The sequence below is a fragment of the Choloepus didactylus genome, chromosome 14, assembly GCF_015220235.1.
Source record: "Choloepus didactylus isolate mChoDid1 chromosome 14, mChoDid1.pri, whole genome shotgun sequence".
NCBI classification, from domain to species: domain Eukaryota; kingdom Metazoa; phylum Chordata; class Mammalia; order Pilosa; family Megalonychidae; genus Choloepus; species Choloepus didactylus.
The window spans coordinates 27,113,999-27,258,177 of record NC_051320.1 but is presented as its reverse complement, the minus strand read 5'-3'; the positions used below and the strand labels follow the sequence as shown (position 1 = coordinate 27,258,177).

The following is a 144,179-nucleotide window of genomic DNA, read 5'->3' as shown; positions in this document are numbered from 1 at the left end:
CACTACAGATCAGTAGTGTAACAGCTAACACGTACACAGTACTTACTAAGTGCCAGACACCATGCCAACTGCTATTACAAATACTAACTTAATTCTAACAGCAGCCTTATGAAGCAGGTATTATTATTATCTTCCCATTTTACAGATGAGGAGACTGATGCACAGAGCGATTAAGTAACTGGCCCAAGGTCACACAACTAGTAAGAGGCAGAGCCAGGATTTAAATCAAGGCTGTCTGACTCCAGAGTCCATGCTCTGAAAAACATTATGATATGACTCTCAATAGTTGTTGGTCTTTTGGGTTCCACAAGTGCAAATTCATCATATCACCCTGAAACATCCAAACTTCTAGTTTGTTTCACATACACTACTAACAGGCAACTGTTTAAAGCTACGTATATCAATTTTTCTCAGCATTAGGGCAAATATAAAAAATGTGGAAGAAAGGCATTCAAGGGAAAAGAAGAAAGTCAAAGTAGAGAAGGCCAGTATCAACCCCTCCATTTGGTACAATAGCAATAATAATAGGTAACATTTATTGAGCACAGTGTTAAGTGCATTATCAAATTATCTCATCTAAACCACACAATAACTCTATGAGGTAACACTACTTATCTCTAGGGCTCAGAGCAGTTGGACAACTTGCCCAAGGTCACACAGCCAAACCAGAGCCCATGCTCCTAACCACTTTTGTGCTGTTCTGCAACAGAAGAATTATTTGGTCTTTTGAAGTTCTAGAATTTGCAAAGAAATCTGTGGTATGACATTTATGGACAAGTAGGAGAGAGGGAGGGAAAACAGAGCAGAGTTGTGGAAGTGGGAGGTGGGGAGATTAAGGAACTAATTGCCAAGAGAATGTCTATGCAAAAGGAGGAGGAGAAAGAAGAGAGAAAGGAGGAGACCTTTTCATCAATGGTTCATATAGGAAAGGAAATATTGCAAATCGAGTTTAGAGGTTTGTTAAGGCAATTTAAAGAAGTTTGAGATAAAATCCCAGATGGTAAAATGTGTGCAAAAAAAAAGCAATACAAATAATGGTAATATACTAAGAGCTAGCATTATGATAGTGCTTATTGAGTATCAGACATTGTTCTAAGGACTTTATATTTGTCAACTTATTTAATCCTAAAAATCATTCCAAGAGATACCACTATTTTTATTCACATTTTCAATGAGGAAATTAAAGAGCACAGAGTTTTAAGTAACTTGCCCAAAACACCCAACAAACAATTCAGGCAATTTAAGCCAGAACCCATGCTTATACTTACTTTTCAGATATTCGTAGTGGAAGGCTGCATTTTTCTATTGTTTAGAACTTGTATTTGTGACTTCATATGCCAAATCTAGGTTAAATGCAATCATTTTCATTATTTTTAATATAGCATATATATCCTATATATATAGATACTAATATAAACTATGTATAATATATTTAGAGAGAGAATACATACATAGTCTATATATTTCTCTCTTGAAGAAGGAAGTACACTAATTTTATGTTAAGGAGAATTTTAATATGAAACTTAAAAGGAAATAGTGAATCTGGTTATTTTTGTGTGTGTGGTAATGAGGGTGTCGGGGATTGATTTTGGTGATGAATGTACAACTATGTAATGGTACTGTGAACAATCAAATGTACGATTTGTTTTGTATGACTACGTGGTATGTGAATATATCTCAATAAAATGATTATTAAAAAAAGGAAATAGTGAAGATATTCAGGGACAACTATTCTTCTGAAATGTTGATTTGGATGTGATGGAGCAAAAGCAAGTGGTACCTCCCTTTAAACTAAATATTTCTGGGGAATTTGGTTTGGACAACTTTGATTCCCAGTTTACTAATGAAACTGTCCAGCTCACTCCAGATGATGATGACATTGTAAGAAAGACTAACCAGTCTGAATTTGAAGGTTTTGAATGTATCAATCCTCTTTCAATGTCGGCAGAAGAATGTGTCCGATCTTCATTTTTCAACTATGCATTTTGCTTTGTGGCCATTTAATGCATGGGTAAACATGTTACCAGCCTGGAAACAATAATATAGAGTTGAAAACTAACCATTTTATATTTTCTACTTACAAAAAAACATTCAGTATCTTCTATTATTGACTGTAGTTGTCAATTATTACATCTATATTTAGCTGTGAAAAAAAATTGAAACTTGTTTCCAGACAATTATGTCAGATTTTAGTTGTACTGGTTGTTCAGTAGCCTACTGATGAGTAATGAAGTTGTCTTTTTTGCTTAATGGAAATACTTGCCACTGCTGTTAAAAGAATATCTGCTATGTTGAGGCACATAGTGGGATTACATTATAAGCCTCCTATTATTTTTGTCTCTAAGTGTTTAATTTTGGAATAAAAGATTAATTCAAAATGTAACATCTTTTTATGTTACCTGTTAGTTTGCAGTTTCTTTATGTTTAAAAATTCAACTATAAGTTTTATTGCCCTGGATAATTAAATTACCGATTTTAAGGCAAAACCGTTATTAAATTGATTGGTAACAAAAAGTATTCCTTGCTTAGAAATGGGAACACAGATTCTCCTTGTGGGGAAAAAAAACACACATTTTATTAAGAATTAGATTTCAAATCATTAGCTCATTTTCAAAAACTGGTGCAAGTGATTTTTTAATATATTAAAGGGGTAGATTCTGAGTTTGTCTCTTTAGCCAGAACTTTAATTGGAATGCTAATAAATATAGTTAGGAAGATACAGGATGCAGTTGAACGGAAATTTTCTCAGTATCTAGAAAAGAAAAAGAAAATTTAAAATAGATCCAGAAAAGTGCAATGGTAATATTTATTTGTTACTGGAGAGTGAATTCCACAATGGCTTTTTATAATTTGATTTAAATAATGAGGAGCACTCATTACCAAACTTGAAAAAGCATTCCATTATTCACTGGATGCAGAATGTATATTTTTTTCTTATAATTTAGTATATAGGAAAAGAATGTATTTTCCAAGTAGTATATCTTAACTATGCCCCTCCCCCCCCAAAAAAACCCCACATTATCATACATTTGGATTCTATTTATGGAGTCTTCAATAAAGTCCAAAAATAAATAAATAAATAAACATGAATAAATGTTCAGGACATACACACACTCAAATATATCATATTTCCATATTCTTAGGTGAATTTTTGTTAAGTAGGTAATACATGTAATACAGAGTAGAATACATTTCATGGGCAGAGTTCTTCAGACTATTTTTTATTAATATTATTGGTTAGCAATTTATTATTTAAATAAAGAGGTGCCAGATATATCATCCTTCTGTTCTTTATTTGAAACATTTTTTTTAATGGAAGGACTTAAGTAACTATGATCCATCTAAATTAACTTACAATTGTCCAATCTGAGTAAATTTTATTTTTAGGGAAAGCTATTTAGTCATACATTTAGAATGATTTAAAATTTTGGGGCATTTAATACATATCTTTTTGGAAGCTACATTTCACTAGATCTGTAGTTTTCCAAAGTTTCTGGCCATTATTGTCTTTTCTTCAAATAACTAGTCTGAAAGCAATAAAAACCTCTAAGAAAAATGTTTATATATAATCACATTTCTTTGAAAGGTATTTGTTTCTCATAATACCTGAAACTTGTTGTTTTAATACAAAAAGCAGTATTCACTTCAAATCATAAACTTATAAAGAAATCTGACATTTTATGTCAGAAATATGTTTATGATCTTGGTTTTAAGTGGTGCTGTTTTTCCCTAAAGCATTAGTTCTCAAGTTTTAGAATGTGAAATAATCACCTAGGGAGTTTATTTAAAATGCACATTCACTGGGCCCACCTCAGAATTCCAATGTGCTTTTGGACTTGATTTTGGGAAACACTCCTGTAGTTACTCTTTTCTCTTTCCTGTGGCTAAATATTAGAAAGAATGCTCATGATAAAGCATTGTGAGGAGGGGTAAGCAGTGAGTTACCATCTTATCCACAATTTTAAACAAATTTTGAATGAATGACTTCTTCAAGTTAGATATCTTCTCAAAAAAAAAAAAAAAAAAATCCATCAGTTGTATACCAATATTACAAATGAGCATTTTTCTATGATGAGGTTTTAACCATTATTCAGGGTTGTCTTTTGTTTTTAAATATTTTTAAAATAAAGCTAATGAGTATATTTTATACAGAAATGCATTACAAATAAGTTTTTAATTGTGTTCTGTTTTTACAGTCTTTAAATGCCATGCCAATTCCTTTTACATTATATTATAGAAGTTCTTTCAAAATACTCAAGAGGGAAATAAGGCAGTGGACAGTCAAAATGGCCAGAATTTTGATGTTCTAAGAAAAATTTTATTTTGCATAAGCATGGTATTTGTGGTCAGATCATTTTATATATGTGCAGTCTGGATTGGACACTGGGTATTGTTCAGTACCAGTACTTTTACTTTAAAAAAATTTTTCTGTCACATAGAATACTGCCTTTGTCATCATAATGAAGTCTATATTTGTGTACTTCTTTTTTTACTTTAAAATCTTTAAATAAAATGTTTAATACCCTCCCCCCCCCAAAAAAAGGAAATAGTGACGAATAAATAGCAAACCATGGGCATGCCTCCTAATTTTAATGATATGAAATCCCTGTCATTTATTTTAACTCATAATTTCTTAGGTTTCTGTCCTTCCTTCCTTCCTTCTTTACTTCCTTGCTTCCTTCCTTCTTTTCCTCCCTCCTCAGTCCAAAAGTCATCAGGCAGAAGGACAGTAACAGTGGCTGGTAGGAGGATGACATTAGAGCTGGGCAGAAAAGGCAACCTGAGAAGCTCAGTAATTGTTACCCCTTGAAGATAGTTTTGGGAGCAGGTGGCATGGGTAGCCCAGCTTCAGATAGTGATGATGGCCCTTTATGGATGGCATTTGAGCAGGAAGCAGGGGAAACCTAAAAGTGTCAGTTGTTGGCTACATCCCAAGAATTGAGGAAATGAGTAAATAAATTGATGATAATGGGAGCCAGGTTTCTCAATGACTGTGAAGAAACCTATGGCCCTGGATTGGAATTGGAGTTATCAGTATGACTCATGTTTTCAAAATATATAGATAGATATGAAAATAAATATAGATGTAAAAGTGTGCGTGTGTGTGTGTATTTGCTAGCACTAATGTGGGAATAATAACACCCCAGTAGCAATGAGCACACCTAGCACCCAGATCTTGGTTTCTAATTCCACTCTATACAAAAAAGAACTAGGATTTCTTGGAGAAATGGCAGGTCTGGGCAAGGAAAGTACAAGATGAGCTTGAAACATTTTTTGGCATCAGGCAGGAAGGAGAACATACCATCACTTCTGTGATATACTTGCCAAAACCTGCATAACCAATCAAGAGGAAACAGAACAACTCAAATTAGGGACCTTCTACAAAGTGACTAAAGTGTGACCTTAAAAACTGTCAAGAGTATGGAATTCAAGAAAAGACTGAGGAACCCTTCTGGAGAGAACCTAGAGAGATCTGACAACTGGTTGCAGAATAATCCTGGATCCTTATGCCGTAAGGGGTATTGTTCTGGATTGAATCACGTACCCCACAAAGATAAGTTCAAGTCCTAACTCTCGGCCCTGTGGATGTGAACCCATTTATAAATAGGATCTTTGAAGATGGTATTAGTTAAGGTGAGGCCAATCTGAATCAAGGTGGGCCTTAATCCTATATGACTGAAGTCCTTTTAAGGAGAGGAAACCTAGACAGAGACGCAGATAACTGAGAAGGAGACAAAAGGAGACAGATCACCATGTGATGGAGGCAGAGTCTGAGCCACCACTAGAAGGCCACAGACTTTGGAGAAAGCAAATACCTTGATTTTGGATTTCTAGCCTCCAAAACTATTAGACAATAAATTCCTGTTGTTTAAGCCAACCCATCTGTGGTGTTTGCTATAGTAGCCTTGCAAACTAAGTATCAATGGGACAATTCAAAACATGAATGGGATCTCTAGGTGAAGACTGTAAAGGAATTCTCTGTGCTGTCCTTTGCAATTTTTCTCTAAGGTTGAAATTGCTGCAAAATAATATTGCTTTTAAAATCTCAGGTAGATTATGAAATAATGTTGAATATGAAGGTGTATAAAATCAAATTGTGACTTTTAGATTAAGCAGAAAGTTCAAGGAAATCAGATGAACTATTTCTTTATTAAAGTAGGTCTTTAAGTAGGCAGGAATATTTATTTTGAATTTTTTTTTTATTAAAAACAGAAATTATCCAGTCCTTCCTTTACAGAGTTGGAAATGGGGGCTCAGCAAATAAGAAATACGGAGTTTATGATTTTATCGTAGGTGCAGAATATTATTCATAGAAGAGATTTTTTTAAATCTGAAGTCATTCTCTTATGTCTTGAAATTATTAAAACAAAAGCCTGCTTTTTACAGTTCAAGTAATGCCTCAAGTAATCTTGTGAAGGACAGACAATGATACACATTTTTCAGTTACCGACTTGCCCAAAGCCCTGTGGATTTAGACTCAAAATTTTTTACTCACCTAAAATACCTTCAGTCACATTTCACTATTAACCTTTCAGTTAGAAATGACTATCCTGTTAACACTTCGTTCCTCAAATTTCCCAGGGACTAAAAAAGAGTGTATAGATTAATTTAAAAACAGATTTGAGGTACAAACAATATCCACAGATACTGTAGCAAGCATTGTGAATTTCTCCTTAACCCTCATTCCAGCCCAAGTGATCCACCTTAGTGGATGCTAATTCCCATCCTCTTGCCAGTTGTTGATTCAGAGATGCAGAGGCCTCTCAGGTGTTGTCAAGTGGAGAAGTGAATCTTTTCTCCTGGGTGATCCTAAACTGCTAGCAGCCTTGTTGTGGTCCTAAGAAGAAGCCTAAGGAGAGAGCAGATGCTATGAAGGACAGAGTGGAGATGAAGAAGAATTTCAGTGTCCAATGACATTGCGTAGCCGCTAAATTAAGGGAACCTTGAAGATCGCTTTATCTCTGGATTTTCTATTATAGAAAATGATAAATGCTCCCATTCTTTAAACCAGTTTGAGATAGATTTTCTGTTGAGGACAAAAGTATCTTCATACATATACATCAATGAGAAAAAGCATAAGATCAGAGAAATTTTGCTACAAAGAAGAGAATAAATCTTAAAATATACAAAAAAAAAATCTACAATATCACCATGGGTATCAAATTGCTTAAGAGTTTCCTGGGGTCAACCAGTTTCTGGAAAGTTACAGTACTTTGCAGTTGGATTTTGTAAGCAAAAGAGTCCAGATTTATAGAAGCTACCACTAGGTGCAGTCCACAGAGGATAAAGGAAGGGAAAGAAGAGAGCTGAACCAACCAACCAACTAGTTTCAAAAGTATAGCAGTTTCATTGTAGGGAAAGCTCCAAATTTCATATTTAAATAAAACATCACCAACATATTCTAGCTCAAGGTTTGTGAGCCTGTTGCTCAGAAGTTCCTGTAATTTAATGCTTCGCGTCCCAAAACACAGGTTAGCCAAGCCCAGGAGATCACAGAGGTGAGTGCAGCAAATAGCCCCATCAAGGTCACTGGGAAGAGCAGTCTACAAGAGTCGTTTGTTAAAAATGTTTGCTCCTCATACCTAACCCAGGCACCACATTCAAAGTACCCACCCTAGAACTAGTAGCCATGGTTGACCTTAAGGATGGTGCACATGAAATGCTGAGTTGAAGAATTGTCAGATGGAATAGAGAGATAAGATAATAGCTGAGTGATAATGTTAAATGGGCTCCGACCAAGCAAAAGCGATCAGGTTTCTCAGAACCTCATGTGACTTCACTAAGGTATCAGTTTACTCTAGGTACTTGGCATTTGTCTCGGAGGAGATTCCATGTAGGAGTATTGCCATCTGCTGGTGCCTCTCTTCCTAGAGACAGACTCCTTTGAAATTTCAGGACAGTGCTTCATCCCACAGCATGTGCTATCATCCAGAGAGGGGTGATTTAGTTTGCAGTTAAAATTGCACTATCTTCTCTGTTGATTAGAAAGACATCACATTCTGCTGAGGAAGTTGAGCAGGGTAATCCGAAAAGCAAAAAAGAAAAGGAAATAGATGACAACTACATTTGTAAAATTATCAATCTATGAGTGAGTCACTAAATCCTGCAGATGAACTTGTCTTCATATATAAGCAAGTATTAACACATTTTTATAAGACGGATGGTGACTCCTATGCTTGGAGAAAACTGACAGAAATGCAGTGCATTTTGTTTACCTGAGCACATATTTAAAGACCAAGTCTTAAAATCTCCCCTGTGAGACCAAAACTTGGGGAATGTATTTTCCATGTGGTATACAGAAAGAAAAGAGAAATAAACACTAATCTCCAGGCACAAATCTGCTGATTCAGCTTCAACACAGAAACTAAAATTCCTTTTTTTTTACATTTGAAAGTCACAAGAAGGATACATGCTTTATACTGCAGGTACAATGTGCAGGCAAAATTCAGTTCTTTAGAACACAGATATGGGTGTTCCCACTATGACATTTCCCTCACTATCTTCCCAGTATACCTCCTAAGGAATATGAGTGTAATAAACATGGAATAGGGCATATTATTTCTACCCACATTTCATTTTTCAGAGAAACACCCTTCTTTAAAAACATTGCAGGACTTCTATACCAGGAAACAGTCCTCAGAATAGGCCAGTTGGAGCTTTTTTTTTTTTAAGTACTTTACAAAAACAGTAACAGCAGGTCTGAAACTTAAAAGGAAAAGCAAAAACATTAGAGGACTAAAAACATGATCTGCAAGTGGAGGTTAAAGGATTCGCTATCCCCGTATTTAGCCTAGAGATGAGGAGTACACAAGACTGCTTAATCATATGGATTTGAAAATGTCCCCATAAAGAGCAAACCCTTGACCAGTTTCCTCTACCTTTGCAGAGGATACAATGGTGAATTGAACTACAACCACAGAGCAAGCAGCAGGGGGTAGCAGAAAGAACAACCAAACTAGAGTCAGAAATTCCACACTACTTGCTAACTCTGTGACCTTGAACAAATACGTCCAAGAGAGAAAGAACATCCTATCTTTGAGGTAACATGGACTTGGGGGAAAATTTGACTGCTTTCCACTTAAGTTTTTGATCTGGTTTTGTTCTTTGAAAGTATGAATTTAGGCTAATTACTTAACCCTCTGAGCCTCAGTTTTCTCACGATCTGTCCCGGGAATAATGGTAGTAATCTGACAGGTTGTCCAGGGGCTCTGATACTAGACTGACAATGCCAGCAATGCACTTTGCAGAACACCTGACACATTGCAGGCATTCAGTAACTGCCCGTCCCCCAAATCTTCACAATCTGTTTCCTTGTCTGTAAAGAGGAGGCGACTAACACCTACCTAGCAAAATGGCATAATAGAGTACATTCAATACTGACACAGTCTCTCTCTTTCTCTTCTCTGAGCCTCAAGTTCCCAACCTATAAAATGGGCATAATGATACTTACTACATGGGATGGTTGTAAGAATAAAAAGAAATAATGGATATATAATTGTTTGCACTTAACATGGCACATTGCAAGGCCCAACAAGTCTATTATCATTATTGTTATTATCTAGGAATATAGCCAACCCTCATCTCTTGAGAAGTATTAACTCTAAGCACGCCAGATCTTAGATCAGATGGTCTTTTCAACAGTGTTCACATCCTCTCTAATGAAATAAAATTTTTTGTCACCAAAAGTAGCACCAAACTACTAACTGCTAAATTTCTGTGTCAGAAATAATATTCAAGGAGATTTCAAGCCGTAACTAGGAAGGTGATTTTAAGTAACAGTGAAGGATCATGAATGTGTAACAAGGGATACTGGTTAAAACCCCAAGACCTTATGTTCAACATCAACATTAGCTGATCATTATTTTCGCCATCATTACTGCGTCTGATTAGTTCAAAGTTGAAACAGAGAAACAGAGAATGTCAGGCATCCTCCATGGCCTACTCAGTAACGCTAAGACAACACTGTTTCTTTTTCAATTTACAGGCTCCGGTGAAATCCAAGGGTAACAATAATTCAGTAAGTTTTCCAATACCCTCCAAACCAGGGTTAAGACTAAATGAGCTAAATGGCAAAGTAGGCTAGATTTGTTTCTCCTGCTCCACTTCCTCTCTTTTCAGTTCCTTGTCCCTATATATAATGCCCCTTGAGTCCTTTGCCAGGGCTCAGGCTCACCGACATGCCTCTGGGGCAGCCCTCTGTTCCACACCCTACTTACCCAAAAGATTCCCATGGGCTTTGTCCCATCTCTTAAACTCACAGCTTTGTACTCTGATAATCAGATAGACAATTCCACAATAATGCAATAACACATTTTCTACTCCTGGTTTCTCATTTATATTCTTACACGGTGCTGTTGGAAATTATGCTTAACCCAAAAAGTTATGATATGTCATTTATTCACCAAACATTTACTGAGAAGATGCTATTTTCTATGTACTGTGCTTGGCATTGATATTACATAGATGAGTGATATATATTTCCTGTCTTCAAGAAGCTCATAGTTGAATGGAGAAAACAAATATGAATGCAAATAATTGCAATACAATTAAATAAGTGGTATTAGGGATATGTACAAGAAGATATAATAGAAGGCAACTGAGGCACAGAAAGGTTAAGTTGCCTGCTCCAGGTCACACACCTATAAACAGAGGATTTGGGATTTGAACCCAGGCACTCTAGGTCCAGAGCCTATGGTCTTCACCACTGTGAAGTAGCAAAAGTAGTCCCTAATGAGGACAATTATTTTGAAATGAAAATCACAAAATAATTTAGGAAATGTACCTGATCAATTTCACAAAAGAAAACTTCAAAATAATGCACTGAACCAGAAGGGAAAAACACATATAATTAAGAGATCAGTTAGTCTTCACAGCAACTACACTGCCTGGCACATCAAAGGTATCTAATAAATACTCATTTAAAAAATTAAAGAATACTTAGACAATAGAACATACATCTACCCCATGACTTATACTTCCACCCCTGGCTATTTAGTCAGATAAATGAAAACATATGCCCATAAAAAAAATCGGTACAAGATTGTTTATAGCAACTTTATTTATACTAACCAAAAACTAGAAACAACCCAAATATCCATTAATAGAATGGATTTTCTTTAAAACCTGTGGTATATTTATACAATGGAATACTAGTCAGAAGTAAAAGGAACGAACTATTGATACATTCAACAATATTGTTGAATCTCAAAAATAGTATGTGGAATAAAAGAAGCTGGACACATAAACAATTATATACCCTACTCCAACTTATATGAAGTTCTAGAACAGCAAAAAAAAAATAAAAATAAAAAATCAGAACTGTGGTTACATCTGGGTGGGAGGGCAGGAATTGACCAGGACGAGACATGAGGGAATCTTGATAAGGGTTTGGGTTACACAAGAGTATGCATTTGTCAAAATTCAGCAAATATTCACTTGAGATTTGTGCATTTTTGCATGTGAATTTTACCTTTAAAAAAACTAAATAAATATTGAACTCTATTTATTGTACATGTTCAGGTGTTTAGAGGAAAACAATTTATTCTGAAGTGCATCCAAAAAATAAGATGGATAACGGGATGGATAGATATGTGATAAGACATGCATAGTAAAATGTTAACAGTATACAGTAGAATCAATCTGTGTGGTGAGTGTAGATATTCACTATAAAATTCTTTCCTCTTATCTATATGGTTAAAAATTTCCACCATAAAATGTTTTTAAAATGAATGAATAGAATAGAATGAAACAAACCAAAGTTTAGGGTTGAAAAGAATCTCTGAGATCATTTTTCTAAAGTTACATATAATACAGGAATCGCCTCTTCCAACGTCCCAAAACAGTAGATCTTGCCAGCCTCTGTTTATATACCTACAATGGCTGGAAGCTCACACCCGCCAAGGCAAACCACTGCATCTTTGAATAGTTCTAAAACTAGCCTCTTAACTTAAATTTATATTTAAGCAAGGAATACAGGAAGGACAGAGTGATTTATGTAAGAGTCTTAGTCCAAAGTACTTGAAACCTGGGATTTAGTATGATATCTCTCCTTTTTCCTAGAGCCTTGCCACCTTGACAAACTACTTGTGTGCTGCCCTTGCTCAAGTTAATTAACTACCTTGCCTATAATTTTGTATGTACATTAATTCATTCATTCAATAAATGATTATTGAGCCCATATTATACTTCTCAAAACCTTAATACCTAAATTCCTGAAAGCAAGGAGGTAAACCTGATGATGTTGAGACCCCTTCCCACTCTAAGGCCCGTAGTTCTAGGTGAAAAATTAATGAATTAACCAATTAGCCTGATTGGTCTTTTTAATTGGTCTTTTTAACCAGTTAAAAAAGCAAAGAAAACTCACATTTTCCTAATGGAAGGGTTTTATTTACATTATATATAATTGCCGACTCTTTTCCCTTTAAAAATAAACACTACCTTACACATTAAAAATTACCTACCTAAATGTCATTTTTGAGAAAGATCATTTTCCAAGCTATGGCCTATTTTCTGAAAGATCATTTTTGAACTGCCACTGCCCAACAGGAGAGCAAACTTCCTCATTAGACGATAGCTCCTCCTTGTGGCTGACAGATAAAAGAATCTTAAATTCCTGCCGCAGAAAGATAGAAAAGCAAAACTGATGTGATCATAGTAGGATTAACAAGGTGAGAAACATCACATGGTTTTGTCTTTATTCCATCCATACCCCTAGATTCTCACTCATTCATCTCATCAACTAATTCAGCTCAATGAGTCAACAGTGGTATGTGGGCAAGAATCTCGAGTCCGATTTTCTCAGAATCTTTCTTGAAACTATGGTGGTTTAAAATGACATACATGTTTTAGTTACTCAAATCTGGTTCTTAACAATAGATTCACTGTTTTTCTTTTGCTCCATGGTAAATCCAAACTATTATATGGTAAATGATGGACTCTGCTTCATTGTGTAGCAAGCCCTATCCTATTCAACATATGGATTGAATTAACATATAGAAGGATTTCTTGGAACTAACAATAAGATGAAAAGATAGTTAAAATATTAGATGACCAAATCAAAATTTTAAAAGGTTTTGACAAGCTGAAAAATTAGAAGCAAACAAGATAGATTTTTTAAAGAATAATCTGCTTTAAGAATGTAAACAAGATGAGATATAATTGGGACAAAATATAAGGTCTTGCATCAAATTTTTTTTAGAAAAAGAACTGCAACAGGATGGAGAAATCATTAGCAGCAGTGCATATAAAATGAATCAACAGTTTGAGATGATTATTCAAAAACTAATATGAATTTGAGCTACATTAAAAAGAAATAGAAACCACCTGAATGTCCATCAACAGAGGAAGGATAAATATTGGTATAGTTATAACAGTGGAATATAATTCCAGTGAAAATGAATGAACCAAAACTTCACATATCAACATAGTCAAATCTCACAATAAGTTGCAGAAGAATATATACATATGATAGCATTTCATAAGGTTCAAAACTTTTAAGAAAAATCATTTTTTCAAAATGATTCTGTAACAGTTTTATTCACACACTATGCAATCCATCTAAAGTGAACAATTGGTGGCTCTTGGTATAATCACACAGTTATGCATTCATCAGCACAATCAATTTGAGAACATTCTCATTATTCTGAAAAGAAAAAAAGATACTGTATATTGCCTAAAAATACATAAATCTATAGTGAAAAAAAGTAACATGCTGATTACCTGAGGGGACTGAGTGCATTTGGGGACTTATACAAAGGGCTTCAACTGTATTTGGTAATATTCCAAATATTCCAAATATTTTCCAACACATAAAGAATTGTGTTATTTTTATATTTTTTGTATGTCTTAAGTATTACATGATATTTTTAATTTTAGATAGCATTTAGAGAAATGTATTGTCTGTAACAAGGGAAAGAAGGTAGTTAAAATTGTTCTCTACTTTATACTAATGAGATGATATTGGAGCTATTTCTATATTTTTTTTGGGGGGAAGGTACCAAGTATTCAAAAAGATAGAGAAAAAAGAAAGTATACTGAGAAGGAAAAGCACAGTAAAGGGATTCAAATCCATGTCATGATAGATATGGTTAAAGAAAGTATCCTATCAGCCAGGGTCTTTGCCTGTACAGAGGTTGTCATATGAGTGCTCTTAGTTTTGAAATTTATATTAAAGAAAGTGTTGCCCAGCTCTGGAAATTCTGATTTAATTTGTCTAAGGAAAGGCCTGGACATCAATATTTTTTAAAGCTCCCCAGATGTTTCTAATGCACCAGCAAAGCTGAGAACTGCTGGGCTAGAGATGGGGGGCTGTATTTTCTACAAGACACTTCATGTCTCCTACAACTTTTTTACTACTGAACAAGTCTCAAACCTCCCAGAGTAATAACTGCATATATATTATCTTTCATTTCTGATACCAAAAGAGTTTTTGGAAAAAGAATATGTCCTGTCCTGTATAATGTTAATTCAAAACTTAATGTGTACTCTATGGCTTAGCTACTGTAGCAGTCAATGTTGCTAATTGATTTAAATAATTACATTTTAAATTGGTTAAAAATAACACAACTATTTTACTAATAAAAGAATAAGGGTAACCTAGGACCTTACATCCTAGTTATCAATTTAAAGGGAAAAAAATGAAAAGGTAAATTTTTTCCAAAGACAGATAAGAATAAAGTTGTGCAGTTCTGAAAATTAAAGAAGGTATTTTGGTGGAGCAGCAACAATATTCTTTAAATCTACTCTTTATGCCTCCTAATGTATTTTCTTGGATTGGTAATATTATTGTCTCCCACCCTCTGCCTTCCTCCCACCCCACGGCAGTAGCCCCAGGGAAGCCGGAAAGCAAATGCCAAATTGAGCAGGAGGAGAGAAGGGCATAGTGGAGCCCTGAGAGCAAAAGGCCTTTAAGTACAAGGAAGAGGGATGATATAAGAAGAGAAGCAGGGGATGATGTCCTTACTGCTCCACTGTCACTGTCCTATTAAAAAAAAAAAGTTAATTTGGATCCGACATAAATCTCAAAACCAAGAATACTCATAGACAGTAAGCTCCATGCAGACAAAAACCATGTCTGTCTCAGCCATTGCTGTGAAACTTTGTTGCTCATTTGCCTGAATTCCATGAAAATTAGAGGACAGTTGCTGTAAATTATAATTCTGAGAACCAAAACCAACTCAAATTGGCTAAATACTAAATGCTCTTTCCACTATCTCCAGATAGAGGCAAGCTCATGATTCTGGGAGAAAAAAAAATTCCTTTGTTGATTAGCTGTGGCCTGTGATATTCTTTGAGGTTTGGATTACAGTCAGAGAGTTGTTACTTCTGTGTATGTATGTTGTGTTCTACAATAAAAGAAAAAGAAAATTCCTCTCTTGATTAGCTAACCCTTCCCCCTGAATCTATAAAAGCTTCAGGAAAATTGTACATAGGAGTTGGAAGAAAGATAGAACAAACCAATAAGAATTATTTTTTACCAGAAATGCGGTACAGCAAAATGATTAATAGCACAGTCCTGGGGCTAGACTGGGTTTTATTCACTCACCCATTCATTCATTTGATAACCATCTACAGAGCAAACAGTAAGTGCCAGGGAATATAGCAGTGAAAAAAAAAAAAAAATGTATATGCTTCCCTTCATGGAGCTTGCATTCTGGTGGAGGAGATGGTCAGTAAAAAACTGAATAATTACTGAGCATGACAGCCATTATTAAAGATTCATGTAGGAATTCCACTGCTTGCTAGTTCTGTGACTTTGGGAAAGTTATTAACCTTTTTAACCCTCATAGATAAAAAATAGATAACCAGTATACTTTACTCACAGGGTTGTTTTGAGGATTAAATGTCTAACACAATGAGGGTTAGCTAGTAGTATTAATCATTAATGCAAGTGATTACACAGTTTTCTAAGCTTAATATTATTTATAATTATATGTAATATACAATATATAATTTATTTATATATAATTACATGTAATATACAATATATAATTCCTTTATAGTAAAGATATGCTTCAAATAAACTTCCTTTCAGCTTTTTCTTTCCTTAGCAAAATTCCTTTTAATACCAATTCTACAACTAAGGACTTTTCCCTCCCATCTTTTTAGCCTGTTGTAGAAATTCAACTCCTTTTACCCTTTTCTACAAATCTTTCCACTCCAAGACTTATTTGCATCCATCTTGACCAAGTACTTTCCATTTTTTCCTTTTCCTTTTCTCCAAAAGAGATAAAAATGCAATGTTCACTCTTATGAATCCCCAGGCCCAGTTGTTTGTGGAAATTTGAAGACCAGGAGGGTTTGAGAACTGTAGGTCAGAATGCCCTCATCTAGTCTGGAGCAGAAATGCAAACGTGATACTCTACAAGAATGAGCTCACAGAAGAGCAGGGCAACGTATTCATTTATGGAAAGGAAATTGCACTCAGGATACCTGCTTTCTAGATCAGTGAAGAGATGGCTATCAAGCTAAAGTAAACCTCTTAAAAGTTAATTTTTATGTGTAAGTCAAGCTGTGCAGAATGACCCTGAAATGGAATTAGGTTTATGGGATGGGAACCAAGAAGTACATTTACAGCTGCTCAGACACATAAGAAAAACTGCTTTCGGGATTATAACAGGTGAGAAGAATTTCAGTCATCCCTGCCAGGGAGGCCATACATGCAGTGGGAAAATACCAGGGTCCCAATCCCCGCACCAGTATTTGCCAGTCACGAGGGTTTGGACAAGTGACTTAGCCTCTCCATATTTTTTCATTACTAATAAAATGGAGAAGATAATAGTAATATCTACCTCATATATGTTGTGAGATGTAAAGGAGATACTTATTGTTAATGGCACTAAACATTTATCAGATTTGAACACCTGAGTTTTTTCACCTTTGGAAAAAGAAGGGAAAAAAGTATGAATGGTTTGACAAACATAGCACAAACTGCTACAGAAGTAAAAATGCAGAGCCTCATAAAAATCAGAAAGCTGATCTTTATAACATTGAGAAGAGATGGATGAGAGGGATTTACAACATGGAGAAAAGATGGATGAGAGAAAGACCTACCAACAGGACATTTATACATGATGATAATGAAGATAGGTAGGTAGTAGGTACGTAGGTAGGAAGGTAGGTAGGTAGGTAGATGATAGATGATAGATAGGTAGATAGATGGGTAGATAGATATGCTAAAGGAAAAAGAAAAAGGAATTAAAGAGTACTTTAACCAAGGTAGAAGCTTAAATGTAAAGAGTATATTTAAAATATAAATATTAGCTCAACAAATGTTTTTTCCTTTTCTCTTCCCTAGCAATGTGCCTGGAAAAGCAAGAATTTGGAATTTTAAACATGAAGAAGTTTTAATTATTTCAAATTAAAAAAAAATTTTAAACACAAAGAAGTTAGATTCCTTATAAAGGTACTTGGTAAATGTATAGTTTTAAAAAAACATGATGACAAAGTGGCACAATGAACGAAGTATGGATTTGGTATTGGAGGATCCAGGTTCAAATCCAAACTCTATCTTTTGTTTTGAAAAACACCATTTATGAGATTTGAGTCTTTGTATATATGAAGGCAATAATAATGCCCATTTTATTTTACTTTATGAGGTAGTTATAAGGAGTGAAATAAAATTACAGAATGTATATTAAAAGTGTTTTGCAAGCTGTAATATGCTATATCAGCAGATGTTGGGTACCTAATTGGTTTATTAGTAATTTATATTTGAAAAGGAACTTTTGGCATGATTGTTGATGATAATTTTTAATTACAGTAAGAGTAAGTGACTTCTTAAGCTCATACAAATGACTCCAAGTCCTTGAAACTGATGAGTAAACAATTCTCTTTACTAAAATAATCAGGACTTAGAACCAGGTGTATTCATAAATCTTAAGAATGGTGACTTTTCAGTGGAAGAAATTATAAAAGAGAAAGTTCAACAGATTTCATTACATAAGCATTTAAAATTTCTGTACATACTAAACATAAAATTAAAAGAAATATTTACAACATATATGACGAAGGGTTAATACCCTTATAAAAGCTTCATAATAATAGATGAACAAAACAATTAGAGCTCAATAGGGTGTTATATCGGAACTCTATATTTTATGCATGATTTTTCTGTCAGTGTACAACTTACCTAATTAAAAAAAAACAATAAGAGCGCAAAGGAAAATAGGCAAGGACATGAAGACTTTACAAATAAATAAACTTATAAAAAATAAATCTATTTAAGACATTTCTCCAAAGAGGAAATACAAATGGCTAAAAAGCACATGAAAAAATGCTCAACATCACTAGCTATTAGGGAAATACAAATCAAAACCACAATGAGATATCACTTCACACCTATTAGAATGGCCACTATTTAAAAAACAGTCAAGTTCAAGTGTTGGAGAAGATGTGGACAAATAGGAACACTCATTCATTGACGGTGGCAATGTAAAATGGAGCAGCTGCTGTGGAAGACAGTTCAGCAGTTCCTCAGAAAGCTAAGTATAGAGTTACCATATGATCCAGCAATCCCACTACTAGGTATATACCCAGAAGAACTGAAAGCAGGGACTCAAACAGATATTGGCATACCAATGTTCAAAGCGGCATTATTCACAATTGCTAAAAGATGGAAGCAACACAAGTGACCATCAACCAATAAATGGATAAACAAATTGTGGTATATACATATGATGGAATATTATTCAGCTATAAAAAGGTATGAAGTCTTGATGCATACAACACCATGGATGAACCTTGAGGACATTATGTTGAGTGAAATAAGCCGGACACAAAAGGACAAACATTATATGATTTCACTGTTATGAACTAATTATAATGAGCAAACTCATTGAGTTAGAGTTGAGAATATAGGTTGCCAGGAGATAGACTGGGGTTAGGGAACGGGGTGTTGATGCTTAACTTGTACTTATTTTCTACATAGGCAGATGGTAAAAGTTTGGAAATGGATGGTGGTGATGGTAGCACATTATTGTGAGTGAAAACAGCACTGAACTTTATAGGTGAATGTGGTTAAAAGGGGAAACTTTAAGATGTACATGTTACTAAAATAAAAATTGAAAGATCAAACATAGGACTGTGCAATACAGTGAACCCCATTGTAGATGAAGGACTATTGTTAAAAGTACAAGTATAAGAATGTTCTTTCACAAATTACAACAAATGTACAACACTAATATAAGGTGTTGATAATAGGGAGATGTATGGGAAAAAATAAACCTAATGTAAACTGTGGATGATAATTAATGTTATTTTAGTAATCTTTCATCAGTTGTAATAAATATAACTGCTGTTAAAAAATAGTAAAATTATTAAAAAGTGCTATCAATAATTTTAACAAATGTTCCACACCAATGCAAGGTGTTGGTGGTGGGGTGGGGTATGGGAATCCTGTATCTTATGCATGATTGTTCTGCAAGCCCACAAACTTCTCCAATAAAAAAAAAATTCAGTCAAAAAAATCAATCTATTTAGTCATCAAGGAAATGAAAATTAAGGCCATAATGTGGTATCATGTTTGAGTCTTCAAAATTATAAGTAATAGCATGTTGGTACAGTAAAATGGGAACTTTCATACACTGCTTTGGGAAAGTAAATCGGCAGAATCTTTTTGGAAAACAGTTTGATAATATATATCAAGAAGCTTAAAAATAGTCAGATCCTTGGACAGAAATTCCACTTCTTAACACAGAGCTAGGTTCTCAGGACACCCAGTAGTTCATGGGGATTACAGTTAGTAAAAATAACAAGAATAGCCAGCACTTACTCAGGGCTCATTGCTTTGGTTGTATTTTCCTGTTTAATCTATACAGAAGTCCTATTATTTTCTAAATTCAAAATAAAAAACTGAGGCAGGGAAAGATAAAGTAATTTATACAAGGTCATACATTTGGTAAGGAAAGGAGCTAGGATTTGAACTCAGGCACTTAAACAACAAAGCCCACTCTTTTTATTTAAAAGATAAACAGCAGCAAGCATATGCAACAATAAATACCAAGGGAGTACCATATGTGCCACTTATTTTGTGTAAACGTTATTACCGGGACTTTCACCGGGAAATTCCCCTTTCTTAGAGGAAAACAGATTGAATTTCTTTGCCAATGAAAACAGTTTTTTTTTCCTAAAAGATGGTAAGTGAAAATTGTTAGGGTAGTAATAGGTAGGGATGGAAAAATTAATTCATGTAAAGATCTTTGACTAGGAACCTGCACTTGATTCTCTGGACTATTAATGACCCAGTGGATAGTACAGTTTTGGATAATTTAATCTTTGTGGTTGTCATATACTCTACTCTCCTATGTACCAGTTTCCCCAATAGTCTTCCTGATATTCAACTCAGTGCCCACCGCAACCCCCAAATCTTAGAAACTCTTATCCCACTTTCCATATAGGAACCCCACTCCTGGCTTCCCTTCTTATATAGTCATATGCTATAGAAGGGAAACCAACCACATGTTATTATTGTGACCTAAGGGATGTATGAATGGTTGATTTCATAGTTAAATCATGCATCTAACATCCAAGTTTACTTGGAATCTATTTTTTAAGTCACATAAGCCCATTTGAAAACTTTTAGTTAACCTTTATCTTCTTTGAAGATGGAATACTTCCCCACAAACCAATGTGTAGTTTGAAACCCTTAAAAGGGTACCAAACTTGGTTAATTATTTTTAAAAATGCCATGAAACTAAGGAAAAATGCCAAGCAGCCAAGTTGAAACAAAACCTTAAGTTTATTTGCTTGATTGCTTCCATATCACCTATTACACAATGCCATACACGTCTGCACTTACATTTTTGACATTGTTAATAATGAAATTCTTGTGCAAAAATCATTGTGCAAGCATAATGTGATTTTACTTATAAATAAGATGTGCATTGGATTTAAGTATATTTTAAGAGAGTAATCTCACTTGAAATTTTAACAGACATTCACTGTGTTAAAATGGAAAGTTCAGTTTAAAGTTCAGATTAACTGTGAATTAAGTGATTTTTATTTTACTTACTTAAAGCATTTCCTTTCTTGGCATATTTTCATACATATTAACAATTTTAAAATGATCTCCTTTTTTCCAATAAATACATTCATAAGCAGTGCTGACATTTCTTTGGACTTTGCTTAAACTGCCAGAGATTTTTGGCATTTTATAAGAACTCTAATTGCAGTGTATGTGGATGCCAAGGAGTGAATTCTCTGTTTTAATAGAAGTATCTGTGACTGCTAAAGTGACATACAAAAAAAAAAAAAAAAAAAAGCTCAGATAAAATAGTTCCAAGGTTTCACAATATAGCGAAGTGACTTTTTCAATGTTACAAAAAGCTTTCTAAGCTTTTCCTCTCGTTCTTCTAATTATATGAGGTAATATAAGTAAAATTCTTACACACAATAGTCTCTCATATGAATTCTCTTCTCTTTATACATGTCTGGGGGCAGGGAGAAAGGAAGAGTGGGAAGTTAAAAAAAAGGACGATCTTGGTCTTAATTTTTGGTAACCACAGCACATCCAGACTTGTTTTTGTTTCCTGCCTGTCAGTTTTCCAGGGACTAAATTTTACAACTATTTCTGAAAATGAGCAACATAAACCATGTGTGTGTGTGTGCATGTGTGTGTGCATTTTAATCATGGAATAAATATTCCATCAAAGAGACTTTTATGTTCCACAGAGGCAGTTCTCAAATGACTTTCATGGTATCATGTTAAAAACCAGAACACAGTCCATTTTTACAGTAGATTTACTCAATCACAGTTACTAATCAGATTAGCACCGCTTTTATGTCCAACAAATTTTTAAAAGTTGGGGAGATCATTACAGAGCTACACATTATGAGCCTGTCGCCTGCATAGCAGTTTACCTGTTAAACTTATTTTAAAAACTTGATCTTCAAAAAACTGCTTCAATGAATTCTTTTTATGTTTAAACTATACATAGAGTTAGGCAAAATGTTAAAAATTGGTGGATCTAGGGATGGAGGGTGAAGCAGTAATTTTGGAGTTCTCTGTGGGGTTTGTATTATTTTTGTAGCTGTACTGTAATTTGAGAGTATTTCAAAATAAAAGGCTTGAAAAAAAGAATGGGATACAAATAAATTTAATTTTTCATGATATAATGAGAAAATTTTTACTTTAAAATAAGTCAATCCTTTATTTTATATCACAGATAAGCTCCACTTCCACATAGACAGTATTTGAAACTACAATGGCAATGATACCTGAAGAGTTTCTTGAATTAACCGTAAGAGAAAAAGATCTTCATATGGGCAGTGGGAAGCCTGCAAAATCAACCAACCTGAGCCATTACAATTCTTAAAGGAAGTAATGTAAACCAATATAACAGACTATGTAGAAGGCAAGTTTCCATGCCTCAGACTTTCTCATAATTTAAATACAAGCACTATTTAAACTATTTTGTCTGACTTAAATTAAGCTAAACTGATGTCTTCCATCTTAAGTTATGTAATAATGACACTGGATGAAGAATGCTTAAGAATGAAAAAAAAATAGTAGACAAAATCCCCAAAAAAAGCATGTTTGGTATGACTAATGATATAAGCCAGGAAAACAGACCTTTTACAAAGCTTCAGACATACCATAAAACTTATTAGTTCACATTTCATCTCCTGATTTCAATAGTCCACACTTTGGAAAATATATGGAGAACCAGTCAAAACTTGTAAAGCCAGAGTTAAAATTCAATATCTGAGAATTTGCTATACAGATGCCTTGATCCAACACACAGTCAATACAGTCTTCCCTTAGAAAACAAAGACCCAAAATAAGCTGTGAGTAATAGAACCTCACTTTTATCAATAAGCATCTATCCACTGAGGTCTCTGACTCTAATTTTTCCTTAGGAATTAGTTTATTCAACCACATACAAAGGTTTTAAATCGATTATAAAATAAATTACAAAGTTATATTACACCAAAAAAAAAAAAAAAAACCCCACAAAAAAATGAACCATTCTGAAGGAAGTACAGTTCATTTTTTTTTTTTTAATTTCTATGCAGCAAACTTCATCCTCCAGTATGGTCATTGTAGGGGAGGAGGAAAAGGAAGGAAGCTGGATAGTTAATAGAGCGTGTCCATAGATCTCACAAATGAATGATCAATTTTCAAAGGATTCCTAAGTACCCAGGTGTCTAGTAGGTTTCCCTATGGCTTATGTATTAAAATTCTAGAAGATAGCAATGACATTCACAGGCATGTGAATGTTTGGGAGGCATAGAAGTGACTGGATCCTAGACAAAAGAAGTTCTTCAGGGTGGTCCTATGAAAGAACTATAGAAAACAGCATTTCCAGGGGTGAAGAGAGAACTACTAAGCCAATCTTCAAGGAAATGTCCTTTTTAATAGAACACGAAGATAATTTTGCCAAGATATTGTCTCAGGATCCCACAAAAGAACTGTCTGCATTAAAAATGTGTTTTCTATATCCAGGAAAACTTTGAGGGAAGGGATACAAGCAGGAGACAAACATCCCAGGTAATGAGACAGAGAAGAATATAGGCCAACAAATTTTCCAAGATATCTAAGCAGACAATTCAAAGAAGTGAGGAGGAGAAAATCTACCAAATCCACCTGAGAACTCCAGTGGGAGGAAGAAAGCTTGTGGATATGATCATTATGAAGGGGAAAAGCGTGTGTTGGAAGAAATGTGCTACTTATCATTCACTAAATAACTCAAACAGAGGACAGAGGACTTCTTAAAAACATCAAAGATCAGACCTCCATGTTTCAGAGAGTCCACACAAAGAACCCACAGAAACATGATGAGTGTGGAACTTGATTTAGCATTAAATAAAATACTCTTGGCACTGAAACTATATATTGAACCTTACTATGAGGGCTGGGAAAGCATGAAGATCTTGCAGAACCTCCATGATGTCATTACTAACATCTCTAGAAATGCTAGCTAGTCCTTGTTGCCCTAATGAGTCCCTGCGTCTGAGCTGCATCTCTCAGGAAGCACTTTCAGGTAAACAGAGCCCACCAAAATCTAAGACCACACAGCACAATTCAAGAAGACCACAAAATAGATTCTTTATGTAATCATATATATTCACTAGACACATTCGCTTCCTAATGTTTCTCGGGTATAAACGTCCGCGGCTCATGCATAGAGGCCTCAGGGAGAGAGGGAAAGAGGAAATACATAACTTCTGTCAGGCTTAGTGCTCCACTTCTCTTAGGTCCTTTGTATGCAAACAGTTGGCACAAGAATATGACATTCTTAACAGAAGATCATCTAACTGTCCTTGTTTAGCCTCCTATACAAACCTATTCCTTGAACCTGTCTGAGCTCCTACAGCAGCAAAAGGCATTTTGCCCAAGTTGGTAATGAGAAAACTTGAGAATGGGATTATTAGGCCAGGAATAAGGAAACCTAAATAAGAAGGGCAAGCCTTGGATACAGAACAGAACCATAAACCTAATGAAAAGAAAGGGAATAGCAAACATGGGTCTTAACTTCTAGGAAAATTATAGATTGAAAGCAATAATATTGTATTTATAGTTCTGCAAAAAAAAAACCTTGTAAGTATTGTGCATTTACTATGTGCCAGGCACCATGTTAACATTTAAAACAGGTAAAACAGAGGATAAATTTAACTGCTCTGATAATACTTTTCTAAAATACCAAGGGCTGTCCTAGAATATTTCCTTATCACTATCTCAAAATCATTTTTCCAGTATTCTCTATGCAGTATTATATTTAAGCCAGCTCATCACAAAAATATTGTCATCTAATTTTTTCCATTAAAAATTACTCAAAAGATTATAGATTACTTTGATAATATAGTTCAGTGATTCACAATTGCAAGGCAAGAAATTCTTGCCTTACACATTCTATTCTCTTTGAGAATAGACTTTACTTATACTTGAGGCAAAATAGCAACATGGACAAAGGTAATATTCAATGTTTCTCATAACCTTCCTTCAACATCACCCCAACTCCTTTTAACAGTTGTACTGGTTTGGATCTGTTATGTACCCCAGAAAAGCCATGTTCTTTTAATCCAATCTTGTGAAGGCAGACGAAATGCTGGGTGGGAGGACTTTTTGATTGGGTTGTTTCCATGAAGATGTGACCCATTCAAGGTGGGTCTTAATAGCCTTGCTGGAGTCCTCTATGAGAGGATAAAAGGCAGAGACATTTTCGAAAGAGCAGAGAGAAGCTAAGATATGTATTTCAGAGTTTGCCCCCTTAGAGAGAAGCTAAGAAAGAAGCTCACAGACATTTTGGAGAAAGCCACAGAAACCTAAACCCAGGAGAGGACCAGCAGACTCCAGCCATATGTCTTTCCATGTGACAGAGGAACCAGATGTCAGCGGCCTTTCTTCAGAGAAGGTATTGTCCTGTTGATGCCTTAACTGGGACATTTTCATGGCCTTATAACTGTAAATATGTGAACTAAAAAACACCCATTATAAAAGCTAACCACTTTCTGGTATGTTGCATTTGAGGATCGTTAGCAAACCAGAACACCAACCCATGCTCATTTGGTCAAGGACCCAGGCACTCTTGTTCCCCTTTATTCCCCACCCCTCACCACACCCCCATCAAAAACTTCTCTTGGGGACAAGCTGATAAACTCACTTCACTGAGATATAAAAATGAACAAAATACTAAATATATTACCTTCTCCTGAGTAGGAGAATCTTTTTCCAACATCAATTTTCTCTTACCAGAAATTCTTTTCTCCTGCAGACTTTCTAGCAACCATGAGAATTTTGGGTCCTATACATAAAAATTGTAAGTTATTTCTATTAGAGATAAGGAGAAAAAGAAGGAACTAGTGGCTGGGAATAGAAAAGATAAATAGAGTGGATGGCAAAGCAGCAATGGAAATTTTTGCATTGACCAGAGTCTCTCCAGAGATAAAGGAGGCTGATGAAAAGTAACCTTGGGACTTGTAATTGTCCTCCTACTTCTGTGAGAAGGGAGGAAGCTGAGTTATATATAAAGCTGGTGGCATGTTTTTACACATATTACCGTGACCAGAGCCAAGGCTAAACAGAATCTTGGGTTGAGGAGGTAGTTTAGGAAATATATTTAGTTATGCCGAGTAAGTAAAATGAAGGCTACCCAAAGTTTGGTCAGTAACAGGTATCTAAGTTATACTGAATCTGGGACCACAATGGAACCTGGAGACTGGAGTCAAAACTCTGATCAAAAATCAGAAAGGCATTCAGACAGAGCTTCAGACAAAAAGAAACAGCCCTTTGGTATATGTGTCATCTTCCATAAGTCAAACTGAACATTTTCTACATCTCCTTGAAACTCTAGCAAACAGACCCTGAAAATGTTCTAATAAGCAGGCAGTGATAGATAGAAATTAATGTAACATGTCCATTATTATCATCAAATGGATGACATCCTACTGACTGTTCTCTTTTTTCCATGTAGTGTTTGTTGCTTTATTTTGCTTTACTTTAAGTTTATTTGTAAGAACTCTCTATTTTCCTTTTATCATGTCATATTCTTTTACTATGAATTTTCCTAACAAAGCGTTTTTCTGGATCTTGGCCCTCCTAGTGGGGAGAGAGTCTTCTCTGTTAGCATTTTCAGAGTATGTAAAGTCTTAAATCTGGGTTAGGCAGTAGGGAATGGAAGGAAACAGGGCATGTTTGCTGCTAAAACTAACCTTGAGTCTCATAACCCAGCTTTCCCTGAGATGCAAAGTGTTTATCTCACTGTCCCAGGCAGTCCCTGGGTGAAAGAGACTCATTAACCTATATGTCCCTGCTGCCAGCATTTGAGCATATTCCCTTCTTCCTTTCTTAAAATTATACAAAATACTCAATTGGTAAATTGCATTTCTAGGTTTAGAGACAAATATATGTAGAGTAATACTTTGGGGGAGATTAGCAGATTCAGATATAAGAAAAGGAACTTTCATCTTCTGTTTATATTACTCATGACCACAGAAATTTCTGTTCTTCCCAAACTATCTCAAACAATTTTGATATGACCTTCTTCCATGAAAATTATAATAAATTGGCAAGACATATAATTAAACAACTAAAACTGTCCCAATGAAATTTAGAGAGGCTAACAGGAAAATAAGATGGCTTTTAATCAAAATACTGTTGCTTAGATAAAACATTTAAAACATTAAGCAATACAATGAATTAAACTGATTTTTAATCAAGTTGACATGTATGCAAAGTTGCTTCTATTTTCCTACACAATGAAGTAACATGTTAACCTACTCAATTAATGCATTTATAGCCTCCTTTAATAAATATGCCCTAATAATAGTCTTCCAAGTATATACTTCCTAATAGAAGTTTGAACTTCCACAGGTGCCTCACTGGAAAAGACATGACAAGGAAACGGGCTTTATATGAGCCAGTCCTCCTCTCACTGAGGGCTGACAGGCAAGAAAATCATTTAAAAGACTTTGGGAGAGGCAGGGCAAGATGGTGGATTGGTGAGGTGTATGTTTTAGTTACTCCTCCAGGCAAGTAGGTAGAAAGCCAGGAACTGCGGGGACTGGACACCGCAAAGCAATCTGACTTTAGACATACTTCATACAACACTCATGAAAACGTGGAACTGCTAAGATCAGTGAAATCTGTAAGTTTTTGTGGCCAGGGGACCCGCACCCCTCCCTGCCAGGCTCAGTCCCATGGGAGGAGGGGCTGTCAGCACCAGGAAGGAGAAGGGAGAACTGCAGTGGCAGCTCTTATCGGAAACTCATTCTACTGATCCAAATTCCAAACATAGGTAGACTGAGACCATGCACCAGAGAATCTGAGAGCAGCCAGCCCAGCAGAGAGGAGACAGACATAGCAAAAAAAAGCAAGACAAACTCAAAAATAAAAGCGGATGCTTTTTGGAGTTCTGGTGAACACAGAAAGGGGAAGGGCAGAGCTCAGGCCCCGCAGGCTCATTTGTAAAACCCAGAGAAAAACTGATCTCTCTGCCCCCTGGATCTTTCCTTAATAGCCCTAATTGCTTTGTCTCTTAGCATTTCAATAACGCATTAGATCTGCCAGGAGGGCCCTTTTCTTTTTTCTTTTTTCTTTTTTTTTTTTTTTTTATCGGTTTTTCATTTTCTAAAAAATTACTCTAAGAAGCCCAATACAGAAAGCCTCAAAGACTTGCAATTTGGGCAGGTCAAGACAAGAGCAGAACTGAGAGCTCTGAGACAAAAGGCAATAATCCAGTGGCTGAGAAAATTAACTAAACACCACAACTTCCCAAGAAAAAGGGGGCATCCTCTCACAGCCATCATCCTGGTGGACAGGAAACACTCCTGCCCGTCACCAGCCCCATAGCCCAGAGCTGCCCCAGACAACCCAGTGTGATGGAAGTGCTTCAAATAACATGCATACACCACAAAATTGGGCGTGGACATTAGCCTTCCCTGCACCCTCAGCTGGTTGTCCCAGACTTGGAAAGGTGGAGCAGTGGGAATTAACAAGCCCCATTCAGACATCATTTCAGCAGACTGGGAGCCTCCCTACACAGACCAGCAGCCCAGAACCACCCTGGGGGGACGGCACTCACCTGTGACATAGCACAGTCATCCCTCAACAGAGGACCAGGGGGTGCAAGGCCTGGAAGAGGGGCCCACTTGCAAGTCTCAGGAGCCATACGCCAATACCAAGGACTTGTGGGTCAGTGGCAGAGACAAACTGTGGCAGGACTGAACTGAAGGATTAGACTATTGCAGCAGCTTTAAAACTCCAGGAACACCAGGGAGATTTGGTTGTTAGAGCTGCCCCCCTCCCTCACCGCCCAGATACATGCCCCTTATAGAAGGCAGGCAACACCAACTACACACGCAAGCTTGGTACACCAACTGGACCCCACAAGACTCACTCCCCCACTCACCACAGAGGCAAAGCGGGGGAGAACTGTCTTGAGGGGAACAGGTGGCTCGCGGATGCCACCTGCTGGTTAGTCACTGAAAGTGTACTCCACGAAGCTGTAGACCTGACAAATTAGAGATAAGGATTTCAATTGGTCTACAAATCCTAAAAGAACCCTACCAAGTTAAGCAAATGCCAAGAGGCCAAAAACAACAGAAAATTTTAAAGCATATGAAAAAACCAGAAGATATGGATAACCCAAGCCCAAGCACCCAAATCAAACGATCAGAAGAAATACAGTACTTAGAGCAACTAATTAAAGAACTAAAGATGAACAATGAGACCATGGCACAGGATATAAAGGGCATCAAGAAGAGCATGGAACAGGATATAAAGGACATCAAGAAGACCCTAGAAGAGCATAAAGAAGACATTGCAAGACTAAATAAAAAAATAGAATATCTTATGGAAATTAAAGAAACTGTTGACCAAATTAAAAAGATTCTGGATACTCATAGTACAAGACTAGAGGAAGTTGAACAACGAGTCAGTGACCTGGAAGATGACAGAACGGAAAATGAAAGCACAAAAGAAAGAATGGGGAAAAAAATCGAAAAAATCGAAATGGACCTCAGGGATTTGATAGATAATATAAAATGTCCAAATATAAGACTCATTGGTGTTCCTGAAGGAGAAAAAAGGGTAAAGGTCTAGGAAGAGAATTCAAAGAAATTGTTGGGGAAAACTTCCCAAATCTTCCAAACACCATAAATACACAAATCATAAATGCCCAGCGAACTCTAAATAGAATAAATCCAAATAAACCCACTCCGAGACATATTCTGATCACAGTGTCAAATATGGAAGAGAAGGAGCAAGTTCTGAAAGCAGCAAGACAAAAGCAATTCACCACATACAAAGGAAACAGCATAAGACTAAGTAGTGACTACTCAGCAGCCACCATGGAGGCAAGAAGGCAGTGGCACGACATATTTAAAATTCTGAGTGAGAAAAATTTCCAATCAAGAATACTTTATCCAGCAAAGCTCTCCTTCAAATTGGAGGGAGAGCTTAAATTTTTCACAAACAAATGCTGAGAGAGTTTGCTAACAAGAGGCCTGCCCTACTGGAGATACTCAAGGGAGCCCTACAGACAGAGAAACAAAGAAAGCAGAGAGAGACACAGAGAAAGGTTCAGTACTAAAGAGATTCGGTATGGGTACATTAAAGAATATTAATAGAGAGAGGGAAAAATATATACAACAAACATAAACCAAAGGATAAGATGGCTGATTAAAGAAATGCCTTCATGGTTATAACGTTGACTGTAAATGGATTAAACTCACCAATTAAAAGGTATAGATTTGCAGAATGGATCAAAAAAAATGAACCATCAATATGCTGCATACAAGAGACTCATCTTAGACACAGGGACACAAAGAAGTTGAAAGTGAAAGGATGGAAAAAAATATTTCATGCCAGCTACAGCCAAAAGAAAGCAGGTATAGCAATAGTAATCTCGGATAAAATAGACTTTAAATGCAGGGATGTTTTGAGAGACAAAGAAGGTCACTACATACTAATAAAAGGGGCAATTGAACAAGAAGAAATAACAATCATAAATGTTTATGCACCCAATCAAGGTGCCACAAAATACATGAGAGAAACACTGGCAAAACTAAAGGAAGCAATTGATGTTTCCACAATAATTGTGGGAGACTTCAACACATCACTCTCTCCTATAGATAGATCAACCAGACAGAAGACCAATAAGGAAATTGAAAACCTAAACAATCTGATAAATGAATTGGATTTCACAGACATCTACAGGACATTACATTCCAAATCACCAGGATACACATACTTCTCTAGTGCTCACGGGACTTTCTTCAGAATAGATCATATGCTGGGACATAAAACAAGCCTCAATAAATTTAAAAAGATTGAAATTATTCAAAGCACATTCTCTGACCACAATGGAATACAATTAGAAGTCAATAACCATCAGAGACTTAGAAAATTCACAAATACCTGGAGGTTAAACAACACACTCCTAAACAATCAGTGGGTTAAAGAAGAAATACCAAGAGAAATTGCTAAATATATAGAGACGAATGAAAATGAGAACACAACATACCAAAACCTATGGGATGCAGCAAAAGCGGTACTGAGGGGGAAATTTATAGCACTAAATGCATATATTAAAAAGGAAGAAAGAGCCAAAATCAAAGAACTAATAGATCAACTGAAAAAGCTAGAAAATGAACAGCAAACCAATGCTACACCAAGTAGAAGAAAAGAAATAACAAGGATTAAAGCAGAAATAAATGACATAGAAAACAAAAAAACAATAGAGAGGATAAATAACACCAAAATTTGGTTCTTGAGAAGATCAACAAGATTGACAAGCCCTTAGCTAGACTGAAAAAATCAAAAAAGAGAGAAGACCCATATAAACAAAATAATGAATGAGAAAGGTGACATTACTGCAGATCCCGAGGAAATTTAAAAAATTATAAGAGGGTACTATGAACAACTGTATGGCAACAAACTGGATAATGTAGAGGAAATGGACAATTTCCTGGAAACATATAAACAACCTAGACTGATCAGAGAAGAAACAGAAGACCTCAGCCATCCAATCACAATCAAAGAGATCCAATCAGCCATCAAAAAGTTTCCCACAAATAAATGCCCAGGGCCAGATGGCTTCACAGGAGAATTCTACCAAACTTTCCAGAAAGAACTGACACTAATCTTACTTAAACTCTTTCAAAACATTGAAGAATATGGAACACTACCTAACTCATTTTATGAAGCTAACATCAATCTAATACCAAAACCAGGCAAAGATGCTACAAAAAAGGAAAACTACTGGCCAATCTCCCTAATGAATATAGATGCAAAAATCCTCAACAAAATACTTGCAAATCGAATCCAAAGACACATTAAAAAAATCATACACCATGACCAAGTGGGGCTCACTCCAGGCATGCAAGATGGTTCAACATAAGAAAATTAATCAATGTATTACAACACATTAACAAGTCAAAAGGGAAAAATCAAATGATCATCTCAATAGATGCTGAAAAAGCATTCAAAAAAATCCAACATCCCTTTTGATAAAAACACTTCAAAAGGTAGGAATTGAAGGAAACTTCCTCAATATGATAAAGAGCATATATGAAAAACCCACAGCCAGCATAGTACTCAATGGTGAGAGACTGAAAGCCTTCCCCCTAAGATCAGGAACAAGACAAGGATGCCCGCTATCACCACTGTTATTCAACATTGTGCTAGAAGTGCTAGCCAGGGCAATCCGGCAAGACAAAGAAATAAAAGGCATCCAAATTGGAAAGGAAGAAGTAAAACTCTCATTGCTTGCAGATGATATGATCTTATATCTGGAAAACCCCGAGATATCGACGATACAGCTACTAGAGCTAATAAACAAATTTAGCAAAGTAGCAGGATACAAGATTAATGCACACAAGTCAGTAATGTTTCTATATGCTAGAAATGAACAAACTGAAGAGACACTCAAGAAAAAGATACCATTTTCAATAGCAACCAAAAAAATCAAGTACCTAGGAATAAACTTAACCAAAGATGTAAAAGACCTATACAAAGAAAACTACATAACTTCATTAAAAGAAATAGAAGGGGACCTTAAAAGATGGAAAAATATTCCATGTTCATGGATAGGAAGGCTAAATGTCATTAAGATGTCAATTCCACCGAAACTCATCTACAGATTCAATGCAATCCCAATCAAAATTCCAACAACCTACTTTGTAGACGTGGAAAAGCTAGTTATCAAATTTATTTGGAAAGGGAAGATGCCTCGAATTGCTAAAGACACTCTAAAAAAGAAAAACGAAGTGGGAGGACTTACACTCCCTGACTTTGAAGCTTGTTATAAAGCCACAGTTGTCAAAACAGCATGGTACTGGCACAAAGATAGACATATAGATCAATGGAATCGAATTGAGAATTTGGAGATAGACCCCCAGATCTATGGCCGACTGATCTTTGATAAGGCCCCCAAAATCACTGAACTGGGTCATAAAGGTCTTTTCAACAAATGGGGCTGGGATAGTTGGATATCCATATCCAAAAGAATGAAAGAGGACCCTACCTCACACCTTGCATTAGGTGGCCACTTCCTAGACTTTACACCCAAAGCACAAGCAACAAAAGAAAAAATAGATAAATGGGAACTCCTCAAGCTTAGAAGTTTCTGTACCTCAAAGGAATTTCTCAAAAAGGTAAAGAGGCAGCCAATTCAATGGAAAAAAATTTTGGAAACCATGTATCTAACAAAAGACTGATATCTTGCATATATGAAGAAATCCTACAACTCGATGATAGTACAGACAGGCCAATTATAAAATGGGCAAAAGATATGAAAAGACAGTTCTCTGAAGAGGAAATACAAATGGCCAAGAAACACATGAAAAAATGTTCAGCTTCACTAGCTATTAGAGAGATGCAAATTAAGACCACAATGAGATACCATCTCACACCGATTAGAATGGCTGCCATTAAACAAACAGGAAACTACAAATGCTGGAGGGGATGTGGAGAAATTGGAACTCTTATTCATTGTTGGTGGGACTGTATAATGGTTCAGCCATTCTGGAAGTCAGTCTGGCAGTTCCTTAGAAAACTAGATATAGAGATACACTTCGATCCAGCAATTGCACTTCTCCGTATATACCCGGAAGATCGGAGAGCAGTGACACGAACAGATATATGCACGCCAATGTTCATAGCAGCATTATTCACAACTGCCAAGAGATGGAAACAACCCAAATGTCCTTCAACAGACAAGTGGATAAATAAAATGTGGTATATACACACGATGGAATACTACACGGCAGTAAGAAGGAACGATGTTGTGAAACATATGACAACATGGATGAACCTTGAAGACATAACGCTGAGTGAAATAAGCCAAGCACAAAAAGACAAATATTATATGCTATCACTAATGTGAACTTTGAAAAATGTAAAACTAATGGTTTATAATGTAGAATGTAGGGGAACTAGCGATAGAGAGCAATTAAGGAAGGGGGAACAATAATCCAAGAACAGATAAGCTATCATGGGTAAATTTAATGTTCTGGGAATGCCCAGGAATGACTATGGTTTGTTAATTTCTGATGGGTATAGTAGGACCAAGTTCACAGAAATGTTGCTGTATTAGGTTACTTTCTTGGGGTAGAGTAAGAAAACTTTGGAAGTAAAGTAGTTATCTTAGGTTAGTTGTCTTTTTCTTACTCCCTTGTTATGGTCTCTTTGAAATGTTCTTTTATTGTATGTTTTTTTATTTTATTTTTTTTTTATTTTTTTTTTATTTTTCATACAGTTGATTTAGAAAAAAAAAAATTAAAAAAAAAAAAAAACAAACAACAAGGAAAAAATATGTAGAGCCCCCTTGAGGAGCTGGTGGAGAACGCAGGGGTATTGGCTTGCCCTACCTCGTTGGTTGCTAACATGCCCACAGACATAGGGGACTCGTGGTTTGATGGATTGAGCCCTCTACCATGGAATTTGCCCTTGGGAAGACTTTTGCTGCAAAGGAGAGGCTAGGCCTCCCTATAATTGTGCCTAAGAGCCTCCTCCCGAATGCCTCTTTCTTGCTCAGATGTGGCCCTCTCTCTCTAGCTAAGCCAACTTGAAAGGTGAAATCACTGCCCTCCCCACTACGTGGGATCAGACACCCAGGGTAGTGAATCTCCCTGGCAATGTGGAATATGACTCCCCTGGAGGAATGTAGACCCAGCATCATGGGATGGAGAACATCTTCTTGACCAAAAGGGGGATGTGAAAGGAAATGAAATAAGCTTCAGTGGCAGAGAGATTTCAAAAGGAGCCGAGAGGTCACTCTGGTGGGCACTCTTACACACAATATAGACAACCCTTTTTAGGTTCTAATGAATTGGGGTAGCTTGTGGTGGATACCTGAAACTATCAGACTACAACCCAGAACCCATGAATCTTGAAGACAATTGTATAAAGGTGTGGCTTATGAAGGGGGACAGTGGGATTGGGGGGGGCCATAGGGGTCACACTCCCCTTTGTCTAGTTTGTGGATGGATGAGTGGAAAGGTGGGGGAAGGAAACAAACAAACAAACAGACAAGGGAGCCCAGTGTTCTTTTTTACTTTAGTTGCTCCTTTTCACTTTAATTATTATTCTGGTTATTTTTGTGTGTGTGGTAATGAGGGTGTTGGGGATTGATTTTGGTAATGAATGTACAACTATGTAATGGTACTGTGAACAATCAAATGTACGATTTGTTTTGTATGACTGCGTGGTATGTGAATATATCTCAATAAAATGAATAATAATAATAATAAAAAAAAAAGACTTTGGGTTTCCTTTTCTACTTTCCTCCAAATCTCATCCTGGAGCCTGACACCAGTTCCATCATGAATAAGTATGGCCCTAGAAAAATGATTAATGACTAGAGAATTTCAACATTTTCTTGAGGTAAAGAAAGGGCTGCAAAGTCTTAGGAAAGACAATAATATTTTACATTTGCAAAGAGTGTCACAGGATGCAAATACTTTCACATACATTATTTTATTTGAGTCTTAAAACAACCCTATGAAGTAGGTAGAGCAGCTATTATTTCTATTTCACATGAGGAAATTGAGGCTCAGAGATGTTAAATGACTTGCTCAAAGTTGCCAAATTGTTAAGTGACAGAGTCATACTTTGGACCTCTTTCTTCATTAGATTCCAGGAACAACACTCTTTTCATCACCACTCAGAAAAGACTAAATACTGAAATTCCAGTGGCCAGCTTTCTGGAAATACAGTCCAGCCTCTCAAAGAAAGAATGGAAACTCTTCACGTGTTTGTAGCACACTGAAAACTTCAAAGAGGTATGTTCCTCTTTTTCACAACCTTCCTAGGATATCACCAAATCTTTTCTTTCAAGGAAACGACAGAGAACCAGGAGTGTTATCTCAACTTTCAATCTCAGTGTGCAAAACTCTGAGACATCTGCAGGCATCTTATCAATAAGTCAGACACAAAGGGTAAGTTGGAAGGTGTAAGAGACAAACCAGGAAATCTGTTTCCACACAGTGCTAAACAAACAGCTCAAGGGGGTGAAAGAACAGATCCAGGCTGCTGTTCGTCATCAGCCAGGTCTCTTTCTTCACAGCTTCCTGGTGTGTCTTTGCCTGTAAGCAGTGTTATGAAATGGTGTGATTTTAATCAGCTTTGACTGCACCTTGCTCTGAAGGTTTACTCAGAACAGTCCTTAGTGGCACATTACCATTCGGCCCCATTCCAGGGAAGAAGTCTGTTCTTCATCAGCTTTAGAAAGACAGGAGCACTTTTGTCTAACTGTTCCAGAGCTAAAAAAGTACCTAAGACCTGGGTGGACAACCACGGACTTGGCCTTGCCAAACTGCAACCACACTGTAAATAGGCCAGTGTGTAACCCAATTCTCTAATAATGACTTCGCAAAGGTATGTCGAAATGGTACAGTCTCTAAGACCACACAATCCATTTCCCTGTAGCTATTTAGTGCAAACAAAAGTACCAGACCATCAAATGTAATCTCCACAGCCCAACATAAATGTTGTCTAATAATACCAATATGTATGGGCACCTGCCACCTGCTCTCCACCCTACCCCCAATTTCCTAAATTTCTCCAGAATACATGAGGACCTCAAATATATTCATTCACTCATTTAACAAATAGTGCTAGGCACTAGCTATATGGTAGTAAGCAGTCACAGTTTAAGTGCTAGTTATATTACAATAAATAAAAGTTATTATCTCTATCCTCACAAAGATTATAGTCCAGGCAAGAGATAGTCAATAGACAGGTAAATAAATAAATAACATTGTGAATGCAATTAGCACCACTGAGTTGTATACTCAAAAGTGGTTAAAAGGGGGAAGTTTTAGGTTATATATATGTTGTCAGAATAAAATTTTTTAAAAAAAACCATATAGCTGTACAACACAGAGTGAACCCTAATGTAAACTATGGACTATAGTTAATAATATAATTAAAATAATAGTTTCATCAATTGTAACAAATATACCACACTAACACAAAATGTTAATAATAGGAAACCATATGGGTGGGGTGGGAGGTATATATGGGAACTCTGTATTTACTGCATGATTTTTCTGTAAACCTACAACTGCTCCAGTAAAAAAATAAAATGTAATTTCAAGGTTAAAAAAAAAAAGGAAAAAAAAAGTGGAACCAAATTAAAAAATAAGCCACTGTAATAGAAGAGAACAGTGCCTGGATGGGGGATGATTATTTAGATAGGGTGACCAAGGAAGGATGTTCTGAAAACTTAGGCTGAGACCTGAACAAGGAAAAAGAGCTAGTCATGGGAGAATGCACAGGGAAAAAAAAACTCTTCAAGCAGAGGACCTGAGCAAAAGGGCTAAGGCATAAAAGCACATGGTATTTAAAGATGTAAGAGGAAACCAGAGTTGATAGAGTATAAGCAAATGGAACACTGAGATTAGATAGGTAATCAGAAGTTAGAACATGTAAGACCTTGTTTGCAGTTCACAGTACAAAGTTTGAATTCTATTTATAAATTCAATGGGAAGCCAGTGAAGTGTTTTAAACTGAAGACTAACATAAACCTATTTACATTTTTTAAAAATCATTCACTCTCACTGGTGAATGGAAATGGATTGGAAGGAGACAAGACAGGAGGGAAAAAAACACCAGTCTGATGCCACTGTTGTAGTTTATGCAAGAAATGACGGTGGCTTGACTGGGGTGATGGCAGTGGAAACAGAGAAAGGTGCAGTTCAAGATATATCCTGGAAATAGACTTCACAATTCTTACTGACAGATTAAATGTGGAGGGGAGAGGGCAGAGAGGAAAGGAAGAATCACAGATGACTCCCAGGTTTCTGACTTCAGTGATGGTTCCATTTACTTAGAAGGGGATGACTGAAGGTAAAACAGGCTGTATCAGGGGTAGGGAGCTGGGGATAGGGATTAAAAGTTCAGTTTGGTACATATTAATCTTGAAATATCTATGAAACATTCAAGAAGAGATAATAAGTAGGCAACTATATATGTAACAGGAGAATGTATGCCAAAGATACAAATTGGAAAATCATCAACATAGAGACTGTATACAGAGTAATGGGAATGTATAATATCATGTAGGAAAAAACTATTCAGTGAAGAGAAAAGGGTCTAATACCAAGACCTGAGTATCCCCAACATTTAGAAGTCAAGTGGAAGAAAAGCAGGCAAGAGAGAAAGAGAAAGGCCAGAGAAGTAAAGGTTTATTCACTTGGTCAATCTCAGAGAGTCCCTTTGTTGTGCCTTATCATTATTATTTCCTCCTGTAGCAGTCAAGATTAGATTCAACCATGTCTAACATAAAACCCCAAAATAACTGTTGCTTGAACAAAATAAAAATTTATTTATTGCTCTTGTAGATGAAGCCATAAATGAAGTCCAGAAGTAGCCAGTTCATAGCTGCTATAGGTTCCACAGTGTCACTCTGCCATCCTCAGCACATTGTTTTTATTTTCAAGGTTACTTCATGGTCCACAGTATCTGCTGGAGCTCCAGCCATCTCAGGTATTTCAAGACAACCATAAGAGGAAAGGGAGAGGGAACTAAGAGCACAGTTCCTTCCTTTTAAGGACTCATCCCACAAGTCCAATATAACACTTCCAGTTATATTTAATTGGCCAAAAGTTAGTCCTTACAGTCATATTTAACTGCAAGAGGTTTTTTGTTTTATTTTGTTTTGTTTGTTTTTTTAATCTGGGAAGCAATATTTTTAGCTAAAAATGGCATTGTAATACTAAGGAAGAAAAGAAGAATTGACAATGGGGTGGACAACTAAAAGTGGTTTTCATACTCCTTATCCTTGAACTATAGTAGAATATGCCTTCCCAATCCCCTCTTTCAAAGGACCATTGAAACTCTTGAAAGATTATAGGATAATAGTTAGGAGTGTGGTTCTGAAGCCAAACTACCCAGTTCATATTCAAACTTTTTTATTTACTATCAATGTGTCTTTAGGCAAGTTGATTGACCTCTATGTGCTTCAGTTTCTTCTTTGAAAACAATAATGTTAGTACCTACCTCATAGGGTTGAAGTGAACATTAGTTAATAGTTGTTACAATAGACCTAGCTCCTATCTTTTCCTTCATGCAAGGAGTGTCTGCTCGCTGATTCTCCAGTTCCTCAAACTGAAATACAGAGTACTCTAATTCATATTATTTGACTAGCCAATCCATTCAGCTTCTACACCAGCATAGTTTGCTAGGCAATTCCATATACTAGATTCAGCAACTATACTAAAACTCTTACATGAAACCACTTTTTAGAGAAAAGAGCATGTTTCATAACTTTTTAACCCAGTTTGTTCTCCATGTAAACTGAGCTATCATCTGCCTTTATTATACCGTATATTAATAAGGAATTTCCCAATTTTTATCTAATAACAATAATAATATGCCAGGGATATGCTAAGATCTTTCCATGTACTATATCATTTAATTTCATCTAATGATCATACCATTTTGCACATGAGGAAACTGAAGTACAGAGGTAATAAAACTTGCCTATGCATCCATCAATGGATGAATGGATAAACAAAATGTTATACACACACACACAATGGAATATTATTCAGCCATAAAATGGAATGAAGTTCTGATACATGCGACAACATGATGAACCTTGACATCATGTTGAGTGAAATAAGCCAGACACAAAAGGACAAATATTGTATGATGTCACTTACATGAAACAACTAGAATAAGCAAATTCAGAGTCAGAAACCAGAATACAGGTTACCAGGGCAAGAGAGGGGGTGGGAAATGGGGAATTAATGCTTAATTGGTAGAGTTTCTCTTTGGTGTGATGGAAAAGTTTTGGTAACAGAGGTGACTGATGGTAACACAACATTGTGAATGTAATTAACACCACTGAATTTTATTTTGAAAGTAGTTAAAATGGGAAACTTTATTTTTTATATAATTACCACAATTAAAAAGTCTTTAAAACCCATATAATTGTTAACAAAAAAACTTGCCTATAGCCAAATAATTAGTAACCTATGGAGATAAGAACTCCAGTAGAGCAAAAGTTATTATCTTCTATAATTTACATCTAAAATGGCTAATAAAAAACAGAATGTATTAGACTGATCCCACAATTTTTATAGGAAAAATATGGAAACTCACGCTGGAAAAATGAAAAATGTCTGGATGAATACATACTAAAGTGTTAGTTACAATTATCTCAGGTGATAAATTACATGATTTTCTTTTCAAGTTATCTACATTTTCCACAATAAACGTGTATCAATTTTATACTCAGAAAAAATGTTATTTATAAAATAATAAACAGCAACAACAATAAAATACTATTGCAAATAAAATAATAGTTAATAGGATGAAAGACTGAAAGCTTACTCCCTAAGATCAGGAACAAGACAAGGATGGCTACTGTCACTACTATTATTCAACATTGAGTAGGAGTCAATTACACAAGAAAGATAAATAAATAAAAGGCATCCAAATTGAAAAGGAAAAGTTTAACTTTCCCTATTAGCAGATGATATGATCCTAGAAAATCCTGAAAAATCCACAACAAAGCTACTAAAGCTAATTAATGAATCCAGCAAGTGGCAAGTTCAAGACAAATACACAAAAATCTGTAGTGTTTCTATATACTAGAATAATCTGAAGAGGAAGATCAAGAAAAAAATTCCATTTACAAGAACAACTAAAAGAATCAAATATCTACGAATAAATTTAACCAATAATATAAAATACTTGTCTGCAGAAAACATCACAACATTGCTAAAAGAAATTAAAGACCTAAATAAATGGAAGGACATTACATTCATGGAATAGAAGACTAAATATTGTTAAGATGTCAATTCTACTCAAAGTGATTTATAGACTCAATGCAATCCCCCAAAATCCTAACAGCTTTCTTGCAGAAATGGAAAAGCCAATCAACAAATTTATATGAAAGTGTACGGGGCTAAATACAGGCAAAATTTTCTTGAGAGAGGAAACTAAGATGGCGGCTAGGTGAGACAGGGCAAAAAAACACCTCTGTGAAAAACACTAGATAGAAACCAGAAAGTGACCCAGAATACCAGTTACAGTGATGCACCAGCTGGATGAGGTCGGTTAGTACCACAGGGGCTGTATACTTGGTGAAACTGGGAGTCTGCATTCTGAAACAAGTGAGTAAGCTGGCTGGAAGACCCACAGCCGCGCGGCATTGTGGGGAAGCCAAGGGTTGGCATTTGGAGACCAACTGGTTCTTTAAAAAAAAAAAGAAAAAAGGGAAAAACCCAGGAGTGGCTGCAGTTGCAACAGTGGGAACCACGCAGTAAAACACAGCAAGAGGGGGCTGGGCCAGCCTCTCGGTGTCTGCCCTGGAGGATAGCCTGCTGCAGATACCCCCAGGGCTGGGGAAGCAGAGGGGAGAGCCAGAAGCAGAAAGAAATCCCACAGCTAACAGCTGGCTCCCCGGAGGGCTGGATAAACTCCTGCCTGGGGCCGTGCCCACAGCCCAGAGCCCCACCAGTTGTCCCAGAGCTGGGAAGGAGGAACTGTGTGGTGGGTGGGGTTGAGACGCTCTGTTCGGCCATCTTTGCATCAGGCTGAGAGCGCTCCTGCACAGCCCGGAGGCCCAGGGCTTCTCTTGAGGGACGGCGCGCACTGCTGACGTAGCACGGTATTCCCTCGGCAGACGTCCTGGAGGATCGCAGCTGAGGGGGGGGGCCCGCTCAGAGAGCCCAGGGACACTACGCCAAGTCCGGTGGTTTGTGGGACAGCAAGAGAGAGGGTCTGGGGCTGAACTTAAATGAAGGCTTAGACTCTTGCGGTGGCCTTGAATCTCCGGGAACCTGGGGGATTTGACTATTAAAGCCGCGCTTCCTCCCTGGCCACCCATACACACACCCCCCATTCAGGGCAGACGGCTCCAGCAACACACCCAAACTGAGTTCTACAACTGAACCCCACAAGAATCATTTCCCCACACACCACAGGGACAAGGTTGAGAACTGACTTGAGGGGTATAGGTGACTCACAGACGCCATCTGCTGGTTAGTTAGAGAAAGTGTACGCCACCAAACTGTGTTTCTGAAAATTAGATTGGTATCTTTTTTTTACAACTTGAAAGAACCCTATCAAGGAAAGCAAATGCCAAGAGGCGAAAAACAACAGAAAATCTTAATGCATATGATAAAACCAGTCAATATGGAGAATCCAATTCCAAATACACAAATCAAAATATCAGAAGAGACACAGTACTTGGCACAATTAATCAAAGAACTACAATCGAGGAATGAAAACATGGCAAAGGATTTAAAGGACATCAAGAAGACCATGGCCCAGGATATAAGCGACATAAAGAAGACCCTAGAAGAGCATAAAGAAGACATTGCAAGAGTAAATAAAAAAATAGAAGATCTTATGGAAATAAAAGAAACTGTTGGCCAAATTAAAAAGACTCTGCATATTCACAATACAAGATTAGATGAAGTTGAACAATGTCTCAGTGTCCTAGATGTCCACAGAACAGAAAATGAAAGAACAAAAGAAAGAATGGAGAAAAAAATCGAAAAAATCAAAACGGATCTCAGGGATATGATAGATAAAATAAAACGTCTAAACTTAAGACTCACTGGTGTCCCAGAAGGGAAAGAGAAGGGTAAAGGTCTAGAAAGAGTATTCAAAGAAATTGTTGGGGAAAATTTCCCCAACCTTCTACACAATATAAATACACAAAGCATAAATGCCCAGCGAACTCCAAATAGAATAAATCCAAATAAACCCACTCTGAGACATATTCTGATCAGACTGTCAAATACTGAAGAGAAGGAGCAAGTTCTGAAAGCAGCAAGAGAAAAGCAATTCACCACATACAAAGGAAACAACATAACACTAAGTAGTGACTACTCAGCGGCCACCATGGAGGCGAGAAGGCAGTGGCATGACATTTAAAATTCTAAGAGAGAAAAATTTCCAACCAAGAATACTTTATCCAGCAAAACTCTCCTTCAAATTTGAGGGAGAGCTTAAATTTTTCACAGACAAACAAATGCTGAGAGACTTTGCCAATAAAAGACCTGCCCTACTTCAGATACTAAAGGGAGCCCTACCAACAGAGAAACAAAGAAAGGAGAAAGAGATATAGAGAATTTTAACAGACATATATAGAACCTTACATCCCAAATCACCAGGACACTCATTTTCTCCAGAAGGGACCATATGCTGGGACGTAAAACAAGCCTCAAGAAATGAAAAAAAAAAAAAAAAAATTGAATATACTCAAAGCACATTCTTCAACCACAATGGAATACAAATAGAAGTCAATAATTTTTGAATTGTAACTCCACTATTTACTTCCTACATGATATAAAACACACAAACTCTAATGACAAATCAGTGGTTTTGAACTCAATGTAAAATATGTAATTTTAGACAACTGTATAAAGGTGGGGGAATGGAGGAGTATAGGAACATAGTTTATGTGTCCTATTGAAGTGAAGGTGATATCAAAGAAAAACAATATTGTTGTGGATTTAAGAGGTTAACTTTAAGCCCCACAGTAAACACAAAGAAATTATCAGAGATTATGACCATAGAGATGAATAGTAGAGTATGGGTTAAGAGAAATGGAGGAAGGGGCAATGGGGAGTTAAGAAATGAGTGTAGGGTTGCTGTTTGAGGTGAAGGGAAATTTCTAGTAATGGATTGTGGGAAACAGCACTACAACATTCTAAAGGTGATTAATTCCACTAATGGAATGCTAGGGAGGGGGTGGAATGGGAAGATTTAGGCTATATATATGTTTCCACAATTGAATAAAAAAAAAAAAAGTGTAAATAGATGACAATCGAATGCCAAGGAAGAACCCGGATGGGATTGGAGGATGGAGGACAGGAGGCTCAAAGGGACACAGTTGAGACATAAGGAAGAGGAAATATAGAATGTAAGCTTTGTATCATTGTTGAATCTCTTGTACTTCTTAGCTGTGCTTAATGGGATTGCATAAAAGAATGCTCTTGTTCATGGGAAGCGTATATGTGAAATATAGTGTTTGTTCAAGGATGTGTGCAGCTAGCTCTCATACGTTCAGAAGACAGAGCAATAGATGATGGATGATAGATAGGGAGGGAGGGAGGGAGGGAAAGAAATAGCGATGTGACAGCATGTTGAAGTTGGTGGACTGGTCTATTGGGGGAGGGGGGTCAGGGTATGATTGAGTTCTGTGTATGGGGTTAGTATTGTTTTTGCAACTGTTTCTATAACTTTGAATTTATTTCAAAATTTAAAAAAAGCATCTTGAGAAAGAAGGTGGAAGACTCACAGTTCCCAATATTAAAACTTATTACGAACCTACCATATTGAAAACAGTGTGATACTGGCACAAGGACAGACATTTAGACCAATGAAATCAAATAGAGTGTTCAGAAATAAATCTGCACATCGATGGCCAATTGATTTTTGACACAGATACCAAGTCCACTCAATGGGGAAAGAATAGTTTCTTCAATATCTGGTGCTGGGAAAACTGCTTATCCATATACAAAAGAAAGAAGGTGAACCCCTACTTCATACCATGTACAAAAAATGAACTTCAAAATGGATCAGAGACCTAAATATAAGAAAACTATAAAACTCCTAGAAGAAAACATAAGGAAGCATCTTCAGGACCTAGTGTTACACAATCATTTCTTAGACTTTATACCAAAAGCACAAGCAAGATAATTAAAAACTTCTGTGCATCAAAGGATTTCATCATGAAAGTAAAAACCTGTAAGAAAGGGAGAAAATATTGGGAAACCACATTATCTGATAAGAGTTTAATATCCAAAATATATAAAGAAATCCTACAACTCAATAAACAACTCAATCAAAATGGGAGAAAGACTTGAATAGAAATTCCTCCAAAAAGATATACAAATAGCCAAAAGTACATGAAAAGAGGCCCAACATCATTAGCCATTAAGGACATGTAAATCAAAACCACAATGAGATACCACTTTACACCCACTAGAATAGCTATTAAAAAACAATAAAAATAAAAATAACAAGTGTTAGATGTAGAGAAATAGGAATACTCATTCATTGTTGATGGGACTGTAAAATGGTGCAGCCACTACAGAAAAGTTTGGCAGTTCTTCAGAAGGTTAAGTATAGAATTACCACATGACCCATCAATCCCACTTCTAAGTACATATCCAAAACCATTGAAAGCAGGGACTTGAACTGATATTTGCACACCAGTGTACGTAGCAGCATTATTCACAATTGCCAAAATATAGAAGCAACCCAAGTGTCCATCAGCTGATGAATGGATAAATAAAATGTGGTATGTATTATGGAATATTATGCAATTGTGAAAAGGAATGAAGTTCTGATACATGCTACAACACAGATAAACCTTGAAGACATCATGTTGAGTGAAATAAGCCAGACACAATATGACAAATATTGTATGATCTCACCAATATGAAATAATTAAAATGAAATACAGAGTCAGAACCTAGAATAAAGATTACCAGGAGTTGGGAGGCAGTAGGGAATGAGGAGTTAAGGCTTAATTTGTACAGAGTTTCTGTTTAGTTTTGGTAATGGAGAATGGTGATGGTAGCACAAAATTGTGAATGTAATTAATAGCACTGAATTATATATTTGGGTGTGGTTAAAAGGGAAATTTCAGATTGTTTATATGTTCTAAAATAAAAATTTTAAAAAAAGAACACCTGGATGTCCTCAACTGCCAGAATTCTGGAAGATATTTTGTGAAACTGCCAACATTTATTGTCTTTTTATGCATTTCAAAACAGAAATTTTTTTCCTAACCAGTTAAATAAAGCTTAGATTTAAAAAAAAAAATGTTTAAACATATACAGTTTGGAAAAGAAGACATGATTGCATGCATAGAAAATAATAAGAAATTTACAAAAAAGTTATTAGAATTAATAAGGAAATTTAGCAAAGTTGCAGAATAAAACTTGATAAACAAAAATCAATTGTATTTCTACATCCTAGCATGGACAATTGGGAAATGAAATTTTAAAAATGATACAAGTTATACCATTTTCAATAGCACTAAAAGAAATGAAATACTTAGGGATAAATTTAACAAAACACATGCAAGACCTGTAAACTGAAAACTATAAACATTGCTCAGAAAAGTTAAAGACCTACATAGATGAGGAGATATTGGAAAACTCAATAATGTTAAGATATAAAGTCCCCCTCCCAAAATTTATCCATAGAGTCAATGCAATCCTAATCAAAATCTCAGTAGGTTTTTTAAAAAGGCTGGTGTGCCAGTTTGAATGTATTATGTCCCCCCAAACGCCATTATCTTTCAGGTAATCTTGTATGGGCAGACCTATCAGTGTTAATCAGACTGTACTTCTCTGAGTGTTTTCATGGAGATGTGCCCCACCCAACTGTAGGTGATGACTCTGATTGGATAATTTCCATGAAGGTGTTACCCCACCCATTCAGGGTGGGTCTAAATTAAATCACTGGAGCCATATAAATGAGCTGACAAACAGAAGGAACTCAGTGCAGCTGTGAGTGACATTTTGAAGTGCAGCTGAGAGTGACATTTTCAAAAGAAGCTACAGCCAAGAGGGACACTTTGAAGAAAGCACAGGAGCTGCAGATGAGAGACAGTTTGAAGACGGCCGTTGAAAGCTGACTCTTGCTCCGGAGAAGCTGAGAGAGGACAAATATCCCAAGTGCAACTAAGACTGACATTTTTGAGGAACTGCTGCCTAGAGAGGAATGTCCTGGGAGAAAGCCATTTTGAAACCAGAACTTTGGAGCAGACGCCAGCCACGTGCCTTCCCAGCTAACAGAGGTTTTCTGGACACCATTGGCGATCCTCCAGTGAAGGTACCCAATTGTTGATGCATTACCTTGGACACTTTATGGCATTAAGACTGTAACTCTGTAACCCAATAAACCCCCTTTTATAAAAGCCAATCCATTTCTGGTGTTTTGCGTTCTGGTAGCATTAGCAAACTAGAACGGCTGACAAGTTGATTATAATATTTATATGCAAATGTAAAAGATCTAGAGCAGTGAAAACAATTTTGAAAAAGAAAATCAAAGTTGCAGGACTTACTACTTATTTCAATACTTAGAGCTACAGTAATCAAAACAGTACAATGGCCTAAGGACAAACATACAAAACCCTGGAACAGAACAGACAATCCAATAATGGACCTATACATAAATGGTCAATTTATTTTTTTAAAAGCGCCAAGATAATTGACTGGGGAAAAGACATTCTTTTCAAAAAATTGTGCTGGGACAATTGAAAATCAATATGTGAAAAAATGAAACTAAATCCTTACCTCATACCATTCAAAAAAAAATACTGAAAATGGATCAGAGATCTAAATATTAAAATTATATAGTTTGTAGAAGAAAACACAGGAGAAAAATTTTCAAGACCTTAGGATAGGCACATATTTGTTAGGCAGAACAAAATAAAAGCATGAACTTTAAAATCTTATTTATAAGTTGAACTTCTTTTAAATTTTAAAATACTTCTCTTCAAAAGGTACCATTAAGAAAACATGACATGACTCCCAAGGATGAGCCTGAACCTGGCATCATGGGATTGAGAAAATCTTCTTGACCAAAAGGGGGAAGTGAAATGAAGCAAAATCAAGTTTCAGTGGCTGAGAGATTTCAAATGGAGTCAAGAGGTCATTCTGGAGGTTGTTCTTATGCATTATATAGGAATCCCTTTGTGATTTTTAGTGTATTGGAATAGCTAGAAGGAAATATCTGAAACTGTTGAACTGCAACCCTGTAGCCTTGATTCTTGAAGACGACTGTATAACTACATAGCTTATACAGTGTGACCATGTGATTGTGAAAACCTTGTGGCTCACACTCCCTTTATCCAGTATATGGACAGATGAGTAGAAAGAAAAATGTGGACAAAAATTAAATGAATAATATGGGGGAATGGGATGTTTTGGGTGTTCTTTTTTACTTTTATTTTTATTCTTATTTTTTATTTATTTATTTTTTTGGAGTAATGAAAATGTTCAAAAATGGGTTGTGGGGATGAATGCACAACTATATGATAGTACTATGAACAACGGATTGTACTTCATGGGTGACTGTATAGTATATGAATGTATCTCAATAAAATTGCAGAGGAGAAAATAATAATAATAAAAACACAGAATCTAGAAGTCAGAGAAAGCCACAGGAGGAGAACAAGGACATCACCATGTGACAGGGGCAGAAATGAAATTCAAAAAAACCCAAGGATTATGGCAAGCCATCACCAGAAAGCTACAAGCTCCAGGAGAAAGCATGATCTTGACAACATCTTGATCTTGGGGTTCCATCCTCAAAACGATGAGACAATAAATTCTTGTTGTTTCAACCAACTCATTGTTTGGAATTTTTCATATCAGCTCTGGCAATCTAAGACAACATCCTATATTTATAAAATCTAGTTTGAATTGATGCCAACTTAACCTCAAAAGCAGAAGAAAACTCTGCCACTCTATAACTCCTTGGCCCCTCTTATGTCATCTTTGTCACGAATTACCTCTTTATACATTGTGTTCCCAGTAACACATTTATAATTTTTATACATTTGTTTTTTAAATCATGTAAGAAATAAAAACGGACTTACAAACCAAACAAACACACACACGAAAGAAAACATGAGTTTACTAAAAAGTTGTACTAGATCCATTAAAGTGGATGGAAGCGAGACAAGTACCATCAGAAAAGAGAGGCTGGTGAAGAAAGAGAAATGAGAGAGATTTTTCACATATAAGGAGAGGACAGAAATATGTAGGTTCTCATGTCGTAAGACACCTACATAGGCTCCCTCTCAGTTTGTACGTCCAAGATGCCCAGAGAGATTGGGTCGTATGTATCAGGGCTCCAACCTAAAAATACTATGTGCCTTAGGAATCGAAGAACAGTCAAGGGACAATGAGAGCTTGAATCATGGCCCCTTCAGGGATAATCAGTGTGGACAGGGACAAAGGTTCTGCTCTATGTTGGACTTTGCAACTATTATCCTGTCCAGGGAGAAACAGAATGGATCCCTAAAACCAACTGGAGTTTAATTTCCTACCATCCTGGAAGGAGAAAAGCTTCAAGTCAGATTTAATTTTATTTAAGGATAATGTTTAAATAATGTTTAATGTTTAAATAATGTTTATTAGTTTATGAACTAATAATCATATCCACCATATATACATATCTTATTAGATAATTATGGTTGTCATTGTCTGTGCACAAACATCCTGTTCTCTCCTTCCAAGAACTTGGATGGATTGCAATTCTCCAACCCACTTTGAGGTCAGGCATGTCCATGTGACTTGCACTGGCCAATAAAAAGTGAATGGATATGAAGTGTACCACAGTTAGGTAGAAGCTTTAAGAGCCAGTGCATGATTTACCATGTTCCCTTTTCCATGCAATCATGAAAGCATCTGTCAAAATGGAACCTCTGTCAATCTGCACCCCTGAGTGAATACGATAAGCAGAGACCCCCTCCAATCACTTTTTAGACATTTAGCATGAGTGAGAATTAAGCTTTTGTTGTGTTAGGTAACTGATATTTAGGCATTCTTTATTACTGAAGTATACTCTAGCCCATTCTGTAATTAATGTATTGATTACACAAGTTTATACACTGGTTTTGTCAGAAATGTAAAGTTCTGTTGGCATTTTTAATCTTGAAAGCTGAAAACCATCAAGCACTAAGTTAGAAGTTCTACCTCAGTGAAGAGATAATACTGTTAAAGTTGACTTGTATCTATCCTCTAGGCAGTACAAAGAAAAACTGTAAGTATTATGAAAAAGTGCCAAAGAATGGCACAAGGACTTCTAGAACCACTGCTCTAGATTTTTAAATCTCCATGCCTTTGTTCTACATGAAGATGAGCCTGTTCTAACAGTCAAGCCTGGCCTTCTTCCTAAACCTAAGACATACTCTTAAATAGAGTCCATTGCTTAAGGACAGGTTAAATGGCTTGCCTTTATGCTGGGCTTTAATTTCAAATGCTACAATGACACAACCATTCTGTCCATTCATTGCTTTTGTAGGCAGTATGTAAATCAGCGTTTTTGACCCTGAACACATCACCTTTTTAACTAACAAATGGAAGTTAAAAACGGCATGCCAACATTTTACCATGAAGCTATCAATTTCCTTCCCAGAATCTGATCCACACACATTCCAAAAGATTAACACACAAAAACTAATCCAAATATTTCTCTGCTTTCCCAAACACACAAATTTGAGGCCTCTTTACAACCACCAGGATCATCCAATTTTGCATGTGGAGCTTATTACAGAATGAGCCAAAAGAAAAGCCATCCTGATGGGAGGAAGAAAAAAAAGGCTATTGCTCTTGACCATGTCCAGTAGATTGCATTCAGTTAACTTCTTTCAGGCATAATCCATCACTGACAGGGCTAATTTGTTAATGTGTGTTCTCTGACTGAATTAGGCCACAGACCTGCCGCCTGGCAAAGCACTAGATCCACAGACATGCCAAATAATAATCCTTTTTTGGGCAACTCAAACTAAAAATCTCTCAAAGACACTTATAAACTGCTCACCTCTCACCATATCTATTGGTCAGATCTGTTTATAACCACTCAAAGAGCATTTCTGAGCACTCAGTAATCATAATATTGGGGATTTTTACAAAGTAACAAGACATACTATGTTGACAATGACTATGTAATAGATTTATCACCAAGTTACATTTCCCATACATGCACAGATATTCTTTTACTTGAATCTTTTCATTTTGTATTGATTTCCAAACCAATGGACATAGCATTAAGAAAATAATAATTGTCAAAATATTTATTCAACTAGAACCAAGAATACTTTATCCTAACCATTAAGTCCTTTAAACTTTCATACAAAAACATTCCCCTTCATTTCATGCCTGGCTAGAAAATTAGGAAGACAGGAACATTCTCAAATCTTAAACAGCAAAAACTTAAAACCCATAAATTAGAAATTAAGGGACTGATTTTGCGGCATATCTTTTACACAAGGTCTTTAAAAAAATTTTTTTTTAAACATTTGTATGTTAAAAAAAATGGCTGTGCTATTTCAGCATGATGGTACCACTTGGAGCTATCACAATCAAGGATATTACAGTGCAGTAAAATAAAACCTTACACAGGTCACATTTGTAAACTCCTGTCAGTGTCACAAATATTGTAGGATTCCTGGCTTGTTCACTTGTGTAGGCTGTGATAACCAAGGTATTTCATGGTGTTTTAAACTAGATTGGATTGCCAAAAATGCTGTTTCTCCCCAACTGTCCCTGTCTGTTACTTGCTTGAGCCATTCAAAATCATTGAAGGGTCAACACAAGTTGAAATTCAAACCCATTTATGTTCCTTTGTATGGAGTATTATTCCAAGCATCCAACACTAAAAAGAGATGTACATCATTTTCCTTGTGTTCTCTTTCACAAATCTTTCATGCAGAGATCAGCAAATATCCAGGCAAACAACAAACATCTATTAAGCATTTACAATGTTCCAGTTGTCATGCCAGGCTGTGGAGATACAAAAGTGAATAAGACACATTCCTGTCTCAAGTTGCTTATGGTTTCATAGAGAAAATATAATTTAACTATGAAAAGATAGAGGCATTTTCATGGTGTTATGGCATTAACTTCCCATGTATAATGTAATGTGGTACTTGGCTAGATCATCTTAAATACAGCCTAATTATAAAAGTGCTCAACAGTGCATTAGACGTGGCAGAGAAAACATTTCTATTTTATCTGTATCCCATTTAGAAATATTTTTTTGGTTTTGTTTCTGTTTTGATAAACCAATTCTTTTTTCTCAAAGTTACTCTTGCAAAGTTCTTGTCAAAAGCCATAATTCATTTTTTTTCCAAAGTCCTAAAATTCATGCTTTACCCAAATATCAAGAAACAGGCTTGACAGTGAGAACAGAGTCTCTGAAGGTTGATCCACAAAGTAATAGTGGGCAGAGCTAATGAACATTTCAGCTACTACTACCCTACATATCAATGGACATAGGCCACATTTTCTTCAGAGCTAGTCTAACCTTATGTTCACTTACAGGGTAATGTCATATGCAAGCCAGATCAACTAAAACAGTCACTGGGTCCTTAGGTAACAAGTAAATTATTTTCTGATGTATGTTAACAGGTTTTTCTCTTTTACAATCACTGTAGACACCCTAAATTATCCATCTTCCTTGGGAAATGGGGTGAGATTAGGATAATTGCAGCTTTGATATAAAGAGATTAGCATTCACCTTGATTACAGAATAGAATTTTTCAGGTCAATCAGGTTAGGAAATAATCTTGAAAGTCCGGCTTTGTATGAGGAAAAAGATTTTCTCAAGTCCTCATCTCCCTCTTTTAACAAATGAAGTAGAAGATCTGGTCAACTTCATCAGAGATCTTTACATAAGAAAGGTCCAGATCAGACAAAAAGAAGGGGAAGTAGGGAAAGTGACTAAGTATTTCCTGGAGTGTCTGAAAGGAAAAACTTTTAGATAAGATGAAAGGAATGTTGAGGGCTGAGGCTTTTTGCCATTTGGAACTCACAAACAAAAGTGGTTTTAGGAAATCCTTTGCTAAAAGTACAGCCCCAGCAGAGTCAAGTAGGCAGAACAGAACAGTCAGGCAGAAGAAGGGCTTACTATCATTCCTAATTTCTCACATGGTAAACACAAAGACTTCCACATATCCCTGAGGAAGGAATGAGAACGGTAACAAGACAGCAGTCATGACACGGGCCTTCTGTGGTGAGGAACAAGGAGAACCCAGAGGAGAGACAATAGGGTGCAGCTAGACAGGCCAGGAGCTATCTGCAGGACATGGCAAAGACTTCAAAGCAGCTTCAGTGAGAGCCAAGGTAAAGCCATGCCGGGCAGGTGGACCATCAGGCCCTGACAAAGCTGAGCCTAAAATTACATCAGGAGTTTCACTAGTTGCAGACTTCAGGAGCAGATGCAAATGTAATACCTAGGGATGGGGTCCACTAAGTCTAGCTCAGCATTTATCAGCCTGTATATTCTCAAGGACCAGCAGAAGGCCAGGGGTCCTCCTCCCCCAGTGCACTTGAATATTAATTTGAAATACTGTTTGCATTCATGCTTCAAATAGGGGACAAAGTTCACTGGCCTTATATCTACTACAAGATGACTGTAGTAAGGTTCTATAAAAAGAACCTTTTTTTCCAGGAAATGAGTTCTATGATCTGTTTTTAAATCTGAAAATTCCTTTTAGACCAAAAAAACCAAACACCTAATAATTGAATATATGAGTTGTTTATGAAAATGATGTATTATAAATAGAAGGATATATTTCTGAGATTCCCCAAGGGCCAGATTAGCCAGTCATGAATTCTCCAATTCCATTTCAGGTAAAACCTATTGGAGAAATGTGACCTCACACCCAAATTTCTAGATATGCTGAAAAGCACCAGAATGTAAACTGACAGGATACCCTTAGATCATCTTAAAGACTCATGGGATAATACCTGCTCTATTCTGCAAAGGCCCAGAAGGTCCCAAGGATGTGTAGACTAAGTAAGCAAGGCTGCTGCCTTAGGACAGTTTCCAAAATTGATCACCACATTTCTGAAGTAGTAGTGAGCCTTGTTCCATCCCTATGTGTATTGAACTTCCACTCAAATTCTAGGCAGGCTACATACCAGTTGGAATCCCTTGGTCTGCCTTACAACCAAACTAGGGCCCCACAATTTTCCCTCTCTAAACCCTTTCTCATAGACCTCAGGCTATCATAGGAGTTACTATACAATTAAATCCCTTTTACATCATCTAATTCACAAATTTATTCAGTATCAACCTTCCCTTACCAAAAATCCAGAACATATAGTTCATAATTTTAATAGTGTCTCTACATTTTTTGTTAAAAGGGTAACCTTATTAAAAACTTATTTCTGCTTCTTAACTCAAATAAATAAAGTTCACCACGTGTTACATAAGACTTGGAACCATTACTACCGACGGAACTTTTCTAAGAAGTGAATACTGTAAAGGTCCTTAAGATCAAGGGCCTCATTATATTTACTTTGTGACATCAGTGGCTAGCCCTGAGCACGAAACAGTCAGCATTCTTCAAATATTTATTGATGTGAACAGCTGAGCTTAAGCCTGTTTATAAACTAATATTTTCTCAAAAATATCATGACTTAGGATGATTCCAATACTAAGTAGAAAGAATGACACTTTTAATAAAGCTTTAAAAGGGGACAGAGTATTAAATATTAAAATAATGCCTTATGAGGTATTTGTAATAGTGCATTCTACAAATATGAACACAGTATACATGCTACAGAAATTATACACATTACTTACCCCCACTGAAACAAAGACTAATCAGTTAAGGAACAAACAGGAAAAACAGCTGAAATATTAAAAATAAAGATCAATGGTAATTCCTTATGAGTAGCCTCATCCCTTTACAAAGTAGTTTGAGGGGTGTGTGTGTTTTGTTCTTACTTAGAAGTGAACAGAGTAAGAATAGATAAAAATATGTTGGCATAACAGAATTTGAAATAGCTGGAGTTATGCTAATTTGATAATTGAAAAAAAATATTTTTAAAGGTCATTAGAATCATTTGTAAAAAGTAACATAATAGGTGAATGTTAAAATATTCATTATTTTTAAAAAATATGAAAGTTACGTGAAAACAAACAAATTAAAACACTAAGCCCTCTAAAGAGTTAAAATAAACTGTAGTCTTTGAGCAGTCACCCTCTAGGACCATGTCTTCATAAATTTGATTCATTTATGGTGTGTTTTTGATGATGGGCAATTCTTTGTTGAAAGTTAAGTGCTCTTTTATATGAATAAATAAAGAAGGCTTTGGTTTGAACTAATACATTATTTTGACAAATGTTTATTGGAAACCCAATTATGGGTACATAAATCAGAGTTCTTTGTGGTCCATCAGGTGAGTTCACCAATGCCACCAGATGTCACAGTGAATACCAGTGGGGTAATTAAAACACTCCATGGAATGCTGTCCCTTTCATACCACAACGATGGTAGTCAAAACAGGAAGAAATAGCTTATTATCTTTAACTTACTGAAAATACTTCTGAAAGATGTCACAACCATACTTTAAAAAAAAAAAGTATTTGTTTTCTATTTACTGTTGGATTAAAATGACAAGGTCAAGCATGATGTATGCTCTACCACACAGATGATTTTCAAACATTCTTCCCAATTAAAAGAAAAAACCTATCTTCATATATCCCATGACTGGACCATGTCCTCAGAGGAGTAACATCTTTTTCATTTTTTGTCTTCCTTTTACTTTCTTTTCCTTTCCCTCTTTACCCCTTTATAAATACCTATTATTTCCTAAAGAAATAAGTCCTATTAATAATACACAATATACCTCGTTGTCGAAAAAGTCCATATTCAAAGCTTATAGTCTTCATTACCAAAAAGAAAACAGTTTCTGACAAAACAATTCTGACAAAACAACAGACCCATTTTCAACTGAAAATTGAAAAGACCTTTAACTCTAAAGACTTTTGAAAGTCCCTACATAGTCTGAGTGTTACCAACCATAAAGGGAAGAGAAAGAGACATTTAATGAAAACAGGCATTTGCATATGATAACCAAGAGTAGGAAATTTTCTTGACGTTTGATTGGCTAAATCTAGTGAAAGGTAAAGAAAAATCAGATCTGAGTGGTTCAAATGATGGTATAAAATAAAACCTAAGAATTCTGTCTCATCAATACTATAAAAATTGTTATAATTATCTCTATTTTAAACATTTTATTGTTCTAAGTCCTTAACTGACTCATTTTTGCTCACTAAATTGGCCAAGTTTCTCTTATTTTATACAGAAATTGGTACATATGCTGAAGATATTTGAGTATATTCTGTGATGAATGTGGAAATTTTGTTTTCCCATACAATATAGTTCTAAAGGACTTCTGCCACTTTTTGTTTACCCATCTCACAATGTAGACGTGGGAACGGAAGGATCCCTGCTACCACAGACTGCTAGACAGACCTCTGCATAATTTATTCCCAAATCCTCATAATGCCAGGTTAAGGGACAGTTGTCAACAGACCATCACAGCGTCATGTCCTCTTCTGAGTGAAAAAATTTGTTTTACTCACTTGTTTTTAAAAACACTTTTATCCACAGACTACCAGGAAAACACAAGTCACTCTGAAGTGGGATCAATCAATTAAGCAACAGGTATTTACTAAGCTTTATCCTAGCACAGTGCTGAACACAGATGCCCTGAGAAGTAGAAGCTGATTGATTCATTGCCCGAAAGGCAAATCAGATGATTTTCCTAGCAGCCTGTGGAATAAGATATACTTTATTCACTTGTCCATGGATTCAAATGAAGTAACAGTTCTCTGCTGTACTGGAAATCCCCGGAAACTCGATGCAAAAATCCTCTGAGGGACACAGAATTATACAATGCCTGATTTATTTGAGCTTATAGTCTAGTTAGCAAAACATACTACCAGGTACAAAGCAAAAACTATAAGTAAAACCAGTGTTTAATCTTAACTATGGTCCAGTAAAGAAAAAGAGGAATAATACTTCCTAACAAATATTTCCTGAAACCTTTTCTTCACATAAATGCATGCACACATGCACACACCACACACACACACACATTCACACACACACATCCAAAGTCCAGAAATGATCTGCAAGTTAAGCCTTAATGATGATCTCATTATTAACCAGTTGTATTTAGCAATCTCTGTAGATTGCATCTTGTACATATCAGGAATAATCAGCACTTCACAACATTCTAATGAAAAAACTAAGATGTTATATGCAAAAGTATTAAACTTCTTTGTTATATAATTCCAGATTTCCATTTTTTTCATATAATTATTGCTATTCAATACACGTAGAAGCAATTTCATAAAGGTGACAAAATGACATCAAAAATAGGTTCAAAATATACTTTACCCTGGTGGAAGAAAGTCAAATACAGAAATTTCAGGGTTACAATCTACAATACCTACCACATATAGTATCCCACTAATTTTTCAAAACAGTCCAGTGAAATAGGTATCACTACTATTATTTATTATATTATTCTCATTCTACATGCATAGAAACTGAGATTCAGGGAGGTTAAATGACTCATCAAGGTCACCCGCCAATAATGGCAAGGCCAGATATCAAACTCAGGTCTTTGGGCTTCAAATCTAAATGTCTACAATACTATAAAAAGCAATTGGGAGAGGCGGGGCAAGATGGGAGAGGCGGGGCAAGATGGCAGACTGGTGAGCTGTATGTTTTAGTTACTCCTCCAGGAAAGTAGGTAGAAAGCCAGGAACTGCGTGGACTGGACACCACAGAGCAATCTGACTTTGGGCATACTTCATACAACACTCATGAAAATGTGGAACTGCTGAGATCAGCGAAATCTGTAAGTTTTTGCGGCCAGGGGACCCGCGCCCCTCCCTGCCAGGCTCAGTCCCGGGGGAGGAGGGGCTGTCAGCTCCGGGAAGGAGAAGGGAGAACTGCAGTGGCAGCTTTTATCGGAAACTCATTCTACTGATTCAAACTCCAACCATAGATAGACTGAGACCAGACACCAGAGAATCTGAAAGCAGCCAGCCCAGCAGAGAGGAGACAGGCATAGAAAAAAAACAACATGAAAAACTCCAAAATAAAAGCAGAGGATTTCTGGAGTTCTGGTGAACATAGAAAGGGGAAGGGCCCTGAGGCGCATATGCAAATCCTGAAGAAAAGCTGATCTCTCTGCCCTGTGGACCTTTCCTTAATGGCCCTGGTTGCTTTGTCTCTTAGCATTTCAATAACCCATTAGATCTCTGAGGAGGGCCCGTTTCTTTTTGTTTTTTTTTGTTGTTGTTGTTGTTTTTTTTGTTTTTTTTTTGTTTTTAATCCTTTTTTCTTTTTCTAAAACAATTACTCTAAGAAGCCCAATACAGAAAGCTTCAAAGACTTGCTATTTGGGCAGGTCAAGTCAAGAGCAGAACTAGGAGAGCTCTGAGAGCAATAATCCAGTGGCTGAGAAAATTCACTAAACACCACAACTTCCCAAGAAAAGGGGGGTGTCCGCTCACAGCCATCATCCTGGTGGACAGGAAACACTCCTGCCCATCGCCAGCCCCATAGCCCAGAACTTCCCTAGACAACCCAGTGTGACGGAAGTGCTTCAAATAACAGGCACACACCACAAAACTGGGCGTGGACATTAGCCTTCCCTACAACCTCAGCTGATTGTCCCAGAGTTGGGAAGGTAGAGCAGTGTGAATTAACAAAGCCCCATTCAGCCATCATTTCAGCAGACTGGGAGCCTCCCTACACAGCCCAGCAGCCCAGAACTGCCCTGGGGGGACGGCACTCACCTGTGACATAGCACAGTCATCCCTCAACAGAGGACCCGGGGTGCACGGCCTGGAAGAGGGGCCCACTTGCAAGTCTCAGGAGCCATACGCCAATACCAAGGACTTGTGGGTCAGTGGCAGAGACAAACTGTGGCAGGACTGAACTGAAGGATTAGACTACTGCAGCAGCTTTAAAACTCTAGGATAACCAGGGAGATTTGATTGTTAGAGCCACTCTCCCCTCCCTGACTGCCCAGAAACACGCCCCATATACAGGGCAGGCAACACCAACTACACACGCAAGTTTGGTACACCAATTGGACCCCACAAGACTCACTCCCCCACTCACCAAAAAGGCTAAGCAGGGGAGAACTGGCTTGTGGAGAACAGGTGGCTCGTGGACGCCGCCTGCTGGTTAGTTAGAGAAAGTGTACTCCACGAAGCTGCAGATCTGATAAATTAGAGATAAGGACTTCAATTGGTCTACAAATCCTAAAAGAACCCTATCAAGTTCAGCAAATGCCACGAGGCCAAAAACAACAGAAAATTATAAAGCATATGAAAAAACCAGACGATATGGATATCCCAAGCCCAAGCACCCAAATCAAAAGACCAGAAGAGACACAGCACCTAGAGCAACTACTCAAAGAACTAAAGATGAACAAAGAGACCATAGTACGGGAGATAAAGGAAATCAAGAAGACCCTAGAAGAGCATAAAGAAGACATTGCAAGACTAAATAAAAAAATGGATGATCTTATGGAAATTAAAGAAACTGCTGACCAAATTAAAAAGATTCTGGACACTCATAGTACAAGACTAGAGGAAGTTGAACAACGAATCAGTGACCTCGAAGATGACAGAATGGAAAATGAAAGCATAAAAGAAAGAATGGGGAAAAAAAATTGAAAAAATCGAAATGGACCTCAGGGATATGATAGATAATATGAAACGTCCAAATATAAGACTCATTGGTGTCCCAGAAGCGGAAGAAAAGGGTAAAGGTCTAGGAAGAGTATTCAAAGAAATTGTTGGGGAAAACTTCCCAAATCTTCTAAACAACATAAATACACAAATCATAAATGCTCAGCGAACTCCAAATAGAATAAATCCAAATAAACCCACTCCGAGACATATACTGATCACACTATCAAACACAGAAGAGAAGGAGCAAGTTCTGAAAGCAGCAAGAGAAAAGCAATTCACCACATGCAAAGGAAACAGCATAAGACTAAGTAGTGACTACTCAGCAGCCACCATGGAGGCGAGAAGGCAGTGGCACGATATATTTAAAATTCTGAGTGAGAAACATTTCCAGCCAAGAATACTTTATCCAGCAAAGCTCTCCTTCAAATTTGCGGGAGAGCTTAAATTTTTCACAGACAAACAAATGCTGAGAGAATTTGCTAACAAGAGACCTGCCCTGCTGGAGATACTCAAGGGAGCCCTACAGACAGAGAAACAAAGAAAGGACAGAGAGACTTGGAGAAAGGTTCAGTACTAAAGAGATTCGGTATGGGTAAAATAAAGGATATTAATAGACAGAGGGGAAAAATATGACAAACATAAACCAAAGGATAAGATGGCTGATTCAAGAAATGCCTTCACAGTTATAACGTTGAATGTAAATGGATTAAACTCCCCAATTAAAAGATATAGATTCGCAGAATGGATCAAAAAAAATGAACCATCAATATTTTGCATACAAGAGACTCATCTTAGACACAGGGACACAAAGAAACTGAAAGTGAAAGGATGGAAAAATTATTTCATGCAAGCTACAGCCAAAAGAAAGCAGGTGTAGCAATAGTAATCTCAGATAAAATAGACTTCAAATGCAGGGATGTTTTGAGAGACAAAGAAGGCCACTACATACTAATAAAAGGGGCAATTCAGCAAGAAGAAATAACAATCATAAATGTCTATGCACCCAACCAAGGTGCCACAAAATACATGAGAGAAACACTGGCAAAACTAAAGGAAGCAATTGATGTTTCCACAATAATTGTGGGAGACTTCAACACATCACTCTCTCCTATAGATAGATCAACCAGACAGAAGACCAATAAGGAAATTGAAAACCTAAACAATCTGATAAATGAATTAGATTTAACAGACATATACAGGACATTACATCCGAAATCACCAGGATACACATACTTTTCTAGTGCTCACGGAACTTTCTCCAGAATAGATCATATGCTGGGACATAAAACAAGGCTCACTAAATTTAAAAAGATAGAAATTATTCAAAGCACATTCTCTGACCACAATGGAATACAATTAGAAGTCAATAACCATCAGAGACTTAGAAAATTCACAAATACCTGGAGGTTAAACAACACACTCCTAAACAATCAGTGGGTTAAAGAAGAAATAGCAAGAGAAATTGCTAAATATATAGAGATGAATGAAAATGAGAACACAACATACCAAAACCTATGGGATGCAGCAAAAGCAGTGCTAAGGGGGAAATTTATAGCACTAAACGCATATATTAAAAAGGAAGAAAGAGCCAAAATCAAAGAACTAATGGATCAGCTGAAGAAGCTAGAAAATGAACAGCAAACCAATCCTAAACCAAGTACAAGAAAAGAAATAACAAGGATTAAAGCAGAAATAAATGACATAGAGAACAAAAAAACAATAGAGAGGATAAATATCACCAAAAGTTGGTTCTTTGAGGAGATCAACAAGATTGACAAGCCCCTAGCTAGACTGACAAAATAAAAAAGACAGAAGACCCATATAAACAAAATAATGAATGAAAAAGGTGACATAACTGCAGATCCTGAAGAAATTAAAAAAATTATAAGAGGATACTATGAACAACTGTATGGCAACAAACTGGATAATGTAGAGGAAATGGACAATTTCCTGGAAACATATGAACAACCTAGACTGACCAGAGAAGAAATAGAAGACCTCAACCAACCCATCACAAGCAAAGAGATCCAATCAGTCATCAAAAATCTTCCCACAAATAAATGCCCAGGGCCAGATGGCTTCACAGGGGAATTCTACCAAACTTTCCAGAAAGAACTGACACCAATCTTACTCAAACTCTTTCAAAACATTGAACAAAATGGAACACTACCTAACTCATTTTATGAAGCTAACATCAATCTAATACCAAAACCAGGCAAAGATGTTACAAAAAAGGAAAACTACCGGCCAATCTCCCTAATGAATATAGATGCAAAAATCCTCAACAAAATACTTGCAAATCGAATCCAAAGACACATTAAAAAAATCATACACCATGACCAAGTGGGGTTTATTCCAGGCATGCAAGGATGGTTCAACATAAGAAAATCAATCAATGTATTACAACACATTAACAAGTCAAAAGGGAAAAATCAATTGATCATCTCAATAGATGCTGAAAAAGCATTTGACAAAATCCAACATCCGTTTTTGATAAAAACACTTCAAAAGGTAGGAATTGAAGGAAACTTCCTCAACATGATAAAGAGCATATATGAAAAACCCACAGCCAGCATAGTACTCAATGGTGAGAGACTGAAAGCCTTCCCTTTAAGATCAGGAACAAGACAAGGATGCCCGCTATCACCACTGTTATTCAACATTGTGCTGGAAGTGCTAGCCAGGGCAATCCGGCAAGACAAAGAAATAAAAGGCATCCAAATTGGAAAAGAAGAAGTAAAACTGTCATTGTTTGCAGATGATATGATCTTATATCTAGAAAACCCTGAGAAATCGACAATACAGCTACTAGAGCTAATAAACAAATTTAGCAAAGTAGCGGGATACAAGGTTAATGTACATAAGTCAGTAATGTTTCTATATTCTAGAAATGAACAAACTGAAGAGACACTCAAGAAAAAGATACCATTTTCAATAGCAACTAAAAAAATCAAGTACCTAGGAATAAACTTAACCAAAGATGTAAAAGACCTATACAAAGAAAACTACATAACTCTACTAAAAGAAATAGAAGGGGACCTTAAAAGATGGAAAAATATTCCATGTTCATGGATAGGAAGACTAAATGTCATTAAGATGTCAATTCTACCCAAACTCATCTACAGATTCAATGCAATCCCAATCAAAATTCCAACAACCTACTTTGCAGACTTGGAAAAGCTAGTTATCAAATTTATTTGGAAAGGGAAGATGCCTCGAATTGCTAAAGACACTCTAAAAAAGAAAAACGAAGTGGGAGGACTTACACTCCCTGACTTTGAAGCTTATTATAAAGCCACAGTTGCCAAAACAGCATGGTACTGGCACAAAGATAGACATATAGATCAATGGAATCGAATTGAGAATTCGGAGACAGACCCTCAGATCTATGGCCGACTGATCTTTGATAAGGTCCCCAAAGTCACTGAACTGAGTCATAATCGTCTTTTCAACAAATGGGGCTGGGAGAGTTGGATATCCATATCCAAAAGAATGAAAGAGGACCCCTACCTCACCCCCTACACAAAAATTAACTCAAAATGGACCAAAGATCTCAATATAAAAGAAACTACCATAAAACTCCTAGAAGATAATGTAGGAAAACATCTTCAAGACCTTGTATTAGGCGGCCACTTCCTAGACTTTACACCCAAAGCACAAGCAACAAAAGAGAAAATAGATAAATGGGAACTCCTCAAGCTTAGAAGTTTCTGCACCTCAAAGGAATTTCTCAAAAAGGTAAAGAGGCAGCCAACTCAATGGGAAAAAATTTTTGGAAACCATGTATCTGACAAAAGACTGATATCTTGCATATATAAAGAAATCCTACAACTCAATGACAATAGTACAGTCGGCCCAATTATAAAATGGGCAAAAGATATGAAAAGACAGTTCTCTGAAGAGGAAATACAAATGGCCAAGAAACACATGAAAAAATGTTCAGCTTCACTAGCTATTAGAGAGATGCAAATTAAGACCACAATGAGATACCATCTAACACCGGTTAGAATGGCTGCCATTAAACAAACAGGAAACTACAAATGCTGGAGGGGATGTGGAGAAATTGGAACTCTTATTCACTGTTGGTGGGACTGTATAATGGTTCAGCCACTCTGGAAGTCAGTCTGGCAGTTCCTTAAAAAACTAGATATAGAGTTACCATTCGATCCGGCGATTGCACTTCTCGGTATATACCCGGAAGATCGGAAAGCAGTGACACGAACAGATATCTGCACGCCAATGTTCACAGCAGCATTATTCACAATTGCCAAGAGATGGAAACAACCCAAATGTCCTTCAACAGATGAGTGGATAAATAAAATGTGGTATATACACATGATGGAATACTACACGGCAGTAAGAAGGAACGATGTTGTGAAACATATGACAACATGGATGAACCTTGAGGACATAATGCTAAGCGAAATAAGCCAGGCACAAAAAGAGAAATATTATATGCTACCACTAATGTGAACTTTGAAAAATGTAAAACAAATGGCTTATAATGTAGAATGTAGGGGAACTAGCAATAGAGAGCAATTAAGGAAGGGGGAACAATAATCCAAGAAGAACAGATAAGCTATTTAACATTCTGGGGATGCCCAGGAATGACTATGGTCTGTTAATTTCTGATGGATATAGTAGGAGCAGGTTCACAGAAATGTTGCTATATTAGGTAACTCTCTTGGGGTAAAGTAGGAACATGTTGGAAGTTAAGCAGTTATCTTAGGTTAGTTGTCTTTTTCTTACTCCCTTGTTATGGTCTCTTTGAAATGTTCTTTTATTGTATGTTTGTTTTCTTTTTAACTTTTTTTTCATACAGTTGATTTAAAAAAGAAGGGAAAGTTAAAAAAAAAAAAAAAGGAAAAAAAAAGATATAGTGCCCCCTTGAGGAGCCTGTGGAGAATGCAGGGGTATTCGCCTACCCCACCTCCATGGTTGCTAACAAGACCACAGACATAGGGGACTGGTGGTTTGATGGGTTGGGCCCTCTACCACAGGTTTTACACTTGGGAAGACGGTTGCTGCAAAGGAGAGGCTAGGCCTCCCTATGGTTGTGCCTAAGAGCCTCCTCCTGAATGCCTCTTTGTTGCTCAGATGTGGCCCTCTCTCTCTGGCTAAGCCAACTTGAAAGGTGAAATCACTGCCCTCCCCCCTACATGGGATCAGACACCCAGGGGAGTGAATCTCCCTGGCAACGTGGAATATGACTCCCAGGGAGGAATGTAGACCTGACATCGTGGGACGGAGAACATCTTCTTGACCAAAAGGGGGATGTGAAAGGAAATGAAATAAGCTTCAGTGGCAGAGAGAATCCAAAAGGAGCCGAGAGGTCACTCTGGTGGGCACTCTTACGCACACTTTAGACAACCCTTTTTAGGTTCTAAAGAATTGGTGTAGCTGGTGGTGGATACCTGAAACTATCAAACTACAACCCAGAACCCATGAATCTCGAAGACAGTTGTATAAAAATGTAGCTTATGAGGGGTGACAAGGGGATTGGGAATGCCATAAGGACCAAACTCCACTTTGTCTAGTTTATGGATGGATGAGTAGAAAAATAGGGGAAGGAAACAAACAGACAAAGGTACCCAGTGTTCTTTTTTACTTCAATTGCTCTTTTTCACTCTAATTATTATTCTTGTTATTCTTGTGTGTGTGCTAATGAAGGTGTCAGGGATTGATTTGGGTGATGAATGTACAACTATGTAATGGTACTGTGAACAATCGAAAGTATGATTTGTTTTGTATGACTGCGTGGTATATGAATATATCTCAATAAAATGAAGATTAAAAAAAAAGAAAAAAAAAAAAGACATAATGCTGAGCAAAATAAGCCAGGCACAAAAAGAGAGATATTGTATGTTACCACTAATGTGAATTCTGTGAAAAATGTACAATGTTTTATACTGTAGAATGTAGGGGACCTAGAGATACCAATTAGTGGAGGGGGAATGATAATCTAATTAGAACAGATAAACTATGGAGGGTAATCTCAAGGTTATGGGAATGCTCAGGAATGATTATGGTTTGTAAACTTTCTTGGATATAGTAAGATCATGTTGGAAGCAATAGAGTTATTTTAGGTTTTTTTTTTTCTCTTATTCCATTGTTTTCTTAGGGGTTGTTAATTTTCTTGGGGTATGGTAGGAACATGTTGGAAGCAATGTAGTTATTTTAGATTATTTGTTTTTCTTACTCCTCTGTTTGGACATGGTTTATTAATTTTCTTGGGGTATGGTAGGAACATATTGGAAGCAAAGTAGTTATTTTAGGTTATTTGTTTTCCTTAATCCATTGCTTTGTTTGAAATGTTGTGGGGTTTTTTTTGGTTGTTGTTTGCCTGTTTGTTTTTAATTTTTTGATAAACAAAGTTAAAAATTGAAAAAAAATCAGTAGAAAAATGGGAGTAAAAACTAAATGACAAATAGGGTGGGATGGGGGGATGGTTTGGGTATTCTCTTTTCACTTTTATTTTTTATTCTTATTCTGATTCTTTCTGATGTAAGGAAAATGTTCAGAAATAGATTGTGGTGATGAACGAATAACTATATGATCATACTGTGAACAGTTGATTGTATACAATGGATGACTGTATGGTTTATGAATATATTTCAATAAAACTGAATTAAAAAAAAAAAAAAAAAGAAAGCACCAGGAAAAAAAAAAAAAAAAAAGCAATTGCTGGTTCATGCCAAGAATTAAGACCACTCAAAGGTGTCTATGACTCTAGGCTATCATTTATAGAAGGGAATTTTTAAAGAGCAGAAACAGCACTAGCAAAAGCAGCTTTTAAAATATAACATCCTGGGGGCGGGGCGGGGTGGGGAAGGGGGTTTGAAAGGCTGCTTGGACTGCTATCTCACCTTTGCTCTGTCCCCAGGTGATCTCCTTGGTTTCCTGGAGTTTCTGTTCCTGTATTTCTACAGATTCCATAGCAGCTGCTGTGCCAGTACGAAGCTTAACTTCTTTTAAGAAGACGTGGTGGAGGAACCTAAGATGGTGGCTAGGTGAGACAGCAAAAAAAATCTCCAAGAAAAATCCTAGATAAAAACCAGAAAGTCACCCGGAACACCACTTCCAACATAGAATAAGCCAGACAAGGTCTGCTAAGTCCACAGGGAACGTGTATTTGGTGAAACCAGGAGTCTGCATTCTGAAACGAGTGAGTAAGCCGGCTGAAAGTCCAGCAGCCATGCTGCAGTGTGGGGAAATGGTAGGCTGGTGTTTGGAAATGGACTAGTTCTTTAAAAAAAAAAAAAAAGCCCGGGAGCAGCTGCAGATACGACGGGGAGAGCCACGCATTGAAGCACGGTGGGAGCGGGCTGGGCTAACGCCTTGGTGTCTGGCGTTGAGGATACCCCTTCCCACACCCTCTGCTGATTGTCTCGAGACCAGGCGAGCAGAGGGGAGCCAAAAGGGGAATAAAACCACATTCCTTGCAGCCATCCCTCCAGCGGTCAAGGGACCCTCCTGCCTGGGCCAGACCCACAGCCCAGAGCCATGCCAAGAAACCCAGTACAACAGGGAGTCTTTCCTGCAGCACTGCACACATGCCACAATATCGGCCGTGTACAGTGGCCTTTAGTGCACCCACAGCTGATTGTCCTGGAGCTGGGAGAGTGGAGCTGTGCGAAAAGGGGGAAGTTAATCCATCCCATTCAACTATCTTTGAAGCAGGCTGAGAAAGCCCCTGCATGGCCCAGCGACCCAGGGCTTCCCTGGAGGCTGGTGTGCACTTGTGATGTGGCACAGCCCTCCTTCAGCAGAGGTCCCGGAAGAGCGCAGCTGGGAAGGGGGACCCACTCAGAAACCCTAGGGACCCTACACGAATACCAAGGACTTGTGGGTCAGCGCAGAGACAATCTGTGGAAAGACTGAAATGAAGGCTTAGGTTCCTGCAACAGTCTTAAATCTCCAGGGACACCTGGGAGGTTTGATTATTAAAGCTGCCCTGCCTCCCTAACCACCCAGACACACGCCCCACATTCAGGGTGGACAGCACCAACAACACACTCAAACTTGGTGCACCAATTGGACCCCACAAGAATCAGACCCCCACACACCACAAAGACAAAGTTGGGGAGAACTGACTTGAGGGGAATAGGTGACTCACAGACGCCATCCGCTGGTTAGTTAGAGAAAGTGTATGCCACCAAGCTGCAGTTCTGATAAATTAGGGACCAAGTAAAGCAAATTCCAAGAGGCCAAAAACAACAGAAAATCTTCAAGCATATGATAAAACCGGATGATATGGAGAACCCAAACACAAACACCCAAATCAAAAGATCAGAAGACACACAGTGTTTGGCACAATTAATCAAAGAACTACAGACAGGCAACAAGAGCATGGCACAGGATATAAAGGACATAAAGAAGACCCTAGAAGAGCACAAAGAAGAAACTGCAAGAGTAAATAAAAAAATAGAAGATCTTATGGAAATTAAAGAAACTGTAGGCCAAATTAAAAAGACTCTGGATACTCATAATACAAGATTAGAGGAAGATGAACAACAACTCAGCCTCCTCAAGGACCACAGAACAGAAAATGAAAAAACAAAAGAAACAATGGGGGAAAAAATTGAAAAAATCAAAATGGATCTCAGGGATATGATAGATAAAATAAAATGTCCAAATTTAAGACTCATTGGTGTCCTAGAAGGGGAAGAGAAGGGTAAAGGTCTAGAAAGAATATTCAAAGAAATTGTTGGGGAAAAGTTCCCAAACCTTCTACACAATATAAATACACAAAACATAAATGCCCAGCAAACTCCAAATAGAATAAATCCAAATAAACCCACTCCAAGACATATTCTGATCAGACTGTCAAATACTGAAGAGAAGGAGCAAGTTCTGAAAGCAGCAAGAGAAAAGCAATTCACCACATACAAAGGAAACAACATAACACTAAGTAGTGACTACTCAGCGGCCACCATGGAGGTGAGAAGGCAGTGGCATGACATATTTAAAATTCTGAGAGAGAAAAATTTCCAACCAAGAATACTTTATCCAGCAAAACTCTCCTTCAAATTTGAGGGAGAGCTTAAATTTTTCACACACAAACAAATGCTGAGAGATTTTGCTAATGAAAGACCTGCCCTACTTCAGATACTAAAGAGAGCCCTACCGACAGAGAAACAAAGAAAGGAGAGAGAGATACAGAGAAATTTAACAGACATATATACAACATTACATCCCAAATCACCGGGACACACATTCTTCTCTAGTGATCATGTATCTTTCTCTAGAATGGACCATATTCTGGGACATAAAAACAAACCTCAATAAATTAAAAAAAAACACAACAAAACAAATTTGTTCAAAGCACATTCTCTGACCACAATGGAATATAAATAGAAGTCAATAACCATCACAGACTTGGAGAAATCACAAACACCTGAAGGGTAAAAATGAGGGGCAGATGAAAACATCCCCGGATAATCAAAAGCTGAGGGACTTCACCACCAGCAGATCAGTCCTATAAGAAAAGCTAAAGGGAATTGAGCAGGCTGAAAGGAAGGGACACTAAACAATTGACTGAAACTACATGAAGAAATAAAGATTACCAGTAAAGATAACATGGTAAATATAAATACCAATACTACTGTATTTTTAATTTGCAATTCCACTATTTACTTCCTACAGGATCTAAAATACATAAACTATGATGATTAATCAGTGGTTTTGGACTCAATGTAAAATATGTAATTTTTGACAAGAACTACATAAAGGTGGGGGAATGAGGGAGTAAAGGAACATAGTTTATGTGTCATTTTGAAGTTAAGTTGGTATCAAAGAAAAACAAGATTGTTATAGATTTAAGATGTTAAATTTAAGCCCCATGGTAAACACAAAGAAAGTATCAGAGAATATGACCACAGAGATGAAAAGTAGAGTAGGGGTTCCAAGAAGTAGGAGAAGGGGCAATGGGGAGTTAAGAAATGAGTGTAGGGCTTCTGTTTGGGGTGAAGGGAAACTTCTAGAAATGGATGGTGGGAATGTGATAGCACTACAACATTCTAAATGTGATTAATCCACTAATGGAATGCAAGGGAGGGGGTGGAATGGGAAGATTTAGGCTGTGTATATGTTTCCACAATTGAAAAAAAAAAGACAGTCTAAATAGATGACAATTAAATGCCAAGGATGATCCTGGATGGGATCTGAGGATGGAGGAGAGGAGGCTCAAAGGGACACAGATGGGACATAAAAAAAAAAAAAAAAAAGGAAATACAGAATGTAAGCTTTGTATCAATGTTGAATTTCTTGAACTTCTTAGCTGCGCATAACAGGATCGCATAAAAGAATGTTCTTGTCCATGGGAAAGGTATATGTGAATTATAGTGTTTGTTCAAAGATGTGTGCAGCTTGCTCTCATATATTCATAGGACAGAGCAATAGATGATGGATGATAGGGAGGGAGAGAGGGAGGGAAAGAAAGAAATGGTGGTGTGATACGATGTTAAAGGTGGTGGATTGGGGTATCAGGGGAGGGGGGTCAAGGTATGCTGGGGTTCTATGTATGGGGTTTGAACTGTTTTTGCAACTGTTCCTGCAAGTTTGAATTTATTTCAAAATAAAATTTCTTAAAATAAAAAATAATATATATATATATATATATATAACATCCCTGCAAACTAAATCTTTCAGTTTTTCTCTATTCCCTTCCTATCATCAAAGCAAGATTTCTAGGAGGAAGGGAATCCAAATTTCCTATACTCTTTGAGGTTTAATATATGCTGTAAGTTGAGATTTAATATATACCATAATATAATATTTTTAAAATACTTATGTCCAACTCTCACAAAATAAAAGGCATATGTCAAAATTATATATATATATATATATCTCATTCAGTAAGTGTGAAATTATCTCCATAACAAACTAGAGCTATTATCAAAATGCAGACTCCTTAGGAAACTACAAATGGTTCATGTTAACCCCAAAAGTATATGTGCAAATATGTACACATGTGCACAAAGGTGTATCTGCAAATGCCCATCTAGAAAAGCTCAACTTGAATTTAATGTGATTATGAAGTGAGGCATCAACCAGAATATCTGACCCCCACAATCACAAGGACATGCCTTGATTTATACCACAATGTGGAATGAGCCTCGAGATACTGTGCAGGAAATTAATTTTTGACTTTGATGTTCTCATGACATTCAGCAATACTGTGGTTACTGCAGTCACTACCATAAACCAGGGAACCTATGAAGCTGCACAATTTGTCTGTGGTTCCATTGCCCTCTAGTGGCTATTCTGAAACGAGCCATTAAGTGTTGCTGGTCTTCAAAAATCACCAGTAGTTCTCAAACAGGCAAACTAGCAACATCAGCAAGATGTGCCAATTTTTCAGACCCACCTCAGATGTACTGAACAGAAACTCTGGGGGTGGTGCTCAGCAATCTGTTTAATGGGGCCCTCCAGGTAATTCTGATGCACACTAAAATTTGAGAACCACTAATCTAAGGGAAGTATACTATTATTTGAAGTAGGTATGAAAGTACTTGGGGTACATATGAGCTCTTTCATTAGAGCATTGCCCATAATTAGTATTCTGTTTTTTTCTAAATTTCAAAAGACCTTTTACATAAACAGAACAATCTAGAGAAAGCTTACAATTCAGTTAGGGAGATGTAAATACTATAAAGCCATGACTGAACAAACAATACAGAAAATTATGGAATAAAATGAATTAAAGAAAAGTCTCTAGATATTAAAAGTTCAAGGGTTTGCTAACTACAGACAAAACATCTATAGGATCTACCCATTTATTTCTTGATTATAAAACCAATGGGGAAACTTTGTTGAATGGAATGACTATTCAATGCAGGTTTGTGTGGGATACTTCATATCCAAGGTCTTTAGCAGATAATATTCTACCCATTTTTCCCATTACATAAACTGCTATTTCTTATTACATATATTTTTAATTAAATTATTCAGACTATCAGTGACACACACACACCCCTCCACACAAACACACATACACACAAGCTAAGGCTGAAAAATATTCGGACCAGACTTTTAAAATTGTATTGTGGGAAAATAAGTAACTTAAGAATTTAAAAGTCTTGTAAAAGTTAGTGCCAGCTCCAGGCTGCTGATGGTCATTTAACCTATTCATCATCTAAAGACAGCAAGATTCCACAAAAAGTAAATTGGACTTGAGGTCAAAGGATCTGAGATTTGATATGTGTGGACTTTGACAAGTTATTAAAACTCTATGAGCCCTGGTTTCCCCAGCTAAGAGCAGCAATAATAAGGATAATATCTTTATTACGCAAGTTTTGTACAGTTCAAGTAAGTAGGGATAAGAGAGGATTAACTGTTAAATAAAAGGAGGTATACACATAATTTTAAGCAACTATTACAAAAAGATTGGCAAATATTAAAGAAAGACTATTGAACATACTACAGATCAATAAAAAAAAATGGGAGAAGCACCTACTACATAAACTCTCTCCCAAAGAACCACTATGAACTTAGGACAAAATACAGGAAAGCACTTGAGAACATAAAAATCAGGCAGACACAGAAGAGGGGTCAACATTTGGAAGAAGGAATGGCCCTGGTGAGGACAGACCCCAGTCAGCGCATTGAGTACCAAAAACCTGTAGTCTTTGTGGCTCAAAGACCCAGAGGACAGATTATGGGATGACCACAGCAGCTGAAAAGTAAAGGGGGAAATCTTGGAAAGGAGAGAGCCAGAAAAAGGAAGCCTCACTTCGTGTATTAATTCTGCCCAAATCTCTGGCTAAGCATGTAAGAGGCAGACTCCCAGCAGACCAGTACAGGCTAAACAAATGAGGGCTGTTTCAATTTCAGACTTTAGTATTCAGGTTAACTGTCTGCTAAAATTAAAACAAAACAAAACAAAACAAAAGAAAACAAAACAAAAAATTCCTAAGAACAAAACAGAATCAAGAGTCTCTATGATGCACCATTCCCAAGCCCAGGATATAATTCAAAATTAGTAAATAAATGAAAAAACAAGAAAATGTAACCCTACTCAAGAGAAAGGCAATCAGTGGAGACCAATCCTGAGATGACCCACATATTGGAATTAACAGACAAGGATTTAATCAGTTATTATAACTATGATCAAGGATATAATAGAGGAAAAAATTAATGAATTAAAAGACTGAAATCCTAGCAGAAAAATAGAAACCGTAAGAAATGAAAATTCTGTAATTTAAAAATACAATATCTGAATTTTTTTTTTAAATTCACTGGATAAGCTAAACACTAGATTGAAGATGAAAGAAAAAGTGAACTTCCAAGACAAATTTAATCTGAAAGAAAAAATTGAAAAGAAAAAAAAAAAGAACAGAGCCTCAGGGAACTGTGGAATAATACTAATAAGTCTAACATATGTAAGTGGAGCCCAAGAAGAGATATAAAGGGGCAGAAAAAAATATATGAAGAAATAAATGATCAGAAATTTCCCAAGTGTGGAAAACAGAAATTTACAGAGTCAAGAAGCTCAAGAGAACCCCTAGTGGAAAATCTTCACCCATGCACATAATGGTCAAGCTACTGAAAACCAAAAATATAAAGTAAAATATTGAAAGCAGTTAAAAAAAAAAAATTACATACAATGGAACATACAATGATTCAAATGATAACTGACAGCTTATCAGAAACAATGGAGGACAGAAGATAGAGTGACATTTTTTAAGTGCTTAAGAAAAAAAATCCTATCAACCCATACTTTATATCCAGCAAAAATATCCTACAAGAATGAAGAAGAAATAAAGACATGTTCAGGTAAAGGAAAACAAAAAGAATTCATCACCAACAGACAAACTACAATAAATGCTAAAGAAAGTTCTTTTGGCTGAAGGGAAATATCACATAGACATTTAAATCTACAGGAAAGAATGAAGAGCACTGGAAATGGTAAATACGTGGGCAAATATAAAATAAACAATTTTCTATTAATTTATTTAAATTACATATTACTATTTAAATGAAAACATGTAACATTGTATTATAGAGTTTATAACATATATATATTTAATACATATCGTAACCATAGCATAAGTGTGAGATGAGAGGTGTAACTGTATCTTATTGCTCCAAGTTTCTTACATTTTAAGTAAAGTGGTGCAATATTAACTTTAAGTAGACTATGAAAAGTTAAAGATGTATAATGTAATCCCTAGAGTAACTACTATAAATAATGCATAAAAGTATAGCTAAAATGCCAATAGATAAATTAAAAAGGATTCTAAAACAAAGTCAATCCAAAAGAAGGCAGAAAACAACAAAGAAACAAAAAAACAGTGAGACAAACAGAAGACAGAAAATGGTAGATTTAAATCCAAGTATAATCAATAATTACATTAAATATTAAAGGAATAAAAATGCCCACAAGTTGCACCTATCATCAGCACTTATTTATTAGTCACTTCTAGGCCACAGCATCTCACTTTCTTCCTTAGAGTTTATCACAGACATGACTTAATCACCTAGCTTTCTGCTCTGATTCCACCAAGACTAAGCTCTCTTATGTTTTCAAATAGCCACAGATCACTAAGTTTATGATTTAGGATGTTCTCTAAATCTTTCTGCCTGCATAAAATTTCTCCCGCAAAACCTGATGCAGTGCCTAAAATTTCCAACATTTTCTAGAATGATACTTTCTTTCCATAGGGTCTCTAATAAAATCACTTCAGCTGGCCGTGGTTCTTTGCCTGGTGGGGTGACCCAAACCTTGATTCCTGAAGTTTCCTGGCCATCGGTAGTCCTGCCTGGATTGGGTTGTTGCAGTTTTCCATTGACTTTAATCATAGGGCATGGTAGTACTAAGAGATGCCCTAGGGGATCTCCTGCATTCCAGGAAAACTCTTCTTTACTTCCATTGTGTAGTTGCAAAGCTATTTCTCCTTGATAGTCAGGATCAATCACCCCAGCCAGTACAGTAATCCCCTCCCTTGCCTGTTGATTCAGAGGCATAAGAAGACCAAAGTGGCCAGGTGGCAGTCTTAACTTCCAGTTCAATGGGATTATTGTGTTTCCTGGTGGAAGCACTCCTCCTTTTGGAACCAAGACCTGTAGACCAGCAGAGCTTAAGCTTTCAGGGACAGGAAGCAAAAATTTACCTAGTGTATCACTAGGAGTGATAGTGAGTGGTGCCACTACTGTTTCCACCCCTTCATTCCTGGACCCATGAATCCTGGCTATGGGAGAAACAGCACCATAGAGTGGATGCTGATTCAGAGCATACACAGGCTCCTGGAGAACACTGCCCCAGCCCTGCAAGGTATCGCCACCTAGTTGGTGCCATAATTGAGTCTTCAACAGGCTATTCCACCATTCTATCAACCCAGCTGCCTCTGGATGATGAGGAACATGGTAAGACCATAGAATTCTATGAGCATGTGTCCATTCCCTCACTTCATTTGCTGTGAATTGGGTTCCTTGGTCTGAAGCAATGCTGTGTGGAATACCATGACAGTGGATAAGGCATTCTGTAAGTCCACGGATGGTAGTTTTCACAAAAGCATGTTGTGCAGGGAAGGCAAACCCATATCCGGAGCATGTGTCTATTCCAGTAAGAACAAATCACTGCCCCTTCCATGATGGAAGTGGTCCAATGTAATCAACCTGCCACCAGGTAGCAGGCTGATCTCCTCGGAGAATGGCACCATATTGGGGACTGAGTGTGGGTCTCTGCTGCTGGCAGATTGGACACTCAGCAGTGACTGTGGTCAGGTCAGCCTTGGTGAGTGGAAGTCCATGTTCCTGAGCCCATGCATAACCTCCATCCCTACCACCATGAGCACTTTGCTCATGAACCCATTGGGCAATGACAGGAGTTGCTGGGGAAAGAGGCTGATCGGTATCCACCAAACGGGTCATTTTATCCACTTGCTTATTAAAATCTTCTGCTGAAGTCACCCTCTGGTGAGCATTCACATGGGACACAAATATCATCATGTTGTTTGCCCACTCAGAAAGGTCTATCCACATACCCCTTCCTCAGACTTGTCACCAATCTTCCAACCATGTTCCTTCCAAGTCCCTGACCATCCAGCCAAACCATTAGCAACAGCCCAGGAATCAGTATACAAATGCACCTCTGGCCAGTTCTCCTTCCAAGTAAAGTGAACAACCAGGTGCACTGCTCGAAGTTCTGCCCACTGGGAGGATTTCCCCTCACTGGGAGGATGTCCTTTCAGGGACATCCCAGAAAGGGGCTGCAGTGCTGCAGCTGTCCACTTTCAGGTGGTGCCTGCATATCGTGCAGAACCATCTGTAAACCAGCCCGAGTTTTCTCTTCCTCAGTCAACTGACTGTAAGGAACTCCCCAAGAAGCCATAGCTGTGGGCTGGGAAAGAGAAGGTAAGGTGGAAGGAGTGGGGGCCATAGGCATTTGGGCCACTTCCTCATGTAACATACTTGTACCTTCAGGACCTGCTTGAGCTCTATCTCATATATACCATTTCCATTTTATGATGGAGTGCTGCTGTGCGCCCAACTTTATGGCTTGGTGGGTCAGACAATACCCAGCTCATGATAGGTAACTCAGGTCTCATGGTAACTTGGTGACCCATGGTCAAGTGTTCTGTCTCTACTAAGGCCCACTGGCAGGCCAACAGCTGTTTCTCAAATGGAGAGTAATCTGCAGAGGATGGTAAAGCTTTACTCCAAAATCCTAAGGGCCTATGTTGTGATTCTCCTATAGGAGCCTGCCAAAGGCTCCAAACAGCATCTCTATTTGCCACTGACACTTCCAGCACCATTGGGTCAGCTGGATCATATGGTCCAAGCGGTAGAGCAGCTTGCACAGCAGCCTGGACCTGTTGCAGAGCCTCATTTTGTTCTGGTCCCCACTCAAAACTAGAAGCTTTTCTGGTCACTCGGTAAATGGGCCAGAGTAGCACACCTAAATGAGGAATATGTTGTCTCCAAAATCCAAAGAGGCCAACTAAGCGTTCTACCTCTTTTTTGGTCATAGGAGGGGCCAGATCCAACAGCTTATCCTTCACCTTAGAAAGAATATCTTGACAGGCCCCACACCACTGGACACCTAGAAATCTTACTGAGGTGGAAGGCCCCTATACTTTTGTTGGATTTATCTCCCATCCTCTGCCAAGCAAATACCTTACAAACAAATCTAGAGTAGTTGCTACTTCTTGCTCACTAGGTCCAATCAACATGATATAATCAATCTAATGGACCAGTGTGATGTCTTGTGGGAGGGAGAAACTATCAAGATCCCTGCGGACAGTATTATGACATAGGGCTGGAGAGTTGATATAACCCTGAGGTAGCACAGTGAATGTAAACTGCTGGCCTTGCAAGCTGAATGCAAACTGTTTCTTGTGGTCTTTACCAACAGCAATTGAGAAAAAAGCATTTGCCAGATCAATAGCTGCATACCAGGTACCAGGGGATGTGTTGATTTGTTCAAGCAATGATACCACATCTGGAACAGCAGCTGCAATTGGTGTCACCACCTGGTTAAGCTCACGATAATCCACAGTCATCCTCCAAGACCCATCTGTTTTCTGCACAGGCCAAGTAGGAGAGTTGAATGGGGATGTGGGAATCACCACCCCTGCATCCTTCAAGTCCTTAAGAGTGGCATTAATCTCTGTAAACCCTCCAGGAATCCAGCATTGTTTCTGGTTCACTATTTTGTTGGGCAGGGCCAGTTCTAGTGGCTTCCACTTGGCCTTTCCCACCATAATAGCTCTCATTCCATGAGTCAGGGAACCAATGTGAGGATTCTGCCAGTTGCTGAGTATGTCTCTTACAATTATGCATTCTGGCATTGGGGAAATAACCACAGAATGGGTCCGGAGACCCAATGGACCCACTGTGAGATGGACCTGAGCTAAAACTCCATCGATCACCTGACCTCCATAAGCCCCAACTCTGACTGGTGGACCAGAGTGACAGTTTGGGTCTCCAGGAATTAATGTCACTTCCGAACCAGTGCTAATAATCCATGAAATATTGGATCATTTCCTTTTCCTCAATGCAGTTACCCTGGTAAAAGGCCGCAGGTCCCCCTGGGGAAGGCTAGGAGGAATAGTAACAGTATAAATTTTTGGCAGTGTAACAGGGTCCTTCCCCAAGGGTACCCGGCCTTCCCTTCATTCAAGGGGCTCTGGATCTGTAAATCATCTCAAGTCTGGGAATTGATTAAGGGGCCGTGACTCTCTGTTTTTGTAATCAAGGGAGACTTTTGTTCACATGACCTAGAATTCTTCTGCCTATATAGTTCAAACAAGAATTTAGTTGATTGCCCATCTATTTTACTACTTGGTACTCCATAATCCACTAGCCAATGCCATAAGTCTCTGTGAGTCATATTATTCTGATTGCTGCTTTGAGCCTGTTTTCCATTATGGTAGCCACACCCACCTTGGCTGTGGCGATCAACTGCAGCCACTTGGCTTCTGCCAACTCGGGACCTGATTATCTCCATTGTGTTTAAGGATTGCAGCTCAGTGACAGCAGTTCCTACAGTAATATCTGACCTACAGTAACATCTGACCTACAGAGAAGGGTGACCACAGAGCTCTTCAGGGATGATGGAGCTAGTCTCACAAATTTATTCCTTACAGTCCTGGTAAAAGGTGTATCCTCTGGACATTCCAGGGGTGTGTGAGCAGGTCTTCCATGATAAATCCAATCTAACATTCCAATCTCTCTAAGCCTTTGAATCCCCTCTTCTACATTGTACCAGGGCAGTTCTGGCATTTCAACCTCTGGTAATACCAGCCACCTGTTGATCCATGTTTCAGCCAACCACCCAAACTGTTAACACCCTTTCTAACTTCCCGAGCTACAACACTGAATGCAGAATCTCTGCTTAGTGCACCCGCATCAGTAAATTCAGCCTGATCCAACCTTATATTCCTTCCACCATTATCCCACACCCTTAATATCCATTCCAACACATATTCCCCTGGTTTCTGTCTGTATAAGTTGGAAAACTCATACCGTTCCTTTGGAGTATAGCGTACCTCTTCATGGGTCACACTTTGTACCTCACCCTTTGGGGCCTGTTGGGACTTCACCCTAGTCATAGGTCTTGAAGCAAAGACTGGTGGTGGGGGTGGGTCATGAAGAGTTAGAATTATCCCTCAAGCCATTTACCTCAGGACATTCTGTTGCATTTTCGTCTCTTAAAACAGGATTAATCTCTCGAGAGGAGGGCTGCTTCCTCAGGGGAAGTGATTATAGGATTAGCAGGCAGTGAAGGGTTAATCTCTTTAGGTGGGGGTTGGATGGCAGGCTCCTTAAGGCAGACTGGAGGTGGGGAAGCTGTTTCCTCAGGACAGCCCTCTGCAGGTAAATCTAATAATGACTCAGCAGAATCCAGGGTTCCAATGTCCTCACTGCCATTATTATCAATCCATATGTCCCCATCCCAAGTTTCCAGATCCCACTGTTTTCCAATCAATGCCTTTACTTTAACAGAAGACACCCTGAGAGGATGAGATTTTAGTTTACTTTGTAAATCTGCTACTCGCACAATGAGAGTCTGCGTCTGGTTTTCAGAAACTTCCAGTCTGCGGACACAGGAAATAAGATTTTCCTTCAGGGCACACATAGAAACCTTTACATCTGTCATACAGTGTTTAAGTTCTGAATTTGAAGCCTTTAGCTCATCCCTTTCTCTTACAACTTTATCCAAAGTATCTCAGAGCAGCCAGCCAACATCATTATACCTCTTAATTCTGAAAAACTCTGTGAAGGTGTCAAAAACACTGTCACCCAGAGCCTTGCTTCGTACTAGAGTATGATTAGGAGAATCAGACGGTGCTATTTTGTGTATCTCCTTTGCCAACTCATGCCATGGACTGTCAGTGCCCTCTTGATTATTGGGAATAGAGTCATTAGTGCCTCTGAATCTAATTAGAGTAGAAAACAAATTGTAAAAGCCCATTTTAAGATTGTTTCTCAAGAACCACTCCCGGTATCAAGTTGCATTAGCTAGCGTTCTCTAGGGAAACAGAATCAATGAGAGGTGTGTCTATCAAATTTGTAAAAGTGACTCACGCAACTGTGGGTATGCACGAGTTCAAATTCCGTAGAGCAGTCAGCAAACTGTCAACTCCAAGGAATATGTCCGATGAACTCCTCAGGAAACAAACCAGCAACTTCAACAAACTCAGGAAATGCTTCACTGGGCAGCCGAAGAAGAAGTGAAGGTTCTCCATCTGTCTCGCTTATAAGTCTTCAACTGATTAATTGTATTAAATCCAGCCAATTGCATTCTTTCATTGTGGAAGACACACCCTTTGGTGTGTCATCAGTCACAGCTGCAGTCAATTGACTGATGATTTAATAAACCAGCCTGTTGGTTTATTAACCAGCCACAAACGTCCTCGCAGCAATTGTTAGGCCAGTGTTTGCTTGACTAGACAGCTGGGTACTATCCCCTGGCCAAGTTGACACATGAACCTAACCATCACATCTATTCAGTTTTATATACTATGTATAAATTACATAAATATAACCACTTCTGTTATTGAATAAGTTAATGCTTGAAATTTACTTATTGTCTTCAAATAGCTTTAATAGTTCAAATATGTGGTATCCAATAAGTTCACCCTTCTTACCAAGAGCTGTACAGAAGTTTTATATTAAATTGTAACACTAAATGTGTAACTCTCAATTTCTTTATTGGTATTAGAGAGGCCATTATTTGAGGACTCATTAAGGGCTGATCCAAGGAAAAGAAAGTGTGAGGAGATAAAAAGGAAAAAGTCTGATGGAAAAAGTTTCATTATCTCTAGGAGCTTAATTCAAATGTCCTCCTACTGCTGCCCCCTAGGACCAATATTTACTTCTCACTAGAAGAAATTATGCATAAAGCTATTAAAATATGATTTTGTTACAACTATTTTTAACACAAAAATATTAATAATGTGAGGAATGTATTACTTCAGAAAAACTAGAAAATAAGTAAATAATGAAATTTTCAAACCTCTCAAAGACACACCTCTGTTTCATACAATACTTATTGAATTGGAGAGTTCAAGGAAAAGAGCATAACAGATGCTCAATAAGAATGTGTTTTTCTTCCTCTTTCCCTCCTTTCACTTTTCATGTACTCAACCTATCCCAACTCAAAATATATGCTCTGAATCTAAGACAATAGAGGAGAGAAAACTGAATCGTTTACTCTTCTCTCCCTTTGCAGTTCTCTACACAAATACATCAGTTTTAGCCTAACAGTGAGGGAAAAGCTGGAGAGCAGCTCGATTCCAGCCTTCTAATTACAGGGCCCAGACCAATTCTTCCAATTCACACTCAAGATGGCAACTCCACCAAGCAGGAGGCAAATATATGAGTACCAAAGATCTTCAAAACCGAATAGGAAGCTAATTTAAATAACAAAATAATTATTATAATCTGTCTTTCACATTCACAATTAATACACCAGAATTTATCTAAAAAAATAAGAGACGAAACATGTGCACACAAATTTTCCTTTACTAACCAATGAAACACAAAATAAGAAAACATCTCATAACGAAATAGCTTATTCCATTAGGAAATACCTTATTCTACAATCTCTCTGAACTGGTTTTCCATCAATTTCATCAGGTTTCTTGTCTTCCCTTCTATTTGGGTGAAAAATCCCATAATAAACAATAAGAAAAATAATTCCAAGAAAAAGAGGAAGAACTATGGTGATACTGATCAGAATAAAATAATCTGAATTGAAAACAGGGGGTGGGCAGACCCAGAACATAATCAAGATCCCCAATGTGGCCAGTACCCTAACAATATAATAACAAGACATTGGACATTTGGTATTTTGTCCCTTGATATTAAAAAATGTAAAGACAAGAATGAATCCAACAACAATCCTGTACAAGAATTCCATACTTATGGAAGCACAAAAGTGAGTCTGATTTTTAAAAGCCCATATTATACCTAAAAACCAAAGAAATAACAACAAAAATAAAGCAATCTTAACATTTAAGAGTAGTAGAAGTACACCACTCATCATCCAAGATGATAAGGTAAACAACTTGTAAAAAAAGTATGTCAATTTGGGACAGAGCCCACTGAGAAGGTTTTTATCAGGCAAGGATTTCCTCAAAGCTATTTGAAAATCAACAGTCGACCAAGAAATAGCACAGCAAGAGACCATGATGGCTGCATCTATAAAACAAAAATGAAAAAGATACATTGTTATAGGAATAATAATGACAATATTAAATGTACTATATAGCTTATATGTTTTACCTGCATAAAAATATACCCACAAACAGATGTTAGGTACTTTATATACTAACCTCATCTAATCCTCTGAAGTAGACGGTAACATTCCAATATTACATATGAGGGAACTGAGGCTTAGACAAGATATATTGGTTGAGCCAAGTCGTACTAGTGGTAGGACTGGGATTTGAACCTAAATCTGCACTTAACCACTACATTAGATTGCTTTATAATGATTTGGAATAAATTCATTAGACAAAGATTTATTGAGCAACTTGTGTAGTAGAAACTGCATGTTCTGGGAGTTAGACTACGGTTCTGGCCCTAACTTTTTCCAGTCATTTTGGACATATACCTAACTCACTAAGAGACAGCATCATAAAATATATAGAGAGAGATGCTAAACAGAAATTTTAACATAAGCATGAATTATCAACAAGCTCAGTTTCCCATATCTTGAGATGATGGACCAAATGAGCAAATATTTTCTAAAACTCAGATTTTCTATAGTTTTGGTATCTTTACCCCATTTTTTGCACCCAAACTAAAAGAACAATATGTTCATTACTATTTTGGAAAGTGAATCATTAGCACCACTGTCAACACTGTGGACTTTTTATAAAAGTGAAAGCAATTATTAGAGAATCAGAAAGAAATAATTTAGAGCAGAATACAGAGTGCTGGCCATTTCCACTGAACCTCACTGGAAGTCTGTATAATATGATAAAAATGCAGACTTAAGGTAGATTTATCTGTTGATGAGGATTATGAGGACGGGACCTTATAAATGCCTTTGACCACTTTTCTAGTAGGATTTCTTCTTTTCCTTTCTTCTTTAATATTTAAATTAAGGCATCACTTTCTCCTAAATTTCCCTGTGATGTCTTTTTTACAATTGGTTTTAATTTTTGCCAAGCTAAAACATATACACAGTTTCAAAAAGTCAAAAAGTACTACAAGAGCTTATAAGAAAAACAACAGTACCCTACTCTACCTCTCCTCACCCCTCAGTCACACAGCCCCAGAAGAAATCACATTCAACTCTTCTAGCTTTTCTTCTGACATTTACCCTCTTATTTCTAAATAAAACAAATACTCTGCTGTTTAGACATTATCTACCAATATCCCATTAAGGAAAAAGAAAATTTAGAAGACACCAACACACACTCTGCTTCTAGTTTCCTCTCCCTCCCTTCACTCAAAACAGTAACATCACAATTTTTAGTCAAATCAACAGTCAGTGTTTACCTTGTAACTATGTGAGTTCAGCAGTCTTTTTTACTGCACAGCCAAGTACTATTCTGAATTACATTTCCTTTCTTATACAGCTTTTAATTTTTCCTAGAGATAACCATTTCCTTACTTGCTTAGTTTTTCATGACTCTATAACTATTTCTTAATAAATTCTTCAAAATAGTTATAAAACTTACAAAACACCACTGGAAATCATATACATCTATTAGTTCCTTTGCTGGTATGTTGTTGTGTTTTTTTTGGGGGGTGGGGGTGTGGGTTTTATTTGGTTTAGTTTGTATTGGGGGCAGGAGGTATTATCGTCCTGCTCTAAGCTGGTTGCTCTCACGGCTTGTTTCCTGTCTTCCTGGAACTTCCTTTCACTTCTCTTCTGCGTTGACTTCCCGTTTCCTGGTTGTCATATCTTCCTTCTTTATTCTCATGTTCTAATCAAGCATTCTCTAGTAGCTTCCTGAGAAAAGTTGCAGAGAAGCTAAATTTTTTGAGACCATGTATGTCTCAAAGTATCTTTATTTTACCCTCATACTTGATACACAGTTTTGCTAGAAATAGAATTCAAAGTTAAAAAATGCTTTCCATTGAAACTTTGAAGTCCTTCAAAGTGCTATGGTTAAGAATTCCAATGTCATTCAACTACTCTATCCTCTGTGAGTGATCTTTTTTTCCCCTCTCAAATTTTCAAGAATCTTACCTTTATCTTTGATTTTCTCAAATATAATGATGAAACATGGTGTGAGCCATGTTTCTTCACCCTTTCAACCTAATAACCCATGTCCATTAGCAATAAGCTTTACTTTTATTCTTTGGTGGTTTCCCTAGAAATCACAACATGCATATTAAATGTTTTGAAGTTTAAAGCTAATCAACATTTTCCCCCAGAGATGAATTTATCATGAAGGCAGTGACGCTTTAATTTCAGGGACCTTCATTTGCCCAGGCTCCTTCCAAGGCCTGGCAAGACCCTTTTAACAATGCGTTCACCTGGTCCTACGTATTTGTAAAATTTTTCAAAATAAGAATATTTTAATTACAGTTGATTAAATTTCCTGCCTCTTTTTTTGCCTACTTGCCTCTATCACATATTTCCTTGATGTATTAAAGTGGCTATGGGCCTTGTGGGGATCTACCTAAGAGAAAATTCAACTGAGAATACATTTAGTTTAGGTTTAAAAGGATACATTTACGAAGTTTCTTTGGATAATGAAGATTAGTAAGTGGCAGAGCTAGGATTCTCAGGCAGTATGCCTGCCTTTCATGCTTCACTACATTCCCTTTTACATAATGACGCCATTAACAGGTCTTTTATTCCTTAACTTAGGGCATGATGGTCTATACTCAGCCAGCTGGTACTATTGGTTTGATACAATTTTTCATTTCTCACTTACCTACCTGCTTCCAATATACTTTTTTCTGATCGTAATTGCTTCCCTACATGTACACTACACTCTTTTCAAACAGGATTCCTTATCTTTGACAAACCATGCCTTTGTTTATGAATTTCCCTCAATCTGAAATGACCTTGCCCAGTCACATCCATACAGATTACTAATTTCTTTCTAATTTAACACTAAATGCTGACTCCAGTAAAAAAAAAAAAAAAAAAAGAAAAAAAAGAAAACTCCCAATATGCACTAAATGAGACACTGACAACTAGTTATTATGTTGTCAATTCAAACAGTACTTAAAATTAGTATTTTATTTTAAAAAAAAATCCTGAAATACCTTGAAATCTCATAACAGGTATTGTAGAAATCAGTTGAGGTTTTCCCAAATTTGACAACAATCCAAAAAATGCACATGATATTACCAGTAATAAGATGAGAAGTTAAAAAAAACTGTTCTAAATTAAAAATAATAAAAATCAAATTTCAATCAAGATTGAAGGAAAGATTGAGTTGTCTATTTTTTCCATAGAAAAATAGATTATAAAATTGTTGTCAAATCAGGAGCCAGAGAGTATGAAGCCAAAATTTTAAGAAAATAATATTAAAATAATAAAAAAACTACTTTTCTGCCATTTGTGAAATTTCTAGTATTTGACAGCTTTCTTATATCTATAAATTGCTAAGATTTATTATTTAAAATATTTACTTTCTTACCCAATTTTGTTTCATATTATTACATTATTTTTCTTCCATAGGGTCTTTCTAAATGCATCAGTATTCAATCCAAAAAGAGCTTGATTTAATTCCTCTGCTTTACCTTTCTCTTGTACTAGACAAAGAATTTAAAAGACATTAACTCCATTTATCCCCCACCTAACATGCTATTGTTGTCCTGTATTTTCATTCTATGTTCACTTAGAATGAACACATATTTACTACTTTCTTTGCTCTTTATTCCTTCTTGCACCTCAGAATACTTTAGCTCTGTCTGAAGTAGATTCTTTGGAATTTTCTTTAGTTACGATATGTCATGGTGTGGATTTCTTTCTGCTTAGCTTGCTTCTGAAATGATGGGCTTCTTGAATCTGTAGGTGGATACCTTACGCGGTTCTGACATTTTTAGCCATTAACTTTTCAAATATTGCCTCTGCCTGATTCTTTCTCTCCTCTCCTTCAGAGACTCTGCTGAGATGCATATTAGACCTTCTCATCATATCTTTCATGTCTCTTACATCTCTTTTATGTTTTCCACCTCTTTTTCTCTTGAAGCTGCAATCTGGATAATTTCTCCTGAATTCAATTGTGTCTAATCTGCCAAATTTTTTATTTCGATTCTTGAATTTTTTCATTACCCTAAATTCTATTTGTTTCTTTTTCAAATACAAAGTCATTTTACAGATTCTTGTTCCATGGTTTCAAGTTCATCATTTATTTCTTTAGGCACTGATATTCTGCTTCTGGTAATTTCTAAGATCTAAAGTCTCAACGAGTTTTTTCCTCTTTGTTTCTGCTGGTTCCTACTCATGATGCCTTGTTTCCTTTGGTATTACAAACTACTGTAAACCATTCATTTTCCTTGGAAAACAACTGGGAAAATTATTTGAGGCCTACGAGAAGGTGAATTCCTCCAGGGAGGATTTATACCTGCTTACACCTAGGGGCACTATCAGTCTGGGACGACTTTAAACTATATTCACAACTTGCTTTTGTTACTTTGTTTGGGGGTTGGTTTGGTTTTGGTTTTTGTTTTTTCTTGTTTTTTTTTTGGGGGGGGGCGGTTTGGAGTAGCCAAAAGATATGAATTTTGTTTGCAAATCTTATGGTCACAACTTCTCAGGGACATTTTTTCCTGCTCTACCTGGCATCAAGGCAACACTGTTCTCATCTCCTGCCAAGTGGAGAGTGAGATAGATAACTTTCACTCTGCCCCAGAGAAAAGTGTCCTTTAGAGTCCCATCTTTATGGGATTAGGATTTACTATCAGACATCCCTCTTTATAAAGACCCTGAGATTTGTCTTCTGTCCTCCACAATACCAACAAACTGAAGCTCCTGTTTACAAGGTTCAGTAAAAGTTCTCAGGGTATAAATGCCTTCAGAGTTGTATGTAACCATTCTGAGTCCCCATTTTCATTCATATTTTGACCTGTTTTATCTTGTCAGATCTTTGATGCTTTGGAGAAGACTTTTCAAAATATTTTATTCAATATTTTTAGATATTTTCAGTGGGAGGTTTGATTCAAATAATTTAGCCTTTCAGTGGAAGGTTGATTCAAATAACCTGTTTTCTATCTGCATTCCATCTTCTAAATTTCTGTTGATTTTTCAATCTGTTATTCTACTATGCATTCTCCTTGCCCTTGTAGGTTTATATTGTTTTTACTCCTTTTCTCTACTTTTTAGTGTGATTTCAGAAAGAAGCAGAAATAAAAGAATATGTTGCTTTCTGAAGGGCTTCTACATAAACCTGATTTATTTTTTTAACATTTTGAGCTACTTTTTTCCTGATTGTCAAAACATTACATGATCATTGTAGAATATTTGGAAATTCAGGAAAACATAAAGAAGATGAAAATATTCATTCATAATCCTACCACCCAGAATCAACTACAGTTAACATTTTTGGCATATTTTCTTCCAGGTATTTTTCCAATAAAATAATTTCTTTGTGACCTTAAAATTAAGCTGACAGAAAATTTTACAAACTCCTTTTTACCTAAACTTTAACTTTCCTGTATCATTAAAAGTTCTGTAGTATAGAAAATTTTACCAACTCCTTTTTACCTAAATTTTATTTTATAATTATATTCCTGTATTATTAAAAGTTCTGTAGTATTGTGGCAAATGTTCCATACATTTGTGATTGGTGGGGTGGTGTATGGGAATCCAGTATTTTGTGCATGACTGTTCTGTAAACCCACAACTTCTCTAATAAAGGAAGAAAAAAAAAAAAGTTCTGTAGTGACTACATGTTTCTTCCTAACACTCTACAGTAATTTACCAACTCTTCTATTGTTATACAATTCAATTGTTTCTAATTTTCTGATATTTTTAACTAACTTGCCTGCCTCAACTTCTTACTCTAAGTAGAACTATAAGGATGAGGACAGAATCATAACATAAAGATAGCTCTTAGTGGATCCCTATGATGCCTGATAGCTGGTCCAAATGCTACGTGAGACTCAGAATCATTAGCACCTCTATTATAATACAGGCTATAAGTTCTAGATGTTTAACTTCTAACTTCAGGAACTATATAAATTATTTGCATCATGAGGAAAAAGAGGTCTTACACACAATGAGTTCATCTCTGTGTGTTACTAACAATCAGGGTAAAGGCAAAAAAATATTAGAAGGGGCTATGCCCTAGAGGTTTATGGGAAATTGCGAGCAGGGAGACTGTTTCAGGGGATAAGCTGATCTCACTGGTAAGTCAGCACAGTGGGAACTCTAGGGAAGATGACAATCTGTACCCCAAAAAAGGAATCCAAGTCTGCTTGGAACCCTAATCAATAATGAAAACTGGGATTATTATTTAGCAAAGAAATACTGTTTTTCTTACATCTCAAATTAAATACCTATTAAAAGATTTTTTAACAATAATGGAAAATACTAAACTGTCCTAAAGAATGAACAATTTATCCTAATAAGGAAATCTTCTATAAACAAGAAAATACATTGGCCAACGAGAATACTTTCATTAGTCAGGTTGCATTTATACTTTCACCCAGAGATTCCAGTCCTGGGAATTTACCCTACAGATATGCCTCACATGTAAAATGATGTATGTATAAGATTATTCTTTGCAGCATTTTTTGCAATAATGCAATATTAGAAACAACCTAATAAACATAAATAGGAGTCCTGTTAAATAAATTATGGTACAATCATTATTTATAATGCTATACAAAAATAATAAAAATGAATGAAGGAACTCTTTATGTACTGATATGGGTAGATCTCCAAGATCAACTGTTAAGTGAAAAATGCAAAGACAGTGTTTACATTATGATACTACTTGCTTAAAAGAAAAAAAGAGAAAGAAGAATATATTCTTTAAAAAAAAAATCTCTGAAAGAATCAACAAAGAACTGACAACAATAGTTTCCTTTTTGGGCAGATGAAGAAAGAGGTGGGAAGGAAGGGGTGGGAGACTATACATCTTTTTATATTTTTTATATTTGAACCATGTACTTCCTTTTTCAAAAGTGTATAGTTTTTAAAAGGAAAGCAATTTTTAAAAATCCTAAAAGCTGCTGTGAAGTTATGTAGGTGACATAAGATCTCAATGGCATATATCTAATACAGAGTGTTAAGAAGAGAAAAGAAAGACTTACACTGACTGAAACTTGTTGGACCATGCTCCATGAGGGTATACAGCTGAAGAAGAAGTTGTGGGCAGCCTTCCAGGTAGATCTCAAATAGCCTGAGCATGCTCAAGTCAGTCACTCTATCTATAACTTCTTTATTTGGATCAATTTGTTCTTCCAGGAAATTATCAGTTTTGCTGCTGTATTTGAAAGCCATGTAGTAACCATTTTTTAAGACGAAAGAATACCTGCAAAGTAAACATGAACATTTATCTTCAGTAATGTATTCTTTGTAACATGTTGGGGAATGGAATTATGTCCCCCACAAAAGGCATGTCCATGTCCCAACCCCTGGTCCCATTTGTAAATGGGACCTTTGAAGACATCATTAGTTAAGGTATGCCCAAAATGAATGAGAGTGGACCTTATCCCAATATGGCTGAAGTCCTTATAAACAAACGAAATTAGACATGGAAAGAAAATGGGAAAAGCAAGAAGCAGAAAGTCAACTGACCCCAGAAGAAAAAGGAGAAGATGCTGCATGTGCATTGCCATCTGACAGTAAAACCAAGAAACCCCCAAGATTGCCAGCAGGCAGAAGATACAGAATCCAGGAGGACACAAGCCCTCTAGCCTCCGGATCCATAAGCCAATAAATTCCTGTTGTTAAGCCAACCCATTGTATGGAACTTTTTTAGCATCTAGAAAACTAAAATATGCATGGTAATACACATGATTTGAAAAAAGCAGCATGTATTTAAGTAGAATTTTTCCACAAACTTTCTCAACTACAGATTAATCTCAATTTTGTGAGTATCTCATGGTGGTTTTATTGAGATTCAGACTCCATAAACTTTTACCGCATGTTCCGCTGTGCCAACTCTGCACTAGGCCTGTTATGCATATATGATCTGATTTCATTTTCACAACAATTCTGTGAGACGAGTAGAAATGATTTCCATTTCACATATGGACAAACTACCTATGAAAGAATAGAGTGATTCACTGAAAATTATACAGAGAGTACAGGAGAGACCTAGGGTCCAAACCCAGATCTTATGATTCCTAGTTTTAATGCTACTTTCTGAAAGGCAAGCTGCAACTTTCAATTCATACAATTTCTCTACACACAACACACGTATGTGCTTTTATGATAATGTCAAAGCTGAAGACGAGATTGAATCCCCTTTCAATTTAACCAAGTATCAATAACTCAGCACATATAAGGTGTTAGGCTTTTGACTATCACCATCCCAAAAAAAGCATATAAAAATCTCAAAGACTCTTCAAACATCCCTGCTCAGGTTCTTTTGAAAGAATTTTAAAACGAACATGAGCTACCATAAAGCAAGTAAAATTAACTTAAGTGATTTAGAAGAAATCTTAGTATAGCCAGGATTCTAGTCCAAAGCCTATCAAAACTTTTCATCTACACCTCATTTTCCTCATATATAAAATAAGGGTAATAAGTATATCCTGTTTCAACCTGCTCCTTCTGACAATGTTTCCAATATCAGCAAATAATACTATCTATTCCCATGTTTCTCAGACAAAAACTTGGGAGTGATTTCTAACCCTTCAGCAAGTTCTCTTGGCTCTAACTTCAAATATATCCAGAATCTAAACACTTCTTACCACCTCTACTGTTACTATCCTAGTTGAAGCTGTCAACATCTCTGGCCTGGATAATTTCAACAGCCTCATAATTGGTCTCTCTGATTCTACTCACTCTTGCTTCCCATACAAACTATTCTCTGCACAGCATCCAGACAGACCTTCTACATTTAATTTAGTTGTCATTTCTGTGCTCAAAAAGTTCCAATGATTTCCCATCAAACTTAAAATAAAACCCAAAGTCCTTACATACCTTACAAGGCCCTCCAAGATCTGCCTCCACACCCACTATCACCACTACCTTTCCAAACTAATTTCTCCCACACTTCAGGGTGGCATGCAAGCCACACTGGCCTCCTTGCTGTTTTTCCCAACTTAAAGGACTCTGCTCTTTCCTCTGCTTGGAACTCTCCTTAGCTAGAGATATTTTTAAAGTTTGCTCCTTTGCTCCATTCTGGTCTCATACAGAATTTGCTAAACCCCAGCATCTAAGGTAGTACTCCCCATCATATTCTATCCCTTTACTCTATTTTATTTTTCTTCATATCATTCACTGCCACCTTACATGTAATTATTTGTGTTTATTATCTTTACCTGCTCATAAGAATGCAATCTACATGAAAGCAGGGACTTCGTTCTGTTCATTGCTATATCCTAAGCAACTAGAATAGTGCCTGGCACATAGTGGGTACTCAAAAAATATTTACTGAATGAATGAATTAATGAATAAAAGCTTATGACAATTTTGCTGTAAAGACAGCAGATACAAAAGGACTTTAGAAAGTTGAAAGTAAAACAGAAACATAAGATATTCCTGGTGTAAACAAGATGAATACATAAATATATATAGATATGTAAAGATTCCTTGCTTGGCAAATAGGTTATTTTTTTTACCATCATAGTTTTGGAATAACATGGTTTATTATATTCAATGTGGGCTAGATACCAGGCTAGGAAAGAATGTCTACAAATATGATGAAAGCACGGTCCCTAGCCTCAGTGACCTTATAACCTAAGAGAGGGTCAAGCCTCTAAAGTGCTAGTTGTAATAAAAGTCAGAAGAAACAGCTGTTCAACAAAAATGTAAAAATGTGTTGTGAAAGCCAAAAAAATTTTCATTAAAAAATTAATGAAATAATTAATACTGCCAAGGATTTATATGTGAGATCTCTGCAGAAATTGTGTTTTAGTCTTTCCTGGTTATCTGGCATAGTAGTAAGTTCCTGTTCTTAAAGTGGCTTATAAACCAATAAGAAGAAACCACTTATAGTTTGTTTATTTTCTTGGGGTAGGGTAGGAACATGTTAGAAGCAATGCAGTTATTTTAGGTTATTCGTTTTTTCTTATTTCCTTGTTTTGGTTTTGTTTGAAATGTTTTTTTTAATTGTTTTTTAAATTTTTTATAAAGGTAAAAAAAAGAAGAAATCAATAATGGAAAATCTTGAAAAAAAATCACAAATATTTACAGATACAAACTTAATGCATAATTAATATAAATAGCATAGACTAAGAATGGTAGCAAAGCACAGTGGTTAAGAGTATGGAGCCCAATAAAACCAGAATGCCTGAGTTCAAATCCTGGCTCCACCACTTCCTATTTTAAACTCTCTGTGCCTCAATTTCCTCATCTGAAAATTCGGAATAATCATCACCTCATTAGGTAGATGTGAGGATGAAATGAGTTAACATACTTAAAATGCTTCAACCAATGCCTTGGTACACATTAAGTGTTATATAAATGTCTGTTAAACAAAAACAAAACAGATAAAGCTAAGTATAGATGTGCACATTCACATTTCCAATGACTTTAGGGAGGAAGATTTTCCAATTCTGTAGCAATTAATGGCAAATCTATACAAAGTTCTACTTATCTGAGGGTAATCTCATGGAAAAGTAGATGATATACCTTTTTTTTATCAGTAGGACACAGTATCAGTTTAGGGTCAAATGATGAAGAAGCAAAAGAAAAAGAAACAGAAGGAACTTTCTTAGCATATTTTACATACAACATATTCTTTTATTGAAATTAAAAAAACTTCACTGGCTTTCATTAACAGTGGAGTAGTTTATATCAGACTAACCCTCCATGATAACAATGATAAATTGTGGACAAGATATAAAAGAAAAATGAAGGCACAGAAGAGTCACCAAAAGTAGGCAAAAACTTGAGGGTATTTAATCTTTGAAAGAAGGGAACCGCACTGCCTGAGATCTACATTTATCTGGCTTTTCCTCTAAAGGCACCCCACAATCCCAATGGATTAAAGAGGATAAAGCTCAAACAGAAAGTCATAATCTCTTTGGCCCAAAGAGTCAGAGGGCTAAGTTGAGTCTGCCAGAATGGCCAGAAATTAAGGGGGAAATCCAAGTTAAGAGGGAGCCACATAATAGAGAACCACAAAATCTGGATATACACTTCTCAAATCCTGGGCTGACCCCCGTACAGGAACTACAAGGAACTGAGAAAACAGCTGGAAGGCTGATAAAACTAAGTAGAGATTTCAGCAGCCGCCCACTACAGGGAAGGGTTTAGAGTTTGAGTTCTGCCAAAGTAGAGGGGCTTAGTAAATACCTCAGGCTTTCCATGGAAACCATGATAGGGTCACACCTTAGGAATATCTCAGGATATCTCAGCATATCTCAGGACTGAGGTATTTTCCCTAGAACCAAACAAAACCAAAACAGCCCTTCCTAAAAAGCCAAAACCAAGCCTCTGTAAGACATCAAGGTAATTCACCAGTAATTTGTCTGCTTTCTTTTCAGAGGAAGATAACAGAAACCAGTCTCTATAAGGTATCAATTACAATGTCTCTATACAATTAAAAACTTACTTGACATGGAAATAAACAGGAAACTGTGACCCATAATAAAGAGAAAAATCAGTAAAAATATACCACAGATGACTCAGCTATTGAAATTAGCAAACAAAGACTTTAAAATAACTATGATAAATATGTTAAAGACTCTACAGTGAAAAAAAAGTTGAAATAATTCATGAAAAATTAGAAATTTCAGGAGAGATATGAAAATAGGAATAAAGAACCAAATGGAAATCTCATAACTTAAAAATGGAATACATGAAATAAAAAAATTAATTAGATGGGATTATCAATAAATTGGACACAAGAGAAGTAAAGATCAGCAAACTTGAAGATAGGTCAATAGAAAACATCCTAACTAAAGAACAGAGAGAAAAAAATTTTAAAAAAATGAACAGAACCTCAATAACATAGGTGTAATTGGATTCCCAGAAGAAAAGATAAAGAATGGGGCAGAAAAAAAAAAAAAAATACTTGAACTTCAGGACAAAAATATTTTCCAGATTTGATCAAAATCAGCAACACACAGATCCAGCAAGCTCAATGAACCCAAGCAGAAAAAATACAAACAAAACTATGTTTAGGTTGATCATACTCAAACTGCTGAAAATCAAAGTTAAAGATAAAATTTTTTAAAAAGATATATTACATACAGGGAAACAATAAGAATGTTGACTAACTTCTCATAAGCAACAACAAAAACCAGAAGACAACGGTATCAATAATTAAATTACCTGTACGATTAAACACCCCAATTAAAAAGTAGATATTGTCACACTGGATTTTTTTTAATGTAGGATGTAACTTTATGTGATTTGAAAGGCACTCTCTTTAAACAAAACAACACAGATGGTTTGAAAGGAAATCACAAAAAATGTTAATATGGCTGTATTAACATCCCAGACAAAATGTCAAATCAAGAAATATCACCAGAGAAGATAATGATATGAGTCAATTTATCATGAATACATAGCATTCCTAAAAATATATGTACCTAATAATGGTGCTTCAATATACATGAAGCAAAAACTGTCAAATATAAAGGGATGAAAAGACAAGATCACAATCATTGTTGAGGATTTTAACACCTCTCTCTCAGAAATTGAATGGACAAGTCAACCAAAAAAATAGATGAAAAAGGAAAAGAATCAGAAAAGATGTAGAAGATATGAAAACATCATCAACCTAACTGACCTAATTTACATTTGTAGAACACTAAACCCAACAACTGCAAATTACAAATTCTTTTCAAATGCACATGGACTATTCACCAAGTTAGACTATATGCTGAGCCAGAAAACAAATCTTCATACATTTTTAAAAGACTGTACTCATTAAAAGTATACTCACTAACCACGATGAAATTAAATGAGAATTCAATAACAATAAGACATCTAGAAAATCCCCAAATATTTGGAGATTGAGATAAAGGCTCAGATCCTGAAGTTTCATAAATATTGAACCCTAGGAAATCTGAATACTACTACATGACCTCTCTCTAAGGAGTTTAAAACAGAAAAATAAGTCACAAGGAGGGTTCAAATATTTAATGCTCACTTAAGAAACTATATTAAAAAGGGCTTAGGGATCTGAGGAAGGAGGGAGATATCTGCCATTGTAAACTCTTTTATACAATTTGAACTTTTTTCCCCATGTATTTAAAAGGAGAAAAAATAACTTCTATATTTTAAATAATTAAAATACCTATCACATAACCATCAAAAGAAAAGTTTCCTTTGGCAAAGAGGGAGTTTGCATCACAAATCATAAAATGGAAATGCAAAAGAAAGTGGACACATCCCACTGCACAGAGCCCTGAGCAGGCACACCTAACAGCAACAGGCACATACAACCAACAAATAATTCATACTGATATTCTTAGTCTTTCATCTCCCAACACAAACTCACTTCATCTATTCCTTAGGACCTTTCATGTTTCTTTGGAAAATGAATCCATAATTTCTCAAGTTTTCAATACTTAGACTGGATGAAACCTTGGGCAATTTGGTCCATTTTTATGTACTTGTTTTATTTTTTATTATTTATCACTATTTGCCTCAGAATTCTGCCACTTCCTGGACTAAGTATATAGAAAGAGAAAGAAAAAGACAGAAAGAAGTGCCTTTGTTTATCTAGCTCACATCTTTCACTAACAGCCAACCTAATCCAATTTTTTCCTTTTCTTCTTTAATATTCAAAATATTCATATAATTCAAAAATCAGAAAACTCAAAAAGTTATACAATGAAAAGTCTACATCACTCCTAAAACCCAACTACTCAGTTTTTACCCTCCTTTATGACTACAAGAATTCACTGTTATTAATTTCTTATATACCCTTTTAAAATTTCTTTATGCATACACAAGCAAAAATGGATATACAACAGGCGGGGCAAGATGGCGGAGTGGTGAGGAGCAGAATTTCGTCTCTCCCCTAGAGCAGCTGGCAATTACCCAAGAACTATATGAAACAGTGTTTTCGGGGTCTCCAGTAACCAGTCACACATTGGATGCAAGTTTGGAATTGGAGGAAAAGCTGAGATCGCAGCGAACATTGTAAGTTCCCCGGACCAGGGGTCTGGCCCCCCTCCCCACCCAGACCTCACAGGCTATCTTGCTGCCAGCTCCCTGAAAGGGGGGAAAAAAAAAAAAACAAAAAACAGCAATCTGCTGAGGGCAAGAAGGGAGGCTCAACCCAGCCTCAACTGCAGAATTAATTAACAAATTAATTAACTAATTTTGGGAGCTGGGGTGCTAAAGAAGGGTTGGGCTCCAAGAAGTGGGGGCACGTAAAAGGGGGTATCCATTCCCAGACTCCAAAAAAGCCATTTTTTTTCCTCTACATTTTGTCCCTTCTGGCTTCTCACTGATCCCTTATCTTTTTGCATTTCAATAGCCCCCTGCAGGGGTAGAACTGAAGCTGTTGGAGAGTAATTATCAGACAACAGCCCAAAGCATATCTTTAAATGCTCTGTTCTGACACTAACAAAACTTCCAGGCTGGGGAAAGACTTTTAAAAGAGACTTTTCTTTTTTCTTTTTTCTTTTTCTTGTTTTTCTTTTCTATTTTTTTTTTTTAATCTAAAAGTAATATACGTGGTTATTTTCTATCGGAAAGCCCAGGTTGAGGGACTAGGCTGGGCTTGGGGGGAGACAGAGTACCCACAGTGTCTTTGAGTTCCGTATTCACTACTGAAGGCCTCCACCCCCATCTTTAATTGGCAACTCAGGCTGACCAAGGAATCTACCTGGAGAGGCCCCAAAGAGGAGAGAGGAGAAGGGAATAGTGCCCCTGAGAGACAACTGGAGTTCTGAGGATTGGGAGAGTGGAGGGAGGTCCAGCTCAACTGGCAGTCCTCCTTCTGGGAATTCAGACCCCAGGGGCTGGAATTCAGATTCTGACTTCAGTCAGCCACGCCCCTGATAGGATCAGAGTCACCAGAAGAACTAAAGTCTCCATACCTCCTTACACTGGTGGGGGAGCTGCAGGCTGGCAAGCGCCACCTGCTGGACAGGAGAGGAAAAGCACCAATTCTAAAGGCCTCACAGGAGGGTCTCATTCTCAGGAAAACTCCATACCCTCCCACTGAGACCTGGGCCCCACTAGACTGGGAAAATCTGACTAGGGGCGACCATATCTGAGGAGACCCACTCACAAAAAGGTTACATAAAGGCAGAGCAAGAAACAGAAAAAACAAGAGGTGAAAAATTCTGATCAACTAAATAGAACCTAAGTTAGAGGTCTAGAATAAGTTGAACTGAATAACAGAGGCCAGAGAACAAAGCCAACCAACAAGAAAACCACTAGGTAAAAGATAGAAAACAAGCTCCAAAATAAACTAATCAAGAAAATCAGATGCCTACACAACTTAAGATAACAAGCCATACCAGGAAACACGAAAACATGGACCAGCCAAAGGAACAAACTAATAGCTCAGCTGAGACACAGGAGTGGAGGCAACTAATGCTAAATAAATTCGATGAAATGAAGGAAGATATAGCAAAAGAACAAGGATATAAAGAAGACACTGGATGACCATAAAGAAGAATTCATAAACTTAAAAAACAAATGGCAGAACTCATGGAAATGAAGGCCACAATGGAGGAGATGAAAAACACAACGGAGGGACATAGCAGTAGATTTTAACAGGCAGAAGAAAGGATCAGTGAACTGGAAGACAGGTCATTCGAATTCATACACACAAAAGAACAGATGGTGAAAAAAATGGAAAAATATGAGCAAGGTCTTAGGGAGCTGAGTGACAACATGAAACGCACAAATATACATGTTATGGGTATCCCAGAAGGAGAAGAGAGGGGAAAGGGGGCAGAAAGAGTAATAGAAGACATATTCACTGAAAATTTCCCAACTCTTATAAAAGACAGAAAATTAGAGATTCAAGAAGTACAACGTACCCCAAATAGAATAGATCCCAATAGACCTACTCCAAGACACTTACTGGTCAGATTGTCCAATGTCAAAAACAAAGAGAGGATTCTGAAAGCAGCAAGAGAAAAGCGATCCATCACATACAAGGGAAGGTTGATAAGACTATGTACAGATTTCTCTGCAAGAACCATGGAGGCAAGAAGACAGTGGCATGATATACTTAAGATACTGAAACAGAAAAACTGCCAACCAAGAATTCTATATCCAGCAAAACTTTCCGTCAAAAATGAGGGAGATTAAAACATTTTCAGACAAACAGACACTGAGAGAGTTTGTGAATAAGAGACCGGCACTACAAGAAATACTAGAGGGAGTGCTGATAGGAAAAGACAGGAGAGAGAGAGTTGGAGAAGAGTGCAGAAATGAAGATTATCAGGAAAGGTAAAAGGAGAGGAAAAAATAAGATATGACATAAAAATTCCAAAAAACAAAATGGTAGTAGAAAGTACTGCCCTTACAGTAATAACACTAAACGTAAATGGATTAAACTCCCCAATAAAAAGACACAGACTGGCAGAATGGATTAAAAAACAGGACCCATCTATATGCTGTCTACAAGAAACTCACTTTAGACACAAGGACAAACATAGACTGAAAGTGAAAGGTTGGAAAAAGATATTTCATGCAAACAACAACCAGAAAAAAGTGGGAGTAGCTATATTAATATCAGACAAGTTAGACTTCAAAAGCGAAACAATTAAGAGAGACAAAGAAGGACACTATATATTAATAAAAGGGTCAATTCATCAAGAAAATATAACAATCATAAATATTTATGCACCAAGCTAGAATGCCCCAAAATTCATGAGGCAAACACTGTGATTACTGAAAGGAGAAATAGATACCTCTACAATAATAGTTGGAGACTTCAATACACCACTCTCATCAATGGACAGAACATCTAGACAGAGGATCACTAAAGAAACAGAGATGTTGAATTGTATGATAAATGAACTAGACTTGACAGACATTTATAGACCACTACATCCAACAACAGCAGGATACACTTTTTTCTCAAGTGCTCATGGAACATTGTCTAGGATAGACCACATGTTGGGTCACAAAGCAAGTCTCAACAAATTTAAAAATACTGATACAAAACACTTTCTCAGACCACAAAGGAATGAAGTTGGAAATAAATAAAAGGCAGAAGGTCATAAAATTAACAAACATATAGAGGCTAAACAACACCCTCTTAGAAAACCAGTGGGCAAAGGAAGAAATTACAAGAAAAATTAGTAAATACCTCGAGGCAAATGACAAAGAAAACACAACTTATCAAAACTTATGGGATGCAGCAAAGGCGGTGCTGAGAGGGAAATTTATTGCCCTAAATGCCTATATTAAAAGAGAAGAGAGAGCAAAAATTGAAGAGTTAACTGCTCACCTGGAGGAATTAGAGAAAGAACAGCAAACTAACCCCAAAGCAAGCAGAAGGGAAGAAATAACAAATATTAGAGCAGAAATAAATGCAATTGAGAACAGGAAAACAATAGAGAGAATCAACAAAACCAGAAGTTGGTTCTTTGAGAAAATCAATAAAATCGATGGACCACTGGCTAGGCTAACAAAAAAAAATGGATATACATATTCCTATTCACTCCTCCTTTTTTACACAGACTGTGGCATACCATACCTGCTGTCTGCACCTTGCCTTTCATTTAGCAATACATCTTGGAGATCTTTCCATTTCAAAACATAACACAGTTTCTCATTCTTTGTTATAACTGTACAGTATTCATTGCATATATGTACCATATAGTCTAGCAATAGACAATGAGATGGTTTCCAATAGTTTGCTATTACAAGCAATGCTACAATTTTTTAAATTGTGCATCTATGTCATTTTACATTTCACCAGAAAAATAATTTAGTCTAAAGGAATATGCATATGTCATATGGTCAAACATAGCCTCCACAGGGATAGTATCAATTCATACTCCCATCAACAAATTATGAGAGTATGTTGTCCCATGCCTTACCAAAAAAGTATGCTATTACTTGGGTTTTTGTGAAAAATAATATCTCAGCGTACTTTCAATTGGCATTTGTATTATGAATGAGGCTGAGCCCCTTTCATACATTTCAGAGCCATTAGTATTTCCTTCACTATGAACCATCTATAATTGTTTGCCCATTTTTCAACTGGATGGATAGTATTTTTATTTTGATTTTTAGACACTCCTTAAATATTTTCAAACAGTTAAATATTATTAATGTTGATTTCTTTTGGTTTTGCTTTTGTTTTTTGTCATCAAAACATTTTTATAGCTCCTGGATTTTGAGTCACAGTTGGAAAGGCCTTCCCATTCCAAGACAATAAAGGAATTCCCCCATGTTTTCTTCTAGTAGTTTTATATGTTTTACATTAAAATATTTGATTCATCTGGAATTTATCCAGGTGTGAGATGTGAGCCTAACTACTACATTGTACCTAGACAAAAGCTGATAACATCAATCTTAAATTATCCCAAATCTAATGTTAACCAAAACCTTTACATTCTAATGCTGCATATAAGATACTGGCCTTATCCTGGTTATTCCTTCCTATTATTTCTATTCAATTTCTACAATCTGTGGTCTACTGATATGAGATACGCAGAGAAACTCTTTCCTTACCCTGGTGGATTGAGTTTGGGAAGAAAACGTGCTACTCTGGAAACAAAACTCTTCCAGCTTTTATTTTCAGGCTTTCTTTTGGTTATAAGAGATTAAAGTCCATATTTTGTCACATCAAAGGCTGGGGGGAAGGGAGGCTGAAGAAATAACTAGCAGTATTTAAAAATTCTCCCAATACCCATTCCTATGTTTGTATTCATGTACTTCTGAAGATTTCACCTCCTTCACACTTTTCTGGATCACACATGCTAAGGCACAGCCTAGGCCCCACCCTTGAGTGAAAAATATTAATGTCCAATTATAAAATATGTAAGTTATTTCCCTCCAAATGGCTACCCAATTGTCTCAACACTTCTAAAAACTAGGCACAAAATCAGTAAGAATTTAGAATATCTGAATCACACTATCAACTACATTTACACATTTTCATAAAACACTACAGTCAATAACTGCAGAAACACATTTAAGCAAATATGAAACATTCATAAAGATGAGCCATATGCAATAAAACAAATCTAAATAAATTTCAAAAGATTAAAATCTTAGAAAAACATGTTATCTTACCACATTGGAATTATTTTAGAAATCAATATTAAAATATCTATAAAAGACCCAAACATTTGGAAGTATTTTTAAATAGTCATAATCCTTGGGTGAAGGAAGAAATCACAAGGATAATTTTTAAACACTTCGAACTGATGGATAATTAAAACACAACATATCAAAATATCTGGGATATAGCTAATGCAGGGATTGGAGGAAATTTGTAGTTTAAATGCTTTTACTAGAAAAGAAGACAGGGTTAATAGTAATGAGTTTCCATTGATATGAGCTTGCCAAAGAGAACCATATTAAACCCTCATTCCACAAAGGAAAGAAATAATAAAAACAAAAATCAATGAACTAGAAAAAAGACAAACAACAGAGAGAAATTAACAAAGTCAAAATAGGGTTATTTGATAAAGCTTCAGTGGCTGAGATTTCAAATGGAGCTGAGAGGTCACTCTGGTGGACACTCAAGTACTATACAGATTAAACACTTTTTAGGTTTTATTGTATTCGAAGAGCTAGAAGTAAATACCTGAAACTACCAAATTCCAACCCAGTAGCCTTGACTCTTGAAGACTACTGTATAGCAATGTAGATTACAAGGGGTGACAGGGTGACTGTAAAAATCTTGTGGACTGCACTCCCTTTATCCAGTGTATGGATGGATGAGTAGGTAAATGGGGTCAAAAATAAATGAAACATAGGGTGGGATGGGGGGGGATGATTTGGGTGTTCTTTTTTATTTTTATTTTTTATTCTTATTCTGATTCTTTCTGGTATAAGGAAAATACTCCAAAATAGACTGGGGTGATGAATGCACAACTATATGATGGTACAGTGAACAGTTGATTGTACACCATGAATGATTGTATGTTATGTGAATGTATCTCAATAAAACTGAATTTTTCTTAAAATAGGGTTATTTGAAAAGACTGAAGAAATTTACAAACCTTTAGCAAGACTGATGGGAGGTAACAAGAGGAAGAGAACATAAATTACGAGAATTAGGAATGGCAAAGGTGACATCACTAAATACCCTCTAAATTAGACATCTTTAATGAATCGAACAAATTCTTTGAAAAACACAATTCACTAACACTAACACAAGATCAAATAGAAATCTGAATAACCCTCTGTATCAAAGAAATTGAATTTGTTCTTAAAAATCTACACACACCTGAAAGCAGGGACACAAACAGACATCTGCACACCAATGTTCACAACAGCATTATTTACAATTTCCAAAAAATGAAAACTACCCAAGTGTCCATCAACAGATGAGCAGATAAACAAAATGTTGTATATACATATGATGGAATATTATTCAGCAGTAAGAAGGAATGAAATACTGAAGCACATGACAACATGGATTTACCTTGAGGACATTATGTTAAGTGAAGTAAGTCAGAACACAAAAAGACAAATATTGTATGATCTCACTGATATGAACTAATTATAATATGTAAACTCATAGACATAAAATATAGGGTATACCAAGATGTAGAATGAGGCTAAAGAATGGGGAGCAGTTGCTTAATATGTGCAGAATGTTTAACTAGGTTGAATTTAAATGTATAGAGAGGGACAGAAGTGATGGTAGCACATTATTGTGAGAATAATTAATAGTGCTGAATGGTATGTGAGTGTGGTGGAAAGGGGAACTTTAGAGTTATGTATGTCACCAGAAGGAAAGTTGGAAGTTAAAACATGGGAATATATAACACAGTGAATCTTTTGGTGAATAATGTCTGTAATTAACTGTACAAATATTAAAAAGTTCTTTCATGAACTAGAGCAAATGTACAACACTATTACAAGGAGTTAATAATAGAAGGGTATATGGAGGAAAATGTACCTATTGCAAACTATGGACAATTGTTAGTAATATTTTAATACTTTTTCATCAACAATAACAAACGTGCCACACCAATACTATGGGTCAATAATAGGTGGGATAAGGAATATGTGATGATTAGGGTTTTCTTATCTTTATTTCATTTCTGGGGTAATGACCAGAACATAATCACAGATACTATGCATTCAGGCAAAGAAGGCCATATGAACATCCAGTAGTAAAAACAGAATCATCAGTAAGGTACCTGAAAAGGCTTCAGATATTGAAACTATGAGACATGAGTGATAAAACAACTATGCTAACTATCTTAAAGAAATAAGTGACACGCTTGAAAATATCTGCAGCAAGCAGGAAGTGGCATTCGAATGATATCTGACTCTTCAAGAACAACAGAAAAACTAGCAGAGGTTTTGGAGTTCTTTCAGGACTGGAAACTGAGAGACCTCAAACTCAGTCATTTGCCCTTCAAGACGTGTGCCAAGTTCTGAAACTGTAAGATGAGAAGCAAAAAGCTAAACAGAAAGTCTGGGAAAGATAGAGCAGAGTTTTTGTCAGTTTTGTGGTACCAAGGAAATAAGGACTAGTGTTTACGACCTGCAGGGTTGAGGATGACCATTCCAGACTCTCAGAGCCCTGGAAAGCTGCACCCTTAAGAGGAGGGAGAAACCAAAAGTGGACTGACCCTTACTCTAAATGCCTAGCAAAGAAAAGATAAATAATATTATCTGGAGCCTCTATATAATTTTTATATACAATGTCTGACATTCAGTCAAAAATTACTAGCTATGCCAAGGGACAAGGAAAACCAAGGAACTTCTGCCTTTCTTTTATAACATAATTTATAACACAATGCCTTGCAGTACCTATTGGTCATCATTTGAAACACCTGTGAAACTAGTTCTGTGGTATGAAAAATTTCCATTAATAGAATGGCAAAAAAGAGAAATTCAACCTATTTCTAAACCTTCTGCAATAGTTATTTTTACCCTTTCCCAAGTTTACTACTACATAGTTTTCATTATTACTCATACAGAATATTCATTAAATCTTACTCATTATACATCTATTTTCTTATCAGGACTAATTTTTACTCCATTCCTTTAAACTTTTTCCTATTACTGAGAACATACAATTTTTAACTCCAAAACTGACTTCCAATACCAACACCTAAAGTATATTCTTTCCAGGTTCTCAAACCTATAAACTTTTTTCTCATTGCATGTTGTTTCTCTTAAATATTATAACCTTCATAATTCTCGCATTTAAAGAGATAAAGTATATGAAAACACTTTGAAAACTATAAATATCCATACATATGTAATGGAATTATTATTATTATTGATTAATTAACATAAGGAAACCTGGGATGTTTTTTAAAATACTTTCATCCAATGGCCATGGATCTGTTACTTTTTACCAGGATAGAATAATAAATTAACCTCTATGTAAGCTATTAAATTTCAAAATCTAACTTTCAAAACAGTATGTTATCCTCTACTAAAAGTTGACTTTATTTGTCTCTACTTTTAAGATATGTATTGATTTTAACAATATTAAATGTCTTACAGTAGTAATGAAAAAGTCACATGAAATTAGATATACAAAGAATCACAGAATTCTCAAGATCTACTTAGGCCCAGCTTCTTTGACTATGAAATAAAGTTTTGAACTACCTGATTCTTAAGGTCACTTTTAGTTCTGTCTATGATTCTGTACCTAGCTAAACACATGGCTACTGCATTATTGCAGTAAAAATTTCATTTAGTTAAATCAATATATAGGTAACAAAAAATTAAGTGCTCTATCAGAGTTGCAAGTGATAGACTATATTTGCACAATAGATTTAGAATACATATAGAAAATAGAAGATTCATAAGACAAAGAAAATGTGTTTTTCCTTCCCCCCAAAAGTGAGTATATATCAGAAAAATTAACTTACATTAAACATTCTATTAATTAACCTGGAAAATTCTGACAATACAGAAATGGCTCAAATAAGCACCTATATGAGTGAGGAGAAGTAACCTTTGTGCTATCTGCAAATAGAAGACCTTTGTACATCTGACTACACAGAAACCGGAAGGTAGTTAATAACTGTTTGAATAAAAACAAATATTGTCAATGATCAAAAGTATATACTCACCTTTTAAAAATTCCTCCTTGTAAGCAATGAAGTAGAAGAAAACAATGCTGACTTTCTTGGCCTGCTTTCTTTAAATCAGCCTTGTACCAAGAATAACTAAAACACTGAACAACAAGTGTTCCAAACAACATAAAGCTTACTGTTAAAACACCGAAAACATACTGTCCTGTGTAAAAAAACCTGACAGACACCCAGAGGTCTACAATTAAATCAATTATATAGATTATAATGCCAAGAACTGACATCATAAAATTCCATTTGGTGTATTTCATTATGAATCACTATAGCTCTTGGTTGTCTACTTTTTTCTCTCATATAAGAATTTTTAAATGCCAGAACAAAGATTAGTGTGTCCTTTGATATAGCACTGAATTTTAGTGTCTACTCATTAAACCTATTTAGAAGAATAAGTATTATGAAATTGAAACAGTAAAACCAAAGTGACTAATTTTAACTTTCTTCTCTAAATCTCTAACTCAGATCCAATGTTACAAGGCTTTATTCAATCTTCTGTTTCACAATGATCTTCATTACAGATGACAATACCTAGAATGAAACAGACACACATATATATGTAAGTTTCTTAAAAACCCTGAGTAACTTTTAAGAACCATGGACCATGATTTTAGCAAAGCCTTCTTTTTTCTAAAAATAATATATCACTAAATATAGAGCTTATAATAGCTCAGGGAAAGTAGTCTTGGACATATATTTACCAGTTGACATCTTCCTCTCAGACTATTTATCTTTTAAAAACATAACCTACTCACAGAGAGATTTATCATAACACCATTTATGGTGACAAAAAATTGGAAACAAACTAAATGTGTCAACATAAGGAAATGGTAAAGTAAATAATGGTTTACATTTCTAAAATGGAATATTAGGAGCTACTAAAAATACATCCAACAAAAGTACATTTGCTGTGAAAATTCTTAATACGTTTTGACCCTGGAATTCCATCTAGGAAATCCTAGAGAAATATTCACAAATATGCACAAAGATATATACTATTCGCAAAATCTTTCTATAAGAGCAAAAAATTGAAAACTACTCAAATGACAACTTCTCAACTTCTCAAGAAGCCTAGTTCAATAAATTGTGGTATGTCTATACGAAAGGATACACCATGCAACCTTAGAAAGAATGAAGTTTCTTTATATGAATGACTTTAGAAGATCTCCAAGCAAATGAAGTAAATAAAACAAGTAACAAAAGGATAAATACTGTATAACATATATGGAGAGGGGAATGGGGGTGAGAGTAGAAGGTAAAATGCAAGTTCAATAATTTACTTGATATACTTCTATAGTGTTTCAAAGTTTTAAAACAAACACGGACTATTTATAAAGTTTCTCAAAATAAAAACAATAGAAAATAATGCTCATGAAGAATTTTAATGACTGGAGAATATGTTGTTAAGCTAAATGCTGTGTATTAAATACCCCCATTTAATTCTTACATTAACCTTAGGCAATGGATGCTACTATTATGGTCCCTATTTTACAGATGTGGGCTGAATCCAACTGGCAAACAAGATTTGTTTGACTCAACAGTGTTTTATGTCTTCCCAACTAATTTCCAATCTTTCACATAAAAATCCAGATTTCTGACTGTTATCAAAAAATTAGCAGCTCTGATACACTAGACCAGCATTCCCTCCTGAGCAGTGGCTGCCTGCTCTAGAAGGAGCAAGCTCTCTCCACAGGAGAAATCCAGCCCACTTCACCTGTTCAACAGCTGGGTCTCAGTGTTCACATAGCTACCTACTAGCTGTGTATCCTCAAGGATGCTATTTTACCTTCTGGTGAATTGTTTTCTTCACATGAAATATGGAGATAAAAATGTATGTACCTCACAGGGTTGCTGTGAAGATTAAGTAAGATAATACATATAAACAACCAGAAAAGTATTGGCACAGAGTTGGGGCTCAAAGAATGTTAGTTATCAATATTACCCTGTCTGCCTGACCCCTGTAAGTATCTGAGTTTACAATCTCTACCTTTACTTTATATAATGTTAAGTGAAAATGTAATATAGTATGATCCCAAAGCTTTGACAATATAAAGGAAAAATGAATGGGGTAAATACTAAAATGTTAACAGTGGTTATATCTGGGGAATGAATGGTATCGTATATGAACTTTTCCTTCTTCATTTCTGTATCTTCTATGAAGAATATTTATTACCTTAAAACCAGGAGTGGGGGGAGGGGGTGTATTTAAAAAAACACAGAGACTAACACAGTGTTCTTGTCATTTTTATCTCTTTTAAGTATTTTATTTAAAAGAATGATACTAAAAGGTATTTCACCGTTCTCACAGAATAAAACAAAAGTTCATATTCACTATTTTCCTGCCAAGAATGCTGTGGTAGATAGGATGGAAAAAAAAATAATTTTAAAACCTGAGTTTTTCCAATCTAGTGGGCCATGAATTTCCCTACAGTAAGTTTCTTATCTTAAAATGAGAGGCATCATGCCCATAAGCAAGGGTAGTTTAGAAAGATGAGATTTAATGAAAAGGTTATGTTCAATTGAATTAAGTATTTACCAGGAACCTACCATGTGCAGTTTTAGGCTCTTGGGATATATCAAGTGACAAAAGAGGCAAAAATTCTGTCCTTGTGGAATTTACATCCTAGCAGATAAAGATAGCCAATTAACAAAAAAATAATAAATAAGCAAATTAAATACTATATTAGAAAAATACTATAGAAAAAAACAGAACATGGTAAGAGATCAAAAGTTGGAGTAGAGGTGGGCATATCATGGGTTACAATTTTAATTACAATGATCAGGGCAGGTGTCACTGAGAAGGTAGCATTAGAGTGGTAGAAAAATAGCCACATGGATGCCAAATGGAAAAGCTTTCCAGGTGAAAGGAACAAACAGCTATAACATCTAAAAAGTACTGGATTTCAAGTATGTTCTCCGGAAACAAAAGTTCCACAGAATATTAGCAGATTCCTTAGTATGCTGTTTGTTTAATTTATATCCAAGTCCTGATCTAATATCATTTTAAAAAGTGTAATTCCTTAAGATTTACTATCTAGGGGGGAGAAAACATTGCATATATAGTGAGAAAATAGTCATAATAGTAGCTACTATTGTTGAATGTTTACTACCTGTTAAGTGCTTTGCAGACATTACTTCATTTAATCTTCACAAATCCCTATGAGAAGGGTTATTATTGGCCCCATTTTACAGATCAGAAAACTGAGGCTTAGAGATGTTGGGTATTTAGGTCTGTGGGCCTCCAATGTTGGATTTGTAACAACAACAATATACTATACAGTCTGTGAAGGAAGAACAGAAAATCTTAATAGTTGTTTGAATATTACACTTGGGCATAACAGCCTACATGTTTGAGATAGAAACTATAGTGTATTATTTTTTTCTGCAGAGCTATAAAATGGAGGGGGAAATGTAGTCAGAATTTCAAAGGAGGTGATACTAGACTTTAGATAATAAGCAGAAAATCTTTCACTTGCTCTCCACAGACTTTTCTCAGCAAAACTTTATAATCAGAAAACATGTTCAGAAGAGCAAAACTCTTGACTATAACGCAGTAGTTGTGGGAAAATTTCACATACAATGATTTTGAATGTAGATAATTTTCTTAAAATTACAAACTATAATATCTAAACACTCAATGTGTTTTACTAAATCATTCTACCCATAAAGAGAGCTTCCTCTACCTGGCATAGATAAGGAAAACAGCAGTTTTGAGTCAAGTTTTACAAGATGGGCAGAATAATTTCTAAGAAACTTAGAAATTGAATTCTTGGCAGAACATGAGAATCACTAGACTAACCTGTACAGCAACCTCTATATTCATAATTTAGTCAGACAGAACATAATGCCACCTGGAATGAAACCTACACAGCAAGCTAATAAACAGCAGCTCTCATGAAGAGGGCCAGCAGCTCTTTCAATAACCACATAGCTGTAAAACTTGTTAGGATAGTTCATCTCCTTTTCCACAACTGATCACTGTTCCAGCACCACCTTAAGAGAAATAACACCACTTACAAAATTTGGCTGCAAAATCAGGGACTTTTGACAGTTATTAACTTAATAGGTCAGTTTCAGTCCAATTTCATATAGACTCAACCCCTCTGTGTTGTATTTGGCTGCTAACCAAAATACATAACCTTTGCCCACTGTCCATGATCCCTTTGAAATAAGGGAAATAAGAAGTAAAAACTAGCAAACTTTCACTTGTCCAGCAAATTTAAAACAACACATAAAACGTAAACTTACTTGTCAAATACAAAAAGCCTTCTTTAACTCAAAGTCTTTTCTGGAAAATCTTCATCCTGTGAATCTTTTATTTCTTCTTCACTGAAAACAAGTATAATCAAAGGGCATGTAAACCATTATGATCAATATTAAAATGAAACTGAAATCACCTGTTAGTCACAGGTGACACTGTCTAACCTAGTGATAAGAGAGTCTATGTCATTGTCACTACAGTAACACCCTTTTACAACTATCGTATTGGGGAAGTGCTAACATGGCATCTTTTATAGTTTGACTGGTTACAAGCTTTTGCCTTAAGAAAATAGAAATCTGCCTCACAGCTTATCCAAGTAGCTAACAAGTTATGTTCAAAAGAAAGCAAAAGAGATTTTTGAATTTGAAATGCTCTAACAAAGAATTTTAAAAAAAAATTACCATTACCTTAGCCCTACCTAGTTTTTCCACCTGTACACCTTCTCAAACCCTGTGCCTCAAGAACATATGATTGTTGGTCTCTATTCCAAAAATACATACTATATTTCTTTTATTTCCAAGACTTTGCTCAAGGTATTTAATGTTTAGAATGAGTTTCTGTTTCCATCTACTTGATGAGTTCTATCAAATCCTTTAAGAATTAGCTCTAAATCTACCACCTTTAAGCTTTCTCAGATCTTGCCAATCAATGTGACTCTCCCTTATTTTCCTATCACTCTAGTTATATTTCTCTTCCAGGATTTACCTGTCTATGCCTTAAAATAATGTCATGTATATCTCCTCCATGGTTATGAGTCTCCAGAAAGCAAAAACTGTCTTATTCATCTTTAACACACACACACACACACACACACACACACGTCCATATGTCTACCACAATATTTTGCGTGTAGTAAGCAGACAATAAATGATTGTTAAATGTAACTGAATGGAATGTAAGAATCTTTGGTCTTAAATCCTGGAAAGGAACTTAAACTTCAACTCACATTACTAAACCATATTCACAAAGATCCAATTTTGTACTTCTAGCCTAGATCTTTCTTCTGAGCTCAATCCACATACCAATGGCCTCCAGGTTTTTTTTTTTTTTACTGGGATATCCCTCAATCACCTCAATTTCAACTTGTATAAATCAAGTTCAGCATCTACTCAGCATCTATTCCGGCTCTCCTGCTAGTGTCTCATTATATAATCCTATGCAAGTCACTTAACCTTTTAATAATTTGTGGGGCCCATTTAGTCATCTGTCAAATCAGGAATTTAACAATGACTGAAAACTTAAGGGATAAGGGAAAACAGCTGCCCATGAGCCTTGGGAAAAAGCAGTATGATTCAGAAATTGCTGGTCCACTCTTTTCTTCAACAGACTGACTTTCCAGCAGAGTTCTTTAAAAAGGGAGGATTCGAAGCAGCTTCCGGCCTGAATGACCATTAACTGATGTCCACAAATAAATAGCATTGGTAGGTTGTAAATGCATGATGTAGGGGAGTTTGATGGTTACTCCAAGCACTTTTTTTTTTATATAAGGGCAAATTGCTTGCCTTCCCACATGGAACAGGGATAATTTATAAGATTATTTCAGAAAGGGTTTTGACGCTTTTCCATTTAAAAAAATCTTTGAGACACAAGTCAAAGAAATTTCCCACGCATAAAACAGGTGTCTTTCAACACATCTTGTCTATTATACTGATTTGTAAAACAAATACAATTTATAAATTAAGCAGCAGATATTTTCTTCAGAAGTGTCTTCAAAAACGTTAAAAATGCTTGTCCCATGTTTAAGAACTACAAGCCTCCCATATGTGAATTTCTCATTAGCTTACAAAAAAAGAAGGGCTGGGATAATGGATATGTTCTCCATCTCTCTTGGATAGTGATTACTTGGTTCCATAAAATTGTCATAACTCGATGGAACAGATCACTGAAGATCTGTGCATTTTCCTTCAGGTAAATTATAACTCAATTACTGTTAAAATGGGAATGCCAGTTAATACTGGGGCAGAAGTTACGTGGAAGATTAGAAAGCTTCCTTAGAGAAAATAAGTCCCTTCCATCTTGGGCACAAAACCCCTCCACAAGGCAGACCCACTTTCCTGGGTAGACGGGTAGCACTGATGCGAGAGGGGGAGGAAGGCAGCTCTCTGGGTGAATCCCCCCCAAATGGGGGAAAGTGTTGGTGCAAAGCAGTTGGGAACAAGGTTCTAGACGCAGATCCGTTGGGCTCACACAGCTCTGTGAGCCGGGCAATTCTCCAAGTCTCCGTTTTTCATTTGTAAAATGGAGATAACAGTGCCTACCCCTTACAGTTGTTAAGAATTAAGTGAGATGTTTAAAAACACTTAGCCCAGCAATAAACACCAAGTAAACATTAAGCATTCCAATTATAAAAACGTTAATAGGTTACTCCCCTAATCTCCATTAGCCTGAGCAAACCTTCCCAGTACTCAGTCTCAATAACCCGAAACCTGACTGACCCTTGCTCCATCACACGGTTTCCCAAGTTAAAACGTCTCTCGCCCACTCGGATGAAAGCACCTGCTGTACACAAACTCCCCTGAAGGAAAAAAGCTCCTTCACGGGCGGCAGCGCGCCGCCGGTCCAAACCTGCCTAGCCTCACGCCACGAGCCCTCAAACACCTGCCCGCGCGGGACGTCACGTGACTGCGGCCCCGCCCCGGGCCCAGCTGCGGACTTTCTCGGGCAGCAGCTAGTGCGGAATCACGTGACCGCTTTCCCCGCCCCAAACCCAGCAGTAAACTGCGAAGACAGAGATGGCTGCCACGCTGCAGCGCATCGAGCGGCTGTCGGGTCGCGTGGTGCGCGTGCTGGGCTGTAACCCGGGTCCCATGACCCTGCAAGGCACCAACACCTACCTGGTGGGGACCGGCCCCAGGTAAACGTCCCACTCCCCACCCCCCAACACACACGCTCGTCCGCCCGGCCCGCGGGACGAGGGCTGCACCGTCTGCGCCGCGCGCGGAGAGTCTGCGCAGGCCCGGGGGAGCGCGGCGTCCCGGCCCAGCGCGGCGGCAGCCCTACCCAGGGTCATAAGCAGACATCCCGATTCCGGAGATCCCCTAAATCACGACTTCCGAGTAGTAACCCTTCTAACTTCCAAATGGCTAAGAAGGAGATAATGGGGGAAAACTTCACTTCCTGTTTTTAAATCCTATTTACTTGGCTTGATTTTTTGAATGCCAGGGTGACCATGTTTAAGCTGTTAAGAAGTCAGGATCCCCTGGAGTATTGAGTCTAAGAAATTGTTCACTTTGCTCTCTTCTCTTAGGTTGGTGTCTGGCCCAGAGTATAACTTCCCTTCATAAAAGCGATTAATTCTGCTGAAGCTCTTTTCTTAACTCGGCAGCAGAGGGCAGGATTTTCTTGCTTCCAATTTGGTTGACTTTGTAAACCAGAACAGGGGTTCCCTAGTGGGAAGGAGGAGCTGACCTTGACTGATTGTGTTTTTGTTACTATTGTGTGGCCTTGTTTAAGATATTTTGCGGGTGGAGTAGTCTATCTGTATTTCTAAGAAGATAACTTTTCTTCTTGTTCAGCTGAATTCTGTTCTAGTGGAATTATGCAGAAATGGGGAGGTGTGGTTTTTACTGCAGAGCATGTCTTTGTAGGCATTGAGCAACTTTTGGATACTTAGTTTTTAGCACACTAGATACCCTAAATAATACAAAATAAAAAATAAGATGTAGTTCCTCTTGAACATAGATTCTAATTGTGCAGTCAAAATGTGTTACAATTAATAAAATATAGTTATCTACTAAATCCAGTTTAATAAGTATAGTTCATTGATTTTTCATTTGAAGTGTCTACCGTATTTGCCTTTTTCCCATAAATCAGAATGTTAGAAGCAACAGGATTGGAGGGATTGGTAGTACTGCAAATGAAGCAGGCAGAATGTTAAGTCCAGAGTAATCAAGGCAAGATCAGGAAGGTACAAGATCTTTAGACTGGCTCCAGAATATAGAAGGATACAGAAGTAAGCAGAAACAATACCTGAGCTTTAGGGCAGAGTCTGTCTTGGCTGGGACCCCCTTGCCCTCCTAAGTCCACAGGCATTCTCTTTTCAGTGTGTCATCTTAAACTAGTTCTAAAGCTGGTAGCTAACATGAAAATTGCACCGAGTCACAATTACCCTAGAAAATCTCTCAGGAGAACACCATGTTGAAGATCATTGTACTGTCTCTCAGTGAGTTCAACACAACCTGTTTTCCTTGTCGTGATGAAACAGATTTCTGGTTCTGTTTGAAAATGTGAAGATGACGTTGGCTTGCATTTAGGAGCCATGTTGTATGAAAAATACAGACTGTATCTTTAAAACACTAGAATCACACTCGGCAAGTGCTTAGGCTAAAACAGAATGAAGGACGCTGAAACTGACTGAGGGAAAAGCAGATTCATGGTCTGCCATTTTATACTACTATGGAACATGAGTTCATGGAATAGAATGGCCAGTGGGATCACTCACACTATTTAAATTATTTCTACTTCTCTGCATGCTGTCTCCCTCCCTCCTTCCCTTATCGTCTATAAAGTTGAGTAGAATAAATTACTGTGCAGATGATACTACTCTGCTATATAAAGTAAAAAAGTTAAGTGGCTAGAAATGAATATTAATTGGGTTCAAGTCAGAGGTTCTGAGAGTAGTGTCCATCTTTTTCACTTTAGAAAACAGTTCTGAGTTCATCGATGGTTTCCATATCACTAAGTCCAATGGCATTTTTCCATACCTATCTTATTTGAACTTCAGCATCATTTCACATTGTTTTACCACTCCCTCTTTGATTGCTAACAACACATTCTCCGGGTATCTTACCTCTCTAGTTGCTCTTTCTCATTCACCTTTTGAGTTCCTCAGCAATTTTTGAGTTCCTCAACAATTCCTAAATCGTTTGAGTTCCTCAAGATGCAGTCCTAGTCGCTCTTCAGTTCTCATGCTGTACTTTCTATGTGATCTTGTCTTGGCTTTACCTATTATCTGTTCAGTAATAACTTCCAAATTTATAGTCCAGTTTAGATAAAATCTAAACTTGAGCTTTAAACTTGTATAGTCAACTGCTTATTTAAAGCTCTACTTCAATGATTTACAGCCACTTGAAATTCAGTGTTTCCAAAACTGAACTCATGGGCTTTCTCTCTAAACCTGGGCCTCTTCCAGTTGTCCATGTCTTGGTAAACAGATCCATCCACACATGTGATCATGGCAAATGCCTAAGTACCCTCTGTGACATTTATTTTCTTCCTGCCACACACACTAGCCATTATGAAGTTCTCTCCATATTTTCTGCTATCATCCAGTCCAAGAAGTACAACTCTTGCCTAGGCTTTTGCAGTAGCCTCCTAACTAGGTTCTTTGTATCCCCCTTCATCCCTCTTCAATCCATTCTACCCACCCCGTGTATTCAGAGTAGTATTTTTAAAATGAAAATTGGAAGACCTTGCATGTTCTGGCATTCACCTGCCTCATCAGCCCTATCTCAAGCCCCTCTCTGCCTTGCTCTCAGCATTCCAGCCATGCTGGCCTTCTTACCATGCCTCAGATGACTTGTGTCCCTGCTGCCTCAGGGCTTTCATGCCTGCCCTTCCCTCCATCTCCCACGTGTCCCTCCCCTCTTCACACAGCTAACTTCACTCTCTTTTAGAGCTCAATTCAAATATTTCCTCAAGGAAGTCTTCCCTGACCCCTCAGACTACATTAAGCCAATGTTTTACACTGTTTTAGCACTCCATACCTCTTAATGGCCATTGTCTTAATTATACTGAAATGAATTTTTCTGAAAAAAAGAAACCTAATGTCTTTCCCCACCTCCACCAGAACATAAGTTCAACGAAGGCTTATCCATTACTGTATCCCCAGCAGCGAGCACAGAGCCTTGTACATGTAAGGGGTAGTAAAATATTTGCTAAACAAATAAGTATTCTCCACATTTTCTCTTAATTTTCACTATTATGATTCTAGGACTACTGGAAAACTGCAGTTTCAGGTGGTCTTCCTGCCTCGTTACGATCAGCCCATGGATACCAAATGAGTTTCCCTAAAACTCTACTAGACCTACCCTGGTGCCTTGTACTTAGTTACTGGGTAAATATTCGAATCAATAGATGATAACCAGATCTTCCAAGGAGTACTTCCACATTCTGCCTCTGTTCAAGAACCTCCAAGAGCTGCAGTTTTAACCTTTCCTGTAAAAACTGTATATACCTTGAGGGCAGATAGAGTGCCACACTATAACAGGAAGGAAGCAGTCTAGTGGAGTAAAGAGTTGAGACTCTGGACTCTACCTAGGGTAGAATCCTGCTCCTCCATTTACCTAGCTATTTGACTTTGAACAAGACAGTTATCTCTCTGAGCTTCAGATTCCTTATCTGTACAATGAAGTTTGTAATAGTACCTACCTCATTGGGATGTAATGAGGAGTCAAGGAAATTTAAATGAAATATATATTTCATATATATATATATATATATATATATATATATGTATCACACTTCATACAATCTAGCACATGGAAAGCATACAATAATATTAGCTATTCTTTTTATCACTTCTGCTTCTCTCCTAGCATTTAGACAGCACCAGGTTCCCAGTAAGTAGCTAATGATATTATAGGAGTCACAAAGCAAACTGATAGAGGGGGCAGGTAATAGCTATCTTAATATTGATATAAAATACCTATAAAGAGGAAATTGATTCCACCTACCTTCTGGCAGCTGAAGAATTTTTTTCTCCATTTATGTAGTAGATTGTTGCTGCGTGCCTACTGTGTGCCAGGCGCTGGGCTCTAGTGAATAAATAGGTGCTAGACCTGTTCAGATTCATTTGCATGCTTCCTTTGTCCCCCTTATGAGCATAACTTGCATATGCAGAATGACTTACTTTGAAATAAGGGTATTGTCTGTGGCTATGAAGAACAGTCATCCTGCCCACATGGAGATGGCACCATCTTCTGATCATCTGCAATAACCAACCATGGACATTATGGATAAGACATCTATTTGTTAAAGAGGAAACTGAGAAAATGTTTTTCTAATTCACAGCTCAAGTTTTATTTGTGCTACATGAAGAATGGTTCTGGGTGCTTGCCTAATCAATATCCTTCTACCAAAAGCAATGTGTGTCTTGAATGGAAAAGTCACTGGACATTGTATCTGAATATCTTAGTGCTTCCCAGCACTGCCTCCTGCTGCCTATTTGACCTTGAGCAAATCAGATGGCCTTTCTGAAGATTAATTTCCTCTTCAGTAAAACAATGATAAGTAATAAAATAATCGTATCTCCCTAGAGTTGATCTGAGGCCCAAAACAGATAATTAATATGTAAGCTCTAAGTATTGGTTTAAATTGCAATGTAAATGTAAGATATTACCAGTGTAACTTTTGTTTCCCTTAATGCTTGGTGCAGACTTCTTTTTTAGGTTTTATAGCATCAAGACATCCCTCCTCTGTCCTATTTAACCCAGGATTTGCGGAAGTCCTGTGTTCTTCATTTTAAAAGTCCTTACTTCACCAAACCCAATTTTGCTAGACCAAGACAGATCCCTCAGAGGATCTCAAAAGAGAGGCCCATGAACCAGGTTTCTAGTGCCAAGGCCTAACCATTCATATGCTCCTCTGCAAGCTGGCAGCATAGGCATTCTACAAGACCTGTTTTCTTTGCTACTAGATTTTATCAAATCTGTATTAAACCTGTGAATTTCTAGTCATGATATTTTATATGATCTGTGTCTTTAATTTAAAATAAGGACATTATTATTTAAATTCAATTTTATATTACAGTATATTTCAAAATAGAGTTCCTGGGAGGAGGGGGAGGCAAGTATTTAAAGAGGTTCCTTGGTGACTTGAAAAAAAATTGAGAAGTCTTAGTTTGAAGCATGGAAGGATTCTTCTAAAGGGCCAGAAGACCCCCAGAATAACCCAGGTAACACTAAAGAGCAACCAGAATTTGTGGTTAAACACCAAATAACACCAAATGCATGGTGACAACCAAAATCGAAGATAGTGGGTTATAGAGTATTGTGGGAGTATCGTAGTGTTATAGTTTTGAATATTTTTAATTAGTGAATGACTAAATGCACAGTGCCAAGTATGGCACATGTATTATAGATACGGAAATGAATCCATAAATGTCATGCCTTGCTCAACTTTGCATCTTATAAAGTATACAGTATATTATCTTGTATATGTCAGTGTTCATATTAAATTTGAACTAAATTCATTCAACAAATATTGATTGAGTTCTATTGTGTATCAAGACTGTTCTAGACACTGGGGATACATAAACAGAATTATTAGTTAATTCACAGTATGTCAGACCTGAGTTTATCTTCTTCTCTCTCCTTTATCCTGTACTATAATCAGGGGTTCTTAACTTGGGGTCTGGGAATCCCCAAAGACTCCATAGATATAATTCAGGTAGTCTGTAACTGTAGATAGGGGAAAAAATTACATAATTTTTACCTCAAACTGAAAATTAGCATTTTGTTCAATTATGAATATAAGCAACAAACTACAGTAGTGGTGTGATTTTTTTTCTCTGATATTTTCATTGTGCATTACAGTCATGGCAGGTATCTCAAAATAGTGTATACATTCCTCACTTTAGAAATTAATTATAAGATTTTGTACTGATCTTGTATTTAATATGATAAGAACATGTAATATGGTATCACAAATTTTGCATTTTGATAAGTGTATTTCAGTATAATGCGTTTACTTTGTAATCCTATATATTTTATTTCATGTACTTCAAAACATTTTTGAGAGAGGTCTTCAGACTTGACCACACTGCCAAAGGTGCCAATGTGACCAAAAAAAAAAAAAAAAAAAAAAAAGTCAAGAACCCATTACCTACAGTGTCCATCAGAACCTGTTCATGTGTTCCACAGATACAAAGAAAAACAGGATTAGAGTCAGATAGATCTGGATCCAGATATATCAACTGCTAGACTTTGTGACATTGAGCAAATTATTTAACTTGTCAAGACCTCAGTTTCCTCATCTGTAAAATGAGATTAAAGTCTCAGGATTGTGTGGAGACTTAAATAAGATAATGGAAATAAAGCTCCTGCCTTATTCATTCATCCAGCAAATATTTATTCAGTGTCTAGGACATGCCATTGTCTAATCCCTGGAGGTACCAGTGAAGCTAACAGACAAGGTTCCTGTCCTCATGGGGCTCAAACTTGTTGGGGGAAAGGGGAAAGGGGCAGAGATGGACAGAAAGTAAACAAACATATAAATATGTAATAGGGCACATGGCAATATGTGTCATGGAGAAAAAGCTACAGAAAGCGGCTAGGGATGCCATCAAAATTCACCATGACCCAAACCAAACTCACCTTGCTCCAATGCTCAGAATCTTGATTAACGGCTCACCAATCATCCCATCTCAAAACTCTTTCCCTTCCCTTCCACATCCAGTTGTCAAAAAGTCCTGTTATTAGAGGCTAGGCCTCCCTGTATTTGTGCCTAAGAGTCTCCTTCTGAATGCCTCTTTGTTGCTCAGATGTGGCCCTCTCTCTCTGGCTAAGCCAACTTGAAAGGTGAAATCACTGCCCTCCCCCCTACGTGGGATCAGACACCCAGGGAAGTGAATCTCCCTGGCAACGTGGAATATGACTCCCGGGGAGGAATGTAGACCCGGCATCGTGGGATGGAGAACATCTTCTTGACCAAAAGGGGGATGTGAAAGGAAATGAAATAAGCTTCAGTGGCAGAGAGATTCCAAAACGAGCCGAGAGATCACTCTGGTGGGCACTCTTACGCACACTTTAGACAACCTTTTTTAGGTTCTAAAGAATTGGGGTAGCTGGTGGTGGATACCTGAAACTATTAAACTACACCCAGAACCCATGAATCTCGAAGACAGTTGTATAAAAATGTAGCTTATGAGGGGTGACAATGGGATTGGGAAAGCCATAAGGACCACACTCCCCTTTGTCTAGTTTATGGATGGATGTGTAGAAAAGTAGGGGAAGGAAACAAACAGACAAAGGTACCCAGTGTTCTTTTTTACTTCAATTGCTCTTTTTCACTCTAATTATTATTCTTGTTATTTTTGTGTGTGTGCTAATGAAGGTGTCAGGGATTGATTTAGGTGATGAATGTACAACTATGTAATGGTACTGTAAACAATCGAAAGTACAATTTGTTTTGTATGACTGCATGGTATGTGAATATATCTCAATAAAATGATTAAAAAAAAAAAAAAAAAGTCCTGTTATTGTGTCTCCAAGATCTTCTTTAAACCGGTTCCTTCTTGCATTTCCACTGCCTACAGGGCCTTGTTATTCCCCCTTGGACCAGTATAACCATATGGTCTTCCTGTCTTAATGAATAGAGTTAGGAAAACCACCCAAAATAAAAAAGCCAGGCAGTGACTTGCTGGCTTGTTTGCCCTTTTTTAACTGCAAAATGCTTTCTGTTTGTTACTTTTATTGTTTGGGTTTTTTTGGTCGTACACAGCTCCCCCTTGCCACCTACCACTAGAATGTAAGCAAAGATTTTTGTCTTGCTTAGTGTGAGAAATAAGGTGTGGCACATATTAGGTAATCTGCAGAGTTATTGATAGAAGAATGAATGAATGAATAACGAAGGCTTTGTAACAAGACTCATCTCTCGGCCAGCCTGAAATAGTAAGGTGTTTTCTGTGAAAGAACACAAATTAAGAAGTTGGTAAATTGGTTCTTGAGGAGGAAAATGTCACCCTGATTTCTTTGGGTAAAGAAAATTTCATAGAGAAAGGCCATCCCATAAAATAGTGAGGAGTGGCAAACAAGGCCTAAGGAAGTTCCAGAACCACAAGCATAAAAAATAAAATAATAGGGTTGTCTACATAAAGAAATAATGCAGCCCAAACATTTCTCCCATGCTTACCTGCTACCATGATTTTCATGTTTAAGAGAGCCTGATAAATTACGAATCTACTGCAGAAGATAAGTTATGAATCAAGCACAGAAAACTAGGCTTCTTTAGGGATACCTTTGAATTAAATTCTTTCATATCTTTGAAGACAGAGTGGATAAGAACACTTATTTCTGGAGCCACATTTCCTGAGATTGAATGCTGGTTCTGCCATTGATTTGTAGAGTAAGCTTTGACAAGTTATTTAAATTCATGATCTAGTAATGAACCAACCACATTAAAGGGTTGTTATGAGGAATTTATTTTCTGAAATACGTAAGGTCTTTGGAAATGCCATGCTTATTCTAAGTCCATGTGTGTGTTTGATATTTCTATTATTCCTTGTTTGGAATGACACTTTTGCATTTAACCATAATCTTTTTCACAGAACTTTCTTAAGGTGTAATTACCATAGTTAAGCTGAATTAACAGATAACTGGTTTTTAAAGCATGTTAAAAGCCTTACAGCGTATGTAGTTTCATAAATTTAATATAACTTATCTGCATGAGCAATATGACAGTATTAACTCTGTGTTCCCATTGTGTGATTATCTTCCATTTAATTTTCAGGAGAATCCTTATTGACACTGGAGAACCAGCAATTCCAGAATATATCAGCTGTTTAAAGCAAGCCCTAACCGAATTTAACACAGCAATCCAGGAAATCATAGTGACTCATTGGCACAGGGATCACACCGGAGGCATAGGAGATATTTGTAAAAGCATCGGTAATGGTAAGCAGAAAACATTAAATTCATTGAGGAAAGTGACCTTTTTGGAACAATTTATTTTGGTTATAGAACCTAAGTAAGCTAGTAAACCTTTTACTGAATACCTTAATAAGAGATATTCTAAGAAACTAATATGACTGTTGAATACTGTCCCAATTTTAACAGAGAAAGAAAGGAAAATCTTCTTCTACCCTTTATTTTTCCCCTTTTCCCAGTGATAAAAATTTGTGTTAATTCAGTCTGTGTGGTAATTACTATTTAAGATTTAATCATAGCTAACAACTGTGAAGCACTTACTGTGTGCCAGACACTAAAATGTTAGTGTCCACATTTTAAACAGATGATCTCGGGTCTTCCATACTTTTAAGGCAATAACTAAGATATACTAAAATTCTGGCAAAATATTATTATGCTGATAATTCTCTATCCCTCAAACCAATTCTGTACTGACACTATCTTCTCTCTCCTGATTCCCTCATCTAATCATCACACCTAGATTCATTCATTTATTAATTTAATGAATATTCAAGTAAGTACTATATGCCAGACAGTCTTCTTGGCATAAGGGATATACCAGTGAACAAAACAGACAGACCCTGCTCTCATGGAGCTACCATTCTAAAAGGGAAGGTAAATGATAAATCAATAATCAATCAGTTCATGATAGGTGCTGTGAGGAAAAGTAAAGCTAAGTGAAGAGAAAGGAGAGCGAGAGTAAAGTCGGGAAGACAATTGCTGCTTTATAAAGGGTGAATAGGGAGAGGGAGTAAGCTCTACAGGTATTTGGGAGGAGAGCATACCTGACAGAGTATGGTAGGTGCAAAGAGACTGGAGCAACAGAGACTGGAGTGAAGCCATGCTTTGCATGTTCAGTGCACAGCAAGGACGTCAAGAATGTGCATTCATACAAGAATGAATATATGCTGTTCTAGTTTACTAATGCTTCCAGAATGCAAAACACCAGAGATGGATTGGCTTTTATAAAATGGGGTTTATTTAGTTACACAGTTACAGTCTTAAGGCCAGAAAGGATCCAAGGTAACACATCAGCAATTGGGTACGTTCACTGGAGGATGGCCAATGGTGTCTGGAAAACCTCTGTTAGCTGGGAAGGCACGTGGCCGGCATCTGCTGTTTGAAACCAAGTTCTGGTTTCAAAATGGCTTTCTCCAAGGACGTTCCTCTCTAGCCTTCAGCTCCTCAAAAATGTCACTCTTAGTTGCTCTTGGGGTATTTGTCCTCCCTTAGCTTCTCCAGAGCAAGAGTCTGCTTTCAACAGCTGTCTTCAAACTCTCTCTCATCTGCAGCTCCTGTGCTTTCTTCAAAGTGTCCCTCTTGGATGTAGCAGCTGGCTCCTTCTGTCTGATCTTATATAGTGCTCCAGTGAACTAATCAAGGCCCATGCTTAATGGGTGGGGCCACACCTCCGTGGAAACTATCCAATCAGAGTTATCACCCACAGTTGGGTGGGGCACATTTCCATGCAAACAACCTAATCCAAACATTCCAACTTAATCCCCACTAATATGTCTGCCCCACAAGATTGCATCAAAGATAATGGCGTTTGGGGGACATAATACATTCAAACTGGCACGTATGCATTCAACTAATATTTTAAAATACCTACTTAATAACCCTTAAGACAAGAATTGGGATGCAGATATTCTCAGCTACAGCACACAGTATCATCAGGCTACCAATTATAGAAAACTGTCTAGCCCAGTCTTCTTACCCTACTGCCTCCTTTCTTCCAACTCAAAGGAACTATGTATTACAGGAAATCATTCTCACTCATTCTGACTTTTCATCACCTTTCACTCTTTTGTCTATTTACCCACTAATTTTGTGTATGTGTGATAAAATTCATATAACATAAAATTTTCCATTTATTTTCAAGTGTACAATTCACTGGCATTTAATACATTCACAGTGTTGTGCAACCATCATCACTCTCTAGTTCTAGGACATTTTCATCCTTCCAGATGGAAACCCCATTCCCATTATCAGTCTCTCCACATTCCGTTCTCCCCTGCAACCCCTGGCAGCCACTGATCTACTTTCTGTTTCTATGGATTTATATTTCATATAAATGAAATCACCCAATATGTTGTCTTTTATGTCTGCCTTCTTACACTTAGCATAATATTTTCAAAGTTCATCCATGTCATAGCCTGTATCAGTACTTCATTCTTTTTGTGGCTAAATAATATTCCATTGTGTGGATATATTTATCCATTCATCAACTTATGAAGGGCCTTAACTACCTTTGTCACCTTGGTCAACTCCTCTTTTAGAATGAGGGTCAATTTTTTAAATTAAAATTAAAATGTTCATGACCCAGATTTGCCCAAGAAGGTGAAAGATTCATACATTGAAAACTACAAAACACTGTTGAATGAAATTAAATAAGTTCTAAATGAATGGCAAGACACCCTGTGTTTATGGATTGGAAGACTTAATATTGTTAAGAGTCACTACTGCCCCAGGTGATCTACAGATTCACTCCAATCCCTATCCATATTCCAGCAGTCTTTTTTACAGAAATGGAAAATACTACCTTCAAATTAATATAGAATTGCAAGGGACCCTGAATAGCCAAAACAATCCTGAAAAAGAACAAAGTTGGAGGAGTCACACTACCCAATTTCAAAACCTACTACAAAGCTACAGTAGTCAAAACAGTGTGGAATTTGCATAAGGACAGGAAAGTAGACAAATGGAATAAAATTGAGAGTCTAAAAATAAACCCACACTTCGGCCAGTTGACTTTTGACAAAGGTGGCAAGTCCATACCCTGGAGAAAGAATAGTCTCTTGAGCAGTTGGTGCTGGGAAAACTGGATTTCCACATGCAAAAGATTGAAAGTGGACCCCAACCTCATACTGTACACAAAAATTAACATAAAAATGAATCCTTGACTTAGAAATAATAGTAGAATTATAAAACTCTTAGAAGATAACGTAGGGGCAGATCTTCATGACCTGGGATTTGGCAAGGGATTCTTAGGTACAAAATTAAAAGCACAAACAACAAAAGAAAAAGTAGATAAATTGGACTTCATCAAAATTTAAAACTTCTGTACATCAAAGGACTTCATCATGATAGTAAAAAGACAACTTATAAAATGGGATAAAATATTTGGAAATTACAGATCTGATACACGTTTACTATCTAGAATATATAAAGAACTCCTACAACTCAACGATAAAAAGACGAACAACCCAGTTAAAAATGGGCAGAGCACTTGAACAGATATTTTTCCAAAGACATGCAATGGACAATAAGCACATTAAAAAGATGCTCATTATTTCAGGATATTTGTTTTTCCTATTCCTTTGTTTTATGTTGTCTGGAAATTTTTTTTTTATTCATAAAGTTAAAAAAAAAAAAAAAGGATGCTCAACATCATCAGTCATTAGGGAAATGGACATCAAAAACAAGTATTGGAGAGGATTCATTGTTGGTGAGTATGTAAAATGCTGTAGCCACTGTGGAAAGCAGTTTGGCAGTTCCTCAAAAAGTTAAACATAGAATTATGATATGACCCAAGCAATTCCACTCTCAGGTGTATACCCCAAAGAATTGAATGCAGGGACTCAACCAGATACTTGTATACCAATATTCACAGCAGCAAAATTCACAGTAGTCAAAAAGTGGAAACAGGCCAAATGTCCAATAGCTGAAGGGATAAACAAAATATGGTATATACATACAATGGATTATTATTCAGCCATTAAAAGGATTGAAGTTCTGATACATGCCTCAACATGAATGAACCCTTGAAGACATCATATTGAATGAAATAGGCAAGGCACATAAGGACAAATATTGTGTGATTCCACTTATATGAATTATGTAGAATAAGCAAATATGTGGAGATAGAAAGTAGAGTAGAGGTTCCCAGGGGCAGGGGGGAGGTAGGGATGGGATTTATTGCTTAATGGGTACCATGTTTCTGTTTGCAGAGATGAAAAAGATGTAATAATGGATTGTGGTGTATTACTTAGAAATTAATTCTTTTCTTCACTTACTTGCTTATCTAGACAAAAGATATGTATTGCTATCTTTGTAACGACTCTTTCATAAGTGAGGAGGATACAGCAGTGAGTAAGCTTGCATTCTAGAGACAGCTAATGTAAGCAGAGAATTGACAAGTCATGCAACTGACTCAACAGCTTCGAGAATAGAGTTTCTTGAAATGGAGTTCTTCGTCCAATTCTTCAAGGCCCAACACTTTTCCAAGAAAATTTCTTATTTGTATGATGAAGATACTTCAAAAGTAATACAAGCAGTCTCTGGGTCTTTTAGATTGAGATTTGCCACATATTTTGATCCATCTGTGATTATATTTGCTTTTGAGGCATCACCAAATTTTTCATGCTGGGATCCTTGCACCTCTTGGGATCTGAAGACCTTTTTCTTGGGTCCTAAATATATGAATTTTAAAAATACCTGTCTAGAGAATAGAACACCTGCAAGGAACTCCACTCTTACTCTGCTGGGGAAAGAATTAATTAAAAGAAACAAACTGTTAACACCATAGATACTGTAGATGCTGCCATTGAGAGTAGCTGGATGGTAATGGTTTTGGTGTGGTGGAATGAGAGAGAAGCTGCTATCACTCATCCCAGTCTGTATTCTCCCTCAGTGTTTCTAGTATTCTGTATAGGCATTCATATGGGTTAGCGCTGTGAAAGTTCATCTCTGAAGAGGCCGAATTCTCATTTAAATAAAGTGTTACATAATATATTTTACATGTTTTGTAACTAGGCGCTACATATTGCATTAAAAAACTTCCACGTAATCCTCACCAAGAAGAAACTATAGGAGATGGAGAGCAACAGTATGTTTATCTGAAAGACGGAGATGTGCTTGAGACTGAGGGAGCCACTCTAAGGTATAAATATCCTTTAGCCGGGGAAGGTGGGGGTATGTGTGTATGTGTTATAAAAAAAGAGAAAAGGAATATTTATGCATATTTGCTTGTATATGTGACGAATATCTCAGGAAGGTTATAAAAGAAACCTGGTAATATCGGTTACTCTGGGAAAAGAAAATGGTTAGCTTGAGAGACAGGAAAAAATTTTCCCTCTATAAACCCTTTTTAAAATTGTATGAATCATTACCATTTTTTTAATAAATAAAATTTAAATTAAAAAATGATTGGCAATTCCTCCTAGGGTAGGTTAGGGATCTTTCTATAAACTCAATTTATAGCCTTCTCATGTTCTCAGCTCCAAAACAGGACCCATACCTAAAGTAAATATATCGTATGCTGTATGCCAGATCCATAATCCCCTATGACCCATTCAAGGGGTTCCAAAAGGTATTTCAAAATCAGCAAAGTTAAAATTGAACTAATTATGGTTTTCCTCCCTCCCCCACAGTCTGCACTTGCTTTCTGATTTCAAAACATCTTTCTTTCAGTACTTGTGACTTCACTCATTCTTCTAAGGTAGAAGCTTCAGGATTACCTTTGACTCTTCTTGGCCTTTGCTACCCACCCACCCCCTTTCCCTATCTGTCGCATCTAATCAGTTAGCTTTACCTCAGAAACGTTTGTCAAATCATCTTCATGCCCACCACCACCACCTTCTACGTAATCCTCCTGTCTCCAGGCTCTCCCCACTTTCCAGTCTACCCTTTGTACCCTGTATATTTGAGATCTTTAATTGCTCTCACTGCATACAAAATGCTATTCATTCTCCTTACCAAGCCTTAGTCTGGCCCCAAACCACTTTTTTGGTCATAGCTCCCACTGCGCCCCTCCCACACACAGGTAGATATATCCACCTGCTTGCGGGCACATTTGGCGTATTCACGCCTACACTCATGTCCTCACCTTTGCAAGGCATCACCCTCCCCCTCCTTGTTTCTCTAGTAAATTCTTGTCAATTCATCCTTCAGAGCCCAGTTCACATGTTACTTACTCCAAGAACCCTTCCTGTGCAGAATTAACTGCTCCCTCCTCCAGCTTTCATATAGCTTTTATCTATTATTATACTTAAGTTTTATTGCAGTTTTTTATAGGTCTCTTAAATGGTAATGAGCTTAAGGTCACTATATTAAAGTTAATGCCAGTTGCTATAAACCAGCCCAGAAATATACGATGGCTCAACGTGAAATAAGTTGATTTCCTAATCACATAAAGTCCAAAAAAGATTCCTGATTGGTGAGTGGCCTCCTTTAAGCAGTGGTTCCAGTTCCTTCCATCTTGTGACTCCACCCACTTCAATACATGGCTTTCAAGATTGCCATTCTCACCTCAGTCAATCCAGCCGGTGGGGAAAGAGCATGGTGGGGAGGGTCTCGCATGGGAGGTTTTCATAGACCAGGCCTCCTGTTGCATCGGCTATAATTCAGTCATGTGCCACTCCTAACTGCAATGAGCCTGGGAAATACTGTTTAATTGTGTGCCCAGGAAAAAGGAAATGGATTTGGTGATCAGCTAGCCATTCTCCAACACGGAACCAGGTTCGTTTTTGCATCCCCGTATGCATATTTGCTTGTATATGTGAAGAATATCTTAGGAGGATATAAAATAAATCTGGCCCATAGAAGGCAATGATTATTCATTCTCCATGTGGTAGATATCTTTAAAGAGAACGAGCACATGAAGTAACAGCTATATAAGCCCCCTTTCGTATCAGTTCTTTTTCCACTATGGGTGATGCTTTACAAAATTTTATTTATAAGCCAGCTAGTTTCTGGCCAATTTTCTTAAAATGCTAATGTTAAAAATATGATATTATCTTGTATCATTTGCTCATGATACCAAAGAAGAACAAACAGTATGTTACTGCTTCTTCACTCAGTGTTCTTGACAATACTGAATTTTCCCCATCGCATGCCAACCCTGGGCCAATTTAAGGAAGGGGATAGAGAGGATAGGCGATTCTTTGAGTCATATGCCTGAAAGGTTTGGGAACCAGAGTACTTGTTTATAACAGTTATCATAGAATCATAGCTATTAGATCTGTACCTAATTTTGCAGATTCAGGATATTCAGCTCTTGGAAAATACCTTCACCCATCTGCCCTGAACAGGACTACATTTTTAAAAACTTTTTATTCAAGTGTAATATACAAACAGGAAAGTGTATATATCATAAGTATACAGCTTGACAAATTTTTACAAACTGAATGAACCATACAAACAGCAAGAAACATAGCAATACCAGAATCCCAAAAGCTCCTCTAGTATTTGCTTTCTGTCACTACCTTCCCCACAGTTGAATACTATCTTGGATTCATGGAATGAGTTGAATCCAAGGATTTCAATATTATCTAAATTCGATCTCATTTTTGCTTTACCTCATTCAATTAGGGTAAATTAACTACAGAATCTATCTATTTTAAGAATCTGGGAGGAAAACCAACACAAAGAATCAGGAAATGCCAACATACTTTTTAAATATAATTATTAGTAAATAATCCTCTCTCAAAATATAAATTCTAATTATGTTAAAAACCTGAATAAAATATTTATTTTACAAATGACAATGGTTGCCTATTTCCATTTTTATAAGGTCAGTAAAATCTAATTATTTTAAATATTAACATGAAAACTCATTGTTAAGCAAAAGTTTCAATGAACAGAAGGTTACAATCTGCGTAAGTCCCCAAGTAATCTATGTCCAGTAGATCTTGTCTACTTCCAGTGGTGAAAACAAACAAACATAGGGCAGAGAAAATACCCACCTAGAACACTTGGAGTAAAAAATACAAAGCTGGCAAGGTTTTTCAGTAATAATTTGGTTCCAGATGTAACCATCAGGAATTTTCTAGTGAACCAAGTCTAAGTTCTTCAAGAAAAGTGAAACAGCCTTTCCCCCCCCCCCACCTGAAATTTTCTAAGAGAGCCATCTTTATAAGTCTTCTCTATCACAGAAGTGGAAGAACTAGATAAATTCTGTACCTGTTGACTAGGAAGCCCACAGCTGCGGTCACTCTGATCTTTAGCAAAGCACCTCTGAGGTCAGTTCCTGTTCTCCTCCTTCCTATGTGAAGTGAGTTTTAACACAATTTCATGCAAATTAAAGCATTAGCCATCCAGGTGACTGGAGAATTGGAATTTCTGATCTCCTAATTTAAGAAATCTTACTACCTTCAGCCTGGAAAATATCAAAACCATTACTGAGTTCCAGCTTGTGGGGTGGAAATGATAAGGAAATGATAAAAGAAGCACTGCAAGCACATTGAAGAATAAGACAGTTTGAGGACTCTGAAAGAGAATGGTTCTTCAGATGATTTTTTGTGGATTAAAAAAAGTAATTGAAGTTCTGTATGTTAATGCATTCAATATGTCATTGTTCATAAGATAGGATACCCACACACACATGAAAATATACCTCCTAGAATTATTTTCATTATGACATTTTTATTTCCATCTTGCAACATGTTAAATCAGACCAAAGAAATGATGATTTCTAAAGTGCTTTAATGCCTCACCATTGGAACAACTAAATCTTGGTATTATATAAAGCAAGCCCCAAGACAAAAATGGCCTTTCAAAAAAAATTGTTCCCGTTAAACTGGTATCTAATGGGCTTGTACATGATCTCTATTATATTTCTAACATTTTTAAAGATTTTATAATTTCAATATTTAAAGATTTGAGTGATTTTTTTGCACAGGTGAAACGCTTCTAAGTTGTAGTCATTTCATTTTCTTATATATTGCTATTTCTTTAATTAAATTCAGTTTTATTGAGATATATTCATATAACATACAGTCATCTATGGTGTACAATCAGCTGTTCACAGTACCATCATATAATTATGCATTCGTCACCCCAATCTATTATTGAACATTTTCCTTACATGAGAAAGAATCAGAATAAGAATAAAAAATAAAAGTAAAAAAGAACACCCAAATCATCCCTCCCACCCCACCCTATTTTTCATTTAGTTTTTGTCCCCATTTTTCCACTTATCTATCCATACACTGGATAAAGGGAGTGTGATCCAGAAGGTTTTCACAATCACACTGTCACCCCTTGTAAGCTACACTGTTATACAGTTGTCTTCACAAGTCAAGCCTGCTAGGTTGGAGTTTGATACTTTCAGGTATTTACTTCTAGCTATTCCAATACATTAAAACCTAAAAAGTGTTATCTGTATAGTGTGTAAGAATGTCCACTCAGGTGACCCCTCGCCTCCATTTGAAATCTCTTAGCCACTGAAGCTTTATTTCGTTTCATTTCACATCCCCCTTTTGGTCAAGATGTTCCCAATCCCACGATGCTGGGTCCAGATTCATCCCCAGGAGTCATATCCTGCATTGCCAGGGAGATTTACCGCCCTGGGAGTCAGATCCCATGTAGTGGGGAGGGCAGTGAGTTCACCTGCCGAGTTGGCTTAGCTAGAGAGAGAGGGCCACATCTGAGCAACAAAGAGGCACTTGGGGGAGACTCTTAGGCACAATTATAAGCAGGTTTAGCCTCTCCTTGGCAGTAACAAGCTTCATAAGGGCAAGCCCCAAGATAGAGGGCCCAGCATACCAAGCTGCCAGTCCTCAGTGTTTGTGAGAACATCAGCAACAATCCAGGTGAGGAAGCCCACCACTTCTGCATTTTCCCCCAGCTCCTCAGGGCGGCTCTTATATTGCTCTTTTTAAGAGTTGAATTTTTTCTGTTTTTAGTGATGGAAAAGATTTGGTAATGGATGGTGGTGCTTCACAACACTGTGAATGTGATTAATGACTCAGAATGCTTGGGGGTGGTTAAGATGGGAAGTTGTATGTTATATGTGTGATATCACATTTTAAAAAAAGAAAGATTAGACAACTAAATACAATATGTGAGCCTGGATGGGATCTAATAATGTAGGAGAAAATGTCCAAAAGGGACAAGTAAAAACATTGGAATATAGACTGTATGCTTTATAACAATGTTAAATTTATTGAGCTTGATAACTATACATAAGGTACATAACTGTACTTGATAACATAATTTGATAACTGTTCTTAAAGTATATGAGTGAATATCCTTTTTCTTAGGAAATGGAAGTATTAAGTGTTAAAGGAGTGTGATACGTGCAACTTTTTCTCCAATGTTTAGAAGCTAGATAGAAGCAGACTGAAAGAAAGAATAACATAATAAATGTGACAAAATGTTAAAAGTTGGCATATCTAGGCATCTGGGTAGGGGATATTTTAGAGCTTCTCTGTATTATTTTTGTGGGGGGTTTTTTTGCAACTTTCCTATAGATTTGAAATTACTTTCCTTTTCTATTTTCCATATTTTCTGTAATCAGTGCTTACTACTTTTAACATAATAGAAAAAAAAAAGGTGATGAAGTGTTAAATTTGAACTTCAGACTGAGAAGTTTAATGTAGTTAAAGGACAGTTTTCTAATGATAATTTTCAGTGGTCCACAAGAAAAAAAAGAGTTTCTTAACTCATTGGCTTCATTTACTTGTGTCTGTTCCAGAGATAAAAATAGAGAATTATTTATTTCTCAGACTTTCTTATAAGGTGAGTTCATAATCAGTATTGATTCTTACTTCTTTCCACCAGAGTTATATACACACCTGGCCACACCGATGATCATATGGCTCTTCTTTTAGAAGAGGAAAATGCTCTCTTTTCTGGGGATTGCATCCTAGGGGAAGGAACAACTATATTCGAAGACCTCTATGATTATATGAACTCCTTAAAACAGTTATTGAAAATTAAAGCTGATATTATATATCCAGGTGAGTATTTTTAAAATCTAGCAAACCATTTGAGTCAAATGATAGGAAAGGTTCATTTTGGCTTGTCTCAGAGTGTTTTGTTTATGTTTTTTCTCCCTTGAATAGACACATATAAACTGCTTCTTTAAATGGCACCCCTAGGTCTTGTCTAGCCATGCAGTTAATCTTAGAAAGAAGGCTGAGAGTTATATCGAGAACTTTTTACAAAGATATGAGGGATAAAGTTTTTAAGAACTGCACTGCTGTTCTATTCTCAAGACTGCTAAACAAAGGAAAATAAGATTATATTATAACAGGAAAATGTTTTCATATCATAAGCCATCTCCAGTTTTGTTCATTTGATTTCTGTTGTGGACCACATTTTAGCTGTGCAGCCTTGAGTCACATTTGACCTCTGGGCTTTTGTTTCTTCATTCATACTAGCAGAGTAACCACAAAAAGGTATATTTATTCCCATTCTCCAGATAAAGTACCTGTTGCTAGAATCTTGGATATCACTGCGCTGCTCTACAATACGAATGTCCCCTCTATTCTAAAAACTGAGAAAGATACAAGACCCAATAAGGGGGGCCTAAAAGGAAAGAGTAGCTGGGTTATCTAATTTTCTTAAGTCTTAATTTGCTCCTGTCTGAACAGCCATGGAAAGATCTGTAAATACAATATCCTCAGTACTCCTAGGTGCTCTCAGGAGTTCCAGATGTTGAGAGGATAAGAAACCAAGTATTTAGGTTACTATTATGATATAGAAGGAATGGAAGCTGGCAGCTCTTTTTAAAGAGAGTCGATATTCAGTGCACTCACACTCAAGCTATGCTAATGAGAGGCTGTCTAGTCAACATACTTGGAGCAGTTGCTTTAGTGGCCTATTAGCACAGCAGGAGTTTATATGTAAATTATGCTTTGTAGCCATAGCTACCCTATATGAAAGCTTGCTGCCAGCAAAGTGCTGCACAGGGCTTCACAGCTGCCATCCTCACGAAAACCCCGTGAAGTAGGTAGCAGTGCCCTCACTGCTCAGAGAGATTCAGGACCTCCTCAGGGTCACACAGCCAAAGGGTGCTCACCTGTATTCTAACAAAAGCTCAGGGTCTTCCCATGTCATCGGTCAGCCTGCTTCAGGGCAATTTTGTTTTCAGATATTTTAAACATTCCTCTTGCAGACTTGTTTATGTATTAATTTGTACTGTCTTAAAGAGCAAGTAAATTTCAGCATAATTTATCTGGATTATCCAGAACTCTCAATTGCTGGTCTCTACATAAGATTCTAGAATATTAAAGTTCTTTTTGCCTCATGAATTTTTACTAGATCCTGTTTAGTTACATGAGCTACTTTTTCCATTCTCTTCTTGGCTTTTATAAGCAAGCTCAGCAGAGCAGTGAATAGCACAGTTTGTGGAGTCAGGCTGCCAAGTCAGAATCCCAGCTCCAGCCTTGCTGTCATTGTGGCCTTAGGCAGCACCTCCCCCTCCCTGTGGCTTCAGTTTCTGCTGTAAAGAGGAGAGAATAATAGTACCTACCTCGTGGGATTGTTGTGAGAATAATGTATATTAAGCGCTACAAGCAGAGACTGGCATATAATGAGCATTATATAAACATTACCTGCGGTGATTCTTATGGTTGCTGTTTTTATTGCTTTATTTTTATATTTTTGAATATTTTTATGGTGAAATTTGTATTTGATGTGTTTTAATGTGCACAATAACATTTTATAAAGATTTTATTTGGTATAATCCTAATATTTTTTGGCATTGTATGTAATTTTTAAATCTCATAATTATGCCTGTATAGCTTTCCAAATAATCCATAAATGTTTGTGTATTTAGTATGTTTCTTCAATATATCAGATGAATTATTTTTAAGTAAAATAAATTAACTTCAACTGCACTTAATATCTTTTATTGGTTGAAGTAATTATTGATTATTTTAATACAGGACATGGCCCAGTAATCCATAATGCTGAAGCTAAAATTCTACAATACATTTCTCACAGAAATATCCGAGAACAGCAAATTCTTGAATTATTTCATGGGAACTTTGAAAAATCATTTACAGTAATGGAGCTTGTAAAAATTATTTACAAGGTAATTTTCATTTATCTTATTTGTACCTAGCCACAATTTTATTAGAATATTCTTAATAGATTATAGATAAGGTAAATTTACTATATCACAGAATAAATATAAGTAATGCCCCATTTGTACAGATATGAGACCAGCAATCTCAATTTTCTAGAACTGAGGAATTAAACAGACATACAAAAGTTGGCCTTGGAAAACAAATATGGCTATCTTGAATGAGTCATTAAACCTTACTCTCTGGGGCAGATCGTTACCAACAGCAGGATGATTACGTTTTATAACGATATATATATTATTTTAGCTGTCTTGATTATCTGGTTTTCTAGCCTGCAACAAGTGAGAGGAGTGATCTGCTAGAGACAGATATCAGAAAAATAGCACTGAGAAGTGGCAATGATGGCTAACAATGAGAAAATACTTATCAAAGGACAGGAGTAGAGTACTTGGGTATATAGAAAAGGAATCCCCACCCATCAGTGGCCTCTGAGCACATCACTATATGACTGCATTTTGTGGCAGTCAATTTGTATAATTCAGTTTTTCAGCGAATGTTTATGAGATTTCTGCTGTGTGAGCAGTATAGCTTAGAGGTTGGCTTTGGAGTAAGACTATCTGGATTCAAACGCTCCCCCTGCCACCTACGAACTGTATGACTTTAGGCAATTTATTTAACTTCCGTGTCAGTTTCTTTGTCTATAAAATGAGGATAGTAACAATATTGATCTTTTTAAGATTGTTTTAAGGACTAAGAGGCAATTTATATAAAGTTCGTAGCACAGTGGCAGACAAATAGTAAGCACCCAATAAATATTTTTTATTATTTTATCATTCCCACTACCATCACCACTCTTGCTATCTGTGCTTGGCTCCAGTCATAAAAAATAAATAAGATAAAGATCTCTGTCCTCTAGAAACTTACAGTCTATTAGGAGACAGATGGATAAGCAGATAATAGCAATAGAATTTAACCAGTGCTATAAAAGAGAATTTTACAGAGCACAGTGGGTGCTTAGAGGCAGGAATGACTACAGGTTTAAGGAAAGGTTTGACAGAGTAAGCAGAAAATGAGTAGAAACTTCCCTGGCAGTGGAGAATAAAAGGAAGGGTATTCCAGAGAGAATATATGTAAAGTCAGAGAAGTATAAAACATGGAATGCTCAAGAAACAATCTGTACAGGCAAAAGATATATGAGAGTGTTCCGGTTTGCTAATGCTGCTGTGCCGGTTTGTATGTATTATGTCCCCCAAAATGCCATTATCTTCAGTGTAATCTTGTGTGGGCAGACCTATTAGTGTTGATTAGATTGTAATTCTTTTGAGTGTTTCCATGGAGATGTGACCCACCCAGCTGTAGGTGATAACTCTGATTGGATAGTTTCCATGGAGGTGTGGCCCCACCCATTCAGCTTGGGCCTTGATTACTTTACTAGAGCACTATATAAGCTCAGACAGAAGGAGCGAGCTTGCTACAGCCAAGAGGGACGCTTTGAAGAATGCATAGGAGCTGAGAGAGGAGCTGCAGCTTACAGAGCAACATTTTGGAGACAGCCTTTGAAAGCAGACTTTTGCTCCAGAGAAGCTAAGAAAGGACAAATGCCCCAAAAGGAACCAAGAGTGACATTTTTGAGAAGCTGCAGCCTAGAGAGTAATGTCCTGGGAGAAAGCCATTTTGAAACTGGAATTGTCACCAGCCACGTGCCTTCCCAGCTAACAGAGGTTTTCCGGACGCCATTGGCCATCCCCCAGTGAAGGTGCCCGATTGTTGATGCCTTACATTGGACACTTTATCACCTTAAGACTGTAACTTTGAAACCAAATAAACACCCTTTATAAAAGCCGATCCATTTCTGGTGTTTGGCAAAAAGGCAGCATTAGCAAACCGGAACAGCTGTCATTGCAAAATACCAGAAATGGATTGGCTTTTATAAAGGGGGTTTATTTGGTTACAAATTTAGCATCTGAAGGCTGTGAAAATGTCCAAATTAAGGCATCAACACAAGTATATCTTCATGGAAGGAAGGCCAGCAGCATCTGGAAAACCTCTGTTAGCTGGGAAGGCACATGGCGGGCATCTACTGATCCCAGGTTGTGTTCCAGCGCCTCTCTCAGCTCCTATGCTTTCTTCAAAATGTTGCTCTTGGGGCGTTTTTGCCCTCTCTTAGCTTCTCCAGAGCAAACACTGGGTTAGCATCTCCAAGTGTCAGCAAAAGTCTGCTTTTAGCAGCCAACTTCAAAAGTCTCTCCAAAACATCCCTCTCTCTGTGAACTCTTTTATAGGACTCCAGCGATCCAATTAAGATCCACCCTGAATGGGTGGGGTAACATCTCCATGGAAATAATCCAGTCAGAAATCTAGCCCACAGTTGATTGAGTCACATCTCCATGGAAACACTGAATCAATAGGTTCCAACCTAATCAACACTAATACGTCTGCCCCCACAAGAATTGCATTAAAGAACATGGCGTTTTGGAGGACATAATACATCCAATTTGGCACAGAAAGTGTAACAAAAGATTTGGGAAGATAAGATAGGACAAATTACAATTAGTAAAGGACCTTAGTGTCCTGCAGGCCTAAGCTATCAAGAAAGCTATATCATACCCATTTTGCTTTGCTTTTAAAGGGAGGAATGACTGATTAAAATGGTTAAAGATTAAAATGTCATTGGCAAAAAGGTCATATAAGTATTTAAATTGTGTGAAAGTTCATTTTCTCATATTACTAGAGTATAACCCTCTATATTTTGATGCATTATTGTTGTTTTTTAATCTGAGTTCAGACAGCAGAACTCTGGTAACCTTCGTGGATGAGTCATCAAGTAACTGCCCATGCCTCAGAAAGTACTGGTACTGCATAGATGTGTATTGGCCTGGGGGTGGAGGGGTGGAAGGGAGATAACTAGGTCTAAATTAAACTTCACTATTTTTACCTCATAGCTAAGGCAGTGCACGTGTGTGTGTTGTTGTGTGTGTATTTGGAATTAGCTGCAGGACCTGCCTAAAATTGTGGATCATCTTTAAAATGTATGTAATAACAATCCATAGTTTTATCTCAATAAGGTACTACTGAGGACAGTATACAACTCTCCTGGGCCAATAAGATAACACTTTCATATATAGCACAGTAATTGGGTTTTGTAAATTTAGAACAAAATTCTTCCTATACGGTGTTAGTATACTAAATTATATTCCAGAATTTTCTGCATGGTGGGAAATGTTCTATAACTGCACTGTCCAGCCACATATGGTTGTTGAGCACCTGAAAAGTGACTAATATAACTGATGAACTGAATTTTTAATTGTATTAAACATTGTTAAGTGACAGTTTTAATAACTCATTTACCGTACAAGTCATCCATTTAAGGTGTACAATTAAATGGTTTTTAGTTTATTCCCTAAGAATTGTAGCCATCAACACAATCAATTTTAAAACGATTTCATCACCCCATTAAAAAACCCTGTCTCCTTAAAGCACTCCCCGTTCTCCCAACTCTTCCCCTCAACCCTAAGCAACCACTAATCTACTTTGTGTCTCTATAGATATCCCTATTCTGGTCATTTCATATAAATGGAATTATGTAATATGTGATCTTTTGTGACTGGCTTCTTTCACTGAGATGCTGTATTTGAGTTCTATCCATGTTGAAGCATGTATCAGTTTTTCATTCTTTCTTATGTCCAAAGTATTACATTGTATGGATATACCACATTTTATTTATCTGTTCATCAGTTGATGAGCATTTGGGTTGTTTCCACTTTTGGGATTTTGTAAATATCCTGCTGAGAACACACATGTACAAGTTTTTGTGAGAAATGAGAAATATGTTTTCATCTCTCTTAGGTACATTCCTAGGAGTGGAATTTCTAGGTCATATGGTAACTATGTTTAACTTTTTGAAACACTGCACGATTTTACAATCCTACCAGCAGTGTATGAGGGTTCCAATTTCTCAAATTGTTTTGGATTTTAGCCACATTTGGTTAATAGCTACTGTATTGGACAACAGAATTCTAGAAAGTTATAATGCCTTTCTACCCACTTAGCATATATCGGGATGATGATGAATAAGTTGCATACTCCAAGGATAGTAATTATTATTTTTTTCTGAGATATTTGGCACTAAGAAGAATTTGCAATCAAATAGAACAATAGCTAATTGTTATTCTAATGACCATTAATTCACCTCTTCCAAACATCCTGCTTACTATGAAAAGGTAATTCCAGGAGAATCAGCCTTTACTTTTAATAAATCAAGTTCTTGGTACCTGAGTACAATTTTAATGAATAAATTACTGTTTGCAAGTCTCTGCTTATTAATTTAGTTAAGAAAAGTGAGTATATTGTTAATATATACATAAATGATTAAAAAGAGGCAAATTAATATTTTTCATAGTATTTTAGTAATTGAACATGTTTTTTTGTGAGATCAATTCATCATGGTTTTTCATGTATGAATTTTTACTGTTGACTATACATTCAGCCTGGGTTTAAACACTAGCTCCGCCACTTTCTAGCTATATAACTTTGTGTTTATGGCCTCTCTTTGCATCCATTTTTTCATCTGTTAAATAAGGATAATAGATACTATCTATCTCATAATGATGTTATGAGAATCAGTTAATTAATGCTTAAATCCCTTAAACAGTGTTTAGCACATTTTAAGCACTATAAAAAGTTGATGTTGTTTTCTTTGTAACTCCTCAATTCAAATTTCAAAATACAATTATTGTTACAAAGACAAACATTTTTATAAATGTCTTAAATTCTTTAATGTGAGAAAAGAACTTTTAGTTCCTGATGAAATCTATTAAAATCTGAATTTCAGGAAAGTATATCCTCAAGAGAAATAAAAATAAATTATCTTCAAAATAAGAGTATTTAGCAATATTCTATTTTTAATGAAATTTCTTTTACTTCAGAGTAACCACCACAGTAATAAATCATTTGAAACTGTGACATTTAGAAAGGTAATGTATGTTACCATATAGCACAAATGGCTTATATAACAAAACAAATACTTAATAGTCTGAAACAGAGAATGTTAGAGGTGGGAAATTTTACAGGTGTTGTTGCTAAACTGATGTAAATGCCAGGAGCTCCGTGTAAAACCGTGAGGAAGAGGGGAAGCTCAAGCAGAGGTTGGTCTCTGCCCTCCTGAAACAGAACCACTCCGCTTTAGTCTGATCAACAGGTTCTGCAACTTTAAAGAAATTATGAATTTAATTTTCATAGAAAACAACCAATACAATTTCAGAAACAGTTTTCAGGACCAAGTAACCTTATATTAATTCCATAGGTACATACTTAAGGAAGATAATAGAAAGGATGGCACAGTTTTTTATACCTTCCCTTGTTCAGAAAGAACGTCATCTAAAACAGACCAACGAATGAGAATTTGATTTTAAAGGCTCACTTTTAAAAAATTCTAGGTCTTCTCAATCCATGAAGTTATTTTCAAGAGCAAACAGTAATGAGAAAAAGTTTCATCATAGCAATTTAAGTCCTTTAGAAAGTTCAGTACTATTTATTCTGACATTTAATCAATAATATTTATTAAATACCTGGTGCATATAGAGTAGCATAAGTTATAGAGAAATTTCTGCATTCAACAAACATTTATTGAATGCTTTTCATGTGCCACACACAGTACTAGGTACAGAAATACAGATATTACTAAAGACCCCTGCCCTCAAGGGATCACGGTTTAGTGAAAACATGGTTTATGTTTAACAGATATTTGTAGTATTGATTCTGTCATAATAGTTCTCGTTTATTCAGCATAGACTGCTTTCCTTATAGTACCTTGAATTCTTATCACATAAAGATGAAATTGTTCCAATTTAATAGATAGCTTTCACTTTCTGAGTCTCATTTCTAAGTAACTTTCCCAAGGACACACAATTAGCAGATGTGTCTCAAATCCTATGCTTTTTCTGCCACACCAAGCTGCACAGTATGTCAGGAGAATAAAGGAAAGAGGTGTCAGTTCTGTCTGGTGAAGATGCAGGGCGGTGGAGCCTCCTCTGGAAAGCTTCACACACTATTGATGGTTGAATTGAATCTTGAAGAAGGAGTAAGCATTTTCCAGGCCCGAGTAAAGGAAAATGGAAGTCATTCTACATGGAGGGAGCAACATGTTCAAAGATTAGGAGTATTAAAATCCATAATTTTATTGTGTTTGAAAATCCACAAAGAAGTTGCATATGAATGGAGCACAATACAAATGTGGATGGAAGCAGGAAGAGAATCACAGGAAGGGAGGGAGGAAATGCTGGTATGATCAGATTGTGAGATGCCTTGATTGCCAGGCAAAAAAAAAAAAAAAATAATAAAAATGGGGGCTTTAGTCAATGACCTGGGAATAACCATTCAAGGATCTTAAGCAGGGGAGTCATGTGATGAAAGCTAGGAAAGCACACTGGGGGATATAGTATGTGATACTGGAGCTAAGGGAGAGTTTGAGGTTAGAGGTTTACATATGGGGATCATTAATGCATGATACTGCTGTGGGGAGTTTGTTGAGTAAAAAGAGATCTTATGATACAATTCTAGGAAATATCAACATTTAAGAGAAGTCTGAGGAGGAGTTTTCATGATGAACGTTAAATAGTAAGGGAGGAAGGATAACCAAGGGGAAAGAGATCTTCAAAAAGGAGATGGTAACCAGTTAATTTCAGGTAACATGAGATCTGAAAAAAAAATCCATTGCATTTTGATTAACAGATAACTTGGTGATCCTGGCAAAACATTTTCAGGAAGCTGAGAAACGGAGATGGTGAATTTAGTCAAGAAGCTTGGCTTTTAAAGGAAGAGAGAGAGAAAAGGGGGATGAGAAGTTATGAGACAATGTCCTTAATACGGGAAAGACTTGACCATGTTTATAAGCTATGGGGAAGGAGTTGGAAGAGAAGGATGTTCATATAAAGCAAAAAGGGTGAGTTGAAGAAGGAAGATTCTAGGACAGATAGCAAGGGATGGTGCCAAGAGTAAGTGGAGAATTGACCTTGAAAAGAAAGAAGAGTGTTTTTTTCTCTAAATCTATTTTCAGGTTTACATTTGTTGATACAATGGTGGGAAGATGAAGGGGTTAATGCCTGGAAACTTATATTTTTTTCCTTTGAACCAGCAAAAAAGAGAATTGGTGGAAGGAGAAGTGCATGGTAGGGCAGAGGGCTTAAGAACATAATAAAGGTTTGGAACAACTGCTATAAGAAATGGAACAGAGAAAGGACTAGATATCACAGAAGGCTTAGCATAGGTTGTAAAGTAGAGAATAGCTGTTCACCATTGTGCCAGTTTGAATGTATTGTGTCCCCCAAATGCCATTATCTTTGATGTAGTCTTGTGGGGCAGATGTTTTGGTGCTGATTAGATTTGCTTGGAATGCGCCCCACCCAGCTGTGGGTGATGACTCTGATGAGATACTCCCATGGAGGCATGGCCCCTCCCATTCAGGGTGGGCCTTGATCAGTGGAGCCATATAAATGAGCTGACTCAAAGAGAAGGAACTCAGTGCAGCTGTGAGTGACATTTTGAAGAAGAGCAAGCTTGCTAGAGAGGAATGTCCTGGGAGAAAGCCATTTTGAAACCAGAACTTTGGAGCAGATGCCAGCCACGTGCCTTCCCAGCTAACAGAGGTTTTCTGGACGCCATTGGCCATCCTCTAGTGAAGGTACCCGATTGCTGATGTGTTGCCTTGGACATTTTATGGCCTTAAGACTGTAACTGTGTAGCCAAATAAACCCCCTTTTATAAAAGCCAATCCATCTCTGGTGTTTTGCATTCCGCAGCATTAGCAAACTAGAACAACCATCTTCCTTCTAAAATATTTCACATGCTTGAACAGATCTCTGTCAAAATTTATTTCCCAGATAGGCCTTCCAACAAGTACAGGATACTTATGATATCACTGCCCTAATGCTAAATGTAGATGACTGCAGTAACCACAGGTCTTCCCTTTTCTTGGGACTCTTCCCAAAGTGTCATTTCATTTGCCATCATTCTGAATTTTTCTTCTCCTCCCCTTTCCCTTTACTCTTTCTATCCCAACCTAACTTTATGGCTGAGACCAAGAATCAGTCCTTTTCCTTTTCCAGAAATATCCTTACTTAAGGAATAAAAGTCATATTTCTTTTGTTTGTCATTCAGATAGCAGTTGTCAAATGCTACATTACTATCTTAGCAAAAGCAAAGGAAAAATTGGGAGTTGAAATTTGTATTCTTTTATTAAAATGTGCACAGATAATCATTTACCCTAGTAAATGATCCAAAGGGCCAATTGTCTGTAGTATCAGAATATCCAAGAATAATTTTTACATTCATTTAATCATTCATTCATTCATTTTAAAAAAACTCATGAGTTCTTACTGTATACCTTTATACTAGGCACTGGGTATTTAGTAGTGAACAAAACAGATACTGCCCTTGTCTTCATGAAGCATATGGTCTGTTTTATATGACCTAAAGTGACCTAAAGCCAGACCTATACAAAGAGAAACTGTTTCCAGTTATTACTATATACAAATGTTTTTAAGTTCAACTTTTCTTCCTTTGTTGCAATTTGTTTTTTCTTTAAAAGTTTTAAAATGGTTAACTGTTCTTTTTTTAAAAAAGAAATGTTTTCCTCTCACCTTCATTTTTCTTTTAGGATACTCCTGAGCATTTACATAAAGTGGCTAAACATAATCTCTTGCTTCACTTGAGAAAATTAGAAAAAGAAGGAAAAATATGTAAGTATACTTCCAAATTTTAATTCCTTTATTACCAGCCTTTAAAATAATTTTATAAATGCCCTCATTTCCTTTTAGGAAAAATAACATCCATCCACGTTTTCCCTTGAATATAACTTTCAGTAGGAGAGACAGATACTAGGAAGGGTCAGTTAGCACAAGGCCAGTTGACCACAAATTGAAACTAAAAGCTCCCACAGCAATTAGTTGTGGTGAGGTTCTGATCCTCACCCTCCAGAATGACAATCAAAAGCATGTAGCAGGGCAAAGGAGAGGCTAGGCCTCCCTGTATTTGTGCCTAAGAGTCTCCTCCTGAATGCCTCTTTGTTGCTCAGATGTGGCCCTCTCTCTCTGGCTAAGCCAACTTGAAAGGTGAAATCACTGCCCTCCCCCCTACGTGGGATCAGACACCCAGGGAAGTGAATCTCCCTGGCAACGTGGAATATGACTCCCGGGGAGGAATGTAGACCCGGCATCGTGGGATGGAGAACATCTTCTTGACCAAAAGGGGGATGTGAAAGGAAATGAAATAAGCTTCAGTGGCAGAGAGATTCCAAAACGAGCCGAGAGATCACTCTGGTGGGCACTCTTACGCACACTTTAGACAACCCTTTTTAGGTTCTAAAGAATTGGGGTAGCTGGTGGTGGATACCTGAAACTATTAAACTACAACCCAGAACCCATGAATCTCGAAGACAGTTGTATAAAAATGTAGCTTATGAGGGGTGACAGTGGGATTGGGAATGCCATAAGGACCAAACTCCACTTTGTCTAGTTTATGGATGGATGTGTAGAAAAGTAGGGGAAGGAAACAAACAGACAAAGGTACCCAGTGTTCTTTTTTACTTCAATTGCTCTTTTTCACTCTAATTATTATTCTTGTTATTTTTGTGTGTGTGCTAATGAAGGTGTCAGGGATTGATTTAGGTGATGAATGTACAACTATGTAATGGTACTGTAAACAATCGAAAGTACAATTTGTTTTGTATGACTGCGTGGTATGTGAATATATCTCAATAAAATGATGATTAAAAAAAAAAAAAAAAAAAAAAGCATGTAGCAGGAAGATAGCTCCTCTTCACTCAGAACACGAGACCACAAAGAATTTTACATGTAGAAGATGTGGGAACAACCAAAGGTTGTAAAGAGAGTAAATCAAAAATATAATAATCTTTGTAGAAGCTTAATTCTTTAAAATCAAGAAGTTCAAGTTGTGAATTCTGTGTAGAAGTCTTAGCGATATTTTTACATGTACAAAAAATATCAACTTCATGTTGAGCAACAAAATTATTTTAGGAATGAATGCCTTTTCTAGCCACAGGTAGTTTAAAAATCCAATGCATTTACTTATCTGTTAACTTTTTACTCTCTCGTGTTCTTTCCACAGTTAGCACCATGGATTCTGAGAAAAAATGGAAAGCTAATCTTTAATTCCAGATTCATGAAAGCTTTGTTTTGGTTATTTTTTAAGAGAATGGCATGTTTTCTTAACTATGGACTATGTATAGAAAATACAGAGTATAACATTGAAAATAACTTTAGATATACTTTAAAATATACTTACGCTAACATATGTAAATTACATTGTACATCTATAATACAGATTGTTTATCTAATAACATTATCATAACATTTTACCCAAAATTCAGAATTCAAAGTTTATTAATTTCTATTAATAAATTAATAAAATAACTTTACTTTAAAAATAAAATTTATGTAATTTAAACTGGACATAATTATTAGAAATTTATCTATTGCCAGTAATCAGTAATACTATTTTCTCTAGCAATTTCAGTTAATAGTACAGATTTCTATGTAATCTTTTTTTTCTCTACCCTTATCTGTATCTGTTGATATCAGCTTTGTTTTCATGTTTTTAATCCATTATATTCATGATTATATATTAGTTCTATAGCTCTGTATCATTTATATGTTCTTGTAATGGTGTCCTACAAGTGATTCATGGAACTCAATTTATGGTAATTGAAAACTATTAAATTCACAATAAATAGCACAAATGATGAATAATTATTTCTGTATTACATCAGTGCAACCAACCTTATTTTCCAAGTTTGGATTTATATATATATTATATATTATATACCAAAACTTTGTTTTTAAGTTAGAGGATTGTAAGACAGCATTTTTTTAATATAAATAATATTCTTAAACGGTGTTTAGGTCCTCAGGGAAGCCCATCAATGCTTATTTAACCTATGAAGTTGCAAACTATATTAAATTGCCAAACTGTAGTACTAAATTTCAGAATCCTGAAAATGTAATTTCTTTACTCTTTCCTAAGAGTAAAGTTTCCTTAAAAATTTTTTTATTTTTACAGCCTTACCTCTTTCTGCCCCCTTTTCAAGGTCCCTAGAATTTTCATAGTATTCTAAACACTTATCCCTATGCCCTGGA

At 36.7% G+C, this 144,179-nt stretch overlaps 2 protein-coding genes across 6 annotated transcripts; one reads left to right on the top strand and one right to left on the bottom strand.

The window, feature by feature from the left end:
• Positions 1-79,725: 79,725 nt before the first annotated feature.
• Positions 79,726-111,225, bottom strand: XKR9 (XK related 9). Of its 5 annotated transcripts, XM_037802349.1 has the most exons (6): positions 111,086-111,225; positions 108,638-108,718; positions 106,937-107,012; positions 104,375-104,920; positions 88,355-88,575; positions 79,728-81,319 (listed from the first exon to the last, which is right to left on the bottom strand). In XM_037802349.1, exons 4-6 carry the CDS (start codon positions 104,644-104,646, stop codon positions 80,691-80,693), a joined length of 1,122 nt encoding a protein of 373 aa, XP_037658277.1. In that variant the 5' UTR covers positions 104,647-104,920; positions 106,937-107,012; positions 108,638-108,718; positions 111,086-111,225; the 3' UTR covers positions 79,728-80,690. The 5 variants fall into 5 exon arrangements, with proteins under 5 accessions (XP_037658279.1, XP_037658280.1, XP_037658277.1 ...); XM_037802348.1 differs by lacking the exon at positions 106,937-107,012; XM_037802351.1 differs by lacking the exons at positions 106,937-107,012; positions 108,638-108,718; positions 111,086-111,225 and adding an exon at positions 89,188-89,309 and having other exon boundaries at positions 79,726-81,319; positions 104,375-104,443.
• A 15-nt stretch (positions 111,226-111,240) lies between these two features.
• Positions 111,241-143,778, top strand: LACTB2 (lactamase beta 2). Its single transcript, XM_037802353.1, has 7 exons — positions 111,241-111,504; positions 120,099-120,262; positions 125,030-125,156; positions 130,778-130,956; positions 132,889-133,037; positions 141,683-141,764; positions 143,152-143,778. The coding sequence occupies exons 1-7, from the start codon at positions 111,383-111,385 to the stop codon at positions 143,193-143,195; spliced, it is 867 nt and encodes a 288-aa protein (XP_037658281.1). The 5' UTR covers positions 111,241-111,382; the 3' UTR covers positions 143,196-143,778.
• The last annotated feature ends 401 nt before the right edge of the window (positions 143,779-144,179 follow it).

Bases quoted from the DNA above. Each gene is read 5' to 3' on its own strand.
- LACTB2 (XM_037802353.1), top strand. From the start codon at position 111,383: ATGGCTGCCACGCTGCAGCGCATCGAGCGGCTGTCGGGTCGCGTGGTG. The intron at 111,505-120,098 runs GTAAACGTCCCA...TTTAATTTTCAG, and splicing joins CTGGTGGGGACCGGCCCCAG to GAGAATCCTTATTGACACTG. The intron at 125,157-130,777 runs GTATAAATATCC...TCTTTCCACCAG, and splicing joins ACTGAGGGAGCCACTCTAAG to AGTTATATACACACCTGGCC.
- XKR9 (XM_037802349.1), bottom strand. From the start codon at position 104,646: ATGAAATACACCAAATGGAATTTTATGATGTCAGTTCTTGGCATTATA. The intron at 88,576-104,374 runs GTGAGTATATAC...TTTACTTTGCAG, and splicing joins CAAGGAGGAATTTTTAAAAG to GTATTCTTTCGTCTTAAAAA. The intron at 81,320-88,354 runs GTAAGTCTTTCT...TTTGTTTTATAG, and splicing joins TCCAACAAGTTTCAGTCAGT to ATGCAGCCATCATGGTCTCT.